General features: G+C 42.3%; 4 protein-coding genes and 1 pseudogene across 6 annotated transcripts; 3 read left to right on the plus strand and 2 right to left on the minus strand.

The window, feature by feature from the left end:
* The first annotated feature begins 2,379 nt into the window (after positions 1–2,379).
* On the plus strand, positions 2,380–31,158 carry LMAN1 (lectin, mannose binding 1). Its single transcript, XM_021672032.2, has 13 exons — positions 2,380–2,617; positions 5,802–5,956; positions 6,042–6,149; positions 6,896–6,957; positions 8,217–8,316; positions 12,182–12,305; positions 13,826–13,884; positions 14,613–14,745; positions 20,231–20,424; positions 20,557–20,627; positions 25,604–25,757; positions 27,417–27,538; positions 27,830–31,158. The coding sequence occupies exons 1-13, from the start codon at positions 2,380–2,382 to the stop codon at positions 27,864–27,866; spliced, it is 1,557 nt and encodes a 518-aa protein (XP_021527707.2). The 3' UTR covers positions 27,867–31,158.
* A 9,446-nt stretch (positions 31,159–40,604) lies between these two features.
* Positions 40,605–66,512, plus strand: CPLX4 (complexin 4). Its single transcript, XM_012446464.2, has 3 exons — positions 40,605–40,957; positions 47,015–47,102; positions 64,943–66,512. The coding sequence occupies exons 1-3, from the start codon at positions 40,791–40,793 to the stop codon at positions 65,168–65,170; spliced, it is 483 nt and encodes a 160-aa protein (XP_012301887.1). The 5' UTR covers positions 40,605–40,790; the 3' UTR covers positions 65,171–66,512.
* Positions 50,191–52,234, minus strand: LOC105712981 (protein SDA1 homolog; annotated as a pseudogene).
* Positions 66,513–86,402: 19,890 nt separating the features above from the next.
* On the plus strand, positions 86,403–92,722 carry RAX (retina and anterior neural fold homeobox). The gene is made up of 3 exons (XM_012446398.2): positions 86,403–86,939; positions 87,250–87,503; positions 90,346–92,722. Exons 1-3 carry the CDS (start codon positions 86,651–86,653, stop codon positions 90,835–90,837), a joined length of 1,035 nt encoding a protein of 344 aa, XP_012301821.2. The 5' UTR covers positions 86,403–86,650; the 3' UTR covers positions 90,838–92,722.
* Positions 92,723–114,155: 21,433 nt separating this feature from the next.
* GRP (gastrin releasing peptide) lies at positions 114,156–125,458 on the minus strand. Of its 3 annotated transcripts, none has more exons than XM_012446468.2 (3): positions 124,302–125,458; positions 119,074–119,294; positions 114,156–114,523 (listed from the first exon to the last, which is right to left on the minus strand). In XM_012446468.2, the coding sequence occupies exons 1-3, from the start codon at positions 124,438–124,440 to the stop codon at positions 114,458–114,460; spliced, it is 426 nt and encodes a 141-aa protein (XP_012301891.2). In that variant the 5' UTR covers positions 124,441–125,458; the 3' UTR covers positions 114,156–114,457. The 3 variants fall into 3 exon arrangements, with proteins under 3 accessions (XP_012301891.2, XP_012301890.2, XP_012301889.2); XM_012446467.2 differs by having other exon boundaries at positions 114,156–114,502; positions 119,055–119,294; XM_012446466.2 differs by having other exon boundaries at positions 119,055–119,294.
* Positions 125,459–144,179: the final 18,721 nt, after the last annotated feature.

The following is a 144,179-nucleotide window of genomic DNA, read 5'->3' on the forward strand; positions in this document are numbered from 1 at the left end:
CCTAAAAGCTCTCAGTTCTGAAGCCAAAATGCTATAAAATTTAAAGTTTAACAACTTAGACAAAACAACAAGCAAGATTCCTAACCACGACACACAAAAATCCCTAATGATACAGGGGAAACAGTAAATTGAGCTACATTAAAATTATAAGTATTCATTAAAAGACAACATTAAGAGAGTGAAAAGTCATCCCGCAAAGTGGGTGAAAATAGTCACTATATGTATATATATATATACAACCAGGGACAGGTATTCAGAATAAAGAGTTTTTACAAGTTAACAAAAAAAAAGCCAAACAGCTAAAGCCCTCACACACTGCTGGTGGGAGTATAAATTAGCACAACCACTCTGAAAAATTGGCAGGATCTACTATTACCCAGTGACTCTACTCCTAGGTATATACCCAATAGAAATGTGTGTTTTTTTAAAAAAAAATACAGAAAAGAAAATCTGGATGCTGGTTGCATGCGATGTGTTCATTTTGGGAAAAGTTCATTGGCTTATATTCTTAGGGTTTGCATAGTTTTCTTTATATAATATGCGTCAATAAAAAGTTGTTTTTTTTTAAAGAAACAGCTTCACAGAACATAATAATTTACATTTATGGTTCAGCAAAATTACAAATATTTACTTATATTACTTATGCTTGAAATTCAGGTCTCTCATGAGTTCAAATCATAGGTAATGAATTGAAAATATTTAATACATAATGTTTAACATAAAATGGTTCTTAAGATTGAAGGCTTTAATGATAGAATGCCTGGAATTCAAACCTATCTCTACCACTTGCTGTGTGACACTGGGCAAATGATGCAATCCTTCTACGCCTCTGTTTCCTCATCTGTAAATGGAAATACTAATGGCATCTACCTTAGAGGGCTGCTGTCAGCATTCAATAAGCTAACATATGTAGAAGGCTTAGTGCCGTTACTGACACACAGAAAGCACTCAGTAAATGTTTGCCACTTTTATTAACATTAATGATTGTTTAACAAATACTTATAGATTCTTTACTCTGTGCAAGGTATAGAGTTGGATGCCACAGCAATGAGAGAACCGAATAAAATGATTAAATCCTATGGGTTTAAAACCCTGGAGAGCCCAGGGCAATGACCCACATATACTATACAGTGGATAAATGTTTGTTACTGCTGTTCCTGAGACAGCAGCATTTAAATTACATCTCTAGACTGGCAGGTGGAAAGCCTTAAATCCATATTCAACTTGAAGGTTTTATTTGAGCACTAGAAAGAGATTTAACAGTAATGGTCCATGAGTCTGGAGATGGAAAACTGGGAAGTCAATGAAAAATAAGTTTAAGTAATGTGGGTATTGAGTCCCTAGAGCTAGTGTGATGTTCATGTAGCCTACATGAACAGAGCTAATGAAATAAAGAGCCATGGTAAAAACAATATAAATCATACTGCTGATTCTTGGACTTGAAAAACTGATCATGACACGTTAGAAAAACAAAACTCCGAATGACCATGAATATTTTGACACTTTTTCTTTTTTTTCCCTGCTCCATGTATGTTTTTTGCAGCACAATTCACAACGCTGTTTTTTCCTAAGTAGGAAAGAGGAGTCCCCTTTAAAATACAGAATGTATTTATTGAGTGGAAGACTGATTCTATCTCAAATGTCCAGGTTCTACGGACGCCTGGGTCCACAGCACATATCGTCTCTCTCACCAAAACCAAACCAAACTGTTTCATTTGAATGCATTATTGACATGGTTTCAAAATTTGGAAAGCTCTTGGAATTAAATTTTGAGATGTAAAGGATGGTTGACAAATTCACAGAAACCCTCTTTCCGACACCAACTCATAAATCCTAAGGCATCCTGCAAGCCCGTGGGTGCCGGTTCCTAGTCTGAAATGCTCTAACACGGGTTGATGGAGCTCACTGGGCTGAGACCATAAGCATTCGGGATTGTGCCACTGAAAAACTGATGTCACATCAAAAGGAACGCCTTTCTTCTAATACTGGAAAGATTTTTTACAGGCTAGGTCTACAGGTCTTAAGGCTCGCCAGTTCCTGCTCCCAGGTATTCTAAGAAGCCGTAGAAAGCTCCCCGCAGGTAGGAACCGTCTGCGCCTCCCGCGCAGCGGGAAGGGAAGATCGGAGTCCTTTCCCCGCCCCCGGAGAGGGTAGGCGGGGCCTGAGGGCTGCACCGCCGCCAGACCCGCCCCCTGAGCGTGTACCCGCTCACAGTTGCTCCCGGCCCGGCCGACGCGCAGAGGGCGAAGGCTGGGGGCGGGGCTCACCCCTTGCCTCGGGGGTCCCCCGGGCTCCACCAATCAGCGAGCGCCCTGTTGGCCATCCGCAGCCATCCGCGCCCCTCCCTCTCCCGCCCTCCTCCGCGTTCCAGAATCCAAGATGGCGGGATCCAGGCGGAGGGGTCTCCAGGCCAGAGTTCGGCCGCTGTTCTGCGCGTTGCTGCTGTCACTCAGTCGCTTCGTTGGGGGCGACGGCGTGGGAGGAGACCCCGCTGCCGCCGGCGCCTCTGGCACCCCGGCCACGCTGCCACATCGCCGTTTCGAGTACAAATACAGCTTCAAGGGGCCGCACCTGGTGCAGAGCGACGGGACCGTGCCCTTCTGGGCCCACGCGGGGAGTAAGCCCGGGCAGAGGGCTGGGGACGGGTTCCTCCCCGCCTTCGCTGCCTATTCACCTTTCACCTGCGGCCACCCTGGTGTGCTGAGGTCCAGTTCCAGCAGCTGCACACCATATGCGCTGTGGAGGGAACCCTCTTGGCAGCCCCTCCTCCGGGTCCTTTCTGGATTGCACGGTTCCCTCAGCTTTTGCCCGAGTCTTCCACTCACCCATTCTGTTCTCTCACCCGCCTGCTGTCTTCCTTTCTTTGATCTCGTTGGTACTTTCCATTTGATCTAGAGGTATTTTGTTACCTCCTGCGCTTCCTAGCACTCAAACTTGCTTCTAGGTATCATGTTTCACCCTAACGCTACGTCTCTAGAAGTGTCCCCTACTCCTAGCCATCCCAACCTGAGATATGTTCTAGAAGCTCCCTTACTTCCTTTCCGGCTTCCCCTGCGACCCCTTTCTTTTCTCCAGTGTTAGCAATGGTTAGTGCTTCATTTGAACACGATGCCCACTGATGTCGCCAGAGATGGCATATATTGGTATTAGAGTAATTTTTAAGTTTGTATGTCAGAAGACATTCTTATACTGTTGGAACTACACCTTACATTTTCCTCTCAGTGACTTGGTGTGGTCTTTGATCTTTTCTCTTGTAGTAACATTATGTAACTTTTTAGGAGAAGGCATATATTTTGGGGGATTGTTTCTGAACCTGAGACTAAGAATAGCATTACATTTTTAGCCCTTTAAAAAAATTGGAAACATTGACATAATCTCGGCTTCATATTTTATTCACTCTCTGTGTTTGGCACTCTTGTAGATAAGAGAGTCTTGCTAGAGCATTGACTTCAGTGAAAGAAAACATATCTGCACTTTTTAGTGCTGATGTGTCACTGCTGACTAAGGAGTCAATCGTAGCACTTGGCATGATATAAGCTCTGTTCAATGACCATCAGATATGCCCTTTGAGCAAGTGGCAAATGCCTTAATATGAGATGAGGAGCTCTGGCAGTTTGAATTCTGTCTTTGTGTGTGATTAAGCAATCTTTTATGTAAGGTTTTTATAGATCATTTTAGATTGTCCTGTGCTTGAAACAAAATGTTTCATTTCTAGAAAGCAATTACTGAATAGGAAGCTCTCTTTTAGGAAGGGCTGTTTTTCTCAAATTAATGTGTAATTCAAAGGTCTAGATTTCAATTTGACTTAATAACCAAGTCATTAAGTAGTTGAAGTAGAGTGCAGTTATTTTGTTACTCAGCAGTCATTTATTATGTTCCCATGCAACAAGGGTATATTACTGGGCATTTGTTATCAAGGTAACTCTTCTTGATTTAGAAAGTGATGCAAATGATATCAAACACAAGTTTTTGGAGTTTTTGCTTCTATTTTTGGAATGAGGATGAATTATTCAGTAGTGGTGATGGATTTGTTCAGTTTTTCACTTCTACACCTCTCTGTTGCCTGCCTGGTCTTCTCTTTTTTGTTTTTCTCACGTTCACATACACTACATCAGCCAGTTAGGAATGTTAATCAACTAGTCAAATCAGTTACCTTGACCTCCTTTACAGAGCCATAACCAACTAATCTAGTCTGCTAGAGAAATGTCAGGATAATGTACCTTAGTAAATTAAAGCTGTGTGGCTATAATGAATTTGAAGCAAAGTTATTAGTCTTTTCGCCATGATTTATCTGGCTGCTTGCTCTGGGAATCCCTGCTATGGACATCCCTTGCTTTCATTGTCACTGTAGTTTTTATATAAGCCTCATTGTAACTACACTTATCATTTTTTTCCTTTTCGTTTTGTCCTGCAATTCATTACTTTGAAAAACTTAAAATGCAGAAATTTAAGATCTAGTTTAACACAGCCCTTTACCTTCAACCCCAAATTGAGACCAAATCTATGGTGTTTCTCTTTCTTAACTCTAACGTTCCTTTAGTACCCATCTTTAGGTCCCTAAGGGCAAAAAATGATAATTTGTAACCCTTTATAGCTCTCAAAGCTCTTTCACTTTCTTTCTCTGATTTGATCCTTAGTAGACAAGGCAGGTGTTACCTGTTTTATATATGAAAAACTGATGTTTGGAAAGGTTAAGGTTTTTGAAAAAGGATACATAACTAGTGTCAGTGAAATTGAACTCAGATCTAAGTCGTATGATTCTGTGTCCAGTCTCTTTCCATGATGCCCCCCACCCCATCCTTTGAATGTTTGAAAGTAGCAGTGACAAATAGTGACTGATCCTACTGAAATATCTCAGCTTTCCTTTTTGTCAATTTTTTTTTCTACCCGTAAAATGATCTTACAGTTACAGTTGTATTTCCCAGCATGGGTGTCAGAACTAGTTAATATCTGAGAGCTAGAATTTTTCACTTTTTAAGGTTGATAGGCCTTTAATAATTACCTAGTCTAATACTAGGAGAAATAGCTAACATTTATTGAAACATTTAAAGCTATTTTTATAGGCACTTAAATACCTATGAGGCTGTTGGAGAAATGGAGTAACTTGCCTACAGATCAAACAGCTAGTAAGTAGTAGAGCTGGGGCTTGCACCTGGCCTGGAGATGTAAACCACTGTTTTGAGGATCACTGTTTTCCCTGAGAATCTGCTGAAGAATTGCTTATTGAAGTTCAGTTGACCCTCTCCATGGTGGAATGTATATAAGTACAGTATTTTGCATATAACTTTTAGGGTGTTTATGGAAGTGATCCTTCATTTTACAGGTGAACATATGGTGAACCCAAGAGAGTAAGAGAATTATTTGCTCAAAGTCACACAGCTGAACTGAGACTAGGAACAAGTCTCTTGATTCCTAGTGGTATGTTCTTTTCACACTGTTTGAGCTTTCTAACCTTGTAAACTGGCGAAATACATTGCAGTTTTTTTTTAAGTGCAAATTTTTAAGGTTTTTAAAAAGAATATTATGAGAATCAGATAGTTTGCCTTAAAGTCATAATTCCCTTTCTCTTGCCTACTGCCCCTGGAATTTTTAGTGTATGAATGTAGCTTTTTTTTTTTTATTTGATAAGGGACGTGTTAGCCCTAAACTTTTAAAGTTGAAACTGTCAACATTAAATTTTTTCCTAATAATTATTGTACAGGTTACTAAGGCTCTGTAGGTATATTTAGCAGTTTGGCAATGATTCATTGAGTTTTACCTAATTATAACTTAAAGCTTTTCTTCCCTGATTTCTGTTCTAGATGCTATTCCAAGTTCAGATCAAATTCGAGTAGCACCATCTTTAAAAAGCCAAAGAGGCTCAGTGTGGACAAAGACAAAAGCAGCCTTTGAGAACTGGGAAGTTGAGGTGACATTTCGAGTGACTGGAAGAGGTCGAATTGGAGCTGATGGGCTAGTATGATCATTTCTTTAACTTAGAAAATGTATGTAAATGCATATATACCACTAGCCTCTAACTGTTCCCTATTATGTATTTTCAGGCAATTTGGTATACAGAAAATCAAGGCTTGGAGGGCCCTGTGTTTGGATCAGCTGATATGTGGAATGGTGTTGGAATATTTTTTGATTCTTTTGACAATGATGGAAAGGTATATTTATTGTCAGGACTGTTACCCACCTTAATATATCTACTAGCAGAGTTAGGCTGTGAGAAATATAGCTTATTTAATGCTTTCATCAGTTCGATAGTACAGAACTCCCCAAGCTGTATGGTAAGTATGTTAATTAGTCTTCATATAGCTGGAATTTATCAGTTTAATTTACATGTACATGATTTTTTATACATCAGCTTGAGGCCATCGTGGAGTCCTGACTCTCAGAGCTTTGCATTGACTTCTGCTCCCATGGCCCTACTTAATGGATAAACACGAATCTGTAGATGGAGGTGGTAAAAGCAGTAGTGTTTAGAAGACTCTTAACAGTTTGCTTACATAAGAACATCCAAGTGCATGACTATTGCTAGCTCACATATTCATATCTGGTCATATGTTAATCATTCTTTTTGATTGGGCCAATTTTTTGATGATCTCTCCTGAAGCAGTTAAAATAAAAATGTACTTACATATTGGAAACATTAACTTGTGACTTAGCAGCCTTAAGGTTGATGATCTTCTCATCAGCTGGTTGTTTCTCTATTAATTTTCAGAGGTTATTATTAGCAATTTAAAGGAGAACTTTACTAATTCCTTGAGTGCGAAGTCCAGGTTGTTAAAAGATTTAGAGTCCTAGAATCTTAGATATGTAAGACACTTGATAGTACATCAAGAATGATCTACATCATTTCAAAAATATTTTTTTGAAGACATTTTCAAAAATATGCTTTCTTTATTTTTAGAAAAATAATCCTGCTGTAGTAATTATAGGCAACAATGGACAAATCCATTATGACCATCAAAAGTAAGTGTGTATTTTTTACATTACTCTTGATTTCAGCTTCTCTTTGGAATCCTTATGAAATACATTGTTTCAAATCTGAACACTTTCCAAATGAAAATATATGATTCTTGAGACATGTTTTGTAACTTGGTAGAACGTTTTATTTTATTTGGTTCTGTTCTAAAGTTCTATCTGTGGACCATCTATTCTTGAGACATGTTTTGTAACTTGGTAGAACGTTTTATTTTATTTGGTTCTGTTCTAAAGTTCTATCTGTGGACCATCTCAGATTCAAATGGAGTATGTTTTTATTTAACCTCAAATTATTTAATATTTTAGTTTTGAAAGTGTATAGATTGTTCCTGGCTCTCAGTGATAACACTAATCATGCATTTTTATCCTCATTAAAAGGGTTCTTTAAAAAATAAAGTTGAGCCTTGACAAACCTGATGATAAAGTAATTTATGCCATCTTATTTAACTTTAGTATTGCCTTATTTAAAGCACTCAGTGGTCTGCAGAGATTCTGTGTGTTCATTACAGTTAACTCTTTATATCCTTGGGTTCCGTATCTGTGGATTCAACCAACTGCAGATCAAAAATAATACAAATTATTTTGTATACACAATAATGTAAATTTAAAAATATAGTATAACAACTACAGGGCACTTATATTAGGTATGATAAGTAGTCTAGAGATGATTTAAAGTATACACGAGGATGTGCACATGTTATATGCAAATACTATGCCATTTTATATAAGGGACTTCAGCATCTGAGGATTTTGGTGTCTGCAGGGGTCCTGGAACCAATGCCCTGTGGATGCTGAAGGATGACTGTATATTTATAATGTATATAAATTAGGTATGTACATTTTTTATTTTCACGTGTTTGTTGTGGAGGAAACAGCTTTCAGCAAGTGAACTGTAAGCAAAATGACTTTTTCATGTGCCTGTTTACTGTTTTCTACCCTAGTGAGTTTCAGCCCTGGTAATTCATCATAGCTTCTATGGAGCTATTTAAAATGGAGGTGCCTAGGACCCTCCTTTTGATTCTGCTTCAGTTGATTTGGGGTGGAATCTACATATTAAAAACTCAGTGAATGAGTCATGTTCTGCCCTAGGGTAGAGATTCACTGCCTTAGTCTCATGTAGTATTTTGAGTAAATAACATAAAATATCTCAGGGCTTTGTCATAACTTGATATTATTTTAATCTTCCTGAATTTTTAAATATTGAAAAGCTGAGTGTCTTGTTTTTTTTCCTTTCTCTTTTACTGTAGTGATGGTGCTAGTCAAGCTTTAGCAAGTTGCCAGAGGGACTTTCGTAATAAACCCTATCCTGTCCGGGCAAAGATTATCTATTACCAGAAAACATTAACAGTAAGTAACATTTATTTAGAGAGAACCAAATAAACAATGTTCTAGTATGACTTCTCATTTTGAATTTTTGATAGAAATTAAATGCACTTAAATTTGTATATTACTTACATACTCATCAGTGTTACCCTAAGAGAACAAGAAGTGGCTTCAAAGCTCAGTGTAAGCAGTCATCTCTTGTAAATCCCTGATGGTAGGTTTCTATTTAGTCAGTAAAGGTTTAAGCACCCTACTGTATATCACATGTTATAATCTCCAAGCCTTCAGGATACAAATATGAATAAGACAGACAGACTTTCTCCCCAAAGAGCTTATAGCTTAACAGAGGACATACATATGTAGCATTCCTATGCTGTGTGATAAATGCTATGGTGCAGATACTATTAAGTGATCCTGGGATTAGAATCCTGTAACTGGACCGGGTGCGGTGGCCCATGCCTGTAATCCCAGCACTTTGGGAGGCCGAGGCGGGCAAATCATGATGTCAGAAGTTCAAGACCAGTCGGGACAATATGGTGAAACCCATCTCTACTAAAAGTATGAAAATTAACTGGATGCGGTGGCATGCGCCTGTAGTCCCAGCTACTTGGGATGCTGAGGCAGAAGAATCGCTTGAACCCGGGAGGCAGTTTGCAGTGAGCCGAGATCATGCCACTGCACTCCAGCCTGGGTGACAGAGCGAGACTCCATCTCAAAAAAAAAAAAAAAAAAAATTCTGTAACTGCCTGGTGCGGGTGGGGAAGGTTAGGAACAGTTTCTCAGAGTTGAGCCAGGCCTTACAGGGAGATCGGGAAGTTCTGGGTAGGTGGAAGAGTGTGTGTGTGCACGCGAGTGAGTGTACTCCAAGTGCAGGCATAGGGACTTGAGAGAACGTGAAATATTTTGGAAAGGCATGTAGTTTGATATGGCTGAGAGACAGAAGAGATCAGTGAGCAGTGAGATTGAAAGGTTGTCAATAACAGGCCTTGCACAGCTTCCTGTAGTTTATCCTATAAGGAACTTTTAAAAAAATTTAAAAGAGTTTTAAGCAGGAAGTGAAATGATCAGATTTGCAATTTAGAAACATGATTTAGGTCCCAGTATTCATAGTACCAGTTTTCTTGGGATTGGGAGTGAACACAGTTGTTGAGTCAAGGATAGTTCCTGAATCTAGCAAATCGGACAGTTAATTGGTACTGTTTAGCAAAGAAGCAGCACATTTGTGTTTTACCTGTTTGGGGGAGGAATGGGAAATCAGAGGGTTGGTGATGAGTTTAGTTGTAGGTTAATTGATGTTAGAGTAATATATAGGTGGATATATCCAGCTGGCAGTTATGATAACTTAGGTATTGTAAACTTTGCTTTTTAAAGATGCCATCAATACCTGGTTATATAATACTTAAAAGTAAAACAAATAGAGTGTATGAATTTTTCTTTCACCTAAATCATGAGCTAGCCTTACACTCCTGAGTCTAAAAATCTGAGAAAGGTAGTTCTTTGGAAAACTATATAGGCTCAGTCTTCATTCCAAGCTAATTTAGAGATCTTAGAATAGAGCAAGTGACCATGTCTATTATGATTAACTTGGGTTTGAATTCTGTTGTAATTATCATTTGTCTTGTAGTTTCATTAGAGTCATCAGTAAGTTTTGCTTACCTGCTTGTGGCAAAGCCCAGACATCAAGTATGGTGGGTGCAGACTGTGAGCCCTGCCAGAACTCCAAAACAATAGCCCTGCAAAATGTGCTCCCCTAAAAGGGTTCCACAATTGGATGAGATTGGGCACTACTGCGCATATTAGGACATTAAAGATTTCTTTGTGAAGGATCCTTTTTAAAGAAAGGATAAATAAACCTTTATTAAACCTCACATTTCCCAGGCTGACTTAACCATGGAATTCTTATTCACCTAATGTCTGTGAGTGATCATGGAGCTAGTGTTTTCAGGTACACGCTTTAGAGAGACTTGCTGGACACGTGACTGCTACTTAGGCTTCTCGCGTCTGTGTACATTTGCTCAGTCTGATAATTCCTTTTCTTTCTACTTGGTAAAGCCATACTCAGCTTTGAGCACACAAATTCAGATTCCTTTTCCAAGGGATTTCCTAGACAGCTCATAATCATCTCTCTCTCCTAAATGCTTAGAGCATTTTTTTTCTCTAATGCTTATTTGGCCTTGAGATATGTTGTATTGATTTGCTTATTAACTCTGCGTTTATATGTCTCTTATCAATGTGATTGTGAACGTCTCATGACAGACATTATATCTACATTTCTCCTAGTTCCTAATATCATGCCCATGTTAAGAACTCAGGAAGTATTTATTTAATTAGTACTTACACCCTAGCTTGTCTCAGTTATTTCCACACTGGAGGGAAAAACAAAGTAAGAGGAGGTTGGAAGTAACAAGTGCTGTTGGTGGAGGAAGCACAGTCAAAGCAGGAGATCTTAAATATTGCAAGTGTAGTCTTTAACACTGGGTTGAAACCATGAGGTGAATAAGGAAGGTTATTGAAGATCTCATAAAGAAGCATTCATTGGCGGACAGTTTGTACGTAGGCTTTTCAGTTACAGTCCTTCCTAACATTCCTGCTAACTCACAGGACAATGAACTGTGTTACATCCCTTAAAAAAAACAATTAGAACCAGACAATGAAGACTCCTGATGGATTTTCAGTTTATTAGAATTCAAGGAAGCAAATACTGAACAATTGGAGGATTTTAGTGTTGGAATTTGAATGTAATAACTTAGTCTTTTTAAGACTCAAAGGCAAATAACTTCCTGATTGTTGATTCTAATTTAAAAGGCTCTGTGGAGGAGGACCAGTTGTAAATGATGTAAAATGAAATAGGAATATTGCTAATCAGAGGAAAGAAGTATTATGAACCAAATGATAAATGATCTTTTAAAATTAGTTATTTTAAACTAATTTTTAGTTCACATATTTCTATCCTACAGTATATAGAGGGTAACTCTTCATATTGACAGATATTTTATTCTCTTGCTGAAAAAAATTTGGACAGAATACTATAACATTTTGCCTATGTGACTGAATCTTAAATCTCTGACAAAATTTTGACTCTAGAAGTAATGACACAAGTGCCCTTACTGAGGTGCCTTGGGCCCACTCCTTTTGCATCCACCCTGAATCTCAGTGACTGTTGTTCAGGGTGGGACTCGTGAGAGGGTTATTAAAAGTGAAATGTATTAAAGAGGCTGAACCACGGCTTGACTGGGATAATGAGAAAGGCATTCATGTGTCAGGTGGATTCCTGTGCTTGCTTAGGATTCTAAGATCCTGTTAAGAAATTTAGGGTCATTCCTTCAAATACACATTCTGCAGGGTAGAAACATACGTCTTTTTAGCGTTTTCCTTCTCTGCCTTGTCAATATGACTTGTGTCACTTTTGCTCTCTGCTAACCTGTGACAGTCCAGTTACCTCACTAATTAAGAGGAGCTCACTACTTGTTGAGACAATCTATTTAATTCTTAACCAGCTGCAGATAGAATTGTAAATTTAACCTCTTGGTTTTAGCTGTCACTGGGATCTGAGAACAAGTCTGATCCCTCTATTGCATGAACCATTCCAAGAGAATAGTGGTGGTTCCCTAGGTCTTCTTGAGAGAAGGTGAACCATATTCTGTTTTAGAAAGATTTTCATAGAAAGTTATCAGATTTTTCTCTCTTTAAACTTTTGACACATAGTGGGCAAAATTCATTTTTTTAAGTAAAATATCATATTGTATAATGACACCAAGTAAGAAAGGTTATTTAAAATTACCCTTTATAATAGTGAAACAAAATTGAATAGTATGTCATAAAACTGATCAATTGAAATTTACTTTCTAATGTCTTTTGTAAAAGCTATAGCTATGATATGTCTTTCTAGGTAATGATTAATAATGGCTTTACACCAGATAAAAATGATTATGAATTTTGTGCCAAAGTGGAAAATATGATTATCCCTGCACAAGGGCATTTTGGAATATCTGCTGCAACTGGAGGTCTTGCAGGTAAATCTTGCATTGTGATAATATTAAAAGTTTATGAATTGTGTTTTATTGAGAATAGTATCTTAGGGATATGTAGATTTGTTTATACTTCTAACTTTTTAAGACTAGTTGGAACCTTCCCATTGCCTGCTGTGTCAGTCTTTTGGTCTATTGACACTGGTAATTTTCTACTTATCTTGTTCTGTAACTGTAACTGGGGCTATATACAAGTGTATAAATTAAAGCATCAGTTTGGGTGCTATTTTATAGTGAAGGAGACATTTAAAGTAGAGGCTGTCAAAGTCAGCAGGCTTAAATAAAGGCTGCAGAATGAACCACATGACACTTAACTAAAATAGCAATCTTGGCTAGTCACTTCCACAAAAAGGTTAATTGCCAAGTGTTTTAGGATCCTCATCGTTGTCACATCACATATAAATGAATTTGGCAACCTAAGGAAAGGTTATTCGATGACTAAACTTTAAACAAAAATATAGTTACCATTTTTTTCCACATAAGGTGATAAATGATCATTCAGTGTCAATGCCATTTTATGTTTATATGATACATTGTAGTTTTAAATGTTTTCGAATATGTAGATCATTCCTGACAACCCAGAGAGGAAGGGAGGGAAGATCATATTTTTAGAAGAACTTGCCAAATTTTAGGTGAAATAAATTTCTGGAGATTGTATGGCCAATTAATGGTCAGCCCCAGGCAGGACTTGATATGGATTTCTGACTCCAGGTTCAGTACCCTATTATACAACATAATTTCTTAAGTTACTTAATCTATACTGCAGTGTTATATTTTTCTTTTTAATCTGTCTACATCTCTAGATCTCTATGTAAACAGTACAAAGCATAAAGATTGCTATATACATGAAATTAATTGCTTTTGATTTGTGAATGTGACTATCCAGGATTGGTATTTTAGTTAGGTTAGGAGGTTTGATATGCTGAGCCGGTGCTTTTGGCTTACACAACTTGAATTTGATTTTTGAATATGATTTTAGGTAAGATAAAATTATTAATACCCTCCATGTAAGAGAAACAAATAAGAAAGTAAGACAGAAGGTATTCTGTACTATAAGAAAGGTTCAGAGACATAAAGGTACCAGAAGTACTTGGAGACCAGGATTTTGTCTGATTTGTCTGGTACATTGTCCATGAAGGGGATTTGTGGGACATCATGGAGGATCTTGGTACCAGAATAAGGAGTTTGGACTTCTTTTGACCCTTCATTTGTTTGTTCATTTCTTATCAGAAGTTTATTAAACATCTATTTCATGTTAAACACTGCTAAATGTTCTGATTTAGGGTTTAAGAAAGTGATGTTTAGATTATTTCTAATATAAATCAGGTGAATCTTTGTCTCTTAGCTCACAAAGTTCCATTGCCTTTACCAAATTAGAGCTAATTTTTGTTAATTTCCTCACTGATTATTGTTATTTAAAGCAATAAATACTGATAAAGTTCATTTACAATGATAAAAGTAATCTCCTATGGAACTTTTTTAGACTTTCTTTTTTAAATTTGTAGATGACCATGATGTGCTTTCCTTTCTGACTTTCCAGTTGACTGAACCTGGAAAAGAGCCGGTAATTTTACACATTTTTTTCAAAAAGTGTATCAGTTTAGTGTTTTTGCCTTTTAGCTGAATGTTTGGGAAGACTAACTTAGGTTTGGAACTTGTTTCTGCCAGTTACTGCTATATAGTCTTGTGCAAGTTACCGAACCTCTGTAACACTTCATTTCTTAGTTGGTAAAACAGAGATGTTTGTACTGGCCACCTCATGATATTGAAGGATTAAGACAGTGCGCTTACAGCAGGGGCTCAGTAAATGGTAGTAGTTAATTAGGCAAGAGTAGGCTAGGTGCAGTGCTCACACCTGTAATCCCAGTACTTTGGGAGGCCAAGGTAGGCGGATCACCAGAGGTCAGGAGTTTGAGACCAGCCTGGCCAACACGATGAAATCCCGTCTCTACTAAAAATACAAAAATTAGCCAGGCCTGATAGCGCGCACCTGTAGTCCCAGCTACTCGGGAGGCTGAGGCAGGAGAATTGCTTGAACCTGGGAGGGAGAGGCTGCAGTGAGCTGAGATCGAGACACTGAACTTCAGCCTGGGTGACAGAGTGAGATTCTGTCTCAAAAAAAAAAAAGTAAATTTGCTATCATTAAAGTAAAGAAGGAATAACATGTTTATGTTAACCTTTCAGCTAGTGGTCAAATACTTAAAATGAGAAAAATAGCACATATTGAGGTATCTTAATGATTTTCTTATCCTTTTTATGATCTATTCCAAAACTCCAAAAAAAAAAAAACAGCCTACACCAGATAAAGAAATTTCAGAAAAAGAAAAAGAAAAGTATCAAGAGGAATTTGAGCACTTTCAACAAGAATTGGATAAAAAAAAAGAGGAATTCCAGAAGGTCCACCCTGACCTCCAATGGCAGCCTGGTGAGTTGTAGCGAAGCATACATGGGTGCTGCAGCTGGTGTTGGGGCTGATGATCATGGATGCTTGAGTCTGTGTGTTACTGACTCATCCCTGTTTTTTAAACTGTTACATTCCAAGTGATTTCTGGAAACAATTTATGAGCAAATCTTTAGTCTTTAAGAGTTGGGAGATTGGCATTTTTACCGGTGAGAATGTGGCTTAGTCATTTGTGAAATAAAGAGTACCATGGTTATGTGGAGGAATGGAACTGCCGGAATGAAAGTTCCATGAGGACAGGGATTTTGTTTGCTGTATTCACTGCTGTGTCTGCTAAGCCTAAAAAGAAATCCAAAACAATTGCTAACCTAGTTGTTCAGGTTCAGTAAATATTTTTTGAATGAAATCATCAAAAGTTTATGTTTTTGCTTTTAGTGGCACATTATTACCTTATAGGGTGGAGATAATCCTTAAAAACTATCAAAACTGCTGTGGAAGTAATATGACATGATGTCTGCTTCTCCCCATACTACTCAATAGAATCCTGGACTGTATAGTTGAAAATTATAAAATGCTAGTCTAAGCCAATGTAATTAAGAAGTTGAGTGTGCTAATGTGGAAAATAAAACATTTTAAGGCCAAATTGAGGGACTTCATATTATCTGCCAACTTTTTATCTGAGTTGTTCCCCGTCAGCCTAAGTGATCAAAGGTATACTTAATAAAGGCTGAGGCTAGCATTTGAACACTCCATGTAGTATGCACTTCTCTTAATGATCAGCAGTATGAGTCAGATTTAATGAATTTAAAAATGAAACATAAAAGTCATTCTTATTTTGAATTTGCTTTAAACATCATCACATAACATTTGTGAGTATATCCTGAAGCTGACTGTAGTGTTTGAAAAGTATGGTTTGGTAAATTTTGACAAATATGTTTACCCATTTAACCATCATCCAGATCAGTACACAGAACATTTTTATCATCCCGGAAAGTTCCCTCTTGCCTCCTTCAAGTCAACCCCCTTCTCCACAGAGCCCATCACTCTTTTTATTGCTATCACTGTAGATTAGTTCTGCTTATTCATATAAGTAGAATCACACAGTGTATATGAAAGAGATATATTTTTCCATTTTAGTTTTTTTTTTTTTTAAATTGTACTTTAGGTTCTGGGGTACATGTGCAGGTCATGCTGGATTGTTGCACAGGTACATACATAGCAAGGTGGTGTGCTGCCTCCATCCCCTCCATTTTAGTTTTATTTATCTTTTTATATATTTAGCGAGTACAAGTGCCGATTTCTTATATGCTTATGTCACGTAGTGGTGAAGTGTGGGGTTTTAGTTTACCTCTCACCCTAATGAACATGGTACTCAATGGGTAATTTTCAGCCTTCATTCCGCTCCCACTTTGGTATTCTCCAGAGTCCGTTACTCTACTCCATATGTCCATGTGTACCCATGGTTTAACTTTCACTTATAAGAGAGAATGTATGGTATTTGACTAAGTCATTTCACTTGGGATAATGGCCTCCAGTTCCATCCATGTTGCTGCAAAAGACATGATTTCATTTTTATTTTATGGCTGAATAGTAATCTATAGTATATACACACATATATACATGCACATGCCCCATTTTCTTTATCAGGTCCTCTGTTGATGGACACTTAGGTTGATTCCATATCTTTGCTATTGTAAATAGTGCTGCCATAAACGTGTGAATGCAGGTATCTTTTTGATATAATGATTTCTTTCCCTTTGGGTAAATACCCAGTGGTGGGATTCTGGATCAAATGGTAATTCTGTTTTTAGTTCTTTAATTCTTGGAGAACAGTATTCTCCACACTGTTTTCCACAAAGGTTGTACTAATTTACATTCCCACCAACAGCATATAAGCATTCCCTTTTCTCCACATCCTTGACAACATCTGTTGTCTTGACTTTTTAATAATAGCCATTGTGACTTGTGTAAGATAATATCTCATTGTGGTTTTAATTTGGATTTTTTGATGATTAGCGACATTGAGCATTTTTTCATATATTTGTTGGCCACTTGTGTGTCTTCTTTTGAAAAATGTCTGTTCGTGCTCTTTGCCCACTTTTTTAATGGGCTTTTTGTTTTTCTCTTGAGTTGTTTGAGTTCCTTGTAGATTCTGTATATTAGCCCTTCCTTGGATGCATAGTTTGCAAATATTTTTTCCCATTTTGTAGGTTAGTTTACTGTATAGATCATTTCTTTTGCTGTGTAGAACCTTTGTAGTTTAATTAAGTCCCATTTGTCTATTTTTGTTTTTGTTGTATTTGCCTTTGAGGAGTTGGTCTAAATCCTTTACCTAGGCCAATATGCAGAAGGGTCTTTCCTCAGTTTTCTTTTAGGATTTGTATGGTTTTGGGTCTTTTGTTTAGGTCTTTAATCCATCTTGATTAATTTTTGAATAGGGTGAGAAGTGTGGGTTCACTTGTATTTGTCTATATATAGCTATTCAATTTTTTGAACACCGTTTATTGAATAGGGTGTTCTTTCCCCAGTGTATATATCTGTTGACTTTGTTGAAGATCAGTTGGTTGTAGGTGTGTGGCTTTATTTCTTGGTTCTCTGTTCTGTTCCATTGACCTATGTGTCTGTTTTCATACCAGTATTGTGCTGTTTTGGTAACTTTAGCCTTGTAGTATAATTTGAAGTCAGGTAATGCCTGCAGATTTATTCCTTTTGCTTAGCATTGCTTTGGCTATTTGGGTTCCTTTTTGTTCCATATGAATTTTAGGATTGTTTAATTCTGTGAAAAATGACATTGGTAATTTGATAGGGAGTTCTAGAACCAGTAGATGGCTTTGGGCAATATGGTCATTTTAACAATATTGATTCTTCCAATTCATGAGCATGGGATATTTTTCCATTTGATTGTGTCATTTATTTCTCTCATCATTGTTTTGAAGTTCTTCTTATAGGGAGCTTTCCCCTCCTTGGTTAAATATATTTCTAGGTGTTTTATTTTTCTTGTAGGTGTTGTAAATGGAATTGCCTTCTTGGTTTGGTCCTTGTCTAGATCATTATCAGTATATGAAAATGCTATTAATTCCTGTACATTAATTTTTTATCCTGAAACATTACTGAATTCATTTATCAAATCTAAGGGTTTTTTGGTGGAGTCTTTAGGATTTTTTAGATATAAGATCCCATCATTAGCAAACAGGGATAATGTTACACATTTCCAGTTTGAATGCTTTTTATTTTTTTCTCTTGCCTGATTGCTCTGGTGAAGACTTCCAGTATTATGTTATTTATAATTAAGAGTGATGAAAGTGGGCATCCTTGTCTTGTTCCAGTTCTTAAAGGGAATGTTTTCAGCTTTTCCTCGTTAAGTATGATGTTGGCTGTGGGTTTGTCAAATGTGGCCTTTATTATGTTGAGGTATGTTCATTGAGGATTTTTATCATGAAGGGTTGATAAATTTTATTGAATGCCGTTTCTGAGTCTGTTGAAATGATCATGTTTTTTTTTCTTAATTCTGTTTATGTGGTATATCATATATATGAATTTTTATATGTTGAACCCTCCTTGCATCCCTGGGATAAATCCCACCTGATTGTGCCGTATTCTCTTTTTGATGTGCTGTTGGATTCATTCTGCTGGTATTTTGTTGAGGATTTTTGCATCTTTGTTCATCAGGAATATTGTTCTGTAGTTTTCTTTTTTGTGTATCCTTGTCTGGTTTTGGTATCAGGGTGATACTGCCCTCATCGAATGAGTTAGGGAGAATTCTCTCCTCCTCAGTGTTTTGGAATAATTTCAGGAGAATTGGTTTTTCTTGATATGTTTGATAGAATTCAGCTATAAATCCATCTAGTCCTGGCTGTTGTTGTTAAGAGATTCTTTTTTTTAACTACTGATTCAGTCTTGCTGTTCATTATTGGTCTGTTCAGGAGTTCTGTTTCTTCCTGTTTCAATCTCAAAAAGTTGTGCATTTCCATTTCCTCTAGGTTTCCAAGTTTGTAAGCCTATAGTTGTTCAAGGTTTCTGCTGTAAAGTCTACTGTTAATCTGATGGAATTTCCTTTATAAGTCACTAAGTACATTTCTCTTGTTAATTTTAAAATTATTTCATATTGACTTTAGACTTAGACATTCTGAATATAATATGCTGTGGTGAAATCATTTTTGCAATATATTTTTCTGTGGATTGCTGGGCTTCCTGTATCTGGACGTCTAACTCTTTTGATAGACTTGGGAAGCTTTCATCAATTATTTTCTTAGGTTTTCTCCTTAGCCAAGCAACAACTGCAGCCACATTACCTTGAACTTGGACTAAGGGTAGGGCACAGCCTAGCATGAAACTCTCAAATCTGTGCCTTGAGCCTGGAACCAGGGAGAGCAGGGCCCCTTCTAGACAGGTAGCATGAGTAAGAAGCCGTAAGGAGTGCAGTCTGCTTACCTCTCAGTTTCACAAGAGCCCATTGCAAGGCAGTGGGTATTGTCCTAGATATGCATAGGAGAGCCTGGTTTCCCTGTCTTTCCTTGGCCAGGTGTTGGCTATAGCCTTGTCAGCCCAAATATAGCCTGAGGGGAGGGCTCAACACTCCATTAAACTCTCAAGATTACATCTTGGGTGTGTGACCAGAGAGAGTAGGGTCCCTCCCAGGCAAGCAGCATGGACAACAAGCTATGGGGAGTGCCATCTACTCATGTCTCAGTATCAGCAGCAGCCTTCAACAAGGCAGTAGAGACCTTCCCAGGGGTGCATGGGAATGACCAGTGTCCCCTCTCTCATTGGAACATTGCAGTGGCTGTAGCCATGTCTGTAGATCCCCAGTATCTAGGCTATCCACAGTGGTGCCCAACTGGAGCTGCTCTAGGCTTGAATGCCTGTGGGATTCCATGTGGTTTCCCTTTATGGAGCAGCATCTCTGTGCAGTATTTAGGCAGTTCCATATGTCCAGCCCAAAGCCCTAGAGGGTCAAGGGTTTCTCCGTAGCCAGGATCATAAAAGCCCATTTTGGACTGGAGGGCCCTGGGAGTTTTTCTCTTACTGTTACCCATCATCTGGGAGCCTCTTCTGGTGCTCAGTTAGCTCCTGGCTGGGCAAGCTGCCTCATATCCTCGACTGACTTACTTCTGGTGCTTCCCATTTCTTCTCTGATGAATCTCAGCATTCTTTCCTAGGCAAGCTATTTGAAATGCAAGTATCTACTTACTATTGTGGTTTTTCTCCATGGAGGAGGCACATACTACCTGCGTCTGGTTAGCCATTTTGATATCTCCTGAGATTTTCCAAGAAAATTATTTTTAAATAAAAAAATTTAAATCCAATTTATAAGTGTTCAGTCACCTGAAATAGCAGAAAACAAATAAAAATTTAATCATTATGAATTAACTATCTGCATGTTTTCTATTTGGGAGATTGTACCACTATGATGGTGATGTTTTAATTTTGCTGTATATTGGCACTTTGGTTACTTACAAAACTACCTGTGTGTAGGAGACTCCGATCACTTTTATTGTTTCCTTTTCAGTGGAGGAAGTATTTGAGACTGTAGGAGACCGTGAGCTAAGACAAGTCTTTGAAGGACAGAATCGTATTCATCTTGAAATCAAGCAGCTGAACCGGCAGTTAGATATGATTCTTGATGAACAGAGAAGATATGTCTCTTCCTTAACAGAGGAAATCTCTAAAAGAGGAGCAGCAGTGCCTGGGCAGCACGGGCAGGTGGGCTTACAGAATATGCAGATGTGCCTCATTTACTATTTGCTGGAGGGGAAGTAAAGAAGAAGGGCCACTGTACTGTGTGCTCATAGAATGTGGATTACTCAGCTTGCTCGTCATTATTTCTTCCTCCAGATCACTCAACAAGAACTGGATACTGTTGTGAAAACTCAGCATGAGATTCTGAGACAAGTAAATGAAATGAAGTAAGTATGTAAAAGTAGTGTCTCTGTGTTATGTGATTTTTTTTATCCTAAATTTGTGACTCTAGGTGTCCAAGCACCATATTGTAAGATTTCTGCATGAGGGTAAGAATTCCATTCTAGATTCATTTTACAAATAGGGGAACTATAAATACAGCAACTTTTAATATTTAAAAACTGCAAACATGTCTAAAGTTTTTAATTGTACTGGGCTGGATAAGAAAAAAATGTTTTGGCATCTTTTAAAAATATAGGAACACACCTTGACAAGCCAGGTGTGTTCTTATATTTATAAAATATAAAAAGAATATGAAGTATTATATAACACTTATGTGAAAGAACTAGAGGAATAAGTATGTGTAGCATTGTAAGACGATAACACAAGCAGACTTGATGCAGGAAATTCTTTTTGATGGAATGAAACCATTTTGAACATAATATGTGTGACTACCTCTTTTTCATTCCCATCTTCTACCTTCAGAGAGACCGGAGAGTTGGAGCAGAGAGGAGATAATGTGTCCTTAGAATGTTGACCAATAAATTTCTAATGAAAATGATTCACTTATACAGATAATTAACAGCTTTCAATGCCTGGAGCAGAAATGACAAACCAAAGTGTCATGTTTCCATAAGCTAACATTTTAGAACCCTGTCCCAACTGATACAACCCTTGACAAACAAAAATGTCAATGTTAGTTCTTTAGGACTGGAAAATTAAACAGGGTTAGATCAAACAGAAGGTGATTATACCTGATGTCTAGAGATTAAAGGCACTTACAACTGCAGGTTTCTATTTCTTCAACTTTCTCTTTGCATTTAAAAAAAAATCTTCATAATGTGAACTCGTGATTGAAATATTTGTGATGCTAAATGAATAGTTTAGCTCTTCAAATAGTTCAATTAAATGAATAGAATCCTTTTAGAAATAGACTGGATCATGTAACACAACCTTTTTAAAAATCTTTTTATTTCAATCTTTAGACCTCAGAAGCTACAAAAATAGTATAGGAAGTTTCTGTACATCCTTCACCCATCTTCCTCTGATTTACATAGCCATGGTGTAATTGTCAGAATCGGGAAATTAACATTGGTACAGTTCAATCAACTAAATGACCTATTCAGAATTTATCAGTTTCTCCACGAAGACCTTTTTTCTATTCCAGGATTCTGTCTACAGTCAGACATTACATTTAGTTATTTTTTCTCTTTAGGCTTCTGCAGTCTGCAGTAGTTCATCTTTCCTTGTCTTTCATGACCTTGACATTTTCCAAGAGCATTAGTCGGTTAATACCTTTTGATTTGGGTTTGTCTGGTGTCTACTTAGGATTGGAAGGAAGTTCCACATTTTGATAAGATATTACTGATGATGTTGCTGTGATCACTTGGTTATGGTGGTTTCCTATTGCTATCTCTACTTTAAAGTTACTATATTTCCCTTTGTGGTTAATATTTCAGAGAAGATACTTTAAGAATATGTAAGTATCCATTTCAAACTTCTGCTCATTCATTTTAGCATCCATTGATGTTTCTTGCCTAAAAGAAGAATGTGTGTTTTTTTGCCAAATGCTGATTTATTTTTTTAATTTTTTTATTTTTTTGAGACAGTGTCTAGCTCTGTTTACCAGGCTGGAGTGCAGTAGTGCAATCACATCTCTCTGCAGCCTCAACCTCCTGGGCTCAAATGATCCTCCCACCTCAGCCTCCTAAGTAGCTGGGACTCCAGGTGCATGCCACCACATCCAGCTAAATTTTGTATTTTTTGGAGTTGGGGTTTTGCCATTTTGCCCAGGCTGATCTCAAACTCCTTGGCTCAAGCAGTCCTCCTGCCTCTGCCTTCCAAGTGCTGGGATTACAGGCCTGAGCCACCATGCCTGGCCCTGATATTTATATTTCTATCATTCCCTCCACATGTGTTCATTGGAATTATTCTGTCAGGAACAACTGTCCTTTCTCTCCCATTGATTTATTTAGTAATTTACTTAGATCAGTACAGACTCATGGGTATTTATTCCGTACAATCCAACACTCTCCTTACTTGTTCTGCTGCTCAGATTGTTTCAGGTGTGGTCATTCTGAGCTCCTTCAGGTTGGCTTCTTTGTTCTCTCAACAAGCCCCCATCTTTTTTTGAGCATTTTAAAATGTTATGATAATGCACTGTCTTCTAGGCTCATCTTGTATTTTCTCTGCCCTCCAGTGAGCCCAGGTTCCTTTTTCTTGAGAAAGGTATTTGAAAACCAACCTCTGGGCCCTAGGTATACTCATTACTACTGGAGTACTGTTATCTGTAGGCCTCTTAGTGGGCAGAGGTAAGGAATATATCTATGTATACTAACCCATGCATATACATGAGTCTGTAGTTCCATATCCGTCAACCTACTTTCGTGTTGAACCATGAGATTATGCTGATATTTTGGATTCTGGCTGGACTGAACACTACAGAGTTAATTTTTAACTTTCCCCCTTAATCTTATTTGAGAATTCTTTCTCCAACAGGGAGAAACCTATTCTTTATCTGTATCTATAACATATTTACTTATTGGTTCTACTTTAGTATGCACGTACACACAGAGTGGTTTCAAATTGTTAACTCTTATCCCGGTGCAAAAGACATTTACTGACAAGTTTATGTAAAGTTCCTTTTATCTCAAGCCTTATAGTATCCAGCCCAGATACTATTTTCCAAATAGTTTCTTAGTATAGTTCTCTTTTTCTCTACTCTTTTCATTATGGCTGATGTTACTTACTCATTTAGGATCTAGTTAGATTCTTTGTTAATGTTTATATTCCACTAGTTGATTTAAATGGTTTGTATTTTGGGTATGTGAATACTGTGATTCTAAGGGGTAGAGCATGTGTGCGTATCACTTCTTCGTCCTTGCTACCACTTTCCCATTCTCCCCTTCTTTCCAGCTGTTTCCCACCCAGTCCCTCCTGGTAACCATTTCTGTTAGCTTCTGGTTTGTTCTTCCTGTATTTCTTCTGTATATATGTATTTTCTTAAGTCCCCTTCTTTCTTCTGTGAAGGGTAGCATAGTCTAGATACTTTTCCATGCTTTGCATGTTTCACATAGCAGTAGTACTAGGACATCTAAAGATATAACCAGTTGTCAGGATATCCTAACTGTCCAGTTGTATTATCCATAGAATCCCTCTCTTTCTTTTTTTTTTTTTAATTGTACTTTAGGTTCTGGGTAGAATCTCTTTCTTAGAGGAGTTAACAATCCTTGCAAACTCCCACTTACTGAGAACAAATGTCATGCATACAATAAATTAGTGTAAAAACTGAGCTCAAGTTTCTGAACTAGTCCTCTGGACCTTTTTCTTTAGGAATTAGCGTCAGAAAAAATGTAGAGAGAGAGGAAATATTTGCCTTTAATGGAAAGGGTGGTTTGTGTCTTTGTGGATTTTTATATTCTTAAGGAATCACAGACGTTGTTTTTAGCAGAAAGAGATCTTAGAAAGTGTGTAGCTTTTCTCTAGTAGTTGATGCCACTTCCCACTTCTGCATCTCAAAACATCCTTTTTAAGACTTCTGGTGTACCATTCATTCTGGGTATTCTTTGGCCTCTGCTTCCATTTAGTTATCTTCACTTGCTCATCTTCCATCATCCCTTAAAAGGTATTATTTTCAAGGGTTCTGTCCAGCCCTCTTTTCACTTGACCTGTTTTCTAAACCATATATGACCTTCTTCCACCACAATTCTTTCTCCGTAGGCTTCTGTTCATTTTTTGGCACCCAGAGCTAAATGCTTCTTTCTTTGCAGAGCTCTAGTTGTGCTGCTGTCACATTGCTTTCCTGCTAGACTATTCATCTCAGCAGGGCAGGTCTTTCATTTTTCTTGCAAAGTTTATATCCCTAAATATTGCCTGGCTCACAGCACTTACGAAATTAAAGAAAGAAATGTTAGCAGAATGAACAGGCAAATGAGTCAATGAGTAGGAGAAGTGCATTATATGACTTAATCTTTGGTATATTAAAAAGACATTTATACCTAAGCCAGTTCATGCTTCTGGGAAGCAAAATTCTTAAGTGCAGATTTATGATAACATTATTATACTCTGGGAGATTTTGGTCTTGTTAAGTATTTTAGTTATATTAAAATGTTATCCTTAATTTGAGTGTCAGTGGAAAAGCTGAGCCCCACATGAATTTTCTTGGGCATACGTGCCATTAAAAGAAATTTTAATCAACACATGACATTGATCCAAAACCACTTGAGATATTTTGTAACTACTTTTGAAGTCTTCACTGCTCATGTAACTCAACTATAATTTTCTAAACTTCTGTTATACTTAACATTCGTCTGACATATAGTGTTATTTTTAAGTAATTTGAGTCTTTCTCTTTTTTACTTCCAGTAAAGTTCTTACTTTTTTTTTTTTTTTTTGAGACGGAGTTCTTACTTTTTAAACTACATTTTACTTCAATGAGATAAGTGAGATAACTTATTTATTTATTCCTCCAAATTGAACCATAGCTGTTGAAGGCACTGGTAGGAAATCAGAATTGTGAGCCCTGTCCTCAGGGATCTTATGCTGCAGAAGTGAAATCGTCTATATGTGCAGCTACAAAGTGGACAAGTCTCTGTGTGTGCGTGTGTATAGGAAATGATTGCATTTGGCACTAGTCCTTTACAGCTGAACACCTAGAAAGATTTATTATAACTTCATTAAAATGTCCGTTGTATTATTCAATATCCACTTATAATGTTGGTTTTAACACAAATTACCTAGTAGTATTTTCTACATGGTATTCTTAGATGACCTTTAGTAAAAGATAAAGGCATAATGTTGTTTTATAAATTATTTTCCAATTTTGAACACAACCCAGTTTTTAAAAATACTTCTTTACCTGTTGTTGTTGTTTTTTTAATGATGTAATTTATTGAACTTGAAAAGGTGTAAGTATTGGAGATCTGTGACTGAAAAAAAAAATCTTTATATTGATTTTATTGTATCAAGAGACTTTCCGTTTCAGGAATTCCATGAGTGAAACTGTCAGACTGGTCAGTGGAATACAGCACCCTGGCTCTGCTGGAGGCGTCTATGAGACAACACAGCACTTCATTGACATCAAAGAGCACCTGCACCTAGTAAAGAGGGACATAGATAACTTAGTGCAACGAAATGTGGTAACTTTGTTTCCTTTTCCTTTTATAATTGTTATCAGCTTTAGGAAAGGAAGAACTTATACTCTACTGAAAGCACTTTAACCCTTTAGTTAATGCTAATGCTTATGCTTTTTTTTAATGTTGAAGGTAGAATTGTTCAATACATTGCAAATGTCCATGTGTCCTGGTTTTCTGGATATTGAAGGTGGAAGAACAGTTCCCATAGCAGTCATAGTTTTTTAATATGTAATATTTATATTATCATTCAATGAAAATATTTTCTGATTTCCATGTTAATGTCTTCTCTGATCCATGGATTGCTTAAAGTGTATTTCTTTGGCCTGTTTTTTTCTCAAGGTTCTAAACTGGTAATTTCTTGCTATCTTGTTAGCTTCATTTACCTTCAGTTAGGTTTTGTGTGCTTGGATTGGATTGGATTTGTTTCTGACTCTGCTAGTTGTCTTCTGTAAGACATATTTGGGATATGGTTGGCCTATATTTCCTAGTCTAAGCAGAAATCCCAATCCCTTATATTTTATATAGTATTTTATCTTTTTAAAAGCTTTTTAAAACATTTGATGCAGAAATCCTAATCCCTTATATTTTATATTTTATGTCCTAAGCAGAAATCCCAATCCCTTATTTTTTATATCATGTTTTATCTTTTTAAAAGTTTTTTAAAACATTTGATGTTCTTTAAAAAGTAATATATTAATAATAATGTTACATTAAATTGACTCTCCCAAGGTCAGCAGCTTGTCAGTAGTAGAGGGAGGAAACGTACGTAGGTCTTCAGCTTCTAATCTTGTCTCCTTTATATTTTTTGATAACTCTCTCTTAACTATATTTCTGTACATATGCCTTGAATATACATTTTATTTTTCAAATATGGCTTACTAGTTTTCTTATTGACCATTACCTCTCATCCAAAGCATTACTATCTGTCTCCTTAGTTCTGTTGGAGGTTATTTTTCTCCTACTTTAGCCTTTGTTCTAATGACCAGATTGATACTGTGTCTATCAATTTACTGAAGACTTTGCCCCACAAATATAACTATATTAGGAACAACTAATTTTAGAAGCCATTCTCTCTGGATGCTTGGAGGAAATCTTTGTTCCTGGTATTTAATTATCTCCTTAAAATAGAAGGAATACTCAGAGAAAGAATGAAAGAAATATTTTTCAGAACACCAGTGAATAATATTGAATGCTGTGAGATTGGAGAGAATGAGGACTGAGAAAAAGCCATTCTGTTTGTCAAGTAGTTCGTTGACAGGGTAACCATGTAATTTATTGTCTGACCTGGAACACTTTGGAGAGCGAAGGGGATGCTGTTAATAATTACAGCACTACAGCAAGTGTGAACTGGGAGTGTCCAGAGGAGTTGTCTGTGTTGACCCTAGTCTCAGTGACCTCCAGGACAGTAACATCATATACCGTAATGCACAGGAGCCAGGAGTTAGTGCCTGGGTAGTGAAAAGGTGGAGGCCTTGCAGTGGCAACTACTCATTCAAAAAAAAGTTGTCAGTAAAAGTTAAGCAGATAGAAGGTTTTCTGGGGGATGAAAAAATGAAAATACTTATTTATATAGTAAACTGAGTCTTATAAAGATTTCACATTTATTTCTTTTTCCAAACTGCTAATTTGACTAACTGTAATAGAAAGTGATTTGCCTTACAGCCATCAAATGAAAAACCGAAATGCCCAGAACTCCCACCATTTCCATCATGTTTATCTACAGTCCACTTCATTATATTTGTTGTGGTACAAACAGTATTATTCATTGGTTATATCATGTATAGGTAAGTCTCTTGATAAAATTTGACCCAGTATTTTTCTGCATCTGTTTAATTAGAAATACTCAACAAAGTTACCTATGTTGATAATACAATTTTCACCACCTATAAAATTGTTTATACAGAGCAAATGTGATTTCTCTTCATTTCAGTTCACATAAAGTGCCTGTATAGAATATATGTTTATCTTAATGTATTGCATACTTCAAAAGGCATTAATATTAATTTTAAACAGTCCTATTTCTTTCTAAAGTTAAATGTATAGAACTTTCAGTGTTTGTTTCTTTTTTTCCTTAGGTCTCAGCAAGAAGCAGCTGCCAAAAAATTCTTTTGACTACCAATTTCATGTGTACATCATCTATTTGTGTACAAAATGTTGTCATTTTGAGGGAATTTAAGTATTTAAATTGCTTCATAGTCTAAATTATTAAATTTTTTAAATAAAATAACTGTTTAAACATTGATTTTCAGTTAAGAATAAACCTTAAAGCAAAGACAACCACATTTAAATTTGTTCACAGTATGTAAATCTGTTTAAATTTCAGTGAATTTCTGGTCAGTATAATGCAGCCACTGAGCAGAATATTGACCAGTAAGTAAGAGGGTAAATCAGAAAGTGGGGGCAACCCCTGGATATGAATGTTACCACCTAAATCTCCAATATTGCAGGTTTCCCTATGTAACGTAAACACACTTGCCCTCATGCCTCCCAGAATATGAGGTCTAATTAAGAAGTCTCATCAGGTTTATTTTGTAACCAAAGTCTTTTTAGAGGTCAGACTTCCTAATCAAAGACGGGGCCTGCAGTCCTTTCATCTTAATGTAACTCCCTTTGAAATTAAAGAATATTTTGTCTGAGAGCTTTAAGGATCTGGATAAAAGGCTTCAAAATGTTAAGTGAAATGTTTTTTTTTCCTCTGATTATCAATGGTATATTTCACTTTTAAAGGAGATTTTAGAGGAAAATTAATAGCTGCTTTTTGCCTAAAACACCTTGTGGGTGAGAACATTCCTCTGAGAATGGCTTTTATAGGTATTTCGCCCGGTAATGTATTCATTTCATGATTGCCCGTGTTCTTGAATGTCTTCATTCCAATGGCGTCAGGTCAGTATTACGAAAGTAAGTTTTGTATTTATATTTGTAACTTAAGGAATTTATTTCTCCCATTTACTATAGCATGTAAATTCAGCTCAAATTGCATGATCTGAGGATATTTGAGATTTACAAAACCTGCCACTACATTCTGGTTTAGGTTAAGTTACTCCAGGCAGGCTGGGGTTAGTGACTTTGCATCCTCTTTTAAATCAAGGTGGCTGTAGTGGCAGCAGTTTTAAGATTTTTGAAGGCAAAATTTGAAAAACAGTGAATACTTCTGATTGTTACCTTTTAGTGCCAGAACAGAGGACGTTGTGAAGCACTTGTTAGTAAACTTAACCTTGAAATGTCAGACCGGAAGGGGTTTTTATAGTCTTTGTGCATAGTTCTAGGTATTATAGAAACAGTCTGTAAATGACATTTTAAGATGCAAATTAAATTTTGTTCACAGCTGATTTAGACTGATTTTTGCTGGCTTCAAAATACTCTGTTACCTAAAGTGGTTGTCTTTCATTTGCCATAGAATTCCAAACAATACTATTTTATAAAATAATACTGTTGAATTATTACAAACCTCCCTCGGTTTGCTCTCAAATGTCATTTACAGATTGGGCTAACGACCTAAAATCTATATAAAGACTGAAGAACTCTGCATTATAGCAATACCAAACTAGTACTGTGTGTGCAAGCACTCTCGCGTTGCCTTTTGTGTTGCTATTTATCCTAGAACACTGAAAGAGAATATGCCAGTGATAACTCACTTTACTTCAGTCATTTCAACACAGAAAATGCGTCTCTGTTTTTCTTTCGTAGTGTTAACATTTTGAAATTCATGTTTCAGAGACTTCGTCATCACAGAATTTACTTATTCTATGAGAAAAAAATTAAATACCTTCAGAAGAATATTTAAGTTACAGACTATGAAACTTGAGAAATCCTCTTGAGATAAAAGGCTGCCAAATTCAGTATTATAAAGTATATGGTCATATGTGGCTGTGCATTAAAAGAATACTAGATTTATGCAATGTACATTTTTTCAGGCTGAAATTAAAGGGTAATCATTCTGATCATTCTTACTACAAATGGAGATGGCTCTTAAGAAACAGCATGAGCATGAACCTTTTATCTTTTTTACTTAGTGATATACTTTGCTTGAAAATCACTCAGTAAAGTAGTTGACACAGAATGTGTATCGTATTATTTGAAGTTTGGTTTTTCTCAAAATCATTGGCTTTAAGGAGCTCATTTCTGAACAAAAAGGTTTGCTCTGTGGAAAAATTAATCACTGCCAGGATTCTATTATTTCTGTACTGTTTTGTATAATTGAATTTGTTCACTTCTCTCACACCAGCAAGTGTTTTACAGGTGCCTTGGATTAAAACAAAATTGATTTTAAAATTTTTATGTAAGTCATTGTGTTTATGATGCCACTTTTAAAACGAAAATGCAATTAGATAATGGCTAATACCCTTATTTAATGTACCTATTTGTGTTCTAATAATTGTTTGAATGTTTTATTCACTTTAAAACTTTACCATGAAGTCACAAACAGTAAACAACATTTTGTTATGTATTAAAGGGACGTCAGTGTTTCTCAAAGTATGGTCCATGAGCCATCTGGGTCATGGAATGCTTGTTAAGAATACAGATTCCAATGCCTGTTTCAGACCACTTGAATCAAATCTTAGGGGTGAGGCTTTGGGATGTCATTGTTCAATAGGCACCTCAGGAGATTCTGAGCACAGTAGTGTTTAAGAACCACTAAAATGAGGAGTGGAAAAAAAAATAGGTGTTTTGTTCATTAAAGCTGAGCTGAGAGGATAATATATTTTTATCGTCAATGACATTAACAGATGTGCACTGATTCTTTGATACCTACAATTTAATTAATGTTCTTTTTATTAAAACTTTTGGTTCATGAGCAACTACAAACCGAATCCAAATTATTACCTGTTGTTTTTAGTATTTTGGTGATGGCTTTTAAACTTACGAGATCATCTCAAGATCATTCATGGTCAAGCCATGAAAACTCCCATTTTCAAGCCTGCCTGCTAATGCTTTTTTGCCTTCCTAATTGTGATTATGGTAACATTTTATCTCAGACAGTTGTACTTTTTGATAACTTAGGGAAAATAGAAACTACTTGAACAAAGGATTGCCTGCCTCACTGCATTGCAGAGGTACACTTTTTGTAAAGAACATAAATAGCAGTTGTGAATATTAAGATGTGATTATCTTTCCCTGTCCGTGTGCTTATCGAAAGAAGATAATGAACAAATGATTATACTGAGGATTTTTTAAATTTATAAGATCTAATGTGAAATCCACACTTGGAACTTTTTAGATCTATATGTTGCCTGCTTAATATATTTCTTTTAATACATTACTTAAAGTTTAAAAGGGTTTTCTATCCACTGTCAATTTCAATTGAATAACATTTTGTCAAGTTTTTTTCCTGATTGTTATTTGATGCTAGCTGGAATTCAAGAAATGGCATTGACCTTATTCAAATAAAGAAATATTTTAGTAACTTTGCTTTTTCCTTCGTTGATCGTGGATAATAATTTGCCATTTGTTTTCCAGACAGGCCCTTTATTGTGATAGTATTTCACTTATCACATGCTTTCGGCTATGCCCTAGGTGGCCTGCTGCCTGCAGAGGGAGTACGTAGAAGCATGGCACGAGAACACAGAAATGGTCATGGATAACTGTTTAGCCTTTCTGGTAATGAAAGATACAAATTAATTAAAACAATGTATTTGATGTTTTCACCTTTAATAACCAAATGATGGCAAAAGTGTAGTTAAGCTGGAACTCCTAGTCATTACTAATTAGTGGTAGTTTAAAAGATATTTTAATCTTTTTGGCAAATACAATTTAACCAGGTAATTCCAATTCTGAGAGTTAACGTGGTATAAAAATAAAAGAGTAGGGCTTTGAGGTTAGACAAGTCTAGGTTTGAATCTTGGTTCTGTCACTGGAAGTGACTCAGTTTCCTTATAATACATCACGTGGTTATAAACGTAATAAAAGAGAGTCTTTATAAGGAGCCTTCAAAAAATAGTCGATTAATTGGCAAAGACAAATGCTGGATAAAATAAAAGATTTAAGTACATAGATGGGTTCGAAATTAATCAGAACTTAAAACCTTATCTGGGAACCTACAGGTAGCAGAGAGTGGCAGAAACTAGACTATATATAGGCCCTAGATACTATCATTGAAAGTTATGTTCATTTGTGGCATTGAGGACACAGCTTTAGGCCTGGAAAACCCAGGGGCTCGAACTGAGATACTAGGATAAAGTGAGGACCCTGTAAGACTGCTCCTTAGTGGAAATGGGCTGAAAGGACCCCTTACACCCATCCAACAGCTCAGAGAAGGCATAGGAAGCTTCTCTTCCTGGAGCTCTGGGTAAGGGGACATTTCTTGTTAAGAAATTGAAGCCCCAGGTGTATGCTTTATCTACGTGGTGTAGAATTCTCTAAGTCAAAAACAATGTATAAATTAGTTCTAGTCTGGGAAGATCCGGAAGGCAAAACAAAACCACTCATTAGCAGTAATTACACAACAAAAGTACATTAGACAACCATAGGACAACCAGTCTTAAATAAAATGAACTTTAAAAATTATAAACCAAACCAGAAAAATATGAAAGAGTGACAGTAGACACAATAGTGAAACTTGGCACCTCCAAGAATCTGACATAATAGAACAGTTGGAAGAAGACAAATATGTACACTCGAAATGACTTTAAAAATACTGAAGAGTTTAAGAAAAGACTGGTAATCATGAGGAAGGAGTGAAACACTGAAAAATAAGACAGCTGGAGTTCCAAAGAACCACCCAAAACACAACTTCAGAAGAGGGGGTGGGGATCAAATTTGGATACCAGATTGGACAAAGCTCAAAAGAATTGAATTAGAAGATAGATATGACTGGGTACAGTGGCTCATGCCTGTAATCCCAGCACTTTGGGAGGCTGAGGCAGGTGGATCATGAGGTCAGGAGTTTGAGACCAGCCTGGCCAACATGGTGAAACCCCATCTCTAGTAAAAATACAAAAAAATTAGCCAGATGTGGCAGCACACACCTGTAGTCCCAGCTACTCAGGAGACTGAGGCAGAATTGCTTGAATCTGGGAGGCAGAGGCTGCAGTGAGCTGAGATCGCGCCACTGTGCTCCAGCCTGGGTGACAGAGCAAGACTCCATCTCAAAAAAAAAAAGATCTGAGCAAATTACTGAGAGTGCAACGCAGATATTAGAATGGTGAAAACTGCAATAAACCGGTAATCAGTGAAAAGGTATAACATCTAGCAGGAGTTCTAGAAGGAATAGGTAGAGTCATGATGAGAAACTGTTCACAGGGGTAATAGCTGAGAATTTTTCAGAATTGATGCACACATGTATTTGAGTCTAAGGCAGAGTGGTAGGTTGGAGAAGCTTCCCACAGAAGATGTTGTCTGAGCCATGTGCTAAAGTATGTGTAGCGCAAAGGGGACTGGAAGAGAACTTACTCCACGCAGGCAAAATAACATGAACAAAAGCATAGACCTGAGAAATAGTGTAGTTTATGTGAGAACCTGTAAGCTATTCTGCTATGCTGGGGAAAATGATGGTTGAGTGGAATATTCAGAGGCCAGATCCCAAGGCTCCGTAAAGGAGCTTGGACTTCATCCAGAGGATAATGGAAGGTCATGAAGGTCTTAAGCAGAAAGGCAATACTTGCATTTCAAACACTGCAGTCTCTGATTGCTTCATGGAGAATGGATTGGAGAAAGGAGACCTGAGACAGAGACCAGCCGCAGTGTTCCCAGTGAAAAATGGTGGCCCAAAAGAAGGCCAAAATTCTATAAACAGTAGCATTGGACAATTAGAGTTCATTTGGGCTACTCTAACAAAATACCGTAAATGAGGTGGCTTATAAAAAACAAATCTATTGCTCATTGTTCTGGAAGACTGAGAAATCAAAGATCAAGACTCTACCCTCATGACCTAGTCACCTACAAAAGGTCCTACCTCTTAGTAGTCCCACCTTGGGGGTTAGGATTTCAACAGAGGAGTTTTGGGACAAATGCAAACATTCAGACCATAGAAAGCATCTAATGACTATTTGAAGTGGGGAGTGACTGAGAAGGAAGAACGTAAGATGATGCTCTGTTTCTGGCTTGTGGAATTGGATGGAAGGTGTCCTAAGACAGGGAACATGAGAAAAAACATGGGAATTGAAGATGAGGGAAGAAGCGGTTGAGTTCCATTTGGGACATTGATTTTGACATAACTAGCCAAGTAAAAATGGCCAGAAGGCAATATAGGCCTGGAGTCAGGGCAGAGCCATGCCTCAATTTTTTATCTCTAAAATGGGATGATAATTGAGAGAGGACCATGAATAGAGCTGAGGAACAAGAAGCCTGTGCCTAACAAATGTGAGCTATGGTTATTCTATCCGTCTGAAAATCAGAAGAGAGAACTAACCCAGAACAGTACAACACAGGATTTTTGGCTCTTTCTCTACCTGCATAAGAGTTGTTAAAAAAAAAAAAAAAAAAAGGGAAACCATCCTCAGCAATGCTGAGTCCCATTCTGTTTCTCCGATCCTCACAAGTAAGTCCAAAAGCTGCCCGGTCAGCCTCCACATGGCATTTGCTCTTTCTCTTCTCCTCTGAACCCCTGTGATGTCCACTGGGTGCTGTTCCTCCTGACAGCGTCATCCCCTGTGTTGGCCATTAACTGCTCTTTCTTCTGGATCTGCCATTTCTGCCATGTCAGCCCAGCAGTGGCACCATTTCCGCCATGTTCCATCAGGCACACAGGCCCCACAGCTACGCAGGGAGGGTTTCACTCTCCTGCCAGACACTGCAGCCACTTCTGCCATCTGGACCAGGCACCCTCATGACTGCCATTGTCCACAGAAGCAATGGAGGCTTCCAGGAGCCAGTCTGTGGGGTGATGTATTAGGTTCTTCAGAGAAACCTTTAAATACATAGACACACACATACATACACACATATACATATATACATATAAAATAAGGTATGGCTCACATGATTATGAAGGCCGAGAAGTCCCATGATCTGCCGTCTGCAAGCTGGAGACCCAGAAAAGCCAGTTGTGTAGCCAGAGGCCTGAAAGCCAGAGCCGATGGTGTAGAGTCCATCTGAGCCTGAAGACCTGAAGACCCTGAGTACACATGGGCAGAGGAGGATCAGTGTTCTCAGCCCTAACAGCAAATCCAACCGTCCTCTGGCTTTCTGTTCTCTTCAGGCCCTCACAGATTGGATGATGCCCACCCACACTGAGGAGGACCATCTGCTTTCCTCAGTCGGCCAATTGAAATGCAAATCTCTTCCATGAACAGCCTCACGGGCACACCAGAAACAATGTTTAACCAGATAATCTTGGCATCCTGTGGCCCAGTCAAGTTGGCGTATAAAATTAACCATAATGGGTAGTTTGTGGCCAAATAGAGAAGAATGACTGTCTCCCGCCTGCATGTTACTTTCTGTTAAGAAAATACTAAAGCAGTGATGCGTGGGCCCCAGTGTCAGAGTTCTCAGTGAGAATGGCTGTTACTATTTAATTAAAGGTCCATCTTTAGGAAACAGTCCTAATGGGTTCATGAGCCTTGACAGGGTGAACCTGAGTTAAAGACACTACCAGAACTGCTCATGCCTCGAGAACTAAGTCTTTGTAACTGAGACAAGCTTACTGTGTCTGCTCTGGCTGAGTCTCCTAAGAACCTCCTTAGTACTTAATGCAAATAGACTTATTGCTACCCACGCCACGAATGTTACAATTGCCAAATATACCTGAATTCCAGGCATGAACATAGCTCAAACTGGTCAGCCCACTGTGTAAACAGTAAGTTAGTAAATTAATCTTCGGTTCCCAGTCCATCTTTTCCTTTCATGTAGAAACAGCATGGCAATTTACAACCAGATCATGGAAGCCAGTATGTCCTGTTAGAGAATAACAACCACTGAATTGCCTACCAACTCAGCACTCTACCAGCATGGAAGTTCTGTGGCAGAGAAGATACAGAATGGAATACAGTTATTACCTCACCAAAAAGTGGTGTCTGCGAACTGAAATAGACCAGTCACACAGTGTTGGCAGCAGAAATATTTAGGGGCCACATGTGGTGGCTCACACCTGTAATCCTAGCTTTGGAAGGCCAAGGTGGGAAGATCACTCGAGCCCACAAGTTTAAGACCACCCTAGGCAACATAGCGAGACCTCATCTCTACAAAAAAATAAAAAATTAGCCAGGTGTGATGGTGCATGCCTGCAGTCTCAACTACTCAAGCGGCTGAGGCAGGAGGATCGCTTGAGCCCAGGAGGTTGAAGCTATAGTGAGCCATGATTATGCACTCCAGCTTCGGTGACAGAGTGAGACCCTGTCTCTCACACACACACACACACACACACACACACAAGATTTTGAAACGGTCAGTATAACATTGCTGACTATTTCTGGGAAACGAATCAGCCTGGGATGTATTTCCTAAAATGGTCACTTGAGGAGACAAAGGATTGAGATGCTTTGAGTATCACAGAGTCACAAATGGTCTCACAACCTATCAGAAAACAACAGTCCAAAGCAGTACTGAAGAGACTCTTAGGTCCTGTAGCTCAATGAAAACCATACTGATGATTGGGAAATTTTTTTGCACAGCTGCTATATAGCCTTAAGTTTGTATCTACAAGAATATTAACCAATCCTATAGAAATGAAAAGAAACATGCTATTTGGCCTGGCATTTCAATACAGTTCATTAACTATGTATTAAGTGTCTGTGATGTACATGACACTCTGTTAGGTAAAACACAGCACTAAAATGTCTCCAGTAGGCAGTTACTAGGGTTAGGACTGCGTATTTAATTTGCTTTGTGGTTTCCATAATCTCCATCTATTTCCCAAGACTTTTCTCTTTTTATATTACCTCTTTTTCCCAGTTAGAATAGAGGTTGAAAATCAATCCCAGTGAATCTCATCTTTAGGTCATCTCTACACTTAACCAATTAGCAGAGTGTGGTGACACATGCCTTGGCACTTGGTGACCTTTTTTTTCTTCCCGTTCTGCTGACCTTCAAGAGCACAGAGGTTTAGCTGCATGGCTACCCATGAAATGTTGTTGTGTCACCTGCTAAGAGGATATAACGACTGAGACAGGGCAACCTAATCACCATGATTTCCTTGGGGAAGGTCAAAAAAGAAATGATACCACTAACCAGCTTTAATTACAGGAGCAAAACTAGGCATTTGATGTGAAAAGAAAAATCCCAAGTGAAGGACCTAAATGGATTTATGCTGTTTGAATGTGATCTCTTTCTAAAATGTAATTCCACTAATGGGATTATTGCTTCTCTAGTAAATTCTTTGGGTCAGATACCATCAAATTTTTCAAGTTGAGTAGGTCACAACCAATCAGTGTTTACAAAAGTGGTCCATTAAATCAGAAGGAGGCATGATTTTAAAAACTATGGCAAGTAGTCTTGATCCTGGGAGCTGGCAAAGAAGGCAGCAACCACCATGGTGTGGATGTGTAAGTGCTAAGATGCTACTTCTGTTAAGGTGTCCAAGTTCTTGACATTTTGAACAAAGAATTGGACAAAATGCACAAAGAAAGCAAGGAAAGAATAAAGCAACAAAAGCAGAGATTTATTGAAAACAAAAGTAGACTCCACAGACTGGGAGTGACCCCAGCCTAGGGGCTCAAGAACCCCTTTACCAAATTTTCTGAGGTTTAAATATCCTCTAGACGTTTCCCATTAGTTACTTGGTGTATACCCTATGTAAATGAAGTAGTATGCAATCAATCTGATTGGTTGGCTAAAGTGAAGTTATAAGTTTACACCCTATGCAAGCATCTGATTGGTTGTGGAAAGCAACCAATCAGAGGCTGAAGTGAAGTTACAAAGTTACACACCTATGCAAATGTCTGATTGATTGCTTTCTGCAACCAATCAGAGATACTTTCAATTTTCCACACAGAATCTGTTCGGGGGAGCAGAGAGTTACAAAGGAAGTAAGGGAGTAGCCTCCAGTCCTTTTGTTACTTGGGTGTGAAAAGTTGGGGTTTTCCTTTTAATTTAGTTCTAGGAAGTCAGCATGAATTGGCCTTAGATTCCCTGCCTCCAGACCTTATTCTCCTGCCTCACTTCTGCCTGAAGATAACTCTCCAAGTGCCTCCAGCATCCCAGGTAGTATCTTGAGTCGTTCATTGAAGGCGAATTGCTCAAAAATAAGCCATTAGATCTAGTGGCAATCATTCATTCATTGTTTTCCCTAAGATTTTTTCTGACCACTTACTATGTACCAAGCATGATCTCAGAGATGGGGATGCAAAGGTGAACAAAATTGCACTGGTCTCTGTCATGGAGCTTACATTCCAATGGAGTAGGTGGAAAGGAAACAACTAAATCAATGAAAATACAATTTCAGGTAGAGTGCAGTGCTATGAAGAAAAATAGAATAGGATAGAGGATTAAAAGGTGGAGTAGTGGAGGCAGGGTGTCTTAGGATGGCCGGGGAAGTCCCTCTAAGAAGGTAAATGTGAACAGAAGCCTGAATTAAGCAAAGGTGAGCCACCTGGAGATATGGAAGAGTAAGACAGGCCAGGAGGTTCCAGGAGGACACAGGTGGGAGCAAGCTTGGTTTCAAGGAAAATAAGGACATGAATGTGATTAGAATAGAATGAGCAAAGGGAGTGTGGCTGAGGAGGCTGGCAGCGAGGCAGTAGTCGATCTTGCGTGGCCTTGCAGGCCACAGCGAGGAGTGGGGATTCTATGCAAGAAAGTTGGGAGCCATGGGATGGGGACACCTAGAGGTTCCATTCATGAATCCAGGGCATTTACTTCCCCTTATGAAGGAATGGAAGATTCTACTACCATTTCTACAAGATTCTACAGCCAGGGGTGGTGGCTCACACTTATAATCCCAGTGCTTTGAGAGGCTGAGGCAGACAGATTGCTTGAGATTAGGAGTTCAAGACCAGGCTGGCCAATATGGCAAAACCCTGTCTCTACCAAAAATACAAAAAATAGCCAGATGTGGTGGTGCACACCTGTAATCCCAGCTACTCGAGAGGCCAAGGCAGGAGAATTGCTTGAACCTGGGAGGCGGGGGTTGCAGTGAGCTGTGATCCTGCCCCTGTGCTATAGCCTGGATGACAGAGCAAGACAGTGAGGCTGTCTCAAAAAACAAAACAAAACAAAATTCTACGCACAGCAGCTAGTAGCTCCTGGATGTCCAAGGGCAAAGGCCATTGTAATAAATCAAGGAATAAAAAGTGTTTTAAGTCATGACTTCATTCTCAATGGAATTACCTGTTGAGGAAATAATAATAAATATATTTGATTTCATAAAACAAAGCACTATCAGGAGGCCTTTTGTGGCCACACTGGTGTAGCTACCACCTAAAAGTCCCCATAATGCGTGACACCCCCTCCTTCTAACCCCTCCGCATAAACATAGATTCAGAAAAGGACTGGACAGGGAGACACTCCTTTACGCATGGGCGCTGGGGTTTAGAATTGACACCCTCATTGTTAATAATATTTCCTTATTCCTCATAAAATGGAATTTTTAGAATAGATTTTATAATCTAAATAATTACTTATAATAAAATGTAGACAGAATAGAAACAAATAATTACTTGTAATAAAAAGTAGAACAGCTAGAAACACAAGGCTGTGGCTTTTACTTCATTGTTTGAAAAGTTCTATGAGACAACATTAATTAGTAATATTCCTCAATGGACATGCAACATAGTTTATTATAAATGGTAATTTAGAGATAATGGTGTGAACGTGTTAAGTTCCAAGCAACCCATCTAAAAGTGAAAGTGAAGCTCACTATTCATGTACATTCTCATCGGAGCTCTGAGTACAGCTTATATTTCAGCCTAAATTATCTTTTTTTAGCCTTTCATATCAAGGCCATTTTAGCAGCATTTTAGAATTGATTAGTAAAAGGGAAAGCAGACGTTAAAATATATAAAGTAAGCATTTTAGGCAAGAATCCAGATTATATAATTCTATATGATCAGAGAGATAATCACCTCTTAGTTCTGAGAGGACTCATGCCTTCAGATAAAATAACACTGGGTTACATCTCTTCCTTCCCACCCCACCCCCTTTGGCATGCTTTAATTAGAAAGATACTAACATAGATTAAAGTCTTAGCCATACTCAATTCTTCCCTTGACCTGAAGAAAACCACAGCCATAGAGAATCTGTTGTGATACAAAACATTGTCAGTTTCATCCAAGTACACCAGCAAGCTTAAATAGAGCACCCAGGAGGTTGACTGTTTATGCAAGAGAAAAAAAGTGACCCTTACATATTGATGATTCGACTCACATAATGAATGGTCTTACCTTCTGCATCAGAGCCTTGAAGTGTCAAGCACATGATTTCCATGCAGACAAGTCACATTTCCATGCAGGAGAAGTCTAAGATAATCTTCGAGATGTAAACCAAGGACCTGCTGTCTGGGTCTTTGCATTTGTCAGTTGTGTATTTATGTATGGGACACAGTAACTGTGGAAGTAAACGAAATTCAAGCAAACTAAAAAGCAAATCCTTATGTAGTACTTAAAGTCCAATGAGATAAAATGATGGATCAAAAGGATTATTTTTGCTTAATGAAGCATTCTGTGTTTTGAGTCTCATTGGACTCAGTTTTTCAACAGGATGTTGTGCTCAAGGGCTGGAATTTGGAAATTCCACAACAGCTATATAATCAGTCAGCTCTGATTAATTTAATTGAAATAGACTCTTGATGAAGCCCTTCTGTGCTTATAATTAAAAATTTAGAAAAGGGTAGGGAGAAGTGTAGATGATGTGGGGGTTTCTTTTTCCTGTGAAATTAGCTGAGTGTATTAATTCAGAAGGTAGGCAGTAGCCTCTGATTGTATGCTTTAGTAATCTGAACCATCTGCCTCTATATACTAAGGAGTTCACCACTTTAATCCAGCTTACGGCCGACAAACCACTCTTCTCTATCAGTATGCCCTTGAATAGATGAAGCTATACAAAGTCCTTTGCTCTTAAATGTATTGCTGTCATTGAGAACATTTGGAGGTTTTCTCTTGGGTTTGTTTGGATTTTTTTTTTCAGCTTTTGTCTGAATTTTGGTTTTGTTTTTCTGGGGCAGAGACAATGGCTTTCCTTATGAAAAATATGATAAGTAACCAGGTAAAGAATTTAGGATTTGGTGGTGGGTCTGAAGAAAAGAAAGAAGAAGGAGGTACATCTGATCCTGCAGCAGCTCGTGGGATGACTAGAGAGGAGTATGAGGAATATCAAAAGCAAATGATTGAGGAGAAGTGAGTACATGCTACTTCATTTCCCTTAAAAAGCAAAGGAAATTCATTCTGGCCACACCTTCTTCAGTTCCCCAGTTTATTTCTCTTTGCTTTTTAAGATGCTTTTCCTTTTGCCGTTTACCTCTAACCGGAGGAAAGGTCATTCTTCTAAAGTAAACAGCTCCCTCACATCAGCAGCGACTATGTTCTATGATGTTATACGTATGTGAATGAAAATGAACAATAATAAATGCATCTGTACGTTGTTCTTAACGCAGCTTAACACTTTCTAGTCTAGGCATGTTTTGATTGACCTCAATTTAAGTATTTAGATGAAAAGAGGTGGGTTTAACTATCTTTATGGTCTTTCTAAAATTCATCCTCCTAGCAAGTAGAAAGTCTTCAAATTGTAAGAATTCAGACCTTATACCTAGAAAAGGGCCTGAAAGAACATAGTGTGGCACTTCCTTGATCTTACATGTGCAAAAAAAAAAAAAAAAAAAAAAAGACACAGAAAGCATAGCATGACAATTATAAGACTTGGCTTATCAAAGACTACGAATAGATTTGTGGGCTATTTAATATGGAAATTCTAAACAAACAGAAAAGTAGAAGAGTAGGATGAATACCCGTATATCCTATGACATAAAGACAACAGCTTACATTTTGCTACATTTGCTTATAGATTAAATAGAGAGATGCTAGATAATTGTTCTTAAAGTAAATTACAGATGTCATGATACTTCATCCCTAAAAACTTCAGCCACCTTCCGCCAAAAAATAAAGGGATTCTCTTGGTTATATAAAATATAACAAAAATAAAATATAAAATAGAAGCAACATTTTAGTTGGGTATTACAGAATGTGAACATCACCAACAACTTTTCACCACTTGAAGACTGATTCTAAAATAAATGTAATCTCTGTGTAATTTTTAAATGTTTAAGGTAGAATTAATAGTCTTTTGATAATCGACTAAGAAATGAAACATCATTCTAGGGGTTAAATGTTTATTATATGTTTCAAAAGAAAAGTATTTCTGTTTTTGCCACCAGGGCTCTTTTGCTAATGATCAATTACATAATAGCTGCCCAAGTCCTATCGCTAAGATGATTATAGGTGAAAAGGTTAATGACCTGTAGGAGACAAAGAAAGTACAAAGACCACGTTTAGTGGAAACCTTGTCTATTGTATTGTTCTGAAAGAAATCATGGCTTATAAACTACCTAGAATACATTATGCTTGGCTCTGCAGTAAGTTAAAGTCAGTTTTTTTAAAAAGTCAATGCAACTAGCAAAAATGATGGTGTTGGTAAGACTTGGGCGAAAGAAGCAGCATTCCTTGAATACTGGCTGATTTTACCTACAGCATGTAAAAGAACAAAAAGCTGTAAAAGCAAAATAAGCACTGTGTAATGAAGAATAGAACACAAACATCAGCATCAAACATTCTCAGAACAAGAAGGCTAATGAAAACAGTCAGAAATGTAGACTACAGTTGTGATCATGCGAAATATCATTTAATATGTCCAAGCAGTAGATCCGATTGCAGATAAGGCATCTATCTGATTAACTAATGTCCTAGTTTTCCTTAATTTTATATCTAGACGGATCAAAGCTCAAAATGACCAAATTGTACAGTCAATAAGTAGACTGTCAGCTACTCAGTGTTTTGCATATGTGTGTGCGAGAATATTATATATTTAGGTAGTCACTCAATTTAAGAAACAGTGGCAGGACAATGGGGCAGTCAGCTTCCCTGTGATAAAGAAGGATGATTCTTCAGTCCATTGTTTGAGTTTTTGAGAGTTTCATCACCTAGAATGCAACATGTAGTAAGCATTAAAAATAATTCATCACAAGATAAACGCAGGGATAGCTACAAACAGTATAGTATATATAAATAATTAAAATTAAGGTTAGCAAATAAAAGCCTCCGAAACCCATCCTCATTATTTTATGAACTGGGGACATAGACTATACAAGGTATAAACAAAAAACTATTTAGCAATGCATTCTATTTAACAATGCACATTCATTTTTATTTTCCATCTGTGTTCAATTTGTGTGTATGTGTGTGTGTGTATGTGTTACTGGTTACATTAGTACTGAAAGAGGTCTAATCATAAATAGACGATCTGGAAAGGAAATAATAGTCATTTATCCCTCCATTTTCTCAATTATATTAAAATGCTTCTTTTCCTTAGTTATGGTTCAACAGTTTCTACAATACCACTTGTAACTTGACTCTGACCTTTGTTTTATTTAGTAATTGTTTGCACCCCAAGTATAGCAGAGCACTGTGAGGAATATACTGAAATGAAAGACCTGGGTTTTCTTCTGCAGAAATTTACACTTTACTTGGTGAGGGGGAGACTAGCTAGCTGCATGTGACCGTAAACGGAGCAACCAGTTTTCTGTGTGATTTGTAGACTGGCTCTGGAGGACTGGAATCGAACTCTGCATGGCATTGATCCAACAAATGGATCAATGGGATTTATGGTTATTTGATTTTCAGCAAAGGCACCAAAAGAATCAGACCAGGAACGGAAAATCTTTCTAACAAGTGGTGCTAAACAATCAAAAAACACTGAGCTTTGACCCCTACTTAACACTATACATGAAAATTAATTTACTATGCATCATACATGTAAACATAAAAGCCAAAATTATAAAGCTTTTAGAAAAAAAAGTAGGAGAATATCTTTGCAACTTGAAAGTAGGTGAAGGTTTCTTTATCATGACCCAGACTGGCAATGATGATATCAATGACCATAAAATTATTAAATGATCAATTCAGCTCTAAGTTTAAAACTTTTACACGTGAAAAGATGCCATTAAGAAACTAAATGGGCAAGCCAGACTGAGAGAATATATTTGGAAAATACATCCGAAAAAGGACTGGGATCTAGGAAATACGAAGAACTCCTATAACTCAATAATAAAAGCAAAAAAAAAAAAATGGGCAAAAGATTTGAACAAATACCTCAGAAAGATAGATACGTGGCCAATTAGTACATGAAAACCTTACTTGAAAGTACACAAAAAGCTGCCTAATTAGTTGTCTTGAAAATGGAAAAAATTAAAATCACAGTAAAATACCACTCCATAAATACCAGAATGGCTAAAATCAAAAAGACCAAAAATATTAGATGTTGACCAAAATGTGAAACCACTAGAACTCTTGTTTCAATTGTTGAGACGTAAACTAGTACAAACGCTTTGGAGATAGGTCTTGCTGTTTCTTATAAAACTAAACGTATCCCAGTAAGTTACACTAGAACCCAGCAAATTCCATGCCTGTTTACCTAGTAGAAATTAAAATATATGTCCACAGAAAAAAGCTAGAACAATATTCAGAGCAGCTTTACTCAGTGTAGACCCAAATGGGAAACGATTCAGGTGTTTATTAACAGAAGAATGACTAGACGAACCGCGATTGTATTTGTGCAAACAATAGAATACCTACTATTCAGCAATGAAAAGGAACCAACTACTAATACAGAAAACAACATGGATAAATCTCAAAAGTATTTTATGGTGAGTGAAGGAAGTCTTACACAAAGATGAACTGTATGGTTCCATTTTTATGAAGTTCTAGGACAGGCAAAACCAATCTATGGTAGAAAAGGCGTGGCGGTTGCCTCTAGGGCTAGGGGGTAAGCTTTGATCAGGAATGGGGCTGGGGGAATTTTCCCAGGTGAGAGTAATGTTTTCTATCTTGAGAGGGTTTGGGGTTACACAGGTGTGCGCATTTTGGGGAATCATTGAATGGTGCGCTTAAGAGTTTTGTGCATTGTATTGGATACAAATTTTGCTTCACAAGAAGAGAAACAAACACGTCACGCTAGTTAATGATATGTATATTGAAGGGTTTGTGGGAAAGTGTTCATTGATTTCTGCAACTTTGAAATGTATCAAAAAAGTAAAAAGTGGATAAAGAGAGGAATAGATGTGAGAAAACACAGTGAGATGCAAATTGTAGAATCTAGATGGATTTGATACCAAAATTCTTTCAACTTTTCTGTATGTTTGGAAGTTTTTGTAATGAAATGTGGGGAGAAAATGTCTGCTGTTTGCCCATGCCACAGGTCGCTAATCTCCCGGACAGGTCACTTTATTCGCTGTCCGTCTCCAAAACTTGAAGTTTGAACCTGATGCTCTCTCATGCCCGTTCCAGACCCGACATTCTGTGGATGGAAATGAGTTGAAAGAGCCCCCGAGCCCAGGCCTACGATCAGTAGTTTAACCTAATCATTTGCTGCAGATCCTTGCTTAACACTCAGTTTTTTGTGTAATGGTTAAGATGATTTCCCAATTCAGAGTCAAGACGTAGAAACCAGTTTTCACCTGAACATGAAAACAGGGGATTTGTTTTAAGCAGATAATGCTTTATGCAAAGATAGTTCACCAGATATCCATGAGTACAATTCCCATCAGGCCTCACCTGGGCCTAACCCAGGAAGCAGAAGCTGTTGAGAGGCCGCGAGCACTCTGCCCCCATCTCTTGCCGTTGCTTCTCTCCGGGCATGGCTGCTTTGTTTGTCCTCAGCAACCAGACTACATGGTTAGTGGAAAATGACAGCCAGTGGCTACCAAGTTCATCTGTGATAGTGCCAGCCACACTGTAAGTATCTGTCATTCTTAGTACCAAATCCAAATTTTTAAAGGAGATTTCATTTACTGAGCTTGGTCTAACTCAGTATAGCTAAAGGGCAGGGCCGTGGATATAAATTCAGCACTTCTGTGGGCAGCAGGGAAGGGTGTTAGTGCTTATGAGCTTTGCAGACATCCCCAAAGGCATCTCCTTTTGTCTGGATCATCATTAGCAAGAACGTCCATTTCCAACCAGCATAATCAGGAGTCCAATTAGATCATCCACAGAGCAGGACCCCAGTCTGGCATTCTGGAAACATACCCTACCTGGCTTGGGGCTACCTCCTTCCAAACTGTGAAGGAAATACCATGCCTAAATTGGGATCTGGAGGGGGTAACAATGAAGGAAGACAGGTTTATATTATATCCCTCAACACCAATGGTCTTCAAAGAACTGCCTGGTTCTGGACACTATGGCTCTATTTTAGTTTGTGTAAGAGTTACTCAGGGAGCTTGCTAAAAATGTAGCTTCCCCTCCCCTGCACCCAGGGATTCTGATGCAGCAGGCCCAGGAAGCTGCATTTGTTGTAAGTGCACCAGGTGATTCTGAGGCTTATGGTCCTTGGCTGAACAGTCCACGGGTAACTCCATGTTAATAATAATCACTCTGCCTCTCTCAGAGTTCACTTCATAAGGAGATTCCTAGAACCAAATTGTCTTTGGGATTTTGGGGTATGTACTGAGAGTTATGACAGTAGAGTGACAAACAGAGAGGCAGATGTTTGGGGACCCAGAAAAAAAAAATCTCATATTTCCCAGATGGCTGCTGGCAGTGGCATCTCAGAAGGTGTAACCCAGTGTCTGGCTCTGAGCATGGGTGGTGGTATACAGAAATTTTTGGTGCTGCAAAAAGTAGGACTTGAATATAAATTTTCTCAAGAAGGCAATTTATTTCTGTAGAAAGGTGCATCTCACAGATGGAGCAATGGTGAGTGAACACATGAGCGGGGAAGGAAAGGGGTTCTTGTTCTTGACGCATGTTGTGTTTACTGCTGTGTCGTTCTTCTATTGGCTAGAGTTGGACTACACAGTCTAAGCTAATTCTGATTGGCTATTTTAAAGGGAGCAGGAGTATCAGCCAGAGTGGTGGGGTGAGCAGCTTGGTGGGAAGGATAGTTACAGAGCACGTAACTAAAGGTGACTTAGAGAAGGTAACTAGGGGTGACTTAGGTCAAAGCAGGTGATCAGGGTGAGTCAGGACAGAATAGATAATGAGAGAAAAAGATGTGAACTACTGACTAGAACTGTGGAAGAGGTTGTTTACTGAAACTACAGGGAAGTTAAACTTCAAAATGGAGACCAAAGAACTGAACATACTGACATACTGATTCTTTGAAGAAAAATTTAGAGCTCATTGTATCCAACAGGTGGGAATGTCCTTAGCTCTCTGTATCCTTCTGATCCTTTATTCTTTAACTTTTAGGATGGAAAGAGATGCTGCATTTACACAGAAAAAGGCAGAGAGGGCATGCCTCAGAGTTCATCTCAGAGAAAAATATAGACTCCCAAAGGTAAGACACTCTGAGCACAGCAAATATTGAATCATTTCTTAATTAATAAAAAGTGGGAAGTCATGCTTAATTATCTGCAAAGGATATATATATATCCTGGAGGATATGTATATCTATATAATATGGATACACACACACACACACACACACACATTTATCCTAACTGTAACTGAGATGTTTGATATAGTGAAGAGAGCACTGAACTAGGAGTTCATAAAAACTTGATTCCAGTTTTTAACTTAATCTCTGTGAACTACCACTGTTGCTAAAAAAAAAAAAAATGGAATTAATACTATAGATGACCTTTGAATGTAAATGTATCTAAAGATTCTAGAACTTCTCTATGTAAATACACGGTGGGAACAATAATTATAGCTGACATTGGTTGAGCTCTTTCTAGGTACCAGGCACTGTGCTTTGCCTGGTACAGGCAAAGATCCCTGACTAAATGACTCCACCTTCACCTTCTGGGTTGGTTATTCAACTTCATATTCCAAAGATGCACCATCCCTTAAAGAACATCTTCCATCTGGAGAAGCAAAGGAGAAGATCTCTCCGAGGGCACGATCCCATGTATGAGAGCCACCTCCAAGTCCAGGTGGTTTACAAAGTGCCGCTAAACCAATTCCTTCCATGGATCTCCAGCAGATCCCAGAAAAGGCTGATTTTAGAAACTACAAGCACTAAACAAGGGAGAGTCCACTGTCTCTGCAAAGTCACTGATGAAATCACCAAAGACTTCGACATGGGAGACACTGATCCCTAAGGTGCCCAAGGAACGTGGGTTCTGTTCTTCATGAGGGAAGGAAAACCCACGGTAAAATGTAAGCTCATTTCATTCACAACCGATGAACTTGGAGAAGAATGCCTTGCTTTTCCTATTCCACCCACAATTCAGGTTTAATAACTTTTCCTCAGTGTGCTTGCATTTTGGAAGAGTGAAGGACTTCTAAACACTGTCCTTTCCACTTTCATTGTCTGGTGAATTTCCTGAAACTCTCTGGATGTCACTGGGTCTCTTTAGCAATGTGGCCTCCCCCTAGGCAGGAAACTTGAGTCAGATTCTTGCTGCGGCACTAAAGCACCCTGGCCTCTGCTCTTGGGTCCATCTGATTAAAGCACCATCAATCTGGTTGGGATGAAGTAAAAATTTCACGTGCACACACACACACACACACACAAATGATCGACGGGGTGTGCATCGTCCATAATGGTGGGGCTTTTAAAGATTTATTTTTGACAATTGTTATTCTTCTGTAGGGATCTAGAGAGAATTGGGGTTCAGTTGTGGCGCCGTGATGCAATATCATATGCTTTTAAAAAAATATTTAACTCTCTTAATTTGTGCAGCAGCAATAAAGAAAAAAAATCTGAGCCTCAGTATCCTCATCTATAAAATGAGAGCTATAGTTGCTAACTTCATAAGCTCTTTGTCTGAGGTAATGTAATACAAAGGACCTAGTACAGTGCCTGACAGTAGAGCTCTTACTATTGACATTATGATCTCTGGGCACAAGTCTGATTTCCTGATAATAACAACCAGGGGTCTTGAGGACTGCCAGTCCTCAGGTGTGTAATCAGTGCAGCAACTGGAGGTTCCTGAGCCTCAAGGCACTGAACCTTTGATCTTTTTCTCCACTAATGGTGAATCAGCAGTCCTGCTTACTTCCGGATCCTCAGGGGTGAACACCCTTAGGCTTAGCAGTAAGGTTTAAGTGCTCTTCTGAGAAAAATAATTTTCAAATCTCTGTGCCAGGCTATCCTTTGAAGCAAGAGCCTTTCCGACAGAAACTATGGAAAGAGGAAAGAATTATAGCGATGGAATGCACAAATCCGGATCCTCCCTAGAGAATGATTGTGGCTATATCTGCATAGGCTACTGCTCCCTAAACCAGCTAGCGGGAGGGGCAGACATGAAGGATGTTGATAAATTAACAGTAGAGCCCACCAGTGTCTTTCATTTCATGGCTTACCGATGTTCATATACGCCCTTTTCTATAGCTGTTTTAAATGCATAATGCATTCGAAACCTCATCTGATTTTTTTCATAGACCATGAAAGAGACTGTAAAGCTCATCTCATAATCTCATACCACTGCCTCGTTTTACACCTAGGAAGCTGCCGCCCAGCGGAGTTAAGTTGCTTTGCAATAAGCCTCATCTCCTGTGACAGAATCAGGATTGGAACTCAGGCCCCACAACCATGAGAAAGAGCAACTTGTTCACAAAAGGACTTGCACAGAGTTCCCCTCTCCTCAAGGGATTTGTTCTTTATTTTTTTTTTCCTATTTGGCATTAGAAACTTTTTATTGAGACAAGGTAAAGAGTGGGCTGAAAATATTACAGGGTGAAGGAAGGCTGAGGAAACCAGGATGAAGGCAGCTCAAATGATGAACTAAATACATTCCAAAGGTACTGTTTATACTTAGGGCAATTTTAAAAGTGAGGTCTTAACGAAAAAGGCTTTACATGGCATTCAAAAAAAAAAAAAAGAGGGGGTCGTTTACATCTTTTGGAGTGACTAAAAGAGCTAAATTATGTACCCAAAATCTGTACAGCAGAGGCCTGTTTTAAGCAGGTAAGCCTATGTACAAGTAAGAACCTCTTACTCTGTAACATTGTCCTGCTTTGTTTTACAAGAATATATAATTCCTATCCCTACAGAGTTAGTCCATAAGGCCTCAGTGACCTCATAGAAATATGGACCTACCTCTACTAGAGGACTATTTACACTGTGCTGTAAATACATGTATGTGTGTCCACCTCCACAACTAAGCTGTCGATGCCTTGAGTGAAGGGATTATGGCTCATTCATTTTGTATTTACAGTGACAATTAATAGGCACTCAATACTTTCTTTGCGTGAACAATAAATGAAACGCTTTGAGGCTACCACGGCTATTTACATTAACCTTCCCATCATTAGCCGCCTTCAGAATAAAAACACCAAATTGCTGCCACATTTTCAGCAGTTTTCACAATACAGTGCTTCCGGACTTTTTAATGTAAACAAACACGCTTAATTTGCCAGTTTTCAGAGTAATGACACAAACTTAGCATTCTTCTTGGAAGGGAAAACTTGCTGGGAAGTTACTTCATTCTTTTTCTCCTTTTCAAAAGTGCATCTCGCAGCGTCAACTGTTTTTCTAGTTAAAAAGAAGGAACGCTTACTTTTTAACTAGACGTGGCTATACCACATCCACATAAAGTTCTTCTGCTTTTTCTTCTCTTTATTTGTTGAACTGGAAAACAGATTCATTCTGGTTTTCTTCCTCACAAATTCTTTTCGATCTGTCTTTCCAGTCATTGCAGTTGGTAGTCTTGTCTCTGTCAGACTTCAGCTTTTAATGAAGGTGTTCAGTATCCCAAAGAGAAAGTAATTCACCCCTGGGCTCTTCATCACTGTCTATTTCAATGTATTTCCTCTTCTGGGATTTCCTGGGGCCGGCATCAGGTTATTTTCTCATTTGGGCCATGCGGATTTTCTGGAAGTCTTCCTGAGTTAAAGCTTGACTGGTGCTGATGGCTGCAGCTTTGCCCGTCTGCTCCTCCGTGGACATGCTGTTCAGCTTCTTGAAAATTTCTTGCTGTTCTTCATCAGAAGAGTGTTGCACATTAACCATTTGCCATCGGCATCCTCCTCCTCACGGAGACTGGTACTTTCCCATCCACCTTCATCGTTGCCAGCATTCTCTTCTTTCTTAACTTCCAGAACTTCTCCTCCTGGAATATAATCTTTAGCATCCGCTTCTCCATATTATTGTACTCTTGCTTCTATGGAGGCCTTGTAGGCTTACCCCGAAATTTCTGCTGAAGCATCTGAGGATTCAGTGTTCGGAAGAGCTGCATCAAACTTCCAGCAGACATCATTACATTCTTATCCTTGTGTGTTTCATACTGAGCCAGGTCTTAGAGAAGTCCTTCAGTCACGGCCAGAGGACACTGAGCTCTTATCTGTTTTATAGTGTTGATTCCTACTGTCATGACTTCTCCAGAGTTCTTCTTAGTCACAAAATTGTTGGCCACAGTCATAAGCAATGATTGAATAATCTCTGGGGTGATGAGAGGCTTGTACAGCAAACAGAAGGATCTCTGTTATTTCTCTTTGGTGGGGCTGCAGAAACCTTTGCATAAAGGGAAAGATATTGAAGGGGAAGAGCTCTTGAATTCCCACCAATCTGGAGATGAGGTTCACAAGCATCTTCACTTCAAACCTCTCCTTACAGCACTCAGGCTGCTTTAGCAGTATTTCTGCAAAATCTTGGCGATCATGAATCAAGTGAATGGCTGAGAAGTTAAACACCTCTGGTTTTTTTCTTCTTCTTTTGTTTCTTGAGCACTTTCATTGCCTTTTCCAACTTTTTCTTGTTTTTGGAACTTTTCTTCCCTGTAGCTTATTGTACTAGCAGGTTTCTTGCTGTTGGTCCATCATCCTCAGATTCGGAGTCACTATTCTGTTTTCATCTTCATCTTTCCCAAGAAAGAATGTCAAAGCAGCAACTAATATCTTGGTGACCTTAGAGAAACATGCAGTTGCGATAACACTGACAGTTTTGGCATCATTCCAGATGTTCCTTCTGTAGCATTCAATCATCACATCTGGAGACATCTTGGCTGCAGTTGCATTGCTATCTCTTAACACGGTGTACATGAAATTTTGCAATCCTACATTCACTTTATTGTTCTTGTGTTCTGCGTTTATATTCTTGATGTCAGTCACATTATGTGTGTATAAAGTCTTTCGCAGAAGCTTATGGCAAAGCAGAAGTTCAAAGAAGAGCTCTAGCGGGCTTGATGGATTGATGAGATTCTTATTTCTCAGCAAGATCAAAGCTTTCCAAAATGTCATTCGAAGATCTGGATCCAATATGGTATGATTGCAGGAGAGAAGATCTTTTATTTCTTGAGGAAAATTACTTAGATACTCTGGGTAGCAGTGACTCATCTGTGCCATAAACATCACGAGCTTTGCTAGTTCTTTGCTGGGTTTATCTGGCTGCATTTTGAAAATCTCCACATTGAATTTGTAGTGATTACACTGCTGTAGAAATTCCTAGATGGAGGCTGGTGGGTCTTGCTTGATCAGATTCTGTAACTGTGGCAGGTTGCTGAGCAGCTTGTTTCTGCTGGACATTTTGGCTGCAGACTGGCTTCGTGGCCAGTAGTCTTAATAAAACTCACAAGGCCGGCAACCACCAATCCCTACCAGCTGCAGCTGGGACTCGTGCTTCCCAGCATTTGTGCTTTCTACTCTTAATATTTGAGCTGTTCTCCCAAATTTTAGGGCAGTCTGGAATTCTGCGTGGCTTAAAAAAAATATGGAGCATCTTCTTTCTCCTGTGTTGTCTAATGGTTTGACCCTAGACCTGCAAGTAGCTGTCTACATTCCAAATACAATCCAAACAAACAGATGCGAATTTCACTCCAAAGCATTCTATGAACCGTCGTTCACTGCAGTTTACTTCCAGGTGGGGACCTCCTTCTCCAAGGACGTTTTTATATTTGACTGCATTTGTAACAATGGATTCTACACACGATGTTTCAAAACGGTGCCTATGGCATGGAAAATACTACAAATAGGAATCATACAATTGCCTGCTTTTTGTAAAGCACATGGAAATTCTAATCCCGTGTAGCTAGCCATAAAAATAGCACCTAATGAAACTATACGATAAGAAAAAACGGCTACTGTGGGCATACTGCCTACGAGTTAACCAGTGCTCTGCAAGGGGCAGTTTAAAAAATAAAATAAACACTTTAAAAAGCAGCCGGATCGTATTCCACTTCGTCCAGTTATCACCAGCTGTGGCTAACTTCCCCTACCCCAGTGCAGCGCCTTGCGCTTGCAAGCCAGCCCCACCCTTGGGAGCCTCCTCTGCCTCCTGCGCGGTCATTGGTCACACGTTACCCTCCGACCCGTGTGCCCCAGACTGACGAGGCTCTGGCTGCGGGGAGCCTTCGATGGCCCATGTGGCGAGAATGACAGAGGCTCCAGGGACAGACACGTTTCCCAGGCTAACGTCTGCCCAGGCTATGCAGAACAGCTGCTCGCGTCCAACCCAGATCCGGGCCGGAGCGCAGAGGGCGCAGCGGCCGCCAGCGCGGGCCCCGAATCCTCGACGCGGGCGCCCCCTGGTGTTCCCAGCGCCGCGGCCACCGGCACCCACGGGAGGCAGAACCCGGGCTGCGGGTGGTGGCAGGACCAGGGCGGAGCAGAAGCCAATTTCTAGAGGTGACTTAAAAAAAAGTCTTGATAAGTCATTGGGTAGGGGGGAAACAAAACTAAAACAACACAACAAAAAACAACGAAAAGAAAAAAAAGCCCATTATTTTGTTATTAAGGACCAGATTGTGAGTTTTCTATCCTCCCCTGGCATAACGGGAGAGGGAGCTCGCAAACAGCCGAGTTTCCGCTGTCTCCGCAGTGACCAGACTGGAGAGAGATTCTGAGACGGCAGCAATTGAGGGCGGGCTGAAGGAATTGGAACCTTCAGACTGGAGAGGAGATGACTGAATAAATGAAGCCTATGGGGGCAGAATCATGTCCCAGGCCTCCAATGCCATGCTTTTTATTCTGATACTGAATTCAGCCAACTTACCCAGTGGCTTGGCTGTGGTTGTTATTGAACTGTAGGTACCTAAGCATCAGAAAAACACAGTGGGAAAGCAAGGTGTAGGGTTTTGTCTCTTAGATGCTGCATTAAGGAGCAAGGAGGTCCTGGAACGCCAGACAGTGTGCATCTGGGTCACTAGGAGCTGAGATTGAGAAGTCCAAGGCATGGTGCTTTGTCCAAAGAGCTGGAGGGAAGGAGAGGAGAGGCAGGCCTGCCAGTGCCTGCTCTAACCTGGCCAGGGGAGGGCCGACTGCGGGCTGAACCAAAAGAACTGCTGTATTTGGTGGGAAACAGAGCAACCGATTCCCACATCCTTATGAGTCCCCTCCATGGGGCTAAGCTTCCAAGGTCATCTGAGGAATATGCCAACCGTCCCTTCCCTCCAGCCCTCTAAGTTCCTTTTCTAGAACAGGTTCAGGCTCCTGGGTGACCCCAGTACTTTGGCTCCTTGACACCAGTGTCTGAGTGCTGTTTCTCTTTTCAGTAGGCTTATTTTTTACATTCAGAAAAGCACATAGCATACGTGTGCACTCAACACGTAACCATAAGGATCATGTAAATTTAGGGACTTGCCGAAGGTCACAAAGCTTCTTGTGACCAATGGAGACTCAAGCAAACCTCCTTACTCTTCATCTAGTACTTTTTCATGCCCACTTTGCCCCATACCCCCTCTAAACTGGGCATCAGATTCCTGGTTGGTAGACTTTAGAACTGAACACGCTGTCTACCAAAGAAAACGGCACAGGCCGGAAAGCAGGGGTCACCAGGACTCTAGTGGGCACCAGTAACCTTCCCCTCCCTGCCAGACTTGCAGAATGCTTAGCCTGTGCCATCTTCTAAAGCCCATATTGGGTAAGCATTCGTAGGTAAGCATTCATAGGAATAGTATTAACAGCCCACAGGGAATTGGACGAATTTAACACGTCCTCCAGCTAATGAGGGATGACCCCCTGGGTACCTCATTCACAATTCCCCAGGGTCACTGCCACGGTGGTTACATAACAGCAGGATTCAGTTCTAGACCCTTCCCCTGACCAAGGCCCGACGGGGAGCAGATTTGAGAAAATGTCTTCCCGGGAGCTGTCAGGTCTAATGAGGATAACTATGTCACATTTTGGAATTAGAACTGTATTTTCTAAAGAAATTATTTGGCTGGTGTTTCCTATGGAAAAGGGTTTCACTCTGTTGCTGACAGGGAAAAGCAAATGTAGACTCTCTGAAAAGGAGCAACATAAGCCTTAGCCCTCTAGACAAACAATCAAAGGTCTTGGGTCTCAAGTTTATTAATTGTTAGCGACAATACTATTTGTTGTACCAATGTCTTTTGATGATGGTTGTTAATTTCAGTAATCAGATAAGTAATCTAATAAGCGCAGTAATCAAATTGCAGTAATCTGCAGTAAGTATGTATATGCATCTGTATCAGTCACGATAATGTTCATGTACGCATATCCAGACTATGTCGATTTCCTCTAGTTGTCCAATTATATAGGTCATTAGAGGACTTAAAATGCCTAAAGTCATCCATGATGCTCATGTTAGATTTGGATTGCACACCACTAATTATTCTGGATCTTGTATCTTCAGTTTCTCCTTCTTGATTGGCCTCTCCTGAATAAAGGAGGTCAAATCTCTCCCATCTAAAACAAGCAAACAGCACTTTCTGAGTAAACATGGCTTTTTAAGTGTCTTCCCTTAAATGGCTAGTTCTCACTGCTCTGCGGAAACCTTCTTCTTCCAGATGTCCAGCGTCTGTCTAAATACAGTGGGTGGTTCCCTTAATTTCTCCTGGGGCCTCTTTGTTTCTTTTAGCACTGGTGATGGCTTCCTCCTTAAAGCCCTCTCTCTCCTCAGCTTGCAGACATCACCGTCTGGTTCTTGTTCTCGCACTGCTTCTTGTTCATGAGTTATCCTTCTCTGTCTGCCTCCAGATTGTGGGATGTTCCAGGGTGCCCCCTTGGCTGGTTCTTCTTCTCCCTGGAGCCTGCACATTGTCCTCGAGGGCTGCACCTCGCTGTGGCTTTCCACTACCACCTACATGCTGATCACTCTCATATCTGTACCTCCAGACCACATCTTTTCCAGAAATTTCACAACTGGCAGCTACCTTTGCTTAGGCACTTCACAGGTTGAACCAGCTCATATCCAGAACTCACTTGCTCATTCTCCCCTTAAACCTGCTCCTCCTGTAGGCTCCCCTTCCGTGGGTGGCTCTCCCAACAAGCCCATCTCCCAGGTTGGCTACCAGAGGTCACTGTTGCCCCTTGGCTCTCTGCTCCAGCCACACAGCCAGGAAATCGCCAAGTCATCTTCATTCACTCCTGAATAGTTCTCAATTCATCATAGCTTTTCTACTTGGGAGTCTTGTCCCCCTCAATCCTGAGGTTTCTAAAATGCAAATCTGATCCTGTTTCTTACCTGTTTTTTAAAAAAAGGCCTACTATGACTTTTAGAATAAAATCCTTGTCCTGTATGCCATGAAATGAGTCCTGTCTCTCCAGCCTCACCTCTTGCTGCTACTCCCTGCCTGGGCTAGAGCCTCCTCCTGCTCAATTCCCTACTCCCTGTGGCCTTTCCTTTCTGCAAGCTCTAGTCAGTGCCACTTCTTCTAGGGCCTTCCATGATCTCCCTCCCGCTACCTAATTCTGGCTTCGGTCATCCTTCCCCATGTTTCCATGTATCTTGAGTTCATGTCTCCTACATCATCTTATGACCCTAAATATCTGTGCCTACTGTGTGCTCCTTAAAAAAAGGAGCTGACTTTTTAATCTCTATGCTCAGTGACCAGCAAGGTGGCTGAGACACAGAAAATTACACACACACACACACACACACACACACACACACAGAGATTGCTGAGTAAATGGATATTATTGGGGAAAAAGAAAAGAAAGAAAAATGCCCTGGCCTGGCGCGGTGGGGAGGGGCCAGGCACGGTGGGGAGGGGCCGGGCACGGTGGGGAGGGGCCGGGCGTGGTGGCTCACACCTGTAATCCCAGCAGTTTGGGAGGCCGAGGTGGGCGGATCACAAGGTCAAGAGATTGAGACCGTCCTGGCCAACATGGTGAAACCCCCCGTCTCTACTAAAAAATACAAAAATTAGCTGGGCGTGGTAGTGAGCTCCTGTAGACCCAGCTACTCAGAAGGCTGAGGCAGGAGAATTGCTTGAACCTGGGAGGCGGAGGTTGCAGTGAGCTGAGATTGCACCACTGCACTCCAGCCTGGTGCCTGGCGACAGAGCGAGACTGTGTCTCAAAAAAAAAAAAAAAGGAAAAATGCCCAAAGAAAGTGTCAAATACAGCAGAAAGAATTTATATGCTGTTAGAGTCATATTAAAATACAATTTACAATTTCATGAAAAGAACAAGTCCAGATTTGACACTGTAGTTTTGTATAAAACACAAAGTTTTCCTTGTTTTATGATTAAACCACCATATTTCTTCAAGTAGAGGAAGTAATATGTTTTTAAATAAAGCCACAAAAATTCTTTCTAAAAGCAAATGCGTTTCTCTCCCCGGCCAATTTAAAATGTATATGTAAGTCAAGCTAAATTAATAAGAGAAAACAGTTCCACAATGAACCCTAATCCTATTAACAGAATTGTCAATCTAGGTTAGTCATTGAAAAATAATGTTGTGACCCCTGCTGAGCTATATGATTTAGTTACACCTGGTGTTTGTCTGCTGTATTAAGGGCATCGTTCATTTCGAATAAAGATGCATATAGGAGAAACTCAACAGAGTTGCCCTTAAATGCGACACATTGAAAGTTCGATTAACAATTGAATTTAAAATTTGCCTCTTAAAAAAAATAGCAAAGATGATTGTGTGAACCTTCCTTTAACAGACCCCTTCAGATTAGGAGCTCTTGGGGCTGCCCAGCAGGGTCCGAGACACCGAAACCTCCTGCTTTCTGAGCAGCTGTTTCTGGTGGCCAGGCGGCAGGGAGGCCATCAGAGGCCCCATCAGCCGCCATCTCTTCCTTCCCCTCCTCACCCTGCCCCAGTTCAGTTCGCTCCTCCTACTCATGCCCTTGAAAGCACAATGGGCTACATGTCTACAGGGAGCATGGGGATGGGAAGAAGGAGTCACTGGATACTAGTGAAGCAGGATTTCAAGACGTGTTGCTTGGCCACACCATCTTTCTCACATCATCTTCACAAGTGCCCTGTAAGGTAGGTAGGTATCACCTCGCCTTTACAGATGAGAGCAACAGCTCAGAGAGGGAAAGTGACTTTCCAAGGTCACACAGCCAGTAAATGGCAGAGCAAGATTCCACCACAAGCCAACCCGAGCCCACACGCCACGTTCTCTTGCTAGACCCTTCTGGCAGCTGTGCTGGGTTCCCATCCCCTGACGAGCAGAATGACATTTTTGCAAGAATCTTTACCTCTCGGGACCTCGCCTTCCTCATCTGTAAATGAGAGGCTGGGATAGTGGCCTCTAGGAGCTTCTTGAGTCCCTATGGAATGTCTTCATAAGGGAAAGAGGTTTGAGATGTGCACAGCTGGTATCTAGAAATTCTCATTCCATGTAGCTCCCGACACATGCACACTTTCAATCAAATTGAAAACTGATGCCTGTTCTTCAAGAAGACAAATCCACACCATCTGTCCTACTCTGGGGGTGCTGAGGGCTCCTTAAGTAGCTAAAGAGGGAAGAGCAACAGCAGGGTGCAGCAGAAGGAGCAGCCAGCACGCCCAGCCCAGGGCCTCCACACTAGCCACACGCTAGCTTCTGAGGACAGCAGCCTCGCTCATAACCAGGACAGTGAGAGTAGCTTGTGAAGGAAGACAGGTACCTGACTGCTCAATTACATGATCCTCACAATTATGTCAATATCACGCTACATGAACTCCTCCACATGAAAGAAATCCATTCTTCTAGATGTTGGTATCCTGTGGATAACAAGAAGTGAATAAACCAAAACCCAAATCCAATCTACCTAGTATCAATCACACTGGAATCTGCTTATACACCACGCTTGGCTAGCTAGACTCTGACAAGTGGAGAACGCTCAGCTTTTTGAAGATACCATCTAAGATAATTTGTCATGGTATCTCAAGTCTGGTAAAAGAGAAGACCAGTTTCTCCAGGTCTAGGAAGTGGTAAAAGCCATGACCTTGAAAGCCAGGGTCATGTTTATCCTTTGGTGAAAGGTCAGGCATCAGTCACAGGAAATGACAGTGGCAGGATATGGAGCTATTTAAATAATGGAACATTCTGCACCAGCCATAAAGATAACTGTGGTTAAAAACAGATTAAAATGAATTCTCATCAGCTAGCATAAAGATAATTAGTTCTTAACTGCATTAAACAATATCCCAAATTGATAAGATTTCTAGAAATGAGAAGATCTCTGAAACAGAGCCTCTCAGAACAAAGTATAGCCTATAAGTCCCCTAATTATGTGCTGGCTCACTCATTCATTCATTCATTCACACCACGGCTCTCATCCCTGAGCCTCCCCTCCCTCCCTGGAGATGCTTCCGGCCTGTAGTGATGCTGATTCACATTGGCTGTAACTGCACTTGTATTTGGGGTTGTAATGAGGCATTACTTCTTTTCCTTGAAGTGTGAACTGTGTCCAAATATTCCTGGTCTCCCCAACCCAAGATTTGTCAATGGGCAGCAGAACGTGTGGACAAGACATTCATTGTTTGAATTGCAGACAAGGTCCTGTCAGCAGGGTGGTTCATTAGGAAGAGAGGAAACAAGGCTGCTGTGTCCACTGTGTCAATCCCATTTATGCTTCTTAATTGCTCGCTCTGTCCCGGATCTTTCTCTTAGGGGCCGATACTCTCCCACCGTCTCTTTCACTGTCCATGCCTTCTTTATCCCAGGGATCCTTTCAGCAGGGATCTTGACACGGAGCTGCCCTCTTTCCTCTAAAATATTCATAACCACTGCTACCATTTGTCCAGAGCTGAGACGCTTGCGAGGCTGTTTCACAACATGTCTCATTCAATCTGCTCAACAATCCTCTAAGTGGCCCTCCCATCGGACATCAGAAATATAAGTTGACTTGCCCAAGGTCATGCATTGGTGAATGACAGATCTGGGACTTGAACCCATGTCTAACTCCAAATCCCACAATCTTTCATTCTCCTAGGCCACCTCAGCAGGAGAATGGTCTGAATAGGCATCAGCTTTTTACAAAAGAGACACTTGAATACTTAGCCAGTTCTAGGTCTTGGGCTAGCTCAGTCAGTTAGGATCCAGAGCTAATGATGCTACAGGCACATTCGGCTCTAGAGGGCTTCATTTTCTCCTCTAGCAACTCAACGGCCTTGTCTGATTGTCCTACCTTTAGTTATAAGGTGTCCGTGGCACAGGTCACAGCCCAGAGCAATCGGTTTCAATACTAGAATCATCTCCTGAGGCAGCCATGCTGCTGGTGGAGGGCCGGTAGCATTGTCCTTCTAGGTCAACGTGAGTGCAGGACTCTCTGACCACAGTCATTGACTGCACCCAGTGCTGCCTTTGGACCTGGACATCTGAGGCCACTGCCCTGCTGCCCATGTTTTAGAGGGCTCTCTTGGTCTCTCCTAGCCACACTCTTTCACATGGGGTGAGGAGTCTGTGGGCCAAAGGGCCTAGCCCGGGCAGAGCAAACACTCCTCTTGTAGTCCATGCTCGAGCTGTGTGGGACCCTAAGAGTCTAAGTACATTCCAGAGCCTTCCCAGATCTGTGCTCCCGAGAGTGGCCATGCACACTAGGCCTGAGGCACGGGGGAGGGGCCGTGCTCCCAAGGTCCCAAGGCCTTTCCCAGTGAGGGCTGGAGCCAGGAACTGGAGAAGAAAGAGTGCCAGGTTGTGAGCCAGCAACTTCTGTCGGCACTCCTGCTCTGCCACCCACAAAATTTAGGGGTGGGCCCGACAAGAGGTAAGGGGAGCTAGGGCTGGCTAGGTAGCTTTCCCGTAGAATGGAGGGCCTAGTGCTAAAGAGGAAATGACTCAGCCTGGCTTTTTAGGAAAACCAAGCCTTTGGGTGAAGGTAGGAGTCATTGCTAGGTCAGAGGTAAGGTCCCAGGACAGCACGGCCTCCTGATAGGGCTAACCCCATGTGCAAGATTGCTCATAGCAAATTCCGCTGTCCCCTTCTGAAGGTTATTATTTTTATGAATAGCTACTACTGGGTGAGTGCTTAACAGATTCTAAATAATTCAGTTACCGTCTAATTAACCCTCCACAGCTCTAAGGCAAATAATGCAATTCTCCATATACAGACAAGGAAATAAAGTTCAGGGAGGCTGTACAAAGTGGCCCAGGTCACACAGCCTGCAACGGCAGAGCTGCTTTCCTCACTCAGGCAATTTAGGCTGCAATGCCCCAATGGGAGTATAAAGATAAACCGACAGCTATGAAAACGGAGCTCTTTACAGCAAATAGGACCTACAAATTTAAGTATTATTAAGGCTATTGTCCCTGACAATACATTCACTGAATCATTCAGTAAACATTTATTTTAATTTTTAAAATTTTTATTTATTTGTTTGTTTGTTTATATTTTGAGACAGAGTCTCTCTCATTTGCCCAGGCTGGAGTGCAGTGGCACAATCTTGGCTCATGGCAACTTCCACCTCCCGGGTTCAGGCGATTCTCCTGCCTCAGCCTCCTGAGTAGCTGGGACTATAGATGCGCGCCGCCACGCCCTACTAATTTTTTGTAGAGACAGGCTTTCACCATGTTGGCGAGACTGGTCTTGAACTGCTGACCTCTGGTGATCTGCCCGCCTTGGCTTCCCAAAGAGCTGGGATTACAGGCATGAGCCACCATGCCTGGCTATTCAGTAAACATTTAATTGTCTGTATCTACATGCCAGATACTTTGCTGGGTTATGAGACAGAAAGATGAGTAAGCTACAGTCCCTGTCTTCAAGAAATGCAGAGCAGCGGTTCTCAAACTTCAGCAAGCCCCAGAATCACCAGGAGGAATAGTTAAATCACAGGCTGCGAGGCCCATACTCTGGGTTTCTGAATCAGTGGGTGTGAGTAGGGTCCCAGTACATGCATCTCCAGCAAGGTCCCAAAAGATGCTGACGCTGCTGGCCTGGAGAACCCACTTTGAGAACCACTTTGATAAAGTTAGGGCAATCAAGATCCTCTCCGCGAGGCAACATAGAATTGCACTGCTTTCCCTTCCCTGAGCGGGAGGCACAAGTATAAAACCAACCTCAGAATCACCCCTGAAGAAGGAAACCATTCCGAAGCTTCTTCAAGCACAGCAGAGCCACAGAGGGTGGCCTCGCTGAGGTCTCCCTGGGAATGGGAGGCAAGCGAGCACCATCCCATGAGCCCTCTAGAGCTTATTAGGTGTCTTATAGCCCTGGCTGGATGGCTCGCTTTCCTCTGGCCCCTCTAGCTGCCTGTCTCTGCAGGCCCACAGCAGTTACCCTGTCCTGGTTCAAACCTGGTGGTGACATGCTTGAAGATCTTTCTACCAATCCAAGGGAAGGGGCCAAGGGAAGAGACATTCCCGGGAATGTCTCTTCAGATCACTTGCATTTGATTTCAGGATGCATAGAGAGGGCAGATGTCCCACACTGGCGTGAACTGAGAATGAGCTGGCTGCCTTGTGCTTTTCCTCTCCTTCCTGCAAAAAGGCCCAGAAGACGATCAGCAAGGAAAGCAGCCGCTATGGAAGGCAGATGAAAAATAAATAGAAATGCACGATTGGCTGGGAGCCCCTAGGGATTAACTAACTAATTAATCCCACAACAGTTTGACCAGGAACTAATTAATCCGTTAAGTACTTGGAGGGCCCAAGGCCCTGGCCAAGAGCAGGGAGAGGCTTCACTTCTCTCCGGAGGCTGGCGCGGAGTGGGACTGTCTTCCAGGGTCTCCAGGGAAGGCCTGGGTGAGGACTGCCCTTCCCAAAAGCATTGGTTCCCTCTGCATCAGAAATCTGCTTCTCAAGCTATTTCTTGAGCCAGGTCCCTGTGTCACTCTGTGCAGGGAAACGAATCAAAGAAGAAAGCCCTGGGGAAAGGCAGCTGGGCTTCAACCTCTCCAAGTATGGGAGCCACAGAGAGTTAGACCTGGAAAAGTCTTCAGCCATCTGGTCCCTCCAACCCACTTTACGGATGAAGAATGGAGTTGACAGGTTACCCTGGTGGGCCATTTGGACTTAGGGACAAATGATGTTTCTTTCCGATCATTCCTACACAGCACCCAGATGAGGGGAATTCAGATCGCACTTTAGGCACTGTCTTTAAATCCACCTCAGAAGTCAACAGGTGCAGAAATCTTTCTTAAAACAGTGTAGTCTGGGCCGGGCATGGTGGCTCATGCCTGTAATCCCAGCACTTTGGGAGGCTGAAGCAGGCAGATCATGAGGTCAGGAGATCAAGACCATCCTGGCCAACGTGGTGAAATCCCATCTCTACTAAAAATACAAAAGAATTAGCTGGGTGTGGTGGCGTGAGCCTGTAGTCCCAGCTACTCAGGAGGCTGAGGCAGGAAAATTGCTTGAACCCAGGAGGTGGAGACTGCAGTGAGCCGAGATCACGCCATTGCACTACAGCCTGGCTGACAGTGCGAGACTCCATCTAAAAAAAAAACAAAAAACATAGTCTGATTGACTAAGATCATCATTTTTTAATATGATTCTTCATGAGCTTTGGTAACAAATTCAAGGCTGGTCACAACATATTCAGGTGGCTCTCACGTAGATCCTTCCTCTCATTAGCTTTTCTGACACTCTTTAATCTTCTGTTTCCCTGAAACCCAGGTCACCTCATGTTACAATCTGATCTCCAAAAAATCTGACAGCAGCCATCTGGGGTTGTAAGCTACCGTTAACCTTTCCCAGAGGATGTTTTTCTTTAGACTCCTCTCTCCTTACAGAACAAGGGGCTCTACAGCGTAAATGCTAAAAGAATCTCAGCTGGTCATGGTGGTGCCCACCTGTAGTCCCAGCTACTTGGGAGGCTGAGATGGGAGGATTGCTTGAGCCCAGGAGGTCAAGGTTGCAATGAGCCGATATTGCACCACTGCACTCCAGCCTGGGTGAAAGAGAGAGACCCTGTCAAAAGAATTAACATAAATAAAAATAAAAATAAAGGAATCTTAAAGACCAGGCAGCATGTATTAAGAAATTCTAGAACAGACACTCCTAGAATCACAAAATGAAATGTGCAAGGCATGTGTGATAGTATCAGCAACACCGAAGGCTAGACTGCCAGTATGCTGAGTGGGGGCCACGCCCTCGATGGTTCACTTAATACCCGTGTGCTGTGTGCCAGACTCCAGTCCAGGTGCTAAGGGTGGAAGGTTGAATCTGACATGAGCCCATGAGGGGCTCCCTGTCTAGTGGAAGGGAGGAAAAGGGCAATGATTAAGCAAAAGTTGCCTCTAAGATGTGTTAAGTGAATTAAAGCACACTGTCTAGTCCCTGTAAACTGAAACCCCATCCTCTAGAATGGGGTCAACCAGGTGAATGGGTCTTGGCATGGGGCTGATAGAGTCTGCAAACTTGCAAAGCTGCCTTTAGGCAGAGTTGGTGTATAATGCTCCAGCTTTTGAATGTGTCAGCATCACAGAGAGAAAGAGCTTCTTAAAAATCCAGATGGGGCTGGGTGTGGTGGCTCACGCCTGTAATCCCAGCACTTTGGGAGGCTGACGTGGGTGAATCACCTGAGGTCAGGAATTCGAGACCAGCCTGGCCAACATGGCGAAACCCTGTCTCTACTAAAAATACAAAAAAATACCCGAGTATGGTGGTGCACGCCTATAATCCCAGCCACTAGGGAGGCTGAGGCAGAATTGTTTGAACCAAAGAGGCAGAGGTTGCAATGAGCCAAGATCGTGTGACTGCATTCCAGCCTGGGCAACAGAGTGAGACACCATCTCAAAAAAAAAAAAAAAAAAAAAAAATCCAGATGACTGGGCTCCACCTCGAGTTTCTGACTCAGTGGGTCTGGGATGGGGCCCAAGAATTTGTAGTTCTAACAGGCTCTAGATGATGCTAATGCTGCTTGTCCAGGGACCATGCTTGGAGAACCACCATGCTGGAAGGTTCTGATTGACCCAAGGTGCCTTGAAGGAGGGACCTCCCAACAGGAGCCTCCACTACTGCCGCCGGGACCAGGCTGTGCTGCAAGGCCAAGCGTGCCACTCACTTCATTCATTCTCTGCAGACCGTTTCCTGCTGCTTTTAAAATGTATTTAGTTAGTGAGTTAGTAGGGTAAGTTTAGAGTTATTTATCTATCTCTATTTTTCACATAGAGTGAAATGGATGAGAATCAAATCCAGATGGCTGGAGACGATGTGGATTTACCTGAAGATCTCCGGAAAATGGTAGATGAAGATCAAGAAGAGGAAGAAGATAAAGATTCTATTCTTGGGCAGATACAGAATCTCCAGAACATGGACTTGGATACCATAAAAGAAAAAGCCCAGGCCACCTTCACCGAAATCAAGCAGACAGCAGAGCAGAAGTGTTCTGTGATGTGAGGCATGGGAAGGGTAGAGGGAGGGCAGGAGCCATCCTTGGAAAAGACCGCTGTCCGGTGGGACGTTCCAAACAGTACATGTTTTAACGTAGTGAACACAGTCAGGAAAACCATGATGATCATTGATAGGTAATAATTGGTTGTTCTAAATATCCCTGGCAGAGCATTAGCTAGCACCTTGCAGCAGGAACCATACTTTCCTCTTAGTTATAAATGAGATGGACTGCAAAATTTCAGTTGTAAATGGTGATGCAGAACACATATCTGCTTACAGACCTTGAGATGAGCCAGGAAGAAACAAAAGCAAGTGGCATTTCCTCTCCAACTTTCTTCCTTAGAGGCCAAGTTCTCAGCCTGTCCAGCTATTCACAGGACACCAGGTCCCTTCAGAGAAAGATGTGTAGAGCCAAGGTGTCCACTCCTTGGAGGACAACTCTCTAAGAAGCCAGGATGCCCACAGGGAGCTGAGGCTGCAGTCTCCAGGGCAATCAGAAGTCACCCTCACCCCTCAACCTCTCAGGCTCCTTGAAACTTGCCAGTGATTCTCATCAAGTTTGGTCCTTGGACACTTCTCAGCCAAGTGGTAGTAGCAGGGATGTGGTGAATGGTGAGGAATTGAGACAGGGAATAGACCTCACAAGCCCTTTGCATTGGAGATCATCATTCTAGGGGCCATGTGAAAAATGGACCCGAGGGAGGCACAATTAGAGGCAGAGGAAAACCAGGGAGGCAACTGCTCTTTTTGAGTTGAGCTTAACCCTGAACTTGGTGATAGCAATGGGAACACAGTGGATAGACTAACAGAGAGCATTAAGAAGTTAAGTCAGTCTCTCTCTGTCTGCTCCCAACCTCTCTCTCAGCCTCTTCTGTCCTTCCTGCCCAATCTCCCTCTCTCTTTTTTTTCTTCTCCTGTCCCTTCCCATCCCACCCCTTCAGGCTACCTTCCAGTGAATCACACTGTCATTTGGTGCCACAGGCTTTCAGGGTAGGAAAAAAAATTTTTTTTTCCTAATATCTGCTCTCTTTCAAAAGGAATAATTCAAAAGACTTAGGACAATTACCACCAAAACACTTTGAGCTATTTAGCTAAAGCCCACCAAACCAAAACAAAATACTGTTTTTTTGGTGAATCTGTTCATACGGTGAATAAGGATCAAAAACAAATTTTGTCAAGAAGAACTGCTCTATCAAAGGAAAAGGAAACTAGGACTGAAAACTTAGGGTCTAACTTGTTCTAAACCCAGCGTTCCCAAATGTGTTGTACAAGAAGTTTCATGTTATAAAAGTATTCAAATAAAACAAATGACTAGAGGTCCACAGCCTTTGGTCCTTGGCAAAGTTTAGCCTGTCTCAGAAGTTCCTGGCAGGACATCGGTGCAATGACTGAGGCTAATTAACCTTCTAGTCCACAAACCCAGATGCCGGGGCCACATTTTAAAACCATGCTTATCTTTTATCAGAAATGGCATGGGAGTTGTGATTTATTTCAGAGCAAAAGCTTTAAAATACTTTTTTAAAAACTACAATGTAATAGATAAGATTTGTCTTCAGTTTCATGCCTGAGTCTGCCCTGTGGCTGACGGGGTGGGTGGTATGGATGGGTGAGAGGAGTGCACGTGGCCTGATGTTTGTACACTTTGTATGACACAAAATACTACAGCTGCCAAATTGTTCCACAGACTAACCTCAGGATGACATGGAAGATGTGCTTTCTTGTAAAAGATGCAGCCAGTTCTGCTAAGGAAATCACTAACACTTCCTCTTGACCGTCAAAATTACTTCAATGTAATTTGGTCATGTCTAATGAAGCTGCGCAGCTGCTGGAAGACTCTGACCGTGATTCCTCACATATCACACCGCACAACCCCATGACACAGCCCAGTACATCACATCACCCCACACAATGGTATCCCACATCATGTTACCCTAGACCGCAACCTATCACACCACATTACACCACAACACTCCACCCCACACTAATCCACCCCTCCCCTCACCAAACCACCCCACCCCAATCAACACCAAATCACATGTGTGTGGCTTGGGAGATGGAGGGCATGTATTAGGGCATCCAGAAGGCCCCTTTCTCTCTAGAGGGTAGATAGGTGTCTCTGCTGTGTGATGTTGATGTGCACAAAAAGTTCTCCCATCATCAAAACCTAGAATCCAACAATTATAAAGGACTAGAAGGGAATCTATTTCAATCTCCCATACAATAAAGGGACCCTTTCCAAGTTATTCCAATTGAGCCTTATTTGAAAGCTTCCAGTGGTACAGAATTCACTATCTGCTTCTCCAAGGAAATTTGACCACCAGTCTCTCTATTTGTAGACAGATCTAGTTGTTAGAAAATCCTTCTCTTAAGCTGAAAATGGTTGCATCTTTAATCCACTGGTCACGGTTCTGTTGAATAGAACTGCACAGATTGTGCCTACATTCCCACTCAGGCTTTGATACATCCCCTCTCAGTTTTCTCTTTATCAGGAAGACATCCTTACTTCTTTTTGTAAATTCTCATCATACAGTAGGAACGCTGTAAACCCACTGGGTAATTGAGCTCTGACTGCCAGCATCTAGGAGTGAAGCCAGCCATGCAGAAAACCGCAATGCTGTCGCCTTCTGCACCCTGCCACTGGACTTGATGCTTGAAGCCATTCCTGAGCCAACTCATGGTCAGGAATGAGGATTTTAGTCCCAATTCCACTAGCACATGACCTTGGACAAGTCATTTATTATATCTGAAAATCCATTTTCTCAACAATGAAAATCAAGGGGCTGGCTTACTCTACATTCTGTAATTCATTCTATGGTTTCAGGGTGGTCACTGTGGAGATTTATCTTGCAAAAGAGAACACATTAGCCCATTGTCACTGCCACATAACTAGGTTTCAGTCCCTTTACTAGCTTCAACTGGCCCCATGGGTGAGGGGGAGGAAGAGAGAGTTTTGATAGATGCTGTAAGAGAAAGGATCAGGAACATGGAGTGTTGCCCATGGAGAGAAAATCTAGAGATCCTGGCGGGAGGGGCAGGTTGGGGAGTTTCTATCCAGGCAGAAGGAACCATAGTGACTTTGGGGAGAGGTGCTGAAGAATAAATTCCAAGAAGACAAATTAAATGGACTTCCCAATTTTGTGTAGAGTTAGTCTAGTCCCAATTACATATGGGCGGCTACAGTACTATGAAGCAGGAGTTCTACTTTTGAAAGACAATTCATATGGTGAGCTCGGTTATCCAGAAACCAACTAGTCTAGTTTGTGACTTATATAAGTACCTCAGTTTTGCTCCTGGCACTAGAAATTTGGTCAAATTCCTACTTACAAACAGAACCATCAGGGAGAGGAGTAAAATTAATAGTGAAAAATCTAGAGTTTACAGCTTCTGATAATGGAGAATAAGTTCCTACTGGATCAACCCTCCTGGAAATAACAACCATAAACTATAAACAAAATACAGAGAAACAACTGCCTGAATGCACTTGGAGCAGCCAGAAGCAGGTCCACACTGGAGAGAAATGAAACCTGAACTGAGAAGAAGAAAAAAGCACTGGTGAGTTTTCCTTTGCTTACAGGTTTCATCTGAGGGCAGACCCCACTTGAAGTCAAGTAAGACAACTAAAACTCAGAAAACCTTCAGCCTTAATGGCTTGAAGAACCAACAGAGGTTGGGGTGCCCACAGCAGCTCAAAATGAAAGAGCGAATCCTAGAAAGGAGAGAGCCATAGGAGGAGGATGCTGAATTCTGTGTATAAAGTCTATTCAAGATCCTGGCTAATCTCTGAACGATGCATAGAGTAGGCATACTCCAAACAGCCAGTGAAGGCTAAACAAACTGAAGTAAGAATTCTGTTACTGCCCACTTAGGAGAAACAGAGTTTTGAGTTTGAATCCAGCCACTTTGCTGACTGCGAAACAAACAAATGAAAGTAATCTTCAGAAAAACGTAACAGAACTCAGCAAAGTAAGTAGAAGGAAGGAAACACTAGAGAGCACAAATTAATGAAATAGAAAACAGACAAACACTAGAAAAAATTAAGAAGTCCAAAAGTTGGTTGTTTAAAAGACCAACAAACTTGACAGACACCTAGCTGAATTGCTTAAGAAGAAAATAAGAGTACACAAATGACCAATGTCAAAATTGAAAGAGGGGATACACTACAGATCCTACAGACACTCAAGAATGATCAAAGAATATTATGGAGAACTTTATGCTAATAAATTTGACAGATATTTAGGTGAACTTAACAAATTCCTTGAAAATAATGTGCCTCACCAATACTGATGCCAGATATGTAGAATAACCCCTATGTCTTAAAAAAAAGAAGTAATTATTAAAACCTTTCCCACAAAGAAAACACAAGCTTAGATGGCCTCACTAGTGACTTTTATCAAATATTTAAGGAAAAATAGCATAATCTTGCCCAAACTCTTTCAGAAAGAGGAAGAAATTCTTCTCAAGTCATTTAATAAGGCAATTATAACCCTGATGCCAAAACCTTACAAAAACATTATTAAAAAAAGAAAATTGAAGACCAATATCCCTGTTGAATTTAGATTTTTAAAATCCTTAACAACTAATAGAAAATAAAAATCCAGGCTCAACGTGGTGGCTCATGGCTGTAAGAACTTAGGAGGCTGAGGTGAGCAGATCATTTGAGATCAGGAATTTGAGACCAGCCTGGCCAACATGGTGAAACCACATATCTACTGAAAATACAAAAAAATTACCTGGGCATAGTGGCGTACACCTGTGGTCCCAGCTACTTGGGAGGTTGAGACATAAGAATCATTTGAACCCAGAAGGAGAAGGTTGCAGTGAGCCGAGATCACACCACTGCACTCCAGTCTGGGAGACAGAGAGAGACTATCTCAAAAAAAAAAAGAAAAAAACTTAATTCAATGTGGATCACAGACCTAAGCATGAAACTAAAACTATGAAGATGGGAGAACAAAACACAGAAGAAAATTTTTGTGATCTTGGAGTAAGAAAAGCTTTTTTAGAGAACAAAAACATTTAATATTGATACATTAGGTTTTATCAAAATTTAAAACTCCTGCTCATCAGAGGACATCATGAAGAAAATAAATAGCCAAGCCACATACAAGTTACAGACTTGGAGAAAATATGTGCAAAATTTATATCTGACCAAGGACTGAGGTTTGAAACACATCAAACCTACACATATACATAGTATTCTATGATGTATAGTTTTTAAACCCTTACAACTCAATAATAACGAATTTTAAAACAAATTTTTGAAGGGCAGAAAAAGTGAGCAAACACTTAACAAAGTAAAGTATGCAAATGGACGAGTATATAAAACAGTGCTCAATGTAATTGTCAGGGAGATGAAAATGAAAACAGACTTGCTAGAATGCTTAAAATTTAAAAGACTGACAACACCAAGTTTTGGTGAGGATATGAGGCAATCAGTATGCTTGCATATATTGTATATTATTGGGGAAAGTTCTGGCAGTTTCATCTAAAACTAAAACACTAGGCTGGGATCCTTAAAAAAAAAAAATACTGAGCTGTAGCTAAGTATATATATGCTGAAGAATCTGGAAGTGACATGCACTGAAGTCTGCAACTTATTTTAAAAGCTCATCATCACTGGTCATTAGAGAAATGCAAATCAAAACCACACCAGTTAGAATGGTGATCATTAAAAAAATCAGGAGACAACAGATGCTGGAGAGGATGTGGAGAAATAGGAACGCTTTTACACTGTTGATGGGAGTGTAAATTAGTTCAGCCATTGTGGAAGACAGTGTGGTGATTCCTCAAGGATCTAGAAATAGAAATACCATTTGACTCAGTAATCCCATTACTGATATAAACCCAAAGGATTATAAATCATTCTACTATAAAGACACATGTACATATATGTTTATTGTGGCACTGTTTACAATAGCAAAGATTTGGAACCAACCCAAATGCCCATCAATGATAGAATGGACAAAGAAAATGTGGCACATATACACCATAGAATACTATGCAGCCATAAAAAAGGATGAGTTCATGTCCTTTGCAGGGACATGGATGAAGCTGGAAACCATCATTCTCAGCAAACTGACACAAGAACAGAAAAAAAACACATGTTCTTACTCATAAGTGGGTGTTAAATAACGAGAACACATGGACACAGGGAAGGGAACACCACACACTGGGGCCAGTAGGGAGGTGGGGGGGTGCTGGGGGAGGGATAGCAGGGGGTGGGAGGATTGGGGAGGCATAGCATTAGGAGAAATACCTAATGTAGATGACAGGGGAATGGATGCAGCAAAGCACCATGGCACGTGTATACCTGTGTGACAAACCTGCACGTTCTGTACATGTACCTCAGAACTTAAAGTATAATTTAAAAAAAAAAGAATAAAAGCACATAAAAAAATAAGAGATTGGTGAGTAGTTAGAGAGATAAATAGGTGTCATAGAACAATATAGAAAAATACTAATTTTAGAATCTAGATGGTGGATCCATGGTGTTTATAATCCTTTCAACTTTACTATATGTTTTAAGTTTTTCTTAATAAATGCTTTATATTTTATGATTAAATGACAAAGCTGAAATGAATAAACTTCTTCACTTATCAACAGCTCTAGTGAGAAAGGTATGATCAGAAGAGAGATGGAAGCAAAATGATACAATGACATTTGGGATTCTCTGCATTTTTAAACTCTCATTTTCTCCTCTGCCCAATAGTTCAGATAGATAATTGTCTCATATTCTTATATTCATGTGTAGAACTTTCATTTAAAAGTTAAAGGATTGAACAATATATAAATATCACTCTCACCAAAAAATTCAAATTTCTGTAAGAATTTTATATTTCTTAATGCCATTAAAAATGTAACTTTAAAATGAAATAAAAATACTCTTTGGGATCCCAAGGCGGGTGGATCACTTGAGGCCAGGAGTTTGAGATCAGCCTGGCCAACATGGTGAAATCCTATCTCTGCTCAAAATACAAAACTTAGCAGGGTGTGACGGCACACACCTGAAATCCCAGGTACTCACGAGGCTGGAGCATGAGAATCACTTGAACCCGGGAGGCGAAGGTTTTGGTGAGCCAAGATTGCGCCACTCCACTCCAACTTAGGTGACAGAGCAAGACGCTGTCTCAAAATAAAATGAAATAAAATATAGTGACAGTCTAACCGAATAATTCTGGAGGGAGAACTTATGTCTTGTTATCTGCATAGGCATTTCCAGGACTAGTGATTCCAAGCATTCAAGCGACAAGTAGCATGCTTTGTGTGGACTTTCAGATCCAGCACCATGCTAAACCCAGAATGTTCCACTGGTCGTGGACGTGGGGCTCCTGGAGGCTTCTGTGTTCCTCTTTCCCCTCCTCTTGCTCATGTCCATGGCCAGTCCACGTTTTTCTCAGAATCACTATCACCAGGTGTTACATCCACATGTGCACTCTGAAGATGCTGGAGAAATAAAACGTATTCCCTAAAAAACACCACGTAAATCACTGGAAAACCTCAACAAGACACTTCTACCTTAAGGCCATAATGTGACTTTTTGAAGAAATAACAATTTTAAAAGAAAGAAGAATGTCAACAGTCTTTGAGGGTTCACTGCAGTGGAATTCAGAGTCTCCCTGTTTCTGTTTTTGTTTTAATATTTCCCTTTCAAGAAATTCTAGTCAGGCCATAGTGGCTCATGTCTGTAATCCCAGAACTTTGGGGGCTTAGGCAGGAGGATCCCTTGAGCTCAGGAGTTTCAGACCAGCCTGAACAACATAGCAAGACTTTGTTTCTACTTAAAAATAAAAAAACGTTAGCGGGTCATAGTGGTGTGTGCCTGTAATCCCAGCTACTCAGGAGGCTAAGGTGGGAGGATTGCTTACGCCCAGGAGAGAGAGGCTGCAGTGAGCTATAATCTATGATTGCACCACCGTACTCTAGCCTGGGTGATAAAATAGATCCTGTCTCAAATAGAAAAAGAAAAAGAAATTATTTTATTAATTTTTAAATTGTAAAATACACAACAGAAAATGTACCATCTTAACAATCTTTAAGCGTACATTTCATTGGCATTAAGTATATTCACATTGCTGTGCAACCGTCACCATCATCCATCTTCAGAACTTTACCTTCGCAAACTGAGCGTCCATGCCCCTGTACCCATTAAACAGTAACTCCCCACTGCCCTCTCACCCTGGCCCCTGACAACCATCTTTCTACTTTCTGTCTCTATGAATTTGACTACTCTAGGTACCTCACATGAGTGGAATCATATAGTATTTGTTTTTTTGTAACTGGCTTATTTCACTTAGCACAATGGCTTCAGGATTTATCCATGTTGTAGCATGTGTCAGAATGTCCTTCCTTTTTACGCCTGAATAGCGCTCTACTGTATGTTTTGCTTATCCGTGTATCCACTGATGGACTGTTGGGTTGCTTTTGCCTATTAAGAGTAAAGCTGCTATGATCATGGGTGTATAAATATCTGTCCAAGTCCCTGCTTTCAACTCTTTCGATTATATACTCAGAAGTGAAATTCCTAGACCATAATATCCTTTGCTCATCTACATTAGAAAGAGCAGTTTTGAAAGCTGCAAAAATTATGCTTGGAGAATGTAATAAATTTTGAAATTATACAAATTAAATTCAGATTTAGAAACCTTGTGGCTTTTTTGCTTTTTGAAATATTTTTTTGGTTATGAAAAAATTTCAAACCTAACCAAAAGTAAAAAGACTAAAACAAACAAACTTACTTATGCCAAAGTTTAGCACCTTTACCCAACTCTAAAATGCTACCATCCTTCGAAAACAATATATTTTTACAACTCCATTTACATGCTAAAGACATCATTCTTAGATGGATCTAATTTCTGGAGTTAAAGAAACAGCATATATGTACAAAATGATGTTTACTTATTTTCTTAACTCATTTCAGAAACGCTTAAAGATTTTGAAGTTGTATTTCTTTAAAGATCATTCACTTAACTGACAACGCACACACCCTGCAGTAAGCTCGGTGGACTCCCGACATCTGAATGAAGACACTTCTGGAGAGCATCTTGTAAAGCCTGCTGAAAGCAGCTGGTGGCTAAAAGGGGCTAATCAGATTCATCAGAACACATAGGAGCAGCATTTTTAGGGCTTAAGGGGTCAAAGGTGAAAGCACAATAAAACCCAACAAACAAATGTTCATAAAATCACAGTGAACTGTAAAAGTAAACTAAAGTAAACAGTAGAGTTGCTGGAGCCACCTTGGGGGAAAAAACGACATTCTCTAGAGTGGTGTGGGTTCTGAGCAAGATGGCAATGGCGAGGCATGTGAACCCCTGTCTCCTCATTTAATGAACGCTCACATCAAAGGCGGTGGAGGAAACCCCAGCCAGCGCTGATGCTAACAAGACTGGATTGGACTGAAATGCCTTTTGAAAGTGATCAAATGATTTCTGTGGACTATTTAGGAAGGAAAGCTAAGCAGTTTGACATTTTCCAAACACATGGGAAATAATTAATATTTTAGAAAAACTCCAGATGAGTGAGTATAAGAATGTGGAAAAATGTATACTTGTGCCAATTAATAGCTGTGTGAAATCGGACAAGTTGCTTAACTGCTTCCTTGTGTGAAAAATAGAGTTCCTTGTAGTTATTCATGGACTCAATCACCACTGTGTGCAACACATGTTCTGGGTGCTGGAGATCCAACAGATAAGGTAGCTAAGATTCCAATGAAGGGAGGAGGATAGCAAAAGATAGATTTAGAGAGTGGTAGTCGCCATGGGAAAAAAAAAAAGGAATTATAAGAAGATCACGTGAATATTTGAGGGATGGCATTTTAGGCAGAGAGAATAGTAAGTGCAAAGGTCCTGAGGTAGAAAAGAGCTTGGAGGATTTCAAGAAGAGGAAAGAGGCCAGTGGGGGTGCAGCTCAGGGAGCAAGTTGGTGAGGATAGGAAAGTGGTCGGAAATGTTAAATCAGGAGGTGTGAGAAGTGGAAACGCAGTAAGTCTTCTGGAACACTGCAAGGAGTTTGGATTTTATCCTAAGTGTTACAGTAAGCCTCTAGATAAATTTTTTGCAGGGAGTGGCATGATCTGATTTACATTTTTCAACAGTTATCTGGCTGCTGCATGGAAAGTGGAGAGAAGAGAGCTAAGAGTACAGGAAGGAGACCAGTTGGAAGGCTTCAGTCATCTGTCCAAGCAAGATAAGACAGCGGCCTGCACAGTGGTGGAGAAGCAGAGTCAAATGAACTCATGCATAATTTGGATACGGGGATTGCAGAGAAGAAAGATTATAATAATTTTGACCGCTGAAATGAAATGAGCTGGCACATGGTATCCAGCTCAGTAATGTTACTGAGATGAACATGGCATTGATAATAACTAAGGCCAGGAACAGGAGAACGGGGGAGAAGGAAGAGGAGATTGTGGCTTGCCCTTTCCTGTAGGACCATGAACTGTCTGACTTGCCTTCAGGGCAGCAAAAGTTTGACAAAGTCTACAAAATAGGCACGCTTTATACTAAATTTCAGAATGTAGAATATTGGAATGTTCTTTTGCCTTATGCTTTTTCTGCACCTGTTGAGATGATCATATGATTTCTATCCTTCATTCTGTTAATGTGGCATATCATATTTACTGATTTGCATATTTTGAACCAAACTTGTATCCCAGGGATAAATCCCACTTGATCATGGTGAATGATCTTTTTAATGTGCTGTTAAATTTGGTTTGCTGAGGATTTTTTCACCTGTGTTCATCAGGGATATTGATCTATAATTATCTTTTTTTATGGTGTCCGTATTTGGCTTTTGTATGAGAGTAATGCTGGCCTTTTAAAATGAATTTGGAAGAGTTCTTTTATCTTCAATTTGTTTGGAAGACTTTCAGAGGATTGGTGTTAAAGCTCCCATGATGCTATCTGGTCCTGGACTTTTTCATTGTTGTTGTTGAGAGGTCTTTAATTACTGATTTCATCTCCTTGTTGATCTATACAGATTTCCAATTTCTTCACTATTCAGTCTGGGTAAATTGTATGTTTCTGGGAGTTTATTTCTTCTAGATTATCTTAGAATAATAAAAATTCATGATGGTCTCTTATGATCCTTTTTATTTCCTTGGAATCAGTTGTAATGTCTCTCCTTTTATTTATAATTGGATCCTCTTTCTTTTTTTCTTGGTTAGTCTCGTTAAAAATTTGTCAGCTTTTTTTTTAAAAAAAACCTTTAGTTTTGTTAATTGTTTCTATCAAATACTGGTGTCTATTTCATTTATTTCTGCTCTAATCTTTATTATGAAAACTCTAAGCAAATTAGGCATAGAAGGAATGTACCTCAACATAATGAAGGTCATATACGACAAGCCTACAGCTAACATCATTCTCAACAGTGTTCCCCTATGATCCAGAGCAAGACAAGGGTGCACACATCCACCACTTCTATTCAACATAGTATTGGAAGTCCTAGCCAGAGCAATTATGCAAAAAACAAACAAATGGATAAATGACATCCAAACTGGCCAAGTTAAATTGTCTCTGTTTGCAGATAACATGATCTTATACGTAGAAAACCCTAAAGACTCTACAAAAAAATGGTTAGAACTAATAAACAAATTCAGTAGTTTCAAGATACAAAATGAAATACAAAAAGCAGTTGCATTTCTATACACTAACAAAAAAACTAATCAAAAAAGAAGAAAACATCCCATTTACAATGGCATCAAAAAGCATAAAATATTTAGGAATAAATTTAACCAAAGTGGCGAAAGATCTGTATGCTGAAAACTATAAGACATTAATGAAAAAAATTAAAACAAAATACATAGATATCCTGTGTTTGTGGATTGGAAGAATTAATATTATTAACATTTCCACTCTACTCAAAGTGGTCTATGGATTCAGTGCAATTCCTATCAAAATTCCAATGATATTTTTCACATAAATAGAAAGGAAAATCCTAAAATGAGTATAGAACCACAAAAGACCCTGAATAGCTAAACTAATCTTGCAAAAGAAGACAAAAACTGGAGATGTTACACTTCCTGACTATATCTCAAAGCTATAGTTATCAAAAAAAGCATGAACTTCCACATATAAATTTTTGGGGACATCTATTCAACACAAAACAGGAAGTAAGAGTCTCAAGAATTCACTGTGCACTGGACACTGTGCTAGAAGTTCCTCTAGACCCTGTAGAGTGGAGGAGTTTGGAGAAAGCTTGTTCTGTAGCAGACTTGCAGAGTAGTTCCCTAAACGTATGCACGCTTATGTACACATGTGCACATGCAATACATATTCTATTTTCTCTAAGAATATTTTGGCTTAGTTTACTAGAACACACATATTTTTTACCCATGGAGGGTGACATGATAATTAAAGATGTGAGGAAGAAATGGAACTGAGTAAGAAACATGAAAAGGAGATAAAGTTGAAGTGCTGAGCAGTCATGGTGGGGAGGGGATAATTTAAGTGTGAATGATTCAATATTGATGTTAATGCATTTTCAAAGCAAACATATGGCATTTAGAGACAATCTGATGTTTGTGGTTCTTTGTGCACCTCTTCTTACCAGCTTGAGGTAATCAAGAGTCGATTGTATTCTAGCCTTCTGTTAGTCATCTTGCTAATCGTAAAGTATTCTACAAATTCCAGACAGAACAAACAACCCAATTAAAAAATGGGCAAAGGACTTGAATAGGTGTTTCTCCCGAGAAGATATACAAATAGATAATAAATAAGCAAATGCAAAGAGGCACAATATAACTAATCATTAGGGAAATGCAAACGGAAACCAATCAGATAAACACTTTACACCTATTAGGATGGCTATTTTTGTTTTAAATAGCAGAAAATAAGAACCAATGACAAGAACTGGCAAGGATTCACAATCTACCTTGGGTGTGGCTGGTGGAAATGTAAAATGGTGCAGTAGCTGTGGAAAACAGTGTGCCAGTTCTGCAAATAATGAAACTATAGGATCACCATATGATCCAGCAATTCCACTTCTGGGTATTTACCCAAAAGAATTCAAAGCAGGTCAGGTGTGGTAGCTCATGCCTGTAATCCCAGCACTCTGGAAGGCCGAGGTGGGTGGATTAGTTAAGCCCAGACTGTGAAACCTCGTCTCTACTAAAAATACAAAAATTAGCTGGGCATGGTGGCACACACCTGTAATCCCAGCTACTTGGGAGGCTGAGGCGGGAGAATCGCTTGAACCTGTCAGGCAGAGGTTGTAGTGAGCCAAGATCACACCACTGTGCTCCACCCTGGGCAACAGAGACTCCATCTCAAAAAAAAATTGAAAGCAGGCACTCAAACAGTTATTTGCACACTAATGTTCATAGCATCATTATTCACAACAGCTAAGAGGTGGAAGCAACCCAAGTGTCTATCAACAGATAAATGGATAAGAAACATGTGGTATATACATACAGTGGCATGTCATTCAGCTTAAAAAACAAAGAAAATTTCGGCACATGCTACGACATGGATAAACCTGAAGACATTATGCCAAATGAAAGAAGCCAGTCACAAAACAACAAATACCATATGATTCCACTTGTATGAGATACTTAGAGTAGTCAAATTCCTAGAGACAGAAAGTAGAAAGATAGTTGCTGGGGTCTGGGGACCGGAGTGGTAGGGAGTTTTGTTTAGGCTATGAAGTTTTAGTTTGGGAAGATTAAAACATTCTGGAGATGGATGATGGTGATGATTGCACAACAATATGAATGTGTTTAATGCCACAGAACCATATGTTCAAAAATGATGTAAATGGCATATTTTTAGTTATGTGTATTTAACCATACATTTTTTAAAATGGAAGTAGGAGACACAGTCCTGGCCTTTGAATATTTTCTGTTTGAGTAGCTCATGCTTTGTCAGGAGCTGGCTGCATTCTGGGTTTTTTTTCACTCTCCAAATTAAAACAAAATGGAATATGCCACACTCCTATTTTAAGAAGCAGGCAGCTTCCATTTGGAGGAATAAAGAATGAGTATGTTGACTCTGAATTAGAAGGAAGGGAGGGTAACCTAACACATATTTAAGGATCTAAATCACAGTTGTACTATAATTATTTATCTGAATAGAAAAGAGGCTAGGCGCAGTGGCTCACACCTGTAATCCCAGCACTTTGGGAGGCTGAGGTAGGCAGATCACTTGAGGTCAGGAGTTGGAGACCAGCCTGGCCAAAAAGGTGAAACACCGTCTCTACCAAAAATACAAAAAAATTAGCCGGATGTGGTGGTGTATGCTTGTAGTCCCAGTCACTCAGGAGGCTGAGGCAGGAGGATCACTTGAGCCCTGTAGAGATGTAATGGCGGTTTGCACCAGTTTGGAGGTGAAGAAAAGTCATCAGAATCTGTTTATACGTGGAAGCTACAGCCAACAGGATTGCCTGACAAATTGGGTGATAGAGAAATGCGTGGCTGAGGGCCTGAGACACATGAGTGAAACAGTCATTTACAGATATGAGGAAGACGGTGGTGGAGCAGATGCAGCAGGGAAGTCTATTCAGAAATTCTGTTTCGAACATGTACTCAATACACATGCATGGGGAGATGTCTAATAGGCAGCCGATCGACCACAAGAGTCGTAAAGGAGTTTCGGAGTAGAGCCAAGGAGAGCATCGAGGAAGTGAGTCTAGATAGGGAGCAGGATCCAGGGCTGGGCCAGGCATTCCAGCATTGAGAGGTTGAGGACAAGAGGAGGAATCCAGGGAGGATCCTGGAGAGGAGCAGCCAGTGACCTGGAAAGAAACCCGGAGGTTGTAGGGAACTGGAAGCCAAATGCCTTTCAGTAGAACACTGCCTTGCTGTGAAGAATACTAGAGCTGGCCAATCCCCAGGTGGGGGTTGGGTCAAGGCTGCTGCAAAATGGGCATCCTTGGATTTGCCTTCTTAGCACTCTAAGAGGATTGATGGGCTTCAAGACCATCATCCCCTCAAGATAAATGTCTTTAGTGCTTGCCCCTAGACACTCTGAATTCAATTAGTTTAATTAGAAAACAAGTAAAGAGGAATTATCTTAATATAGCTTTGCTCCTAACAACTCAAAAAAAAAGTTCATGTATTTGGCAGAAATCCAAATTCCCTCTTTTGTTTACACATTCTGAGATAATGATGTAAAGTTTTCATTTCTGAGCAAAAAGGTGGACATCTCTCCTGTCAATCATAGTTTTGTTTAGTTTTAATAATAAATAATAATAATAAACACTTCCTGATTTCCTCATTTTTAATGAAGGAGGAGCAATAATGTGCTAGTTAATGTTTAAACACTATTTAGTTTTTAAGTTGAGAGGGGGACTGTCTGATTTTTAGTGTTTGCCAATTGCTGTGGTGAAATTACTACCACTATGGCTGATTGCAAACTACTAAGGTGAATTACTGACCTTAGAACTGGAAAGACGCTAACCAGAAGCTCCTACTAGCCAGTGGGGGCTGATTCCAGCACACCGATGGGTGGCAATATCAGCTGCTTGCCAAAAATCCCTGCAAATCTATTGCCAAGGGAATTTTTCCTCTTACCGAGAGGCTACTTGAACTTGCATCAGTTGTAAAAGTAAGCTCAGAACCAAGGTAATTGTGTTGGTAAATGATGAGGGAGCTGTGTGAAGAGTAACCTCATTGTGTTTGTACAACAAATATATTCCTCCACAATTCGTGCAGTGACTTTCTCTAACTACAAGCTGGGGCATCTGAGAGCTCAGCACGGCAGTGCTAAAGCCGGAGTGCCCAGTGGGCAGCCTGGGAATCTGGGACCTGGCCCCCAGTCCAAGCCCTAGTACAAACATTCTGTCTCACCTTGAGCAAACTGCTTGATTTCTCTGGGTCCACATATTTTCATATCTAAAATGTTAAAATGGGGGCTAGAAATAAGAGAACAGAACAGATAATCATCAAAGTTCCTCTTCTAAATCTTCAATATATGATCCCCTGAGATAACAGGAAATTAAGTGGGAGAGTAATTTTAAGTGATGTTGTTTCCAAAAATATCATAATAGGGGAAACAATGGAAATTCCCAAGGAGGAGACTTCTTGTTAATTGCTGGATGGTCTGCAGAGCTGCGGTCCCTATTCTTATGTGAAAGGAAGGCTTTCAAACACGGTTTTACTGCTGGGAAACAACAGCTCCCAACTGCCCTTCATTTCTTCTTGTAATGAGATGAAATGTTTGCTTCCTATGCCCATCTGAGAGGGCTCTCAATTAAACTCAAAAGAGGCTCATCTCTTTGCTGTTTTATGGTATTTTAGCCATGACTATCTGATGGGGTTATTATTCACTACACTATCCTAATATCAACATTTGCTTCAGTCTAGTCTGAAAATACTAGAGACTATCCAGATTGTCATAGTAAGAGGTAAACTGTTATACGGGAAATGTCTTGATCATCGGTGTCAAGGTCATATATTTATGAAAGTGGCCAAGGATATTCATTGTTAGTTGCCTGCTTGTAAAAACGGGGTTTTGGTAGGCACTTCTAAGAACATTTTTCTGATATACCTTCTGGGTTGCTTCAAGTAGGTAATATTTCATAAATTAGGAAGATCTGGTAGTGAGAGATGAAGAAGCTTAGTGTATTTTATCTCTGGATGCAGTGTCAGTATTAAAAAGACCTTAGCTACTGATACTTTTGCAACCATTGCAACTTGGCAATGATATGCAATATATAATCCAATATAGGGGAGAATTCACAGCATCAAAGGCCTATGTTGAAAAATATTTTTTAGATGCTTAAAAATATATTGTTCACAAACCACTGAGTGATTTGAAACTCAGAACAGGGAAAATTTTCTAAACTTCATGAGATAGCCTTGGAAAGTTGAATGATATACTTAATTTTTTTTTTTTTTTTTTAGCAAATCTGGAAGCATCTTAAATGGCTTAATAAATTACAGTTTATCTATTAGAACTTTCTCAACTCCACACCACTCTGAGCTATATTATTCTTGTTATCCTTGACTCTCAAATTTTCTTGCTTTAATGTATCTGCTGGTTTTCTCATGGCCACCGGAGAATTAATGGTGCATGTTAATACACATACCATGCTGGGTGGTAGCACACGTGGTGGGTAGACGGCATTCCTGAGTAAAACATTTAGGTTCAGGTCCTGGCTGTACTTGAAGCCAGCTGTGCGATCTTGAACAAGTTACATAACCTCTCTGTATTTCCGTTTCCTTATCTGTAAAGTAGGGATAATAATGGTGTCTACTGGCCGGGTGCAGTGGCTCAAGCCTGTAATCACAGCATTTTAGGAGGCTAAGGCAGGAACACTGCTTGAGCCCAGGAGCTAAAGACCAGCCTGGGCAACATGGCGAAAACCCATCTCTACAAAAAATACAAAACTTAGCTGGATGTGATGGCATGCACCTGTAGTACCAGCTTTGCAGGAAGCTGAGGTGGGAGGATGCTTGAGCCCAAGAGGTTGAGGCTGCAGTGAGCGGTGATCATGCCACTGCATTCCAGCCTGGGCAACAGAGCCAGTCTCTGTCTCTAATAATAATAATAATGATAATAGCACAACTATATCATAGGATTATTGTAAGAACTAAATTGGGTAATTCATGTAAAATAATATCCAAAAAGTATGGCATATACCTGCTGACATATATTTAGTACTCAGTAAATAGTAGTTCTCATATGTATTCTTAACTCTTGACAATTGAATTTGTTGAACTTCAGTGTGTGTGTATTGTGTGTGTGCGTGTTTAGTGATTAGATGAGTTGTGTTTTGCTCTGGCTAAAACTAAGGGTAAGTTGCCTTTCTTGTGCATGTATCAGCTAGTGGGATGGGAGGTCCTCGAGTGTGGTATGGCACAGGGGGAGTTATTCCAGGATTAAAATAATCTGCTATGGGGACAATCTACATGCAGCCAATCAAACTGGTTTGATACACTTTATGAATTGATATCTCGTAGGCCTTTCCACAGATGTTTTCACCCAAATGTTAAACATCGCCGAGAGGTGAAATGACTCGAGGCTGTGGCCGAATGTCCTTAATTCACTGGTATTCCTCTCCTCTGTCCAGTGCAGAAGGATATGCATGTCTCCTCAATGTTGCAGGTGAGACAGTTCATCCAGAATACTTCCAGAAACTGGACCTTCTCCATATATCCATGATCAAGGAGTCGATTTATACTACAACTTCCTCTCTTTTGGAAATGTGTGTCTCCAAACCATTGCAAGTTTTATGGGGCTTTAGTTGTGTCTAAGGTTGGCCGCAGGTGGGGAATGGAAGGAGAGAGTTTTCTTTGATCCATCTAATGAATTAATGAATTAACCTTAGGTGGGGTTCAGAAGCCAGGCTCCTTACTGTTGCTGAAGCAGGGCTGATTATGAGCCAGCCTAACTGCTGGAAAAATGGAGCTTCGTGCTAGAAGAATTAGGGACATGGCCCAGTCCATTCATCTTCCCTAATCGAGTTCTTGGGAAATACACACGTAGATTAGCCCCTAACAATGACCCCCGGCTGATTGCTTGGAGTACCCTCCTCGGTGCCCACAATGGTACTGACTAGCTCTTTATGTCCTGCACAAAGGAAGCCCCAACTCCCCATTGTCCTTCTCTGCCCTGCTCCCCGCCGCCCCCGCCATCACCGCCACCCTGGCCCTCACCAGTGGCTGTTGAAGTCATTTCTGCTTTTCTCCCTAGACTCTGAAATAAACAGTAAATAAAAGCTAACCTCACCTGGACTTATTAGGAGAAGCTGGGCAGTTTCAGAGGAATTAACTTTGGAAAACAAGGCCATAAACCCCTTAGCAGCGTGTGGGCAGGAGCTTAAGAAAACGCTGCCAATCTTTGTTTAGCGGTGATTATCGAGATCAAGTTAACATTGGGGAAGTTTGCATAAAAAGCATTCTCGGTCAGAGGGGAAACAACAAATACCAATTAATTATCCCCATGGCTGCCTTCTGCTCACCACCACCTCAGCACATCAGCCACCTGGTCTATGTAACTGGCAGTCTCACCTTGTGGGTGCCACTAGGCCATTTGTGGGGCCTGGAAAGGCGGAGGAGGGGCAGAGGAGGAGGCAAAGCCTGGTCTGTCAGGGGACTCTCCAGAGGGTTTGATTTGCCCTGGATGCCAATGCCCAAAGGCCACTCTCTATAGACCCTGACTTTGTTTCTTCTGGGAGCTAAACTGCTTCTACCTCCACCTCTTTGTTGCAGGATTCAGTCTCAGGGAAGGATTAAAGACAGACTGCAAGCTAAGATGGGCTTTGATTCTTTTCAAAAAGATCACACTCTGCAATAATAATTACAAACAAGCTGCAGGCAGAAAACACTGGACAAGGAGTCAGTGGCCTGAGTTCTAGTTGACCCCTCCACTTAATAGCTGTATCACTTTGAGCCTCAGTTTCCTCTTCTGTAAAATGGGGACCAATATATCTGTCCTGCTCACCTCACAGGGTTGTAAAGATCAGATGACATGAAGAATGTGAGAGGATTCTGAAAACTACAAAGTGACATGTCGAGAGGATTGTGTAAGCCCAGGGGTTCCAGGCTACAGTGAGCCACCATCACACCACTGCACCCCAGCCTGAGCGACAGAGAGGGACCTGGTCTCTAAAATAAACAAATAATAAATAAATATGATATGTGAACACTGTAAAGTGCTATTAACTTACATTAGTTTTTTTCTTAAAATTAAAACTAATTTCTCACTTGAATTAGTTCAGTTTTTATCTCCTATGGTCATATGCTTGCCTTTATTTCAATTTGCCTTTATATAGTTTTATTAAAAATAGATATGCCTCACGGGAAATTAACCATTGAATGATCTTTAAGGAACTGCTTTGTCCTCAGCAAATATCCTCCTAACACCAATTTAAAGGTGGGGGATCTGAGGATGTGTGTTTTCCCTCTTTTGTTCCTTTGTCTTGTCCTCCAGCCTGGACGTTAAAGTCCCCCAGACCAGCGGCCCTGGCCTTTCCCAGTTTGTCTGATGCCCACGACGTGGCCCTCGATGGTGTCCTGCCCTCCGAAGGGACGCAGCAAACGCTTGTCTGAAAGCAAGCGGGATGAAGAAGACGCCCCTGCCGTGGAGATCAGGGCGCCTAATGAAAAGGAGATTTTAGTTATGGTGTCCTCTAGGTCCTTGGGCTTTTATAGGAAGCATTTTAATTCACGGTTCAGGCCACCAGTTCAGGGAAGGCCAAGGGCCCTCCTAGGGTCTCACCTCAGATTTAAGGGGTGCGATGTTCACAGCGCCATTGTCCATCCGCGCCGCGGGAGGTGAAACACACTCACCCTCGCAAAGCATCTTTCCAAGTGGCCGATCAGTCGCTGTGGGCCACGGAAGCTTCCACGGGGTCCAAACGAGAAAGAACTGCAAGCCGATTACTCCTGAACCCTCTGGGAGGCGCGAGGCCTTCTCCCCGGGAAAAGGTCCTTCCCCAGACAGCTCGGGGCCCTCTCCTCGTCCCGGAGAAGTGTTGGAGGGAGGCGGGAGTTCCCGCAGAACAGGGGCGAGGTGGGGAACTCCAGGTGGGTCTCCTGCGGGGCCTGAGCCCGGCTGCGCACCCGACGCGGGGCTCCCAGCCTCCTACTGGACGATCGGGCGCTAGAGGTCACCGGACCAGTGGGCACAAATGGCCTGGGGTAGGCGCTGGAGGGAGGGAGAGAGGGAGGCTGGGGCGCTTAAGTCCGAGGGGACTGGGAGGAGTTAAAACAGATATAGACGGACAAACTAAACGCGAGGCCTGGAACTTGGTACCACCGAGCCCAGAACTGAGTGGGAAGAGAAAAGGGAGCAAGCGGAGGGGAAATTCAAACTCGGACGAGTGCGGAGCTGGGAAGCCTTTGGCTGGGGCTCAGCGCTTCCAGAGGGCACCAGGCCAGCGTGGCGGCCCCGCGGAGGTGAGCCAGAGGGGGCAAGGGGCGAGTCTGCAGTTGGAGAGGAGATGCATCCAGGAAGGGAGGTCACCCCCAGCGGGTAGTCTGAGGTGACAGGGTAAGCCCGAGGCAGGGGGCGACAAACGCAAGGGGAGAGATGAGCCGAAGGGCGTCGGCCCCACTGAGGCAGGACTAGGGGTGGCCGCGATAGGGTTCCCGGGCCTTTTAAGCATCCAGCCGCCGATCCCCGGAGTGTGTTTGTAAAGCTTAAAACGGATCAAGAGGTAGGAGGGGAATGTTCCTAGTGCCCGCCCGGGGGTGGCCGCGCGAGGACCCTGAGACTGGGCCGGACGAGGACCCGCCCCTCGGTGGAGGGAGGGGCCGAGGGAAGGGGCTGGGTCCCGGGCGAGAGGGGAGGAGCCGGGGGCCAGTTGGCTCCCTGCCTTTAGCGCCCGGAGCCCCAGCTACTCCGAGCCCGAACTTCTGACTTCTGGGACTAAGGCAGCAGCAGGCTGAGCGCTCGGCCACCCCCAGTGTGCGCAGCCTGGGCGGGCTTCGCCCGCTGAGCTTGACCTAGGGTGGGGACCCGTCGGGTTGCACTGCAGCACTCAGGAAGAGCCGACTTTGAGCCTCTCCTCTCCGTCTCCAAAGCGCCCCCCCGCCTCCCCACGCTCCCCATGCACCTGCCGGGCTGCGCGCCTGCCATGGCCGACGGGAGCTTTTCGCTCGCCGGCCACCTGCTCCGCAGCCCGGGCGGGAGCACCTCGCGATTGCACAGCATCGAGGCCATCCTGGGGTTTACCAAGGACGACGGGATCCTCGGCACCTTCTCCGCGGAGGGGGGCGCCCGGGGCTCGAAGGAGCGGGATAGGAGGCTGGGCGCGCGGTCCGCCTGCCCCAAGGCACCCGAAGGAGGCGCCGAACCCTCCACGCCGCCAGCCCCGGCGCCTGTCCCCGAGTACGAAGGTGAGTGCTCACCCTTGGCTGTTCGAGGCCCTTCGGGCGCCCGAGCTTAGGAGTCCGCCCGACGAGAGCGCCCCTTCCTTAACTTTTATTAAGGCACATGGGCGCGGGGTTGGGGGCTCTGTCTATAGCGGGAGCTTCCAGTTTGCATTCAGAGAAGCTTAGGACCCATCGCCGCCCTCAACCCGGACCTCCCCGGGCCATCTCGGAGCCCGCAGCCGGACTGGCCAGCGCCCAAGGCAAGGCGTGGTCTGCCCCGGCCCAAGGGTGCTCCGGGGAGTGTCTCTGACGCTCCCGGGCCTCGTCGCCCCAGCCCCTCGCCCTTACTGCCCCAAGGAGCCCGGGGAGGCACGGCCGAGCCCAGGGTTGCCCGTCGGGCCAGCCACCGGCGAAGCGAAACTGTCAGAGGAGGAACAGCCCAAGAAAAAGCATCGGCGGAACCGCACGACTTTCACCACGTACCAGCTGCATGAGCTGGAGCGCGCGTTCGAGAAGTCCCACTACCCGGACGTGTACAGCCGCGAGGAGCTGGCCGGCAAGGTCAACCTACCCGAAGTCCGGGTCCAGGTAAAGCGCCCAGGTTGAGGAACTGGGATCTGGGAGGGCCCGAGGCCCAAACTGCAGCTAGCGTTTCTCGGAATTCACGGGCGTCCACGCATGTATTACTGTCCTTCCTCGACTTGGCACGCCCAGAGTCCCAAGGGAGAGGCACAGATCTTCGATGTTCGCTGTGCACTCCCCTTCAGGCAGTCTGTTCCAGTTTGTAGTACGGGCTCCCCTTTGGGGGTTTTCCTCTTCTAAACTAAAAAGGGAAGACGGGAATGACTTGCAAGATGAAGAGGCCGACAGCTCATTAGACATAGGAAGGGGTTAGGGGCTGCTGAGTGGAAAGAGAATGCAGGTAGCTGCTCCAGGGTGACAGTATGGGGGCCCCAAATGCCACCCTCGTCACTAGCTGGGCATACCATGTTGAAAACGAAAACCCTGTTTCCTTGCGAAGGGCCTGGCACCTCGAAGTTGAAACTTCGGGTGGATTTGTTTGAGAAACTGACTTTTCCTTTTCTGGTGCATATCCAACCAAACTTCTCGCTGCAAAGGCCTTTTCTTTTTATTATAAAGGGGTTTTCGCTTTAATTAAAGCTGAATTATCTTTAATCCCTGATCATTAAAATATTTGAAAGCCTTAAATATTTGCTAGTCATCTGTGAAAAATCTGGGAGGATTTCCAAATTGGGAGAGTTTACAGAGGGCTGAAAGAGAGACATTGGGAACAAATTTCACTGCATCTGAAAGGCAGTGGAACTAAGATGGGATTTTCGTGTGTGTCTAATAAATTAGATTTCCAGGAAATGAGAATACTCAAGTGCTCAAAGCTTTTATCTATGTCTTAAAAGAGGACAAGCTGCTGCTTTTTTTTTTCTGCTTAGTTTAAGAGTTGAAAATAATGAGTAAAAGTCATGGCTTAAAAAATATAATTCCCTAATGTGACTTGGGATTAACCAGCAAGGACAGTTCAATGTCTCCTAATTTGGGGCAGTAAAGCTGCAATGATTTCATTGAAGGGGTGGAAATTTTAGCACCTACTTTCAAGAAAGGAAGGATGAGAGAGGGAACGAATACAAGAGAAAGAGGAGAGGCAAAGCCTTCCAGTACCCTACAGAATCCAAGCAAAGCAGACTCAAGCTCCCTGGGCACATGAGCCCACCTGTATCCTCCCTCGTGCTTGTTCAGGGGTTTTGGCTTCTCTACGTTGTGAGATTCTTGAGAACAGTGTCTGTGACTTCTTTGTGACCACAGGCCAGCACAGCACCCAGCATATGGCCATTCTTAACACATGACTATGATGTAATCAGATGGTAGAGATACTAGGCAGGATCTCCCGTACGCACAGAGGACAACAGTAGAGCATTGCAATAGCCCACCTCAATCCTTCTGTCTAGAATCCGGGACGCTGGATCTGAAGGCTAGAGCTGATGTGGTCGGGAATGGAGTAGGACAAGCAGGGAAACCCAGGAGGTGGTGGGACAGGAGCCCTCACTCAAGTCAGTGTTTCTTTTCTCTACTGTTGGCAAATATCTAATACTTAAGAGAGACTCGAGCCCTTAGCTATGCAGATGAATCTTTTAGGGGAGGGTACAGGGTACTTAGACTTTTGTTGTTTCTCTTTTTCTCCCTAATTGCAGCCTCTCACACACTTGCCCTGCTGTGCTTAGGTGCTGGATGGCTGTTTTGTCAGCTCTCCTAGGGGATCTTCTGCCCTTATTGACTGAAAACTGCTTTCTCCCTTCGAGGTTTCGACAGTTCCCCCATTTCCCTTCATAAATGTAACACTAAAGCACCAGTTTGGCTGAAGTTCTTTTGTGTTCTTTACTAAACGCATTCTCTCTGTCTTGCCTGCGAAGGTGGAACTGGTAGTAAAAATATAATTACACATTTTCTAGTGCTTTTATCAAATCAGTAATGAAGTTTCATTGGAAGAAACCAGATGTTACTCTTGGCAAGGACTTTCTATATATAAAGAAGCAAAAAACGTTGTTATTGAGCTAAGGTCTTAGGGTAATGGCAAAATTAACTTTGTAATATAAAATAGATATAATAGACTTGAAGGATTATACTCTTTGAAAGTAATAAGAAACAGCAGAAATAGCAGATATCAATTAAATAAAAATAAAAATATTAAAGCAGCAATTCAAATATACTTGGGGCAAAATAAACCCACTTGCTCCTACCTAGTTATCAAAACTAGTAATCCGTGAAAACAGCTGAATTTCAACACCCATTCTTGCCAGTTACTCTACTTAACAATATTTATACCTGTGTTTAGAGACAAAGGGTAGATAAAGCACAGAAAGTCTGAGACCAAAATACAGCAATTGAGAGCTGTACCATGCAGAGAAGAAGCAAGCCAAAACTGTTAGGATGGGCTGCCAGCCGACAGGTCATAGAAAATTGGTGAGACCTCGTTTCAAAGTTCCACGACCCGATTGCAGAGTTAAATTCACTTTTTTTTCCCTGAGTTTCTGCTCCGTACTAGGAGTTGGAAACAAATACAACCACAGCCATGGGTGAGATAAACAGAGAAAAGGGTGGGACGCCACTGAGGACTAGGTTGGGACAAAGAGACTCAGAAGAAGCGAAAATGGAGAGAAGAGGCCAAAAAAAAAAAGGGTGGGGGGAGAGAGAGAAAGAGAGAGAAGGGATGGAAAAGAAAATAGAATGCAGGTGGGAGGGGTCGCAGGGGGTGGCAGGAAGGAAGATCCAGGCCCGGCTCGGCAGGTGCCTGACAGTTGTACCCCTAGTTTTATTTGAGGGGGAGAGAGTGGAGCCGGCCGGGCTGCATGGGCTCAGGGTCGGGGACACCGCTACAGCCTCCGCTACCGCCCGACGGCCCCTGCACTCTCTCCTGCAGGTGTGGTTCCAGAACCGACGGGCTAAGTGGCGGAGGCAGGAGAAGCTGGAAGTGTCCTCCATGAAGCTGCAGGACTCGCCCCTCCTCTCCTTCAGCCGCTCCCCGCCCTCGGCCACGCTGTCGCCCCTCGGGGCGGGCCCGGGCAGCGGAGGCGGGCCGGCGGGGGGCGCGCTGCCGCTGGAGTCCTGGCTCGGGCCGCCGCTGCCGGGCGGGGGCGCCACGGCGCTGCAGAGTCTGCCGGGCTTCGGGCCGCCGACGCAGAGCCTGCCCGCCAGCTACACGCCGCCGCCGCCGCCCTTCCTCAACTCCCCGCCGCTGGGCCCCGGCCTGCAGCCTCTCGCGCCGCCGCCGCCCTCCTACCCATGCGGGCCCGGCTTCGGGGACAAGTTCCCGCTGGACGAGGCGGACCCGCGCAACAGCAGCATCGCGGCGCTGCGTCTGAAAGCCAAGGAGCACATCCAGGCCATCGGGAAGCCGTGGCAGGCCCTGTAGGGGCACTGGGGACCGTCTAGGGAGCCGACCCCGGGCCGAGCGCACCGTACCCGCATCTTCTTTCCCAGGGACCCCCCACTCGGCCACTCTTTCCCCGTCGCCTGCCAGCCAGCAACCCGCCAGGCATAGTTCAGGGCCGGGCGCCTGCTCCCGACGCACGCGGAGAAGGGTGACTTTCAGGCCGGAGAAGAGGCCCTCTGGCCGCCTCCACACACTTCGCGGACCTCAGCCCTGAAGGGCAAGAGGCTGCCGGGCCCCGCCGGCCACGCCGCTCCCATCCCCACGGGTGCTGGAGCCTCCAGGCCCAACAGGCTGAAGCTCCTGAACTTGGCATTCCCAGGAGGCTTGGAGACCCCCAGATAACCATAACAGGGAAGAAGGGGAGGTGGAAAAATAGTTTGAGGAAATTTTGTATAAGTAGTTTCCAAGTATTTGAGAGGAGAATTAAAGACCTGCTTGTTTTGTTTCGAATCTGTTTAAGCACGCTCAGGACTTGGGGTGAGGAGTGAATATGGGGGTACGGGAGGAGGGTGCGCTGATGGGCAGGGTGGGTCAGGGAAAGCGGAGGACTGCGATGAAGCTCAGAGTTCCCTTGTGAAAACTCTGGGGACACTTCGCTGCCGCAGAGAATCGTTCCCATTCGGAAGGCTTCAGCGACCTGGACGCGAGGCGCCCTTCCATGGAGCAGGCGGGCGCACGTGGATCCGGAGTGTATGGAACTAAGGCTCAGCCGCTGGCGCGTTCCCAGTTACCACACTAGCCCCATAGTCCAGCGGCGGCTGATACTTCGAAGTCTGACTTTAATAGAAAGCATGAGGACAGCCACCCCTAGGGTGAGAGCCCCTGCTGTCCCCGCTCCCCTAAGAGCTCCTCTCAGTTCACCTTGCAGATAGATCTCCAGTTCGGTGCCAGTCCCTGACACCCAGGGTTGATAACTAGCGGTACAAGAACTGAGTCAAAGAGATGCTTTTCCTTTTCGGAGCGGCGAGACTCTGTTACCTCCCCGACTCGCCGCACACCCGCCAACCCAGAGTTCGGTAAAAGGTGCGGCTGGTTAGGTGCGGCTCTAGGAGAGTGTCCTGGAGCGCCCTGCTCCACCGCCCCGAGGGCTAATTCCTGCGGGCTTGCCCTGGACAGTATCTGCAATTCTTTGGCTCCGGCTCTAGGGCGAGGAAGGAATCCCGAAATCTCAGCCCGCTTCACAAGCTCCTGAGACTCGGGGGTGTCAGGGGCTCCCTCCTGAGCGTCCTCGGTATCCACCATTGACACTGGAGCTGCACCACCTCCAGCAGGTTGCCCGCCAACAGGTCCTCGGCCCCCAGTCCACCCCATAACCCCCGTCCCTAAGCGTGCCTTCGGGATGATGCCGCCAGAGCCTTAATTAGCATCAACTGGCTACTGTCTGTTGGTCCTGAGCAAAGTAGTGAAGCTCCCAGTCCCCTTTCCTCGTCTAAATGAACTCTATCTCCCTGGAAGGTGGAAAAGATGAAATAAGATCGCCTGTAAAGACTTTATGTAAACTACCAAGACCCTGGCATGACACAATATGCATTGTAATCACGGTTCTCGTTTACCCGAAATATTCCCTGGCCGTTCTCCGGTTCCTGACACCGACTTGGGAAAAGGATGACCACGCCGGGGCTAGGAGTAGGGAACTCTCATCATCCAGTCCTTTCTTTGCGGGTCCTAAGATGCTATTGTGTAACCAGGGCTGTGTACCTCTAGACCTCCAACTGGTGCCTTGCACGCAGTAGACTGATCAGTAAAAATTTACTGAATAAATTCTTTTCCCCAAGTGGTAATATCTGCACTTTACCTCACAAGGATGCCTCCTTGGGGGAGATGGATGGAATAGCCCATGTGCCAGCACCTCTTAGCAAGAAAAAAACCCACCAGAATGAATGTGTGGATGGCCTATCATTTGCTTCATCCTTTCATTCCCTAGGGTTGATTTATTTACAGAACTTCCAACTTCATAGGCTCCAAGTGAGTACCACACTTGCTCTGTCCTCCTTCTTACTGCAGTCTTGGGCACCTGTGACCTTGAGCATCCCATCATCAGCCTCTTCACTTCCCTTAGATCATTGCCAAGATTATTCATTTTGTCCCCTCTGTGCTGTTTTTCAATTATTTCCTTATGAGTTTTTCTGCTACTTCCCCTTCTACTGTTTTCTTCTACTGTTTGGTTTCAGATGAAAATAGATTTTCTTCTAAACCATCATCAAGAGAGTGAGCCATACACGGATTTCAGAGGCAAGACCTTGGAAAATGATTCAGTAGCTAATGATTATTGAAGGGTGACTATGTGCCAGCACTCTTCTGAGAAGTTGACATCTACTAGGTCAGTTAAGCCTCACCACAATCCTACCAGGAAGATACAATTAGCCCCATTTTATAAATGAGGAGGCTGAGGCACAGAGAGATTGTCCCAGTTTACACTGTTTCTAAGTGTTGGGGCTGAAATAACCAGAAGTGTCCATCATAGTGCGTGTTGGGAAAACATTGCTGATAAGTGCTCCTTATTTCAATTCTAGGACAGCTCATTAGGCCATATTGGGAACTCAGATCCTGAGCGGTGGGCACTAGCTGTGCTTTCAAAGGCCTCCTGAAGAGATCTGCATACAGCATCTGCCCCAGGGCTCCCCCATCCCCAAGCCCGCAGGGCAGCTCTGAGGGTGGGAGATTCACTGCCAGCTCAGGCGTGGGGGTGCAGATGGGGCGGGAATCCAGTTCTTGACTCTGCCTGGAGGTAAGCAGCTCGTGATAAAGAGCATTAAAGCCAGGACGACCCTGAAACACTTGGGGCCCCTGCTCAAGCTCATGGCAAGAGAAAACACTTTGCAGAAGCGTCGGCCTTATTGGGGCACAAGCTTCCAAAACTGGACGGCTGGTTTGGCCTAGGACGGGCATGAGCCTTTCAGGGACCCCGAGGGAAGCCTGCATCACTTTCCCGATAATCACTTTCAGTGGTTCTTGAATCTTCCCTAATGAGGCAGCAGGTTTGGCTCAGGTGATGCCACCAGTGCCCACAGAAGGAAAACAAGAACCACATGGGTCTTAAGAGGTTCCAGAAGAAAAGGCACCGTGCTGCTCCAAGCACAGACCTAGATTGAGGCGAGCCTCGATTGGTTTCGGTCAATTTAAGAGGCCTGGAGATCCTTCTTTCCCAGCCTCCGACGACGTCTGCTCTGGCCCGCCCTAGGAGGAAGGCAAGCAGGTCTGTAGACTGGTATCCTCTTCTGCTCCTGCGAACCAGGTTGGCCGGGGCCTGGGTGGGACTCCCATATAGCGAGGGTGGGGCGGGGAAGGACGCCGAGGATTGGACCGCGCCGAGAGAAGGGCAGAGTCAGGCACTGCTGGAGAGGTGGGGCGCTGACCGCCCTTTGAGCCTCAGGGGTTCTCCGCTGACCCCGAGAGCTGGAGACTGCCGGGAGCGGACCTCCCCCGCGACCCAGGCCACCATCAGCCAGCCCTACAGTAGTTTTTGTTTTGTTTTGTCAGAGACAAGGTCTCGCTCTGACGCCAAGACTGGACTGCAGTGGTGCAATCATAGCTCACTGCAGCCTCGACCTCCTGGGCTCAAGCGATCCTCCCGCCTCGACCTCCCGAGTAGCTGGGACTACAGGCGCACACCACCACGCCCGGCTAATGTTTTCTGTTTTCTTTTTTCTTTTCTTTTTTTTTTTTTTTTTTTTGTGGAGACGGGTGTCTCACTATGTGTACCCACGCTGGCCTCGAACTTCTGGCCTTAGGCGACCCTCCCACCTCGAACTCCCAAGCATTGGGAGCCACCGCGCCGGTTGGAGCATTTTAAGTTTTGCGTTTTTTCCTAGTCTCTGCGCGCGAGGGCGGCGTGTCCATAGTACTCGCCACGGCTCCGGCTTCCGTTGGCTATGCTCACAGCCCAATTTCTTTCCTGCGCGGACGCAGGGGACTGAGGGCTCAGCCTCTCCGGTTTGCTCGGGATTGCTCGGGATTGCTCGGGATTGCTCGGGATTGCTCGGGATTGCTCGGGATTGCTCGGTTCCAGAGGCTCAGCGTTAAGAGAGCAGCCGTGTAGGATCGCGGAGGAGCCCTCGCTCCTTGTCCTGAGGTTCGACTGCGGCCCTGGACGGTTCCAGGCTGTGTATCGCTAGTGGACTTCCTAGTTCTGAAGCCGGTTCTGTCCCCCGCCGGTCCAAGCCCCCACCTGCGCTGCTCAGGAGGGTGATCCGAACTGGTGAGGGTGGGATGGGGTGGAGGGACGGGAAGAGAACCCCCGAGAGGGGTGGGCTTTGGCCAGAGGTCGGCAACTAAACTGGGACCACCCTACTGCATTTATTTATCGTAAATATATATTTAATGTTTGGGGAATGGGAATTGTCAAACTAACGGAGACAATCCCTGCCTGTCCCCGACCCCACCCCAGTTAATTGAGAATCTGGTGAGGGTAAAGAGGGAATGCCAATTCTTCCCTCTCTAGTCCAAATTCACGGGCTAGTTAAAAGTCTTTGTGGAGACCTCCAGAGTCCACGCGTAGGAAGTGGGGGGCGGGGGCGGCAAGAGAGACCACTACCCCCAACTCAGCTTCCAGAGACAGCACTCCGCACATGTCGGATTGGCTTATGGTGAGGGCACCCTGGGTGCAGACCCCAGAGGCCTGAGGCTTTAGCATTTGATGAGATGCTCTCTCCGCCATCCACCCCATCCAGCTCAGCCCCTCACCCCAGGCTCCCAGCCCCACTCCCATCCTCACCCAGTCCGCTTCTCCAGCCTCCTTTCCAAGAGCACCTTCTCACCAACAGAATCTTATTACATGAATGGAATCCAAGCCTCCAGAAGGCGGGCAGAAAAAGACTTTCAGGGAAGATGAAATTAAAAATTAATTTATTAAAACATACAATTAAAGTAATTAAAAGCTGCACTTCCTCTCTGCTCGGGTGGCCGGAGCTCCGCGGGCGCCCTTGGTGCCTTCTCGCCCTCCTGGGAAAGGCAGACCCCGCAGCGCCAGACCTGCGCACCCGACCCTTGTGGAGGCGGATGGTGCTCTCTGTGAACTAGTCTTCTCTTTTATTGGGGACTAGCTCCAGTAATCTGGTCTCTGCTTGTTAACTGTACAATAGTGGGCAGAGTTAATGACTCATTAGTGATTAATGCCTTTACCACGCCTTAATTCCTCGCTGTAAAACTCCTTTGGTAAACTGGATTAAATCATCTAGATCCTTGGCACGTCTCCCCCAGCCCTGGTGGACACGGAGACTGCCGGGTTCCCCAGCACCCTGAGCCCGGCGGCTTTTTAATGGCAGGTGCAGTGGCAGCTCCTCTGCCTGGGAGCCAGGAGAGCTGTGGCCCAGTCTTGACTGGGATCTTAAACAGGATACTGTCAGCAAACCTCACTGGAGCACTAGGTCTCGAAGTTCTCTGCTCCCTCCTTACTTCACCTAGAGGTGAAGGTAGACACCTAAATGTGACAGCTCATTTGAGAAGCGGCTTTCCTCTGCTCTGTGCTTAGTATAAGTGTGTGTGTTCATGTTAGTGGGTTCTAAATGAATTGCATACAAGGATGTCTTCCTGTTTAAAGTTGTCTACAAAATGTTTTCTCCAATCCTAACAGTGGCTGCATTCTGTAATCTCTCCAGGGATATATATATATATATTTTTTAATGTGTCTCTAGTTGCATTTCTTTCCCATACCATCTTAATTTCCTGCTGTCTTTATCTAATCTGCAGATTGTTACAAAACATGGTGGGCCTAGCTGGGTATTAGAGCTGAGTGGGTGCCTGTAGTCTCAGCTACTCAGGAGGCTGAGGCAGGAGAATTGCTTGAACAGGGGAGATGGAGGTTGCAGTAAGCCAAGATCGCACCACTGCACTCCAGCCTGGGTGACAGAGCAGGACTCTCTCTCTCTCTCTCTCTCTCTCTCTCTCTCTCTCTCTCTCTCTCTCTCTCTCTCTTTCTCTTTCTCTCTCTCTCTCTCTCTCTCTCTCTCACACACACACACACACACACACACACACACCCCATGGCGGGCCTATAATGATAAAGTCCCAACACTCAAGCAGCATGGCCTAAGGAGGGGAAATAAGGACCCAACTGCACATGAATTCCCAAATGCCTACTGCTTTTCTCGACCTGAGCATCCCAGAAGCTATCCCAAAATAAATGTGTTCAAATAAAAACTTATTTTTTTGCTCTGTGGGCTCCTAAAAGCTCCTTAAAACCCTTGTTCCTCTTTCAGCATTTGTATGCATTCAATGGATATGATGAGAATAGTTCTTTTTTAGAGTAATTCTTAACCCCTTGAGGCAAGTTATATCCCAATTTCCTTTCTGTCTTATTTCTCAGCCATATATCTTCCAAAATTTAGCTGATCACTTGGATGTCTTGAATAAAGACATCTCCCAGACTCCCTTTCTATTAGATGTGATTAAATGGTGACCTATGTGGTCAGGAGTTCGAGACCAGCCTGACCAACATGGTGAAACCCAGTCTCTACCAAAAATACAAAATTAGCCAGGTGTGGAGGCATGCACCTGTAATCCCAGCTACTCAGGAGGCTAAGGCAGGAGAATTGCTTGAACCTGGGAGGCAGAGGTTGCAGTGAGCCGAGATTGCACCACTGCACTCCAGCCTGGGTGACAAGAGTGAAACTCTGTCTCAAACAATAAATAAATAAATAAAAATAGTGGCCTATGTTATTAAGGGAAAACTCTTCTCTTGCCCCTCCCCTGCAGTCTGTTGGCTCTGATGCAGGTGTGATGCAGGTGCTGGGGCAGCCATTTTGGCCCATGCCATGAAGCCACACGGTGAGGATGTTGAACAATAGCATAGAAGAGATCCAGGTTCCTGGCTGGGTGCAGTGGCTTGCGCCTGTAATCCCAACAACTTGGGAGGCCTAGGCAGGCAGATCACTTGAGGTCAGAAATTCGAGACCAGCCTAGCAAAGATGGTGAAACCCCATCTCTACTAAGAACACAAAAATTAGCTGGGCATGGTGGCGGGCACCTGTAATCCCAGCTACTTGGAAAGCTAAGGCAGGAGAATCGCTTGAACCTGGGAGGCAGAGGTTGCACCAGTGCATTCCAGTCTAGGTGACAGAACGAGGCCTCATCTCAAAAAACAACAAAAAAGAGAGATCCAGGTCCATGACACTGTGGAGCACCATACTCACTCTGAACTACTGCCTGGGCTCTATTTTGATCCTAATTTTTAGCATCATCATCAACCATACCTAAATCCAATTCTTCCATTGTTTTCTTTCAACCCTTATATGCAGTTAAGTACATAGACCCATCAATTTTATTTCAGAATGTCTCTTGTATTCACCTACCTCTGCTTTTCCTCTTCCTGCCAGTTTTCCAGTTCAGGGCTGGAAAGATAATAAATCTTACTCATGCTGCATGACCTCCCGTGGCATGCAGCGCTTCTGTTATGGCACTTCCTACATATAGGCCCATTTTATGATATTTCTTAATTAATTGAGCCCCTCCCCTCCCGCCCCACCTCTGTCACTCTCTCTCTTTTAGACAGAGTTTCACTCTGTCACCCAGACCGGAGTGCAGTGGTGTGATCGTGGCTCACCGCAACTCCATTTCCTGAGTTCAAGCGATTCTGCTGCCTCAGCCTCCTGAGTAGCTGGGATTACAAGCATGCGACACCACACCTGGCTAATTTTTGGATTTTTAGTAGGACGGGGCTCCACCATGTTGGCCAGGCTGGTCTCGAACTCCTGACCTCAAGTGATTTGCCTGTCTTGGCCTCCCAAAATGCTGGGATTAGAGGCATGAGTCATTGTGCCCAGCTCTCTTTCTTTTGCTAAGCTGTGGAGCTATAAAAATACAGTCTCCATACTGGTCTCCTTATTCCTCAATCCTTTCCATCTATCTTTCACACTGTAGTCAGAATTAGTTGTCTCAAACAATTCCTCTGCTTAAAAACAATTTATTGTGGCCTATGGAAGAAAAGCCAAGCTCCTGAGTATGACATCGGAGCTTTTCCAAATTTGACCTCATCTATCTTTCCAGGTTTGTGGCTGGCATTCACACTCTACTTTCTTTCTCTCCTTACTCTCTGTTCAAATGACATCAGTGCACTCTGATTTTCACTGGACCACCACATACTTTTTCACTTGGAGGCTTTGAACTTTAGAACTACTAAGTGAGTTCAGCTAGGTTACAGGATCCAAGATCAATATGCAAAATTCAATTGCACTTCTACCTAATTGCAATGAGCAATCCAAAAATGAAATTAAGGAAACAATTCCAACCACAATAACACCAAAAAGAATAGAATAGGAATACATTTAACTAAAAGTTCAAAAAGATCTAAATAAATACACAAACATCACATGTTCAAGGATCAGAAGACAACATCGTTGAGAGTGATAGTCCCAAACTGATCTACAGATTCAACATGATCCCTATGAGAATCCTAGCTGACTTCCCTGTACAAATTAACAGCTGATTCTAAAATCCATGTGGAATTTTAAGGGACCCAGCATATCCAAAAACAACTCTGAAAAAGAGTCAAGAAGATTCACAGTGCCTGATTTCAAAACTTACTACAAAGCAATAGTAATCAAGATGGTGTGATAATACTGGTGTAAGAATAGTCATACAGATCAATTGAAAGAATGGAATCCATACATAAAGCTTAAACATCTGTGGCCAACTGGTTCTCAGAAAGGGTTCCAATACCATTCGATGAGGAAAGAATGGTCTTTTCAATTCGAACAACTGGATATACACATGAAAGGAATGAAGCTGGACCCTTACCTCACACCACATACAAAAATGAACTCAAAATAGATCAATTACTTAAATGTAAGAGTAAAAATATAAAACTCTTAGAAGAAGACATGGGGTAAATTTTTTCATGACCATGGTTTATGGCAAAAGAGTCTTAAATACGGTATCAGAAGAAAAAGCAACAAAATAAAAAATTGATAAAATGGATTTCATTGAAATTTCACACACGTGTGTGTCAGAGGACACCATTAACAAAGTGAAAAGACAACCCACAGAATGGATGACAATATTTGCAAATCATGTATCAGTTAAGGAACTCATTTATAGCACATATAAATAACACTAGCAACTCAATAATAAAAAGACCAGTAACCCAATTTTAGAATGGTCAAAGGACTTGCATAAATATTTATCAAAGGATATCTATAAATGACCAATAAGCACATGAAAAAATACTTGACATAATTAGACACCAGAGAAATGCAAAACAAAACCACAGTGAAATACCATGTCACATGCATTTGGGTGGCTAGAATAACAAAGTCAGGTAGCAAGAAGTGTTGGTGAGAATGTGGAAAAATTGGAACTCTCATACACTGTTGATGGTACTATAAAATAGGCCAACCACCTTGGAAAACATTCTGGCAGTTCTTCCAATGAGTAACACAGAATTACCACATGACCCAGCAACTCCGCTCCCAGGTAAGATACACCCAGGAGAAATGAAAACTGTATGCCCACACAGAAACTTGCACGTGAATGTTTATAATAGCATTATTCATAATAGCCAAAAGGTGGGAACAACTCAATGCTCATCATCAGGTGACCTGATGAAATGTGGTATGCCCATATGATGGAATATTATTCTGCCATGAAAAGGAATGAGTACTGATACATGCTACAACACGCGTAGACTTTGAAAACATTTTGTTAAATGAAAGGAGTCACACAGTATATGAATGGAAATTCATATGAAAGTCCAGCACAGGGAAATTTATAGAGACAGAAAGTAGATTTGTGGTTGCTTCGTGATGAGATACAGGGACATGGGGACAGAACAGGAATAATAAGTAAAAAAATATGAAGTTTCTTCTTGAAGTGATTAGAATGTTCTAAAACGGACTGTGGTGATGGTTGCACGTATCTGTGAACATGGTGAAAGCCACTGGATGGTGCAATTTGGGCGAATGGTGGGTATGTGAATTATATCTCAATAAAGCTGTTAAAAACAAGACAAAACTAGACTTCCCACCAGGCTCTTGCTGTTTACACACATTGCAGCAGGTACTCACATTGGAAAACTTTTCCTAAACACCATTTTTATCATGTTGCTCTCTTACCAGTTCAGTCTATTTGGAGTCAGTAAAGATGCATTGATTAGCTAACAGATATTGAAGCTCCACTGGCTTAAATGCAGTGATAAATACGCCACAAAATCCTGCAGTTCCAAACCTCAGCGCCTTTTCTACCTTCAAGGCTCATCCACAAGCCTCATTCATCCATCTTGTCTTCCATTTATCTTCTTAGTAACAGAGATCCTCTGCTCTAAACAGCTGACCGTCACAGCATTGAAGGTCATACTGCTGACCTCTATACAATTGCTTGGTGTGGACAATGCCTTTTTATCCAAAACTAGAGACAAGCCTAAAGTGCTAGCTACCCTGAGAAAGAGAATAATTGCTGAAAAGCACTCTGTAGTGTCAAAGACTGGCTAGAGATGATTTTTGCCCAGTGATAGTTCAGTGAGGTGGTGGGGCTGAGGCCAGAGGTCCTGTTGGGAGAAAGTACGAGAAGAGAGAGGCTTGGGCTCGAGGGAGGCTTGGCTTCCTTCCCATTTGCAGAGGTGAGCCCTGCTGAAATGCTGGGCTCGTTTTTCCTTCTTTATCTGGGCACGCACTATGTTTCCTCTGAAGGATGCTTTTTCTCTTCTCATTGCATCTTTCTATTCTTCTTTCAAAGCTCATCTCCTCCAGGGTTCTTTCTTTGTTTTGTTTTTGTTTGTTTGTTTTTGAAAAAGGGAATCTCGCTTTGCCACCCAGGCTGGAGTGCAGTGGTGCAATCTCCGCTCATTACAGCCTCCCAAGTAGCTGGGATTACAGGTGCCCACCACCACGCCTGGCTAATTTTTGTGTGTTTTTAGTAGAGTTGGGGTTTCACCATGTTGGCCAGGCTGGTCTCGAACTCCTGACCTTAAGTGACCAGCCTGCGTTGGCCTCCCGAAATGCTGGGATTACAAGCGTGCACTACTGTGGCTGACTTCTCCTTGGTTTTCTTCTATCCTTGACCCACCACCCCTTCCTAACCCCTCCCGTCTCCCCCTAAACTCACTTCTTTTTGTTGTTGTTGTTTAGAGCAAATGGGTCCTCGGTTAACTTGACTGTCTAATAATTGACCAAAAATCTGCTCAAGGCTGAAGTTTTAGCCTGTAAGTCTTTATACTCAAACTCAAACAGCTGTCTGAGCACTCAAATGGCAGCTCTCTATATTTTTTCTGTACCTTACTTTGTTTCTTTCTGGGATGAAGGGATGCTTCTTTCAGATCACAATCATAGGGAGATTATTGGATTCCTTATTGGGAGATAGTAGGATCCCTAGTTCTGCTACTGACTTGACATGTGGCTTTAAGCAGGACTAGACTTCACTCTGGCTAGAGTCCCTTGGCTGGGAAACAAAGGGTCGGGTCTACAGGACCTGTAATATCTCCAGCTACAAAATTCTGATCCAGTGAACAAATTTACTTCAGTAATTTGGCTGAGGCTGCCATCTGATGGCTGTCTTGAAAACTTCATCTGCTGAGTGTGCAGTAGAGCTTCTGTAGAACGTCTCTCTCCCTCTTGCAATCCTCAGCCATAAAGGCTTCAGCCAGAAAATGACCTTCCCTCTGAGTTCCCCAGAGTTCTTGAACTTCATGTAAGTAAGTATTTGCTCATGAGAGTTTCAAAGGTGAAGTCAATCACGCTTTGAATAAATTAACTTAGAACTAATGTCTTCCTGATGAGAAGGAAGGAGCAGCATGAAAACATGGAAGCATACACTTTCTTAGCCTCTTGATTTTTCGTAGGGTGCTCTTAGTGATATAAAAAGCCCTGTGGTTGAGTTGATTTTGCCTGAGTGAGAATGTGAGTGGAAAAGGAGGAGCTTTTCATCTAAGGGGAAGCATGAAGATTTTAACAAAATTGCGGAATATAAGATAAACATACAAAAATGAATCGCATTTGTGTATACTAACAAAGAACATAAGAAACTGAAATTAAAAACACAATATTATTTACTATCATGTCAAAAACAATTAAATACTTAGGTATGTACTTGACAAAACTTGTATAGGATCTGTATGCTCAAATTACAAAATATTGATGAAAGAAATTGAAAAGACCTAAATAAATGGAGAGACATACCATGCTCAGGAACTGGAAGACTCGACATAATAAGGATGTCAATTTTCCTCAAATTAATCTATAGGTTTAATGCAATTCCCATAAAAATTCCGGCAACACTTTTTGTAGACATAGATAAGCTTAATCTCAAATTTATGCAGAAAGGCACACACCCTAGAATTACTAAAACTATCTTGACAAATAAGAATAAAATGGGAGGATCACTCTACCTAATATACAGCTACAGTAATCAAGACAGTGTGGTATTGGCAGAAGAATGACACATAGATAAATGGGATCGAACAGGGAGCTCAGAAATAGACCTACAGATACACTCACTGAATTTCAGCAAAGTACGAAAGCAAATTAGTGGATAAAGGGCAGCCTTTTAAATCAACAGTGCTGGGACAGAGAGCAATAAAATGAGTCTTGGCCTACGTCTCCTTACACAAAAATTAACTCAAAATGGTGTAAAACTATAAACTTTTAGGAAAAAATTCGTAAGCATTAACCCTTGGAATCTGGAGACAGAAAGAATTCTTAGACTTGACGCCAGAATCATGATCTGTGAAAGGACTGATAAACTGTACTGCATCAAAATTAAAAACCTTTGCTCTGGGAAAGCCCATTTTGAAGTCATTGAAGAGACAAGGTTTAGACTAGGAGAAGAGACTTGCAAATCACATCTTCGAGAAAGGACTGGCATCAAAAATATGCAAAGAACCCTCGAAACTCAACGGTATTTTAAAAACAATCTAATTAGAAAATAGGTGAGACAGATATTTCACCAAATAGATATTTCACCAGATAGAAGATATAGATGATAAATAAGCAGGTAAAAAGATACTCAACACCATTTGCCATCAGGGAAATGCAAATGAAAATTGCAGTGAGTTGTGCGCTTTTGTGTAGTAAATTCCTAAGTATTTCATTTTCTTTGGAGTGGTTGAAAATGATATTGTGCTTTTAATCTCAGTTTTTGTACGTTTTTGTTACTATAGAGGAATGTGACTAATATCATGTGTGTTTTATCTTGTATCCTTTCAGAATGGCTAAAATCAAAATCAGTGACAACACCAAATGCTGGCAAGATACGAGTAACTGGATTACTCACACCGTATGGGTGGGAATGTGAAATACAGCCACTCCAGAAAACAGCGTGGCAGGTTTTTAAAAATAAAACGAAATATGTAATTACCATACAACCCCGCAATCACACTCTGGCATTTATCCCAGAGAAATTAAAATTTATGTTCACATAAAAACGAATATTCATAGCAGCTTAATTTGTAATAGCCAAAAACTGGCATTGGCCCAGATATCCTTCAACAGGTGAGTGGCTTAACCAATTGTAGTACATGCAAACCATGGAATGCTATTTAGCAGTAAAAAGACCCAACTATTGATACCCGCAACAATTTCAATGAACTTCCAGGGAATGATGCTGTGGAAAAAAAGCCAATCCCAAAGATCTGTAATCTGTATGATTCCAGTTATATAATATTTTCTAAATGACGAATCTTGGAAATGGAGGACAGAGCAAAGCCGGGTGGTGGAATCTAGAATGAGTGTAGTTAAAATAGGGCCACACCAGGGATCCTGCAGTGTTGACGCCGTTCAGTATCCTCACTGCGGTGGTAGTATAATTTTGCCAAATGATACCATTGGAAGAAACCAGGCAAAGTATAAAAGGGATTGCTCTGTATTATTCCTTTTTTTTTCTCTTCTCAACTTTTATTTTAGGTTCACGGGTACATATGTAGGTTTATTAATGGGTAAATTGCATGTCACTGGGGTATGGCATATAAATGATTTCATCACCCAGGTAGTGAGCATAGTAGCCGATCGGCGGTCTTTCAACCCTCACCCTCCATCCATTCTCCCCGCTCAAGTAGGCCCTGATGCTTACTGTTCTGCTCTTTGTATCCATGTGCCCTCAGTGTTTAGCTCCCACTTATAAGTGAGAACATGCAGTATTTGGTTTTCTGTTTCCCTGGTAATTTACTTAGGATAATGGCTTCCAGCTGCATCCATGTTGCTGTAAAAGACATTATTTCATTTTTTGTGGCAGCATAGTATTCCATGCTGTCTATGTATCACATTTTCTTTATCCAGTCCACTGTGGATGGGCATTTAGGTTGGTTCCATATCTTTGCTATTGTGAATAGTGCTGCCATGAACATGTGAGTGCATGTGTCTTTTTGGTAGAATGATTTACATTCCTTTGGGTATACACCCAGTAATGGGGTTGCTGGGTTGAATGGTCGAAATTTCAATGAAAAAGGGGAGAATGTAACTTATTTTACAGAGATGGTGATGAAAGAGAAGGCTTCTCTGAAGAAGGAACATATAAGCCAAGATAGAAAGGTAAGGAGGGGTAGCAGGATGTGCAAGGGCCCAAGGCAGCAAATGGCTTGTGAATCCACGGAAACGGAAGTCCAGTGGGAGTGGGGTCTTGTCACTGAGGCAGAGAAGGTGTCAGGTGAGGCTGGAGGCAGTGGCCAGGTCTGACCTGGTATTAGGCTGTTGTAAGGAGCTGACCTTCTGCCTGTGAACAAGGGGAGGTCATGGAAGGTTTCAAGCATGAGAGTTGCTTGAACTCCTGTGGTCTTGGGGCATGTGGGGAATGGCTTGGAAGGCAGCCAGGTGGCACACGGAGAGGCCTTTTCAGCCATGTAGGAGTACGGTAGGAGGATTACTCCAACCTCCGTCAAGAAAAAGATTCAGGTGATGAGGTTCATTTTGAACTCATTGAGAGAACACAAGCAGAGAAATATTGTCTCTCAGCCCTGGACTTAATAAATAAAGGGCTTGTTATGACTGTCAACCTTCTGCCTCAGCAGAAACTGGAAAACCAGCTGAAAAATCCTGGTTCAGGTCTACAAGAAACTAAATCCAGAGGTCACTTCACCAGTTGAGTAACCGTTTCGGATTTCCTTTTTTGGGTTATGCCCTGGAAACCAACACCCATGGGGCAGGGCTTGGGTTACCCTGACAACCCACCAGGACCGCAGCTGGAATCCTATGGTCACCTGACTTGCACTTCTGCCTGTAACAAATGTTCTTTCAGTTTAGAGAATACCTGGCTTCTTGTTTAGGTGGCAGTGGTTGGGATTGCATCTTTTGCTTTTGGCCAACTCAAAATGAAGAAAGCCGGCTCTCAGGCCTGGAGGAGCAGGAATAAGTAAACATGAAGCTCAGGACACAGCCCCCAGCAAGTAGAGCAGAGTTAGGAGAGGTAGAGGAAAGCCCCTGCCCCACTTCCCCACCAGGACCAAGACTGGACAAAGACATTTATTATAGTCTTCCAACTTGACAAAGAGGTTCTCCATGTAACTCTTTTTTAAATTATATTTTAACACTTCACCTATCAAAAATCATCCTTCCTTGGTCTCCTGTGTGGCAGGGACTATGATGGCTTGATCCCAGGAGTTTGAGGCTTAGTAAATGACGATAGGGTGCCTGTGAATAGCCACTGTATTCCAGCCTGGGCAACCTAGTGAGATCCCATCTCTTAAAAAAAATCATATGAAATCACTTGAAGCCTTCATGCAAGTTAAATCTCTCTCTCAAGCTAGTTATCAGGAGACTAGTGAAAACTTCTATTTGCCAAGTTAACCTCTAAATAATGATTGTTCTTTTTTTTTTTTTTTCCTTCCTGAGACGGAGTCTCACTCTTGTCACCCAGGCTGGAGTGCAGTGGCGTGATCTCGGCTCCCTGCAACCTTCACCTCCCAGTTCAAGTGATTCTCCTGCCTCAGCCTCCTGAGTAGCTGGGACTACAGGCATGTGCCACCAAGCCCTGCTGATTGTTCATTTTATGAGAACTGTGCTTTCGGTTATCTCACGAACACATAAAGTGCCACAAAATTAGGTGAAACAGAGCAGAGGGAGATCAGATGTGGTTTGGGCCACACAGATTACAGGAGCTCAGCGTAACTCTATGTAAGAACTGCTTTTTGGTTCATTTCTAGATACAGTGAGAACTCTTGGCCAATGAATCTCGGAAGCAGATGATCTGCTCCCAAACACCCCGCTAGCTTCCACCCAGGCTCTGCTTGCTTATTGAGAACTGCTCACCAGTAGCACTTCAGAGTGAGTTGCAATTGCCCAGCAGTCTCGCCTCTTTTTTAACAGGCTTCCATCCTTATCTCAGTGACCAGCCAGGGAAGGAGTGAATCTTCAAAATCAGCTGGAGGAGCAAACATTATATGGGTAAAACCTCTTCTAAGATGTTGCATAGCTGGGCATGGTGGCTCATCCTGTAATCCCAGCACTTTGGGAGGCTGAGGTGGGTGGATCACCTGAGGTCAGGAGTTCAAAACCAGCCTGGCCAACATGGTCTCTACTAAAAATACAAAAAGTTAGCTGGATGTGGTGGCAGGCACCTGTAATCCCAGCTACTCAGGAGGCTGAAACAGGAGAATCACTTGAACCAGGGAGGCAGAGGTTGCAGTGAGCTGAGATCGTGCCGCTGCACTCCAGCCTGCCTGGGCAACAAGAGCGAAACTCCATCTCAAAACAACAACAACAAAAAACAAAACAAAAAAACAAATGTTGCACAAACAGTAGAGAATCATAAGCATGAACAGGAATTTAAATAATATCATTGAACAAATCATGGAGCGGTCCCCTTTCCCCTGACATACAGAACATTAAACTGGGAGCATAAATTCAAATGTCTAGAGGGAGCAGGCAGGAGTGTGCATTAGGGTGTGGTGAGGAGTGTGGCAAAGTCGCAAATGTGTACTCCACTTATAGAGGCAGCACCAGGCAGAACTGATTGTCTTCTGGGAAAGCAGGCCCGGTAGCAGATCTTCCGATTCTGCAAAAGCTTGCAACCTGGATTTTTCTATGAAATTCCTGGATGTTTAAATGGCTGTGACTAATTCTAATTTTCAAGACACTTTCCAGGCAAACAGTGTATCTACAAACAGCATCAGATCAGCATGCTACCAATTCCTGCCTGACACCGATTTAAACATTTTTTTTCGACGTTATTCGCCTTTCTCTTCTCCTTCCATCCCCAGGAGTTAAGCGAGAAGAAAGAAGCTCCCTCTCCAATCTGGTCTGGGCCCGTTTTTTGATTTTTATTTCTTAATTCAGGTTCAATTCCCAGCCTGTCCATTTGGGCTGTCTCTAGCTGAGGCATTTTGGGAAACTGACAGGTGGAGGAGAACACAGTCTGAAGCTCTCTATTTCCTTTTCATTTCTGTTTATTTCAGTGGTGGAATCAGAGCAGCAATTATGTTGTTACAGTAACAGCCACTCATGTTGCAGGGCGAAGAGAGGAGTAAAGGATGACGGGAGCCCAGACAAAAGGGAGGAACAGCCTGTCAACTGTAATCACAGCCTGAATACTTTGAGCAAGGGAGATGGACTATTTCTTGCTCTTAAAGATTTATGGCTTTAAAACTATCCAGAAGGACTTTACATGAACCTCTGAGTAGGAAATAAAACCTAGAACATTTCCACTTAATAGCAGTGACTAATTCTTGAGATTGCTGTATTGATAGAAGCAGGGCTGGGTGAGATTATAAGAAATGAACTTCACATTTGTGGCAGATGCTGTCGGGTGTCTATTCCGAATCAAAGCCACCCTCCTTCCTTACCAAGAGAGTATTGATTTTGTTTAGGGACTTGCCCCTCCTGTAACATGACTCATTGGTAAATCCTAATTGGGCGAGTCCAATCATCGTGGCCTGATTCCCTTCATTGGTGATGGATTTAGGGCAGACGTGTAGCCTGGCTGGTTACTAAGGTGTGAGGCATTTAGAGACCTCTGGGAAAGGATTTATCCCTATTAATTATCCCTATTAGGATGTAGATGGAGGAGTGAAATATACCTCTCTCATGCGTTTGTACATAAATTAATTATCCCTATTAGTATTAATAGGGATAATTAATAAATGTCCCTGTTAATTAGGTGAAGCCTCAAAAGAGATAGTTCTTCTTCCTGTGAATTTTGTCAGATCTGAATGTGACACCTGGAGTTCCAGCAGCCATTTTGTGACCATGAGAGAAGTTAGCTTAAGGACAAATTTGAAACACTGCTGGCAGAGTGGGAAGACAGAAAGACCCTCATCTCTGAAGATATAGTTGAGTCATTGAATTACATTGAACTAAACAAACCTGAAAGTTCCTCCTTCCCTCCCTCCAGAATTCTTTTTTTTTTTTCTGCCGGGGGGGCGGGAGACAGAGTCTCGCTCTGTCACCCTAGCTGGAGTGCAGTGGTGCCATCTTGGCTTACTGCAACCTCTGCCTCCTTGGTTCAAGTGATTCTCCTGCCTCAGCCTTCTAAGTAGCTGGGATTACAGGTACCCCGCCACCACACCCAACTAATTTTTGTATTTTTAGTAGAGATAAGGTTTCACCATATCAGCCAGGCTGGTCTCAAACTCCTGATCTCAAGTGATCTACCTGCCTTGGCCTCCCAAAAAGCTGGGATTACAGGCGTGAACCACTGCACCCAGCCTGTAATTCTTGTATTTCAGATCATAAATCCTTTTATCTTTCATGCCAATTTGAGTTGAGGAGTTTCTGTTGCTAACAGCCACAGGTATGCTCACTGATACAATGTTTATTCCTGAAGGTCTACACAAATGGTCTTTCTATCTAGAGTCCTGGGGAATCATTCAATCATCATCATCTTTTAATTAGTTTAGTGAATCCGATCACAGGGAAAACAAAAACAGTGCCATGGGTTCCCTTCTGCCAGGGTCCAGATTGCTTACCTTGGTCCAGTTTATTTACCAAATCCCCTTGTTTCTAAGAGGATGTAGATGGAGGAGTGAAATATACCTCTCTCATGTGTTTGCACATAAATGCATGCATAAACATAGGTGTGATGCTGCATGAAGTGGTTTTTTTTCATGTAAATAGATACTTGGAAATTGTCACATCTTGGGTTTAAGTTTAGTGAAATGGTTTGGCTGTGTCCCCACCCAAATCTCATCTTGACTTGTAGCTCCCATAAGCCCCACGTATCATGGGAGGGACCCAGTGGGAGATAATTGAACTATGGGGGCAACTTCCTCCATACTGTTCTCATGATAGTGAATAAGTCTCACGAGATATCATGGTTTTATATGGGGTTTCCCCTTTCACTTGGCTCTCATTTGTCCCTTGTCTGCCGCCATGTAAGATGTGCCTTTTATCTTCTGCTGTGATTGTGAGGCCTCACCAGCCACATGGAACTGCAAGTCCATTAAACCTCTTTTCCTTTGTAAATTACCCAGTCTTGGGTATGTCTTCATCGGCAGCATGAAAACGGACTAATACATTTAAAGATTAAAGATGACATCCAATCTATAAAACACAATCTCTATTGCAGCCTTTTGTTTTCAGAGATGGAGGGCAGGTGAAGTTATGAATGTTTGTAAACCTGGTTTCCTGGCACTCAACATTGAGAATGAGACTCAGGGCAGGGCAATTTCATCCTAAACACGGGGACTGTTGTCTAGGTATCTTCTAGTCACATCAGACTTAAGGTTCCAGCTTGGTTCTTTCTCAGATTCAATCTTTGCCATTCAATCATAGCTGACATGGCAAACACTTCTGGTTACCTATCAAACGTCCATTTTCTTTTCCTTATTAAGAGAAATTTGTTTTGTTTTGTTTTCAGGGGAGCAGGGAGGTGATGTGGTAGCAAGGTCCTTACCAGTAAATGGTATTTTCCAGCTTCCTTTGCTGCTAGAAGTGGTCATGTTCTGACCAAAACATAGAGGTTGAAGTTTTCTCGGCAAGTTTTGTTTTCATGATGCAGATCTCACCCTTTTCTGTTTCCCTCTCTCTTTTCTAAATGAAACTGGGGTGTGTTTGTTGGCTGGAGCTGGAGCCACCACTTTATAGGTAATCATGAGGGGAAATTTAAGAAAATCACAAAGGTCTTGGCTCCAAATCCTTGGATCACTGCACTGGTCTGCACCTCTGGCCTCTAGACTTCTTGTGACATGAGAGAAAATCACACTTCTATCTGCTTTAAGCCATGGATATGTGGTTTAATTTGGTTTTGTCACATGTATCCAAAAGCTATTTCTAATTAATATAGATACAACTGACAGCCAAAGTGCCACACGTTTCTAAAGGAGAGCGTGCTGGATTGTCAGTCATTGGTATAAATCAATAGAAGAAATCTCTTATTTGGAAATATTAAACAAAAATAATTATCATCAGAGTAGATTTTTACATTAAAAAATATACATTAAAAACTCTTAGAGCTAATAAATTAAGAGGCAAAAGAGGATATTTAAAAATATGAATTATCAAGTTTGTATCATGTCCAAAGTGTGTGTGTGTGTGTGTGTGTTATATACACAAAGTGCTGGGACTACTGGTGTGAGCTACTGCACTTAGCCACCAAAGTATATTTTTAATGTTTAAATATTTCTTTCAAGATGAGCTAAGGAATCCAAACACTCTTTGAAAGAGTAGTATATAATTAGTGGCAGAAAGTGGAAGGATGAAAAATACATTTTCTTCCTTCAGGCTATTAGAGTTTCCTTTGGAGTGTGATGTGTCCTTCGGCATTAATCAGGTGGCCCTCTCAATCCACCCATGTCATGATCTACCTCTTCTGTCCATCATATATATGTTATACAACGCATATACATGTTATATAACATTTGTGAACTAAGTAGAGTGGAAAGAAATGGGGGGAGAGGATTCTGTGTCACCTCTGGGTCTGGTTTGAGGTTATTAATTGAAAAAAAAAAGCCTTTGGAGGTGGAGCTAGGAGCCTTTTCCATGTGCATGGTGAACACTGATCCTTTGCTGTGAGGATGACAATGGTGCATAATTACACGTCTCCCTTGAAGAGTTATTTCATGTTGTCTGAACCAAACAGCTGGTGGCTAAGGAAGTGAATAATGCAACCTCCACATTCTGCTTAGATTACTCCCCACACATCCAAAACTGGGTTAAGATGCTCCATAATGATTAAATATCTCCCAAGTAGGTGAGCATTTTGAAGCTAGAAATTGTACTGCACTGCTGGAAATGCCTGCTTGGTGTGTTACTGAACCTCTAATCATATGCAAAGACTGCCAAATTACCCAAAGCAATCCACCCTGTGGCACTAAAAAGTAAAAATAAAAAAGACTGCTTTTCAAAGGACAAATCCAAAGGCCATTACTGCTTTCATCTCTTTTGGATTCTTCCTTCTGATTTTCCTACTTTACTGCAAGGATTTCTAAGGCATCTGCTCTTAAAAGCAATCTTCTCATCTTGCTGTACTATGGACACACCTGGACTGTGTGCTGTGCAGAACAGCCACCAGGCTCCTGCTTTCCCTGAGTCCCAGGCTAGGGACTAACTGTTCTTCAGAGTGTGAATGGGCAGGAATCAAAGGGAAAACTTTGGGGTGGGGAAGGAGAGGGGCATATATTATCTGTGGTCAACCACATCTCTGACACCTTCTTTCCATTTTGATAGGGTCCCATTATTTTAATCACAAGTTCCCCAAGTAAAATCCTAAAAACTCCATTTCCCAGAAGCCCTTGCATCTAGGTGCAGGGATATGATGTAGGTTCCACCAATCAGACACTCATTCAAGACCGATTTGGGAGTCTCTGGGAGCATCCTACTGCAGGCACAGGTGGTAGCAGAGTCAGAGGAAGAGAGTGAGTGCAGACTCAGGCAGTTCTGCAGCGTGCATCTCATCAATACAATTAGAGACATGGCTTTGGGTACTGAACCTGCAAATTTAGGCTTGAGCCCGGTTCTCTGGTCTTCCCTGACTAACACCTACTCATCAATTTTCTCCTCTTCTACTTAAACTACCCAAGGGTAGCTAAAAATTACCTGACCCAATAGGCACACACATGTGTAATGTGATAAAACTTTCCTTGCAAATGTATATTTTTTAATTTTGCAGGGAAGAGCATACCTCTCAGAAAGAGTCTAGCCTTGACCTGGGTGTGGCACAGAGGAGCACTGCAAGGGTGAGGAGATTTGAGTTGTTATGTCGCAGTCAGAACTCCTGGAAAAAAGTGATGGCTGCTAAAACATGGGTTCACGTAGGTTTACTCTTGTGAAACAGCCTAACAAGTGATAGTCTAGATGGGGTTATTCTAGGAGCATTGCCCTATGTCCAGGAAACCTTTTCTCTTTGCCTGAAATGCCACACTTAGAGAAAGCGTCCCCTAAGTCTGGAAGATATTTTTTCAGCTCTATGAGTGTCCTATTGGAAGACAAATCCTTGAGAGGGCTTACACCTTCATCATCAGCGCGTGGGGGCTTTAGCTGACACGGCTCAGGATCAAGTTCTTGGGAAAGAGGCTGAAGATAGTCTCATGATAGAGAACAGGGGCCCTGTAGAGGAAGGTGGTAACACTGAAAACACAGTTCACACATTTTCCCAGGTCTAGCCGTGAGTATGCTGTGAATCAACATGGTTTTAAAAGAAATTAGAAAGAACATATCTTTTATGTGGTTTTAGGTAATCAAAACAAGAGCAAGACAAATCTCTTTAAGGTTGCAAATGTGATTTTCCTAAATGAAGAAGTTCTAAACATATGGCAAGAAGCTTCAAAATCTGTTAATGTGCAAATGTCATGATAAAAAAGGAACCGGTAAAAAAAAAAAAAATAGAACTAGTGAGTGTTAACGAACTGCCAGGCCATATTCTCTGAAAATGAAAGGAACTGAATTCATCTTATCCTTTAGCTGTGGAGCTAACTAAATCTGGCACTGAGGACGACTCCTCCCAGACTGGCGATGAAATTTTGAAAAAACAGTGCCACTTGCAAGGCATAAATATACTGAAAAGGAGGTTTAAAATGAGTAATGCAGGGAATCTGGTGACTGTGGATGTCTAGATCCCAGCTCCATTTACTATGTGACTTGGGCAAGGCACTTGATCTCTCTAATCCTCTGTTTTCTCATCTGGTAAATGAAAATGATAATTCTCAGCTTAAAGGACTATTAGGAGATGTCCAGCAATAATATCAGCAAAATACCTGGTCATGGAAAGGGTTGAAGATTGGGGAATTCTTAAGTGATGGATAGAGATAGCCTCCATCTTCAACCTAGCCCACCTGATGGGAATGAGAAAGTAAGGGAGACTCCGGAGGGGCTCTAAGTCACTACAAGAATTCAGAGGGAGAGCTTCAGCTTGACTTGATCAGTGAGCACACAAGTACGTCCTGAAGCTGGTTGTTCATCTCTGCCACACTATTCTCTCATTTGGGATTGAAATAAGAGAACAGCCTGCCCTTTGGGCAATGTGTTTAAGCTTTTATTGTGAATGGTAACAGCTTGGGGCCTTGAATCTAAGCAACAGATAGCTTAGATGTAAAAAGCATTAATTGGAAGACTCTTCGCCATTTGTTCACAGCAAACATGTTCAAACCAGAAGATGCTTCTTGAAAATCATGAATTTAGTCAAGGATGAAAGATACAAGAATAGTCAAGTATTTTGCACAACGAAATCTTGTTGATGATCCAGTAGAATTGATGCTTGCCGAATGCAGTCTCTTAAGGGTTTTGTTTTTCTCCTTGGAGAGAAGCCATCATTGTCATTGCTGGTTCAGCTGAGGGGTTCCTTCCTTCACGTTGAGAACCTGGAGCAGAGAGTCTACCAACTTAAGAAATACTAGAAAGAGTTCAGCAAACAGAGTGAGCTGAAGTCTAATCCTAGAAATAAATCCATTCCTACAAGCCATGAACATTACTCGTGAGCTTGTTAGAAAGGCAAATTCTTGGTTCAACCTAACACCTGCTAAATCAGAAACTCTGAGGGCGGAGCCCAGCAATCTGTGCTTTCACACGCCCTGCAGGTGATTCTGAGAGTATAAAATTTGAGAACCAGAGCTGTCTCCCGCCAAGAGACTAACTTCTACTTGTTTTTTGAGCTTCTGCATTTTGGGGTCTTTTCGTTTTATCAGCTTACCGTGCACCCTGATGTGATTACTCAGGTATGTTTTAACCGATGTTGGTTAATGTATTATCTCCAGGAACTTGTAACTATAGTAGCAGCTGGGTGGTAGATTCTGGGAATGTGGAATTTGAATTCTTACTTTGCTCACTTTGACAGTGCACCATGACACAAATCAAAGCTGGTTTCTGAATTACATAATTATACATTACAAACCTACAACTGTAAATGGTAGTAGTGTGGGAAACTTGGGAAGAGGATTTAATTTGGATTTCTGCCAATTCTAAATTTATTGTGGTTTGCTTGTTGTGGCTTCTGCTCAAATTAACTAAGACTAAAGAAAGAATGAGTAGTTATAATTTTAAAATACTTCTTTGTTTCCATATAGCACCCTTTACACGCTGAGACGAAAAAACACTTTTTGTCGAGACTAGAGCTTATTACACTTCCCAAGATTCTCTGGCAATTCAGATTCCCCAACTTCCATATCAGCCATTTGTTTCTAATAAAGGAACCACTGCTATTCTTGGGCAAAGTATTACCTGCTCTGTGGCTCAGTTGTTTTGACTATGTGCTAATGAGCCCGGGGCCTGGGGTTTGATTCCCACGCATGCCAATTAGCACCAAGCCAGGCTGCCCTATTAAAGGCTGCCGCCTGTCCAAAGAAGCCACCACACATCTTGCCTTATGAGTCACTGGTCATAAAAGGGGCCAGCTAATGTGTGGGGGAAAAATCTACATAAGTCCCCCATTGGCTCAAAATATTGAATAAGAGAGGTTTGGCTGAAGGGAATGGAAGCTAAAGGGAAAAAGAGGGTTGTGGAACCTAGGAAGATCAAGGACCTGGGAGGCAATGGCAGGGTCCATTGTTGGGGGTGGGGAGGAGCTGTATTCTGGGTGGGAGCCAGCTTTACTCTGCTCCTTCATAGAAAGAGCCAAGGTCATCAGAAGGTTATGAATGATTCTTGATTGTATGTTGTTTTTTCTATACTTCACACTTCCTATGGAGCATTTCAAATATTCAGAAACAAGACCTTTCTATTCTCTGTACTGATTTGATGAGAAAGTGAGAGCAGTCCCTTGAAAGTGAGGAACAGACACATTTACTTTCTTTCCATAACAGGCTTTGTAGCTCACTTCCCTGCCCACTAAATAAAGGGAGTGACCTAAGCTGCAAAGAATAAAGGACTGAGTCCAATTATAAAGGGAGATCAAAGGCCAACTCCACTGAAACTCAGGACAACACACAGCCACCTCTGGGATCATGGATGAGGCCGTGGAGCCGACCTGAACAGAGATTCACATTGCAGAACCCATGGGGAAAAGGTTCCATTAATTGCAGAATAGAATTAAAAGATTTGTGAGAAGGGCACAGTTAAAAGGATTAAGGTTAACCTTGAATATTGCTGGGCATAATTGCTCTGAAAGTTCTGGAGCTGTTTCCATGATAGAGTAATCTAGTTTCAGTGCACATTATACACATTGTTTATGAATTAAGTAAATATCTTTGTCATCAAAACATAGGAAATGCTCGGAGTTTCTAACTACAGCTCCAAGAGAGTTGGCAACAGTGCTCGATGTTTTATTACTAAGATGGGAGAGGAGAGTATCTGCAGATAGTTTTTAATTTTAAGAACAGTCCTTCAGCCTCTGAAAACTCTTGATGCTAATTCTGGCAATGCTTGGCCAAGTTATTAAGCTTCTCTCTAACACTCCCAGAACTCTAAGCTATGGGAGATATATGGGTTTCTAATAGAACTATTCTCTTGGCACTCCTTCCTTTTGAATAAGATCATTGTAAGGTGTTTTCAATTTTCATAACAACATATTTTCATCGAGGTGGAATTTCCAGTGCAAGAGAAGCCATAAAATATTTCTGTCTCTGCAAAGACTAACTGTGGAATTTGTTTTCATGTTACTAGGAAATATAGCCAAAAGGATAGTACCAATGTGTGCAATAACTAATTATTCAACTGGAGGTGGAATGAAATGAGACGGGCTTTGCAAACCTGTAGAAAGAGAAACAATGCATAAAAAGAATAGAAAAGTGAAGCCTGATTATGTTTTATAATCTTTTTGATGACCTTTTTCAGTTCACTTGGGATAAATACTGCTCCCGTTAAGCAGTCACTCTTCACGGCCTCCCACTCAACCCATCCTACTATACTGCTACTCAGAGCCTTTTGTGAAGCTGTTTTTTTGCAATTGCCTTTGAAGCTTACAGAATAGTCTTTGGAATATGGTGGAAAATTTTGGATCCTTAAGGAAGGAGGTGAATTTTCCAAAAGATTTCAAAGATATGCAGAGCCAGATTGAGGAAATAAAATAACTCAAACTGGACACTGCTGTTTCTTTCAAAAATGAGACACTTTAGAATAGCAACATGATTGTGTGTTAGTAGAGGGGAGTACTTAATGGACGAGCTATGAGGGCAAGTCAATTTCAAGGTCTGTAAAAGTTATTTTCAAGGGTTTTGTGGTGGCAATTTTTGTTACTCTTTAGACAAATGAGAAGGGTTCTGCTGTTGGATATCCACCTACAGGAACTCCAGTAAAGCACTCGACTGTGAAAAAGGCATGGCCAGCTAGAATCTGAGAAGTCACCCGCAAGTTCCCAGAGCCCTCGGAGTATGGGATCCATCTAGAAAGAAGGAGGCTGAAGGCATGACACCTGTGACACAGGTATGGACCAGACAATCACCTGGGGTTTTGTCCAAAGTTGATATTTATTTCTGTATTGGTTTATTTAATCCTGGATTTTTTTTTCCTGAATAAAAGCTACAAAGACATTCAATCTAGGTGCTTAGGACAATGGATGGACTTTTAGTTCCCATTTAGCATAGAAATCCACATTTGGGAGGCCAAGGCTGGGGGAAATCATGAGCTCAGGAGTTTGAGACCAGCCTGGGCAACATAGCCAGTCTTTGTCAAAAAAAAAAAAAAAAGAGGAAAGAGAGAGAGAAAGAAAGACAAACGGACAAGCACATAGCCAGACCTTGCCAGAAAGAAAAGAAAGAAGAGAAAACAAAAGAAAAGAAAGAGAAACAAAGACCACAATAGGCCCAAAAGGCAGTGAAATAGAAAGCCTCCCTCCAGAAAGCCAGCTGAGGCTCGGCAAAGGCAGCTCTGAGCCTCTAAAGGGGCTGTCAGTCTTCACCATGAAGGGTGAAGAAGGAAGCCCTCCAAGCACTGTGAGTGGAAAGGAACATTATTTATTGTGTGAAGCAGCAAGAAGCAAGGCCTTCAGCCTGCATCCTTTATATTAAGATCAGTGAGGACCATTTTTGGAAGATGTCTTGCATGGCACAACTGTCCGAGGCAGATTGAGCACAGGATCTTACCCTGATTTTATCAATGAAAAGCGATGGGACTAGTTTCCTTCCTTCTAAAATGGAGATAATAATAGAATCTTCCTTCTAAGATTGCTGTGAGAATAAACCAAGAAAATGGAGGTAAACTGCTTAGCCCAATACCTAGATTATAGTAAATATTCAACAAAACTAGCCATTATTATTATTGTCATTATTTTGTAGTTTATTATACATTCCATGGAAACGTAAAAGTTAGTGATAATCACCTCATTTTCAGTTGCCTTATTTTCTTCCTATAAATTTTATTGTCTCTCGTATCTTGTTCACTGTCTTTGTAACTAAGCATTGCCAGTTTAGTATAATTATTTTTCCCTATCCTCTATAAAAGCATATACAGGATGAATTTGTTGACCTCAGATATGTTCACCGAGTCTTAAAATATTAGGATGAAACCTGAACTTGGTACTTCTGTAACAAATATGAAGAAGTGCTACTTTGTGTCAAAGGTAGAAAACAAGAATTGTCTCTTCTAAAAATAGGAATGTCCACTAATGTTCACCAGAAATAAATGTAGAATCTGTAGAGCCACAGGGATTTACTCAAATAGTTTGCAGACTCGCTATCAAAATGTTCTGGTAGGGCCTGACTGTTAAAAAAATATATCCCATCAGTGCATAATGGCAAATAGACAAATTGCTGAAAAAAACCTCCTAAATTGGAGTTTGGAATCAATACCCTTTTGACTATTAGGCCAAAAAGAAGGGAACATAGAAATTGTCTGTTGGCTTAGCATGTATTGGTGTTAGCCTAATGTAGCAACTGTGAAGGTTTATATCACAAGCAATTTTATTCTTCCTTATTTAAACTTGCCCTCTTTCACCTCTCCCCAAATACCTCCCACCCCATCTCGCGTGTATGTTTCTTTTACCTTTGTGTTTTGAACCTACATCTTTGAAGTTGCCGCTATCCTCTGAATCCCACGAAAGCTGGTGATGGCCCAGGGCCTCAGGTTGAGGTGGCTGGTGGCTTCTATTCTCCTTGGCTTCTATGAGACCCAGCAAATTCCTTGCAGCTTCTTCCCACCTGATGTACTTTCTCAGCTGCTGCTTGAGGCTCCCTCTTTCAGAAATAGAAGACTCTTCTGTGCTCTTTTTCCCCATTAAGTGCCCTGCAAAATCCAAAACAAAAATATTCAGAATGCCACACATTTAACCAAAGGGAATGAATGAATGAGAAATTTGAAAGGACACCGATTGTGTTTGTGCTGCTTCCTTCTAAATGCAGAATAAATCACATTTTATTACTAAGAGTTAGTTCATAAACGACAGATTTTGCTCGCTGTTCAAAATGTGCAATGAGCTAGACAGAATTCAGAACTGCAGCCCAGGAACCCTGGGTTTGGTTCCAGCACCTCTACTAACTAGTTAGGTGACCTCTGCCAAGTCATTTAGCACCCCTAGTCTCCAATTTTCTCAACTATGAAATGAACAGGGTAGACTAGATTAAATCTAAGGAGGCTTCCATATCTAAAATTCTATCATCAATCTGTGTGCTCCAAATTCTATTCCCTACTGAGAGATGGAGTTGAAACATCTTCCCCAGCCAATTTTGAATTGCTGCTGAAAATAAAAGTCTCCATGCTTTTCTTTGTGTGATTTTTACAAAATATTGCTTTCCTTTTATCTGTAGTGAAAAAGTACCAAAGGAATTTTTCATTTAAACTTTCTCAGAATTGTTGTTGAGATTGAACCTAGGAAACTACCTAGATTTACTGTTTGTTAAGAGTGTAGCGAAAAACAAGTTGAAAACAAGCCCTAAGTAACACTTTCCAGCGCATAAATGCAGAATTTTCTCTTGAGTCTGAAAGTCTTTCAATGGCTCCAGGAATGTGTACCTGCCATGTAAATAAAATTTTTTAAAACTGCTGTTAAGGAGGCCAAACCACTAAAAACATGAAAGTTTACGTATACAAGAGAGGATAACTTGGAGTCAGAAGTGAGTACAGAATTCAAGGTCCGCATTCTTAACACTTTGCGTGCTTGCTTATTATTCTCATGTTATCTACTTTTTACAGTTGATTTTTCCTATCTCTCTGTAATTGGGCTTTGTAGCACTTTGAAATTTCTAACGTCAAAAAACTATGGTGCTTTTGATCTAAAGCGCACAAGGAAAAAGGTCTTTGTGGTCCCAACACTACTGGCATTAGAAGTATTTAAGGCAGACATCACATTTGAAAGATCTTCAGTCTTAAAATGGAAAGAGGTCACTTCCCAGAAGTTCTATCTACCAAGAGAGAAGCCCTCACTGTAATTGTATTGCTTTTATGTGTATTGCGATTTGCAGTTTATGGGATGTTTAAATGTGCTTGATTTCATTTGATCCATATGCTAATTGGTTTTGTGAAAATGAGGCTTGCCAGAGGTCACACAGATGTAAGCAACTATTTTAGGATTCAAATCCGCTCACAATCTAGACTACATTATTATACTGCTTGTCAATGTCTTTCAACTTGCTAAGAAATATAAGGTAGCTAAAATCATTCTGGGATCTGGAAATAAGGATAAGGTCTACAAAAGGCTTTCTGATGTTATAACAATAGGGATTATATGCCAATATATCATGATGTATTATGTAATTGAGAAAAATGAATTCTTTGAGTATTAAGGAGCATTAAAATGAGATTCTACTGCATTGTGAGCACTTGCCAAATCGCTTATGATATGAGACTTCACACAATTTCAGGACCCTAACTGGGGATACTGTCCCAAGCGAAGTCCTGGAATCCTGAATGAGTGGATTCTCATTTATCAGCTTGGTCACGTGGTACTCAGATAGCCACTCAATAGCCTTGCATTCAGCCATAACAGTGATTATGTTGTGCAACTTCCTAGGAAGCAGCGATGCATTTGGCTTTATTTATATGGAGGAAATTGAATCATAATGCTTGGAAGCAGGATTAGAACCCTGATACTCCCTGTCATCTAGTTAGAATGCTGGAAACAAGAAAGGAGTTATTGCTAATGAGGCAGAGGAGTGGTGGAGATATCACACATAACAACCTCTTTTTGTCATGCCTGAATAATTGTGTGGACTCTTCTAAAATGGGAAGAGAAAGTCATTCTCCATTCTGTGATTGTACTAAATTTCAGTACTTACATATATAGGGAATGTGTGGGGATCAGTTCTTTACCTCTAGATCCCTAGACTGGTTATTAAGAAAAGCATGCTGTCTAGAATGTCCCAGGGAAGCACATCTTCCCTGGATCCTATTTCACTTTTGAGCTAGCCTCTGTCAACCAAATCATCATCTCCATGGCAACGTGGAGATGATGCCCACTTCCACCTCTTCTCTCAATATCATTTTTCAAGTGCTGTATCATAATAATGGAAATCTCACCATAGACACTTGGGAATCTAATCTCACCAAGATAGGCACTTGGGAAAAAAAACCTTGCTCAGAGAAAAAAAGGGCTTTTGTTCTTTTTATTAATCATTTAAAGATACTAGTAAAGGGCAGGTTTGAAACATAAATGAATAAGGCATGGATGAAAGTGTTGCGTACTCCTAAGAACTAGTTTTTCTGGACCAACATGTAAATTCTATTTCACAGTTTCTGGGGCCATAACAAGCCATTCTGCAGCTGAATACTGGTATTTCCAAATTCAACCTTCTGGGGCATGTCTCACATCCAAGTTAGAATGACAGGAGTGTTTCATGGGTGCACATGGAATAGTCGCCAGTGGAAGTGTTGACATTTATTTTCATCACACAAACAAAATGTTTCCGCGAACATCAAGCCAGATAAAAATCTGTTAAGTTTTCAAGCTGTTAACCTGTTTTCCATTGCTGCACCGTGCTTCTCTCAGCTGGAAGAAGCAATTCACTTAACAAGCCTGTAAATGTGTGCTGACAGCGTACTCATGGACAGCAATGTGTAGCTTTAGTTTTATATAATTAAAACTAAACTGCACGTCTTTGGTGATTGGGGAGGATAAGCGTTTTCTTGGGATAATTGAAGGCTAAATTTAAAATCTAACATCATTCATCCTTGTAAATGCTCAAATTCCAACAGAGGGTATGTTACTCAAAGCAAACTTTTTCTCAACCACAAGTTAATTTTAGGCCAAAATGTGAGTTTCTACTTCACCTCCCTCTTTCTCTTGCTCCTTCTCAACTCTGCACAGCTATCAAAGGGAAGAAAAGAGGTGCATTTAAGAATAAATGTGACAATGGTATTTGAGGTCACCACTGGTTGATACACTTTTGGGTTAAGAATCCTCAGGTACCACTATGAAGGGCATTAAATTAAATGGCAGACACACTAAATACCTGGAGGTAGATGTTCTCCAGAACTATAGAAAATCAAGATTGGCCTGACTTGCACCAGAAATAACACGATGTTGGCTTCCAAGTTAACTCGATTGTCCTCTTTTGGGACTGCCAGGGTTACCTAATAATAAGCTTTATTAGTACAATAATATAGATGAGTAAAGAGAGATTGGAAGTCCAAACGTTTCATTCCACATTTCCAGCTCCATTGGTGGGTGGCTGGGCCAGATAATGGCCACTTGATCTAAGCTCCCAGAAGCTCTCTTTAAGAAGCGTAATTCTACGTGTGGATTCTTCAACACCTGCTAAGCATCCTTCATTCTTGAAATGGAGAGTTTTTCAGCTTCACCCATTCCAATCCCTCCTCTCCACACCAGACTGCTGGGTTCCTCCCGTTTCTCAGTGATCACACATCCTCTCATCCCCGGAACTCTCAAGACTTGGCAAATGATTATTTCAGCAACAGTGAAAACCACTCTATTGCAACCCAGAGAGCTCGACTTCCCTCTCAAAAGCACACACAACACAGAAGAGCTCAGGAAGCAACAGTTCCAGTCCCACTCCTTTCCCCAAATTCTTGGTCTTCTATCAAGATTTGTGAACCAGCTGATATTTGAATTAGCAAATACCTGTTCCAACGCACCATTCCCCAGCCCCCTTCTAAGTAGATGGCTAAGGAAACACACACACATACACACACACACACACACACACACACACACACACACACGGCCTTAAATCTCTTCAGGGATTAACCGGCTTCCCAGGGAGCTGGTAGGTGTTGTTGTAGTTGGCTATTGTGGGGCGGGTGGGGTCAGAGAGTGAGGAAGCTGGACGCTCTGCATTTGCTGGAAGCTGTGCTTGGCGAGGCCGAGAGCCCCAAGGTAATGCTGGGTGAGCCGAGTGCCCGAGGTGCGGAATCCTGACCCCACCTGGAGGCGCCCTCAGCACCCGCAGTGCGGAGGTCCTCTCCACCCGGGTTCTGGGGGCCGTGGCGAGAGAGCCTCCAAGCCCGTGCCTAGAGAGCAGGACTTGTTGCAGAGGGAATGGGAAAGAGCTAGGGGAAAGGGCGAAGTCCTGGATCTAGAGGGGCGGAGAAAGAGCGGAGCTCAGAGGGGCAGAGAGATCGGGATGAGCTTGGAGAGCAGGTGAGATTCCCCAAGCGCAGACCCTGCTGGCTGCGAAGAGGGAGGGCAAAAGGGCAGGGAAAAGAATATCGCTGCAAAGCGAAGAGAGGGACTGAGAAAACTCCAGAGAGCCACAAACAGGCGGGATTCAGGCACTGCTCGCTGAACAGATGTAAAACGCGAGGCAGGAGCGCTGCGCCCTCGGTCCCCACACCTGTGGCTTTGCGGGGCGTATGGGCGCAGCTTAGATTTCAGCCCACAGGAGTCGGAGTTGAGGCCACCCACCTAGCTGGACCAAGGATCTGAGATGCTCTCGAGGGACAAAGCTCCCCAAGATTATTCAAGGAGAGTAGCGTGCCAGACTGGTTGAGACTAGGCGGACAAAAGGAGATGTAGGGTGGGCGCAGAGGGACGGGGATCTGCACTGTGGTTGGGTGTTTGTTTCCCCTGGGGAAGACGGGGAGACAGGTGGGAAGCGAGTGGGAAAGGATCAGGGAACCAGCCTGCAGCTGGTGTGGGACTGATGGGCTCCCTAGAATGGAGAAAGGTGGGGTGGAGTTTTAGGAGAACCGGGAAGGCGTTTCGGTAGAAGGATCACAGCAAACCCAGCTCCCAAAGCTGGGCCCGGGAAACGCAAAGAAATGGGGAGACAGGTCCCCTCCGGCTGGCTGAGCCCGAGGAGGACAAGCGCGCGTGGCTCCCGCGGCCAGGACACTCACCCACCGCCCAGTGGTTGCCGCGCGGGTACATCTTGGTCAGCACGGTCCCTCCGCCAGCCGGCATCGGGACCGCGGGCCCCTGGGGCGCCTGGCAGAGGACCAGCGCCAGCAGGACCAGCGGGAGCTCGCGGCCGCGCATGGTCCCGGCGGGAAGCCCTTGGAGCGTGGCGGAGAGGCTGGGCGAGGCTGGAAAGTGCGCCCTCCCGGCCGAGCAGCGACGGGTGACCCGGACCTCAGAGGCACTCCGGTGTCGCAGCCGCTGGTGCTACTGCTGCGGCCTCCACCAGGGCCCCGACTTTATATGGAAGCCCGGGCGGGGGGGCTGGGGTGCTCTTCCACCACGGACCCAAGCGCTCTGACGTCTCCCTATAGCTAGCCGGGGCGCTGGGACGCCCGGTCCGGAAAACCATCCATCTCCCCGCCGACTGATGAAAAGGCTGAGTGTACATTGCCCTCCTCTTTTTTCCTCGTAGCCCAGTCCGCCTTCCCCACATCGGATTAATTCCTCCGGTCCTCGACGCCTTCCATCCAGCACAATTTAGTCAACTGCTCCGTCTCTAGCCTCGTCGGCGCCTCCAGTGTTAGCTGCCTGGAGATTCCTCGAGGGGGCGACCCCGCTGCCTGATCTAGGGCGGAGAGGGGGTGTAGTTGCAGAAGGGTGCGCTCTAAAGATGGATGCCCTGTGATGGATGGACTTTGCTGGAGGGATGTGGCATCGCCATTGAAAGGGCCTTCTGCTTCTCCAGACCTTCCTTCTCGTAGTCACTTCCTTGCTGTCCCAGACCATAGACAGGGCTTGAACGTAGATAGGGCTCCAGACCTTGCCTCCTTCTTGCAGATCTTTCTTTCTCCCTTTCTCTCTCTCTCTCTCTCTCTCTCTTTCTCTCTCTCTCTCTCTCTCTCTCTCTCTCTCTCCTCTCTCCTCTCCCAGTATCCTTAACCCATCCAGTATACCCAGGCAGCCCTGCCCGCCTGTATGGCAAGACAAAAGATGATGCAGAAGATACCTGGTCCTTTTCACAAGCTTACAGCTTCCATGGGACAGAGAAAGAAACTGCTTGTATGCCAGGTTCCCTAGGCTGCATCTACCAGAAAGCTCAAACTGTCCCGAAACTACCACATAGACACCTCTCTAAAGTTGCTCAATGTCCCTCTGCTGCTTCTGTTCTCAGATCTAAAGAATGGTCACCAGCCCAATCCCTGAGGTTCTAAATACCATGGATACAAAGGGGATCGGCACCATAGCAATGCAACAATAAATAGAAACTGGTAGGATGCTGTTGCCCACGTCCTGGCTGCCAGAGCTGGTCGTGTGGTTGGAATAGGTGAAGTCTATTTCTTCCCAAATGTTGGTTAATTGCCTCCCTGGTGAGTCTTTAGTGTTCCATGTCAACATGGTATTGATATTGATGAAGTTGAAAACATACGCTTGTGTCTGAGTATCTGTCGATTCCTTCCTTCTTCCTTTCCTTCTTTCTTTCTTTCTTTCTTTTTTTTTTTTTTTTTTTTTGATAGAGTCTCACTCTGTCACCCAGACTGGAGTGCAATGGCACAATCGCGGCTCACTGCAACCTCTGCCTCCCTGGCTCAAGCGATTCTCTTGTCTCAGCCTGTGGAGTATCTGAGATTACAGTCATGCACCACCACATCCAGCTAATTTTTGTACTTTTAGTAGTATTCATATTTAGGGGTTTCACCATGTGGCCGGACTGGTCTTGAACTCCTGACCTCAAGTAAGCTTTGGCCTCCCAAAGTACTGGGACTACAGGCATGAACCACCATGCCTGGCCTTCAATATATTCTTAGGTGATTATACATGTACATTACATGACTGAGTATTCTTGGATTTGATTACTATTTTCATGTCTATGGGTCTGAAAGAAAAAAGTTAATTTTAAGATCATTAATACTATAGTAGCCAACAAAATACAATAATACTATCCTCAGGGAGTGATCCAAGCAAAAATCAAAAGAAAAAGTGCACAGATTGGCCTGGGCTCCATCCCTCCTGGGTTCCCAGCCTCTCTGCATTCCGTCCCCAGGCTCTGTCAGTAGGTGAGTGTTCCACTGGCAGGTAACTGATCCTCCCTAGGCATACTCCCTCTTACACAGTGAGCTTACTTCAGCACAGGGACTGGTATTGTTCCTCTATGTGTCTGTAGAGCACCTGGATCATAGTGGTGCTTGGTAAGTATTTGACGAATGAACAATAAATCTAAGAAGTGCCCAGATCTAAGAAATGCCGTCTGCAACCCTAGATCTTTGGAGACATACTAAACCCTTATCTCTCCAAATTAAATGGTAGAAAAATGCTCTTTCTCTTTAGTTTAACCAGGATTATTTTAGAATCTTTCAAATGAAATCTCCACCTCCCCCCATCCCCATGAAACTAAGGGGAAACCACTGTAAAGACATTCATTCAAGTGTAGAAATAGTTCTTTAGAAAGCGCAACACGGCTGGACACGGTGGCTCACACCCGTAATCCCAGCACTTTGGGAGGCAGAGGCGGGTGGATCACGAGGTCAGGAGTTTGAGACCAGTCTGGCCAACATAGTGAAACCCTGTCTCTACTAAAAATACAAAAAATTAGTCAGGTGTGGTGATATGCACCTGTAATTCCAGCTTCTCAGGAGGCTGAGGCAAGAGAATCATGTGAACCCTGGAGGCGAAGGTTGCAGTGAGCCGAGATCACGCCATTGCACTCCAGCCCAGGCGATAGTGCAAGACTCCATCTAAAAAAAAAAAAAAAAAAGAAAAGAAAGCACAACACTTCTGCTAATTCAGGCAACACTGTTTCATGTGTCCATTACAGGCCAGGATATGACTAGGCCCCTCCATTCACCTTAGCTCTTGCTCTAAGGCCACCCCAGCCCACAAGTTTCCACCTTGGCCTCCCAAAGTGCTCGGCTGGGCCACATGACTTGCTGTGGCACCATATAAGGGCAGTACTCATGTCACCTTGCTCGAGACTGCATCCACAGTGCCTGGCCCAGTCTTAGGCACAAAGATGCGACTCAAGAGATTTGAATGGATACACTGTCCTCCAGGAACAGGAGGCTGAGTCCAAACTCCTGAGCAGAAAAGACAGTGGACTGTTTCCAGTTAGAGGATGGAACCTTTGCATGTTTGATTCAGCTGATATGAGTAAGCCCCGGTAGATCCTGACTGGGTGCCCTCTCATAGACCTCTTAAAATCCTCACCACAGACAGCCAGGTAAATATGATTAACCCCACTGATGTAGCCAGGGGAAAGCTAAACTGTTATAAGAGACCTTGCAATGCAATGACCCATTCAAAAGAGAAGTCAGTTTCTCTTTTCTGTTCAGGGCAGGTGTTCCAGGTTGGCAGGCAGCTCGGTTCCACATTGATATTCAGAAACCTGGGTTCATACCACCTTGAGTCTCTGTCATTCCCTAGAGCAGCACTACTCCATGGGCTGGCCTGCAGGGAGAGAAGGAGCTTTCATCAGAATGTAAGTCAATGCACTGCTTCCTTCATCGAGAGCATCTTGCTGTGAAAAAAAATATATTGGCCATACTAAACAATCTGCATAGGGATGTCATTCATTTCTGTCCTAGCACAAGATCTTTACCTCATTGTAGATGGGAAAAAAACAGTTTGGGGGTGAGCAGCTGATCTATGGACCACATGTGACGAACACTTTCCCAGAGCACTGTTCCTGTCTGCACAGCTTGGGTGGGAGCTGCTAAGAAGGGGAAGGTGGAAGAGGCACGCCCGCTCTCTTAATATACCAGCCAAAATGAAGCATTTATCTCTTCTACTTGTGTTTCATTAGTAAAAAAATCAGCCACATGGTCATAGCTAACTGCAAGAGAGATTGGGGGGTTGCAGTCGGAATAGTCAGTTATACCTGGCTCTGATTGCATCTCTGTGGAAGAAGGAGTCCACAGAGTTTGATGGATAGCTAAGAAACTCTCCCAGAACCAATCTAGAGCCTGATAGTCCATGATTTATGTGGTGTCCTTTTAGCTCAGTGACCCCAGACATTTCAACACCGAGTGCATTTGTAAAATTATTTTATTTCATGGAGCTCAGGGGGCTTTTGTTATTTGGGGGTTGGTTTTTGTTTTGAGAAAGGGTCTCCCTCTGTTGCCCAGGCTGGAGTGCAGTGGTGCAATCACAGTTCACTGCAGCCTTGACTTCCCGGACTCAAGTGATTCTCCCACCTCAGCCTTCCGAGTAGCTGACACTACAGTTGCATGCCACCATGGCTGGCTAAGTTTTGCATTTTTTGTAGAAACAGGGTTTCACAGTGCTGCCCAGGCTGGTCTTGAGCTCCTGGGCTCAAGCTATCCTCTCACCTTGGCTCTGAATAGTGCTGGGATTACAGGCGTGAGCTACCATGCACGGCTGAGTTCAGGTTGTGATGAGCTTTTAACTGTGAAACAGGCGATATGTATTTAGATTTCTCATTTTTATTCATCAAAGACGTAAGAAACCATCTATCAATCGAGATCTAATCAGGTTGAAATAAGGAGCATTACCACAGAAAGTCAATGTAATTCCAACCTAAATCAATGAAACGTATTTCAGTTTCTTCGTGGCTTTTTGAAATATAGAAAATACCTCGTGCATCTCTACCATTGCTCTGAGGGGATTCCAGGCTGAGAGTCTCTGCTTACGTTTAGCAGCTATTTTTGCCAAATGACAATAGCTCGGTGAGGGGAAATACCTTAAGCTGTGACTGGCCATTTCTATGTGGAGCCAGTGAAGGCTTTGAGGGCTGGTCTTGATGCAGTGAGATGCTCCAAGATTCCCAGGCCCAGGCTGGATGGAGGAAGCAGAGAAATAAGGAGAATGACGGAGAACAGGGAAGCAGTGGTGAGGAGTTTAGGAGTCAGGCTGGCCTGGGCTCCAATTCCTCCTCTGACATTTAGGAACTATGATTGGCACCTCGCTTAGCACGGGCATGTCAGTTTCTTCATCTGTAAATTAAGTTGGTAATGCTTTCCTCCCTAGGGTGTTAGGGCAGTTAAATGAGATCATGCATATCTATTGTCCAGCCGCTACTTATTCTTTAATAATAATGGACAACTGTAATTGCAGCAAGCTAATTTCTGTGTTAGATTGGGATTTTCAAGATAGCATCATTTTCTTGTTCAAAGCCTAACCCACTGCTGTGCTATTTAAGTCTCCTGAGAAGGTGATCATACAAATAATAGCTGCTGCTTAGTGAGCATTTATTATGTGCCAGGGGCTGCATGTGATTGTTATGTGCATTTGCTTATGTGCTCTTCACAGCTGTCCTATGAGGTCCGTGTTGTTTACCCCATTTTATAAATGAGGAAACTGAGGCTCAGAAGGTTAAATAACTTGCCCAGTACCCAGATGGTAACTGACAGACAGAGCCAAGAGGTGACCTCAGAGCCATCTGATTCACACATCTAGTGACAACAAATTTCTTTGTAGTTCCATGGTTTTTCCGGAGTCTGACAAATGGCACCTCCCAGCAGGCATAAAAGGGGGATTAAAAGTTAATTTTAGAAGAAATATCAGGGACAGTTCTTAGAGGCCTTTGAGTGAAACCTCACTGGGGTTTCCTCTCTTTGCTTGCTTCCTGTTCTCCACCCACCAGCCCACCCTGTCTCTAGACTCGTGCCTTCCAACTTATACACAGAAGTAGGTAGAAATGGTGCAAAAAGAAAATTTGCTGTGGGGAATAACAGGCTCATAGTTTTGGCTACAGCAGAAATGGCCAGCATCCCAAAATATAACCCACAATGTTTGAAACTGAAAATATATTTCTGAGATTCAACTACTTGCAAATCTTACTGCACGGTCCTGCTTGAAATTCGGCTCTTCCCAGCGCATCGCTTCCCTTCCACAGTCTTCTGGGTTGCCAGACAGATTGGAGGGGGCGATTGCCTCCACTCAGGCTTTCCAGTTTATCTAATTTAGGGTTTCTCAACCTCAATGCCGTTCATATTTTGGGCCAGATAATTCTTTGTGGCGGGGCTGTCCGGTGCATGGCAGGATGTTAGCAATGTCCCTGGTCCCTACCCATTAGAGGCCAGTAGAACCTCTCAGTTGTGACAACCAGAATATCTCTAGACATTGCCATTGTCCCTTTCTGGGGGTAGAAGTGGAGTCGCCCCAGCTGAGACCCAGTCATCTAATCTGACTGCCCATTTTCCATAACTGCATCTTTGCCCAGTGCTCCAACTATTCTTGAACATCTCCAGTGCTGGGGAACTCGCTTATTTTCGTCTTCCGAGAACATCGAATTTAGAAAACTCTTCCTTATCTTGAACCTAAATATGTCTCCCTAACTCTTCCCTGTCACATAGTCCTATTCTGCACTGCCCTCTGGTCCCTGAGGTTTTGAGACACCATCATGCCCACCCTAAGTCTTCTCTGTGCTATGCTTCCCTGGGCCGTCAACAGCTCCTCACATGTGATGATCGTTCCTCCCTTCCCCACCCTGGCTGATCCTTTTGAGCATCCGTCAGTATGACTATTTCTCCTTTAAAGTTGAGAAAGTGAGAGACAGGGGTGTTGAGAATGGCCGCAAAGGAGCCACTTCCTTGGATCACCTCCAGAGAAAACCAAGCATCAGTCAAGGGACTTGGTGAGGAAGGGGTACTATTTTCCAGAACTTTCCAAGGGTATATTCCTAGGCCTCTCGGCCAAGAGATTCAGGCCTGGGACAATGAAAACCACTGTGTGCTCTGGGTCAGCCCTGCCTGGAAGGCTCCAAATGTTATACCCACTCCTCAGACAACGCAAAGATGAGGACTAAGGCAGGAGGGGGACCAGAGAGAGTAGGTAATGGCACAAGGGGTGGGGCTGGCAGGGTTCTGGGGCTGAGCAGCTCTTGTGCTTTCTTCTAAGAATCCATCTGCAAAGGCTATGCCCCTCATCCTGGCCTTCTAACTGTCTTTGTCAGGACAAAGTTTAAAATGACTATACGTATTGGCCCGGCGCAGGGGCTCACACCTGTAATCCCAGCACTTTGGGAGGCTGAGGCGGGCAGATCACAAACACAGTCTCTACTGAAAATACAAAAATTAGCCAAGTGTGGTGGTGCTCATCTGTAGTCCCAGGTACTTGGGAAGCTAAGGCAGTAGAATCTCTTGAACCGGGAGGCAGAGTTTGCAGTGAGCCAAGATCGCACCACTGTACTCCAGCCTGGGCAACAGAGCGGGACTTCATCTCAAAGAAAAAAAAAAGACTTTAAGTATGAAACAACTTCATATCTCTACATAAAGAGCTGACTGCACAAAGGTAAAGTGATTATCCCCAAATTATCACTTCCACCCTCCCACCCCCACTCCTACCCCACCCCCAGCTAGCTGGATTATCCCCGAATAATCACTTCCACCCTCCCATCCCCACTCCTACCCCACCCCCAGCTAGCTGGCCTCTCCCAGCCTTAGTCTCTCAACTTCAGCCAAGAAAAGTTGCAACGAAGTTCAGTAACAAGTTCCTAAGGAAAAAATTATTTAGAAAAGTCTCTGAAATGCCATTAGTTTAATCTGATTTGACTTATCAAATCAAAATCCATCCATCCATCCATCCCTCTTATTCTCTTCCTTGATGGCGCCCAGCACTGCAACACCCAGGTTTTCAGAGCCATAGATTATATTATGGCAGAAACAAGGGTATCTGGAAGGGCCTATAATAGGCAAAGCCTCCCTGCACAGTCCCCTGGGAAGGCCCAAGAAGGGATGGGCCCTGATGGTGAAGCGGTGTCATGCATATAAATGGTTATTCGCAGCCTGCCCACCATGGTGACAGAAAGACTAAAGCCAACTCAGATGAGTTATCAGAAAGCCTCTTAAGACTAATGATCATGGCACCAAATATTGTAATACCATGACAGTCCTTCCCACCAAATCGGTTTTTTAATTCAAGTTTATTTTTCAATGTTTAAATTTTTTTTGTAGAGACAGGGGCTTGCTATGCTGCCCAGGCTGGTCTGTAACTCCTGGGCTCAAGTGATCCTCCTGCCTTCACCTCCCAAGGGAAGGCGTGTTTACAAGTGTGAGCCACTGCACCTGGTCCAAGTTGAAACTAGTGTCGGCCCTCTTAAGGTTCAGAGCAGTGCAGTCCACTTCAGATGTCATTGAAGACAAAGGAGGGACACTCTATAGGTATCCAGAGGCAGTGAGAGGAGTATTGCCTCAAAAGTTGGGAGACTTTATGTGACCTTTGGTAAGTCACCCTATGGTAGTAAATATCATTAATGATAAGCTTTTTGTATTAATATATTATTAAATTCTTATTGATAAGTAGATAAGGTTTTATTGATAAGGTTTTATTGTCTCTTTCTTGGGATGGGAGAGTCTTGGAAAACATGACCACTTGTCCGTGGCCAAGCAGCTGGCTGCTGTTAGAACCCCGGCAGTACAGTACAGACTCTCCTTTCTAAGTACTACCCTTCATGGCTAACCCTGGAGCAGCAACTTGTACATGGAGGCCCTAGAGCTTCACTACTCTAATTCCATGGCGTTACCTGTCTGCGTGAGTCAGGGTTCCCCAGAGAAACAGAACCTACCGGATGTGGGTACGTGTGTATATATAAATCAACAAGAGAGGAAGAAAGAGACAGAGAGAAATTTCTTGTAAGGAATTTGCTCAAGTGATTATGGAAGCTTGGCAAGTCCAAAATGTGCAGGCTAGGCACAAATAGCAGACCAGGGAAGAGTCACAGTTCAAGTCCAAAGGCAGTCTGCTGTCAGAATTTCTTCTTGCTCGGACTGGTCAGTCTTTTTCTCTGAGAGCCTTCAACTGATAGGATGAGGCACACCCAAATTATGGAGAGTAATCTGCTTTACTCAAAGTTTACTAATTTAATTGTTAACCATCTAAAAAAACACACCTGCAAAGAAACATCTAGAATAATGTTTGACGAAATATCTGCATACTGTGGCCTAGCCAAGTTGACACATGAAATTCACTATCACACTGTCTCTTCCTACTGTTGAACTGCGGCAATTACTGTCAATGCTGCCACAGCCCCTATAGCATTCTGCATTTCCATTAGGTGATGGGAAATCCTTAAACAAAATTGGAATTTTCTGGAAGGAATCTGGCTAGGGACAAAGGAAGCAAACAGGAAAACATGAAAATGGAGATGTAGACAGACTTTTAAAAAATATAAATAAACTTTATTGAGGTATAATTTACATATTAAAAGGTACCCATTTTAAGGGTTAACTTTGTCAAGTTTTGACAAATGTATACAAACACCACAATCCAGATACTGAACATTCCTGCCATCTCCAATAGTTCCCCCCAAGTTTAGTAAATCACTGATAAGCTTTCTGTTACTCTAGGTCTGTTTTGTCTTTTTTAGGGTTTCTCATAGATGGTCCTCTAGTGTATGCTGCCTTTTGTATCTGGTGTCTTTTATTTACCACAGTGCTTTTGAGATTCAGACCAGCAGTGACATGCATCAGACACCTGTTCCTTTCTGCGGGTGTTCTGTTGTGCAGCTATCCCTCAATTTGTTTGCTCATTCACTGGTTGATGGATATTTGGGTGTTTCCAGTTTTTTGGGTTTTGTGGGTTTTTTTAATTTTGCTTTTTGTTTGCTGGCTAGAATCTTTTCCTGATTTAAAAAAAAAAAAAAAGCCAATGTTTTATGTTTGGAGAAGCCATCATGTTATTTTTCCATGTTTGAATGTGCCTCCAATTCTGACTTTATGTACTGCACAGAAATGCCTGGTGGACCCTTATTCTAGTGAACGCTCAAACTCCTCCATGGGTTCTTGCCCTGGCAAAGGAGTTTTCCAGAACCTGCTCCAACAGATTCATGATTTCAGTTCATGAACAATGGGGATAGGCACATCTTATCCCCCTCCTGGTTCACGCTTTAGCTAGAATATGTCAGCTACTCCAATCAAGACACTGCAGGAATCAGGTTGCTTAGTTGAAGAGAAGAGAGAAAAGATAGTGGTAGATATCATTTGAGGAGTGGTGAACTCTGTAGGTAAGATCAGCCCTAGAGAAAATAAAGAAAACATTTACTTTCAACATGCTTCTCCCCTGTATCATCTGGGAATTTATTTGGCTATAACAAAAACCTTAACAGTGGCTTAAACAAATGAGGCTTATCTGTCACATGTGACACGAACACAGTGATGGACAGATACTAGCAATGATTTCCCATTTCAACAATGCAAGGCTGAAGTCTCTGTGTATTTCTTGGCCTTTCTCTCAAGATTGCAAGATGGCTGCTAGAGCTCAGTGGAATGTCTACAGTCAAGGCAGGAAGAAGGTAGAAGGGCAGTGCCATCTACAGTGCTTACATAATACCCACTGTTCCTTTCTTCCATGCAGAGAGCCCCAGGTCCAGGTTCAGGCAATGGACCAGGGTTCAACTCAATTATGGCAGTCCTGTGTCCTGTTTTCCCAGTCTCCTCCTGGGCAGCAGCGGCCATGTGACCTAGTTTTGTCCAATGAGAGGTGGAAGTCAGCCTGCAGTGGGTTCTGGGAAAGTTTTCGCCTTTGTGATCAAGGGAGCAGATATAGATGGCACTGCCCTTCTACCTTCTTCCTGCCTTGACTGTAGACATTCCACTGAGCTCTAGCAGCCATCTTGCAATCTTGAGAGAAAGGCCAAGAAATACACAGAGACTTCAGCCTTGCATTGTTGAAATGGGAAATCATTGCTACTGTCTGTCCACCACTGTGTTTGTGTTACACGTGACAGATAAGCCCCTATTTCTTTAAGCCACTGTTAAGGTTTTTGTTATAGCCATATAAATTCCTAGATGATATAGGGGAGGAGCATATTGAAAGTAATGTTACCTTTCTTTCTCTAGGGCTGATCTTACCTACAGAGCTCTCCACTCCTCCAATCTGCTAGGAATCTCCTAGGTTTTTTTCAGATTCCCTCTTCTGCAGTTTATTTCTCAAGGAACATGGGTTGATATTCCCTGCCCCTTCTCTGCCATTTACTGTGTGACCTTGGGAAAAACACTTAACCTCTCAGTGAGTTTTCTCATCTGTACAATGTGACTAATAATATCTGGTTGTTGTAAAGATTTTTCAGAGCTAACTGCAGTTCTTAGAGCAGAGTCTAGCATATCAATAGGAACTTGGTAAGCGTTGGTGATGATGATAGAATGATGACGTGCAAAGCACTGAATCACGTTGTAGCCATATTAGGATACAAACTTTACCCGAATTTCCATTTTCCTGCAGCAAAACTCTATAACTCTGACCTAGGATGGCAGGTCTATTACACTGACCTGCTTCTCCAGCTGCAAAATCTCCTTAAAGACACAATCTGCTAAATTCTTAAGTCAACCTTCCAAGGCGTGTGGGAGGAATGACAGGTTTCCCTTCAGCTTGTCCACCCACCTCAGCCTCCCTGTGTGTGTTCTCTGACTCCTCAGACTTTCAGGTGTGACCAAGCCTGACCGCGTGATATTTTCCTTTTCCATGTTACATTTTACCTTATTGAGTTCTGACCAAGGTTCTCAAATATTCAGACCCTTTGGTAATTTTCACTTTAATTTATCTCTTGTATTTGCCATTTCTCACTCATTTTGCATTATCTGAAAATGCAATCTAAGTCAAATTGACTTTCCCCTCCAGGTTGTTAACGAGCACTGCATATTGGATAATACAGTTTCCGGTACTGAGCTCTGCTGAATCCTTCTTGATTTTTATTCACATTCAGATCTAATTTAAGATGCCACCAATTATTACTCGTACTGACCATTTGTCAACAAAACCCAGAACTATGCTACAGTCAAATCTTCCAGGCCCAACCCCTTTAATTGATTATGAATTGCTTCGGTCAGAGGTTTCACATCAAATAAATGTTTTAATGATTTCCCCTGAATTCCCCTGTGGGGTTTCAGGTTCATAATTGTGTTCAAAAATGGCTGTGCCTGTGTTAGGGAGAATAACTGGAGGCTTTTGAATCTGCCTGGCTTGTTGCTCATTAGATTCTCTTTCCTCATGTGCATAGAGATCAATTTTCTTATTAAATTTCTTAACTTCTTACCTGGAAGGGCTGGCAGACCACGAGAATATTCATTTCCTGCGTCGTCATGTTGATGAATGTTCCTGTGTCTCTGTGTCTGGGATCCTGCCAAATCCCAAGATTTCTGCTGCCTCCTCGATTTGCACCACAGCTTTCATACCTGAAAGCCTGAAACGTCCCCACTTCCCTTGGAGCACTGAATTTTAAATACTCCAGTGGTGCTAATTTTGTCCACATACCTGGCCCCCACCCCCACCCCGCCCCCGCCAGGACATTTAGCAATGCCTGGAGATCTTTGTGGTTGTCACAGCTCAAGTGGAGGGGGACAGAGCTGCTGGCATCGAGTGGGCAGAGCCCAGGGTGGTTGCTAGTCACCTTACAATGAACTGCACAGCACAGCACCCGCAACCGAGGACTTTCTGGCCCCGAATATCGACGGTGCTGAGGTTGAGAAACTGTCAAATTTAAGCTCTTCCCAAAGCCACCCCTTTCCCTTCCCTATCACCACCACCAAGAAAGAGGAAATAATTAACCTGATTGAGACATGGAGAACTGCCGCCAACTAGCTGTTGACTTTACCTCTCTGGCCAGGGTTCCCTCATTGTTGAGTCCGAATGGGGATGAGAATTGAACTAGAGGTACTAAATTTCTAAATCCCATTTATGTTTTCTCCCTCTCCGTCTCGTCCTCCCTCCCTCCCCTCCTTCTTTCTTTCATTCCATCCATCTTTTCTCCTTCCTTCCTTCTTCTTTCCCACACTTATCCCCCTCCTTCCTCCTTTCTTCAGCAAATATTTACTGGGCTCCAACTGTAAACCAAGCACTTCCATAGACACTGTAGATGCAGAAATTAATAAAACAGAAAATTCCCCACCCATACGGAGCTGATGTTCTAGCTGGACAGTGAGATCATTTGCAAGGGGAGGAATTTCAGAGACCAGTGGGTGCTGGTGTTGAAGGACTTCTCCTTAGTTCAGCTAAAGATGGGGTCCTTATCCCACAGCCAAGAAAATATAGGCTTGTAGACAATTTGAAGCATGAGTAAAGTAGGGTTTTATTTGGTAAAAAGGAAAAGAAGGGGGAACAGGGACTCTCTGCAAGGCCAGAGTTCCCTGCTGCTGCACTTCCTGCCTCACACTTTGAATCCCAGGGAGATCTTCCACATAGAAGAGGAGGGGCCAGGCTTCTCCAGGCTGCGAAGTGGTCAGCTTCCCGAAGCTCCACCCCAGTGTGCAGGCCTGCTGGAGTTTTGCCAGGGACCCCTTATCCCCGCTAAAGAAGTACATCTAACTGCTGTTAGAATAAGGATAAGGACGAAGACCAATCCTTTTTTTTTCTCGAGATGGAGTCTTGGTCTGTTGCCCCAGCTGGAGTGCAATGGCGTGATCTTGGCTCACTGCAACCTCTGCCTCCTGATTCTCCTGCCTCATCCTCCTGAGTAGCTGGGATTACAGGTGCACACCACCCTACCTGGCTAATTTTTTTGTATTTTTAGTAGAGATGGGGTTTCACCATGTTGGTCAGGCTGGTCTCGAACTCCTGACCTCATGATTCACTGGCCTTGGCCTTCCAAAGATGAAAACCAATCTTAGCTGCTTCCTGCTGACGGGGTGCTGTTCTGGGAATTGGTAGTCACATCTCAGAGACCTATTTAAGGGCTCCCAGCAGAAGGGGCCATCGTCATAGGCTCCAGTTGCATGACCATTCAGAGTTTGATGGCCTGAAGGCAAGAACGGATGAAACAGGTTATTAGAAAATATGTATCAAAATGAAACAAGGGGGAGGTAAGGACAGGTCAAAAATCCCAAGGCCTTTTACCAATTTGCACAGGGAGATGGGGACTAAAAGCCTGACTGATAAAAAAAAAAAAAAAAAGAAAAGTGACCCTTTTGCCAGCATGTTGGGCTTCTGGATTCCCTCTCCCTGAGCCCAATCTTAAGTCAACCAGTTTAAGGTCTAGGAAATTAACTCTTTCCAGTTTGGAGGATGCATCTGAGGGGAGTGTTCCATCATACAGAGACACAATTACCTATCAGTGAAGAGCAGACAGAGGAGAAGAAAGGAAAGAAGGCACCTTTTAAAGGAGTCCCGGGGGTTCAGGATGAATTCAAAAGGGGTACAGAATGAAGATGAATGGCTACTCATCTAGACAGAGGGGAGCAGGCATCCCTGGTTCCCTTCTCTTCCTAGCAGATACCTGGGGTATGAGGGAGAGAGGGAAGAGCATCCGCTTTCCTCTTCCGTCCTTGCATTCCCAAGTCCCAGCGACGTTGGCAGGCACAGCCACATGTGCCAAAGCAGCTTTCACCCATGAAGCAGGGGGCCTGGGAGGTAGGAGTCATCCACTCTTACCCGCATACACCTTGTCTCCCCTGCTGTCAGTAGCTTTGAATTCCCCAGAACTCATTTATGCCATGGAGGCTAAGATGGCCTTTATCCATGAAACAGGAAGTTGGGGTTTGTCTTAATTGGCGGGAATCAGCCACATTCACCTGCAGTGTGCCTTTTAACCTCTGCTGTCATCTGCCTCTGGATTGCTTAGATCCAGCTTTCTTTCCTACGGCTTTGACCTGAAGGTTGAAATTGAGTTTGGGACAAAAATATATCCTGGGGGGTATTGCATGGACTTTTTATCATAAGCCAAATGCTAAGATAAAACTGTGGAACTGAGTCCTCCTTCAATAAGAACGGGAAAAAGATGTCCTGTGACACACCCAGATAACGAGTGGCTATGGTGATGTCTGCTGGGATTTGAGTGCATTGTGCTTGGCTTTGGTTGGCTCCCTTTCTCAAAAAGGAAACCTCTGAATGATGGGCATCCTATTTATTCCCTTTACCAGACGGGATTTGCAGAATAATTGCTCAAAACTAGAATTTTTAAAAAAAATTTTAGATGGAGCCTCACTCCATTGCCCAGGCTGGAGTACAGTGGCCTGATTTCAGCTCCCTGCAACCTCTGCCTCCCAGGTTCAAACGATACTGCTGCCTCAGCCTCCTGAGTAGCTGGGACTATAGGCACATACCACCACACCCGGCTAATTTTTTGTATTTTTGGTAGAGATGGGGTTTTGCCGTGTTAGCCAGGCTGGTCTGAAACTCCTGACCTCCAGTGATCTACCTGCCTTGGCTTCCCAAAGTGCTGGGACTAGAGGCATGAGCCACCACACCTGGCCAGAGCTAGAATATTGATCCAGAATTTTACATTTTCCATCCCTCTTGTTCTTTCCGAGCTGTAGCTAGAGATTGCTGGTAGGTTCACAGGAACAAGCAAGGTTAGTCTAAAATGTAGCCAAAATCTTAAAAATAACTAGTGAGTTTAGAATTTAATGACAAGAATATGATAAGTTTTGAAACATAATTTGTCTCTCTCCAGTCCTCATTTTTGTTTAAAAAACAAATCATCACAGGACTGACTTTTATACTTGGCTTGATTGTTTGCATAAAGTGCAGCAAGAATAATTGTGTCTATATAAGCTTTTTGGATTGGCTTTGATGGAACTCTGTTCCCCAAGGAATCTCAGATAAGACCTTTTAAAGCAGAGTCCAACCTGTGAGTTGGGTGATCCTCTCCTCCCAAGGTCCCAAGATAAACTTGGAGCTTCTGGACCTGTTAGAAAGTGACATTCTTTACTGACCACAGATCAGGAACCCTGTACAGGACTGTGTTGGCAAGGGTATGAGGCCAGTTTCCCCACTGGGCTTTTATCGGCTCTGCAAGTCGAGACTGACTCCTTAAAGGGAAGCATACCCTTTCAGTCAAAGCCTTGGTAAAATAAACACTTTCTCCAATTTTTGTCCTGTTGCAAAAGAAAAATGGATTCTCATTGCACTGATGCAAACAAATATATTGCCATAAGAATATTCACAGATTGTTTCCAAATTTTAGAGGAACCAAGCAGAGAAAAACAAACATGCTCCAAATGTTGTTCGTAGGCATATACCTTACTCAATTATTAAAGGTCATAAATAGTTCAAAACAAGTTTCCTTGACTCTGAAAAACAAAACAAGGATTAGCAATAATCCAAGCAAAAGTCAAAAGGTTGCTTCAGCTTTCTGAGTTCAGTCTGTTTAGTTAACTCTTGTTTTGCTTGATGTTCATGAACACTTCAGCTCTTTATGAGTCCTGTACATTTTCCTTTATTCCAATGTTGCAATATCTAAAGTTATTAGAAGCCTATATTTGAGAGCACATGTTAAAGTCCTACAGCTTGTAATAGACCATCTTTTGAAAAGGATTCAAACAAGACAACAATTGTCTGTGAATAGCAAAATGTCCAGGTAGTTACAATTAGAAACACAATTGACAAAGAAGTTTGGTTATCTTTGTAGTTTACAATAACTTAATGTAACAACCCTAATTATGATTGGTAGCATATACTTAGACATGAGAATTTTAGAAATCCCATATAATTTTTGGAACATATTTTTTTACCAAATTATAACCTAACGAAGACCAAACATAATTTTGGCAATACCATGTACCTAAAAATGTCAAATAATTCTGTTTACCTCTCTTTTCTGGATGTATTGGGGGCCCTCTAATTCATCCAAAAAGCCATGTCTGCAGAAGGACCTCTAATTCCCTTTTTTTTTTTTTTTGAAACAGAGTCTTGCTCTGTTGCTCAGGATGGAGTGCAGTGGCACAATCTTGGCTCATCACAACCTCTGTCTCCTGGGTTTGAGCAATTCTTGTGCCTCAGTCTCCTGAGTAACTGGGATTACAGGGGTGTGCCACCAGGCCCAGCTAATTTTTTTTTTTTTTTTTTTGAGATGGAGCATTGCTCTGTCACCCTGGCTGAAATGCAATGGCACGATCTCAGCTCACTGCAACCCCCACCTCCTGGGTTCAAGTGATTGTCCAGCCTCAGTCTCCCAAGTAGCTGGGATTACAGGTACCTGCCACCACACCCAACTAATATTTTATATTTTTAGTAGAGACAGGTTTCACCATGTGGGCTAGGCTGGTCTCAAACTCCTGATCTCAAGTGATCCTCCTACCTCAGCCTCCCAAAGTGCTGGGATTACAGGCATGAGCCACCACACCCAGCCAGAATCTCTTGTTCTTATGCAACTGGTTTCTCCACAAGAAGAAAAGTTTAATTACTGTCCAATGGAGTAAAATCCCTTGGCTGGGGAAGGGGAAGGCTGCATGGCGCATGACTGGGAACCAGCCAGCTGGCTGTGTGGGACCCTTGGACCATGGGTTCCAGCCCCAGCAAGGATGGGGGAGCAGTGGCAAGCTGGCTGCTCACCAGGTCCATCCTGAAAAAGGAAGGAAAGGCCATGAAAAGGCTCTCAACCCCTAGGAGTGACAGAGTGTGGGGCTGTGGTGTCCTGTAAGGATGAAAAGGCTCTGTAGGGAGAGGGGGAAAGAATTCTTAGTTTGCATCTCACTCTTCACTTCTCAAGCCCCATGTTGGGCCCCAAAAATGTTGCCAAACTTTTCCTTAGTTCAGCTAAAGATGTTCTTGTCCTACGGCCATGAAAATATAGGCTTGCAGACAATTTGAAGTGTGAGTAAAGCAGGGTTTTATTTGGTGAAAAGGAAAATAAGTGGGAACAGGAACTCTCCATAAGGCCAGAGTTCTCTGCTGCTGCACTTCCCATCTCACAGTTTGAATCCCAGTTTCCACACAGGAAGAGGAGGGGCCAGCCTCCTCCCCACTGCAAATGGCATGAACTTCTAGAGGCTCCACACAGTGCACAAGCCAGCTGGAGTTTTGCCAGGGACCCCCTCCCACCTGGCCACCTCACTAGGAAGAAAAAAAGGCAAGGTTCTGTGATCTGTGCTCTGATCACCCATTTCTGTGGCCTGAAACCCAGCTTGTGGAGAAATAAACCTGAATGCTTCGCCACAGAGCTGTGTGTCATTCTTATTGTTTTGGTAATGCCATTACTAGTGCCATATACTACAATGTAGTTATTTTCCATGGAGAGAAAACTTTCTAAGATAAACAACAAATTTCAGCTGTACTTCATTTGCACAGCTACAAGGCTTTTTATCTGGGCCACACAAAAGCTTCTGGAGAATGGGGACCCTGGAGTTTGACTCCTAGATTTGCTACTTCGAGCTTATGTGTGACCTGGAGCAAGTTTCTTAATCTTTCTGAGGAATGAATTCCAAGAAAATAATGACACCTACCTGGAAAAGTTGCTGTAAGGATTAAATAAAATGCTGTATATTAAGAGCTTAGCATATTTCTCAGTCCATTGCAAAGTACTCAATAAATAAGATTTCATATCATTCATATGAAAGAAAAGTCCCTCTTGCACATTTCAGTTGTCTTTTGCATAACGAGCACCTCTGCCCTCTTCTTCCCCTGGTATTTACAGGGAGGCAGAGGTTTAATAAATGTAAATACCAGTTGGGTACATGCCAAATCCTCCCACCATGGTCCTGGCTTTCCCAGGGACCAAGCCCTCCTTCGTCAGTGGTGTCAAAGAGAAATACTGGGACAGCTGTTAGAGGTGGCAAGATTGATTTCTTCAGATTACTCCAGCAGGGGAGAGAGAGACTTCAGTATACAACCAAACTCAACTCCACTGAAATAACAGATGGGAGACTATTTATTTATTTATTTACTTTTTGGAGAGATGGGATCCTGCCGTGTTGCCCAGGCTGGTCTTGAACTCTTGGCCTTAAGTGATCCCCCTGCCCTGGCCTCCCAAACTGATGGGATTACAGGCATCAGCCACTTGTACCCAGCCTTGGCTTTTTAAACACTGGGTTGGGTTGTGCCAAAGGAAAAGTACTGAAGAATGTATAAGTGGGGTGGCAGGGGGGTCAACGTGATTAGTCATCTGTGTTTGCTAATTGGTGCTTAAGTGGAGGAGAAACACACGTCTCATATCTTTATGACAGGAAGTAGTTTTGCAAATTAGAGCAAGGCACCCACTGAATTTGGTCTCTTACCCTCCTACAGAGACTGGGAGACAATGGAGCTCTCTCCCTAGATGTTTGTATTTCAAAGACATGGTTCCCAGGTCCTCAGGAAGCATTTCTCAGTGGAAGGAGACTGACTTCTCAAAGGAGCAGAGAAAGGATTTATAATTGTAAGTTTTCTAAAGTGACTGCTCTAAGAAAAGGGAGGGCAGGGGCCTATAGTTGTTTTAGCTGGAACAAATTCTTTAGGCAGTATTTGAAACTTCTCAGGCAGGCACTTTAAGAGGGACTGGGCTTAAAGTCTTGGGCCTATGGAAGCCATCCTAGAGTTTGATCAAGTGTCTTAGTGTGGGGAGGATGCATGGAGTCATTTGTGCCTTGAGTTTTGCAGTCGTGAGTGGACATGGCTTCTTTGTGGACCAAGGCCTCCCTCTCCTGGAAAGAGAGTCTCAGGGTGTCTCATGGGCCCAGGTGGACTGACAAATATCTTCACCCTTCATTAATCCTCAACCATTACACTTAGGGTGTGCCAAGAGTAGTTATCTGTTAATAGATGACTTCTAGTTCCGAGACAACATCTTTTCAAAACCAGTTTAAATATTCCTGTAAAAAATATAGTCTGAAAGGGAATATGGTAAAAATTAAAGTTGCCCTTTCCTTCATGTCTGACACCCTAGAGCTGATCATTACTAACAGTTTGTCTGATATTTTCTGAAAGCCTATCACATACCAATGAGGCAGATACTCTTATTATTTCCATTTTACGGAAGTGGACACCAAGGCCTCTTTCACATTTCCATGGTGACCAAGCTAGTAAGTAGCAGAGCCAGGACTCAAACTGGGGCAGTGTGACCACAGAGGACCTGCTCTTATCCACAATGACATGTGTGGAAGCTGTTATTTTTTCTTCTTTCCAGTGAGATCACATTATATCCTTTTTTTTCTTTCTTTCTTTTTTTTGAAACAGATTCTCACTCTGTTGTCTAGGCTAGAGTTCAGTGGTGCAATCTTGGCTCACTGCAACCTCTGCCT

This window comes from Aotus nancymaae, unplaced genomic scaffold (assembly GCF_030222135.1).
Source record: "Aotus nancymaae isolate 86718 unplaced genomic scaffold, 86718_ANA_hifiasm-v0.15.2.pri h1tg000020l, whole genome shotgun sequence".
In the NCBI taxonomy this organism is placed as follows: domain Eukaryota; kingdom Metazoa; phylum Chordata; class Mammalia; order Primates; family Aotidae; genus Aotus; species Aotus nancymaae.

What these genes read in the sequence shown, in the direction of transcription:
- LMAN1 (XM_021672032.2), top strand. Translation starts at nt 2,380, where the DNA reads ATGGCGGGATCCAGGCGGAGGGGTCTCCAGGCCAGAGTTCGGCCGCTG. An exon ending in GAATTGGAGCTGATGGGCTA is followed by an intron (nt 5,957 to 6,041) that starts GTATGATCATTT and finishes ATGTATTTTCAG; the next exon opens with GCAATTTGGTATACAGAAAA. An exon ending in TGACCTCCAATGGCAGCCTG is followed by an intron (nt 14,746 to 20,230) that starts GTGAGTTGTAGC and finishes TTTCCTTTTCAG; the next exon opens with TGGAGGAAGTATTTGAGACT.
- CPLX4 (XM_012446464.2), top strand. Translation starts at nt 40,791, where the DNA reads ATGGCTTTCCTTATGAAAAATATGATAAGTAACCAGGTAAAGAATTTA. An exon ending in AAGCAAATGATTGAGGAGAA is followed by an intron (nt 40,958 to 47,014) that starts GTGAGTACATGC and finishes TTTAACTTTTAG; the next exon opens with GATGGAAAGAGATGCTGCAT. An exon ending in AAAAATATAGACTCCCAAAG is followed by an intron (nt 47,103 to 64,942) that starts GTAAGACACTCT and finishes TTTTTCACATAG; the next exon opens with AGTGAAATGGATGAGAATCA.
- RAX (XM_012446398.2), top strand. Translation starts at nt 86,651, where the DNA reads ATGCACCTGCCGGGCTGCGCGCCTGCCATGGCCGACGGGAGCTTTTCG. An exon ending in GCCTGTCCCCGAGTACGAAG is followed by an intron (nt 86,940 to 87,249) that starts GTGAGTGCTCAC and finishes TCGTCGCCCCAG; the next exon opens with CCCCTCGCCCTTACTGCCCC. An exon ending in TACCCGAAGTCCGGGTCCAG is followed by an intron (nt 87,504 to 90,345) that starts GTAAAGCGCCCA and finishes TCTCTCCTGCAG; the next exon opens with GTGTGGTTCCAGAACCGACG.
- GRP (XM_012446466.2), bottom strand. Translation starts at nt 124,440, where the DNA reads ATGCGCGGCCGCGAGCTCCCGCTGGTCCTGCTGGCGCTGGTCCTCTGC. An exon ending in CGGCAACCACTGGGCGGTGG is followed by an intron (nt 119,295 to 124,301) that starts GTGAGTGTCCTG and finishes TGGATTTTGCAG; the next exon opens with GGCACTTAATGGGGAAAAAG. An exon ending in TGTAGGTTCAAAACACAAAG is followed by an intron (nt 114,524 to 119,054) that starts GTAAAAGAAACA and finishes GTATTTCTTAAG; the next exon opens with TTGGTAGACTCTCTGCTCCA.